Source organism: Muscardinus avellanarius, assembly GCF_963383645.1.
Source record: "Muscardinus avellanarius genome assembly, chromosome: 17".
NCBI classification, from domain to species: domain Eukaryota; kingdom Metazoa; phylum Chordata; class Mammalia; order Rodentia; family Gliridae; genus Muscardinus; species Muscardinus avellanarius.
In genome coordinates, this window is record NC_137803.1 from 14,600,190 (window position 1) to 14,744,368 (window position 144,179).

The 144,179-nt window shown below is 39.6% G+C and overlaps 1 protein-coding gene across 1 annotated transcript; it reads right to left on the minus strand.

Moving 5' to 3' along the window:
- Window positions 1-20,639: 20,639 nt before the first annotated feature.
- On the minus strand, window positions 20,640-71,608 carry CDH20 (cadherin 20; the record flags this gene model as incomplete). The annotated part of the gene is made up of 11 exons (XM_080714815.1): window positions 20,640-21,145; window positions 25,564-25,815; window positions 29,180-29,297; window positions 33,714-33,835; window positions 35,895-36,031; window positions 44,573-44,826; window positions 52,491-52,678; window positions 58,074-58,241; window positions 60,730-60,849; window positions 61,579-61,873; window positions 71,381-71,608. The coding sequence occupies 11 exons, from the start codon at window positions 71,606-71,608 to the stop codon at window positions 20,640-20,642; spliced, it is 2,388 nt and encodes a 795-aa protein (XP_080570941.1).
- Window positions 71,609-144,179: the final 72,571 nt, after the last annotated feature.

Here is a 144,179-nt window from a genome sequence, read left to right on the forward strand (position 1 = left end):
GCCCTTTGCTGGTAAGTTTAGTATAGCTAGCAACTGCTGATAAACAAGATTAGAGTTTTTTTGTGTTAGGACTCCAGGCTTTTCAGGTAAAAGAGAGACCTCATTTTTTTCTCTCTCTTTTTTATTCATGACAAACGGCGTCATTCCACGTGACTATTATACTTCCAAAGCCAAACACCATTCTTTCTTCCATATCTGTGGGTAAGGGGAGGAGATGGACTTACAAACCCTGCAGGGAGGTGATGCTCTCAACTGCTGATGTCCCCTTAAAATGGTAGCATGAGGTAATTAGGGCTCTAACTTCAATTATGAGTCTTAGCTACTATTCAAGGACAAAAACAACTACAAACACCCTACCTAATTGCCTGTTTCACAGTGGGATGTCTACAGTCTGTCTTCATGAACGTATTTTTCCCCAGCTACACTGATCTCACATCCTGGGCTTCCCGACCTGCCCAATAAGCTATTCTCACTACCTGGATCTTCTTTTCCTACCACCCTGTATCAGGAAGCCTCCTCCAAGCACCAGTTGGACGCTGCCCCAAGCTACCTGTGGGCTTCCACATCTGGCCTCGTTGTCTATTATAGAATTTCTTTCATTGTGCCTCGCAGGGAAATGGAAGGCTTTGTTTGTCTTTTCCTCCACACAACTGTATTTTTCTGGAGGATATGGGTCACATCCTAGTTATCTCTGTGTTCCACATAGCACCATCCATACTGAAAGGTCTGAGTCCCCTGGCGGTGCAGGGGAAGAAGCCCGGAGGCAGGAAGGGCCTGCCTTCCAGGCAGCATTCCCACGGTGGGGGGGGGACTCCAACCCTCCTTAAAAGAAGGACCCTCGGCTCTCCCACAGGCAGTCTCTTGCACAGACAGACTCACATTCCCTCCTTCACCCCTCGGATGGGCGTGGGATGGGCTGCTCAGAGAGGCCAGGCCCCTCGGGGTCTGCTCCGCTCCATTCCCACATTGAATAAAGGCTAATGACATTCATATTGGACTGCTCCGTGCTTTTGTGCGCAATGAAGGACCTGCCTTTTGATCTTACATCACGGTGCCAAACTGGGTCGTTTTGGGACCTTAGATCTGCGGCTTTTGAATTTCCGCAGTTAAGCCCTGTGCCACGATCTGCACCCAGCCCGATGAACGCGCCGCCTTTAGATCTCCACCGGGCAGAGACTGCGCCCCTCAGCCACATACATGGAGCCCGGCGCCAGCAGATCAGAAAAAGCCCCAGCACCCGCCCTGGCATGCCAGACCCAGAACTACCCCCGTGTCCCGCTCTGCCTTCAGCCATTCTGAACATGCGCTGACTCCGACATCTGTGCTAAGATCTGCGATCTGCCCCGCCTCGGTCTTCTGACTCAGCATTACAAACACTCGGTCTTCAGCGTTTCCCTCTGGTTCTGTGCTCTCAGCTTTTGGTGCTTACGTACTGACTTCTGGATTCTATGCGCTACCTGGACCCCGGCAAGTACTCTGGCCCTCTCGTCTACTGGGGGGGGGGCACGCCATGTGGCCTGGGCTCAGAGTCTGCCTGGTGTCTGGTACACGGACCTAACCACGCCATTCAACTGGCAGCCATCTGGGATTTACCCCAGCCACATGGTTCCCCCTGGGGGCGGCCACTTATAATCTGTTTTACCAGCCATGTGTTCACTCTAGGAGTTGGCTGCCATCTTAAACCCTTCCCATTTTCACTCCTGGCCAATCCTAGGAGTCAGTGACCATTTTAAAACCTCTTACAGCCCTTATTTCAGGCGACATCCCCAAGGCTGCTCCCGGCTCTGCAGCCTCTTAGCGCTTACACTGCATTAAGCTTCCCCTTCATTGAGTAAGTAGGTTCCTGCTTTTAGCCCCTTCCGGTCATGGGCTTCCAGCTGTTAGATAAATCCAAATATTTGGACAAGTTCTCTGCGATTGGCCAGGCCAATCTAGGGGTGTGTAAAGGGAATGGAGACATCTTTTCTCTGGCACACCCAAGCTGTTTCAGGATGCTAGGTGGAATTTTGGGACGCTGAATCCCTGCCTTTGTTCTTGGCCGCTAACTAGTTATGGAGGGAAGTCAGCCATCAAAAATTGACTCCCAGTCCGCACAAGGCCGTGTTTTGGTTAATCTCCAGACTCTGAGTTTATCCGGGGAACTGTCCCCTGAAAATCTCATTTTTCTTTGCACTAAGGTCTGGCCGACATATGATTTAGGTAATGATATTCGATGGCCCGAGATGGGAACACTAGATCTTAGGATGTTGGTTGCTCTCAGTAATTTTTGTACATGGTCTGCAAAATGGACAGAGATTTTATACTTACAGGCCTTCTGGTGCCTGCATTCCTGGCTTTCCTCCCCTCCTAGTTCTATTGCCTGGGTCATGCTGGCTGGGGATTCCCGCCAGCCATGACCGCCATCTTGGACACCACGTGGCAACTCACAGGCACCATCAGGTGGTCCTTCTGGGTCATAGGCTTGTAATTCTGATGATTCACGGCCGCCATTTTGCGGTGAAACGGGGGTACCAGTGTCTGACCTGGCTGAGTTACAGCCCTCATTTACTGATGAGCCTGACCCACAAGACCTCTTCTTATCATTGTGGTCATCATCTTCTTCCGGGGCAGCCTCTCACTCTAACCCACTCCTTTCTCCCCCACCTTCCTCCCTCAAGGGGCCAACCGTTACCTCCCCTTTGCCTACCCCTGTGGGGCACCAGACCCATTCCAGAGACCCTCCTTTTCTCCTAGCCCCACTTCATGAGGTGGCTGGTGCAGAAGGTGTGGTCCATGTCCATGTTCCTTTTTCCCTTCCTGACCTTACTCAACTTGGAAAGAGACTGGTTCCTTTTCTGCCAATCCCTCTGGTTTTATCAAGGAATTCCAACATATTGTACAAGCATATGATTTAACTTGGTGGGATCTTCATGTCATTCTAACCTTTTCTTTAACTCCAGATGAATGTGATCATATTCTGAAGGTGGCCAGGGAATGGGCCGATCAGGCTCACCTAACCAATCCACAGCTTCCTATTGGTACAGCTGCGGTTCCCTCCGAGGACCCCCACTGGAATTATAATGGCAAGGAAGGAATAGAAATAAGAAATTATATGATATAATGCCTTCTTGATGGTATGTGAGAAGCCTCCCATAAGGTAGTTAAATATGATAAGCTTAGGGAAATCACCCAGGGTTCAAATGAAAACCTGGCAGTTTTTCTTAATTGGTTACAAGAGGCTCTTACCCTCTATACCCTCCTAGATCCATCTTCTGAGGCAGGCTCGGTCATATTGGCCACCCATTTTATTGGGCAATCAGCCCCTGATATTCAGAGAAAATTAAAAAAGGCTGTGGACAGTCCTCAAACTCCTATCCGAGATTTGGTGAACATGGCACTTAAAGTTTTTAATTCCAGAGAGGAACAGGTGGGAGTGGAACGTACACTCTGAATTTGCCAGATGGCGGATCTATAGTCCCAAGCCCTAGAAGCAGCTCTGAGGCCAGTGGAGGGAGGGCAGCCCTCGGGACATGACAGCAAAGACAACCACCTCCAGGAGCCTGTTTCAGGTGTGGATTAAATGGCCTTTGGAAAGGCAAGTGCCTTTTGAAAAGCAGTAAGCCCCAGGTGCCTCAACACAGGGGGACCACCCTTCCGGGCCAGGACCCATCCCTGGCCCTGTTCGGCCTGGCCAAGGACTGACAGCTCCTGGATCCATCATCCTCCTTCCTCCATCCTCCTTGCTGGCCCAGGGTAACTCTACAGGTACAGGGCAAGCCAGTCTCCTCTTTGGTGGCCTGCTTAATCTTTCCATCCTTTCAGGTCCTTTCTTCCCTTCCCAAATCTCAGTCCAGGGGGATTGATGGCAAGCTCTCCTGCCTCTTCCCAAGGCCTAGGCCATATCTAAATGGGCTCCACTGCAACAGTCCCAAGACAAATTCTCTTGCATGGTGTTGGGACCTACTAAGCTTCGTTTTTCTTGGCATGACTCTCTTTGATGTTTATATTTTAGCAGGTCCACTTGTTTACATACTACGGTGCTCTCCCTCTTCAGATGCCAAACTGCCATAAGTATTAAACCTCTGAAATCTGTTACTGATGCTCCTGACACAGTAACATGTGTTCATTTGACCAGACCACTCACTGCTAAAAAGACTGATGTGTGGTCCTCTCAGGGAATTGCTGCTATTAATGACTCTGGTCTAATGAAAAACTGCTAAAGGGGTGGTGCATGTCTTCCTCAGGGAAATGCTGCTATTTGTATTAATAGATCTAGTGACAATCCACCTTATATCTAAAAGGGCTCCTGCCCAGCCTGGGATTCGCTCTCACAATTTTCTTTTTCTTTAATAGCACCTTGCCTGTTAAAGTCTCATCAAAAGCACATCACCAAGCTGTCCAGGGTAACCTCCAACTCTCGCTGAGCCACACCCACCTGCCCCCTTCCGGTGGACTCTGACCTCTCCTACCTGCCCCCTTTTGGTGGACTCTGACCTCTTCCAGCCAAGGGGTTCCCTTTAAGACACCCCTTCACACCAGGAAGTAGCTCTAGTCGAGTCTTCGCCCCTATCACCAAAAGGCCGGGATGAAAGGTCTGGGTCCCCTGCCGGTGCAGGGGGAGGAGCCCAGAGGCAGGAAGGGCCCACCTTCCAGGCGGCATTCCCACAGGGGGGGAGACTCCGCCTCTCCTTAAAAGAAGGACCCCCAGCTCTCCCACAGGCAGTCTCTTGCACAGATGGACTCACACTCCCTCCCTCACTTCTCAGAGGTGCAAGGGATGGGCTGCTCGGAGGGGCGCGCTCCCCCCCCCCCCCCGGGCTCTGCTCTGCTCCATTCCCGCATTAAATAAAGGCTAATGACATTCATATTGGACAGCCCCATGCTTTTGTGTGCCACGAAGGACCTGCCTTTTGATCTTACACATACAGTAGGTATTGAAAAGGTGTTCATGTTGAATGGCAAAAGGAGCTTCATGGTCATCTGGAGTTAGGTATCATTGTATGGTTGCAATTGAGGACTATTATTGTGAGCCTAGGACAGTAGGGCTGTTGTTGTTGTTGTTTTTAAGGTACTGAGGATGGAACCCTACTTCCGAGCTACACGCCCAGCCCTATTTTTTAGTCCTTTTATTTTTGAAACAGGGTCTCACTGAGTTGTGAAGTGTCTCTCTAAAGTAGCTGAGGCTATCTGTAAGCCACCATCCTCCCATCTCTGCCTTCCAAATGCTGGGATTACAAGCATGTGCCACCATGCTGGGCCCAGCAGGCTTTGTTTTAAATGTTGGTTCTATCAACGATCTCAAATAACAGTGGATTGAATTGACTTAGATATTACAAAATGTCCTACCTCCCATGGTTTCACTTGAAACAACTTTTGTCTTCAAAATAGCCCAGTAATTTAGATAGGGCAGATGCTACTCTTCTTTTTTTTAATGGTACAGGACATTGAACCTATAGGCTTTTTACCTCCATGCTACATCCCCAGCCCACCCCCAACCCTATCTTATTTTTTATTTTTAAACCAAGCCCTGCTAGGTTGCTGAGAATCTTATAAATGTCACTTGTACAAAAGACTTCCCTAGTCATATGATCCCTCTGCTGTTCTTCACAGAGCCTACTTCTTCTCTTTCAGGATATTTAAAAGTCTAATTATGCAGGGCATGGTGGGGTGTGCTTGTAATCCCAGTACTTGGGAGGCTGAAACAAGAGGATTGCAGGCTCATGGCCAGCCTCACCAACATAAGGTCCTCCACAACTTAGTGAGACCCTGTTTCAATATAAACAATAAAAACAGGGGATGTAGCTCAGAGGTAGGACGACCTTGGATTCAATCTCCATGAAGCTGTTTTGAACCTGTGATCCTTCTGTTTCACTCTTCCAAATACTGGGATTACAAATGTGTACCATTATGCCTGGCTTCCTATTTTTTTAGGCAAGGATGTGTTCAGAGTAGAAGTAGTTTGTCCAAGCTTCTCTTGGTAAGGAATTATGGTTTGTGATCTTCCCTTTACCCCTTTTTGACATTTTACCATCAAGCCACCTTGTGGGCCTCATGGTTTCTGGGTAAGTAAATGATCTCCAAGTACTTGCCCAGGGGCATCTGTGAGTAGGTTTTGGCCCCACTTTCAGATGGTGGCGACTTCCTGAGTGTATGACATTGGGCAACTCATTAACATGGACCTCAATCTCAATTCCTTAATCATGGAAATAAAGATGACAGTAGATGGCAGCTGCCTTAAATGGTGTTGTGAAGATTAATGAAATGATGCAGGGAAGTGCCCTGAGCTCCTGGGATAAAAGGCTTAGTAGAAGCAAAAAGTCTAATTATAATTTCTTAGCAGTTTCAGAGAAGCCGCTGGGAAGGCTAGTACTTGGTTCTAAATTTGGAGAGGATGCCTGCCAGTGATGGATGATTTATTTTTTTCAACTAGTGGCTCTAGCAGTCTCCAGCTTCTGCTGATCTTTATGGCTCTGCTCTAATACAGGAGCAATCAGTCTACTTTTAGGATCTCCTAAAAGTAGAGCATAGAGCTCCCAAAGTCCATGACCCCATCTCTGCTCCTAGGAAGGAGCAAGAGTAATAAATTTTGTCAGACATCAGATGGGGCTCTATTGATATTAGGGAATATAAATGCAGACTGTGGCTTCAGGGTGGGATTGTGATATAGGTCACTGAGATTGTAAAATATCTTCTTGGACCTTCCAGGAAAGGTTTTTCTTCCCTGGCTAAAGTGAGGTACAAAAGCCCTTCTAGTCTTGTCCTCAGCTTCTTATGTTTCATATTCTTCTTATGAATAAGACCATTCTTATTCACGCAGGAGCTTACTCTCTGTTGGCTTTGAAGGCTCTTTGGCTCCTCATTCTGTGTCTTAGCATTCTTTTTGCTCTAATCCTAACTATAATACCACAGTATTTTTGTGATCTCAGGGGTTCAGTCCATATGAGGCCAGTGTCTGAAGCTCAAGGCATGGCAGCGGGAAGCAGAAGGGATGGGAGCAGAGCACAAAAGCTTCACCCCTCACATTAACAGTAACACAAAGGGATGTTCTCCTCACATTCTGGGGGCCAGAAGTTGATAGGGGTCCTGCCCGTCAGGGGCAGGACTGATCAGGAATGTTGAGTGCCAATAGCTTGAATACACACACACACACACACACACACACACAGCCGGGAGTCAAGTCAAGCAAGTTATCATTTATTCCTCTTTAAGCAACATATATATAGCAAAAAACCACGAGGGGAATTCCCATGGGGAAATAGCCTAGCCTATCAGGATAAAGATCACTAGCACGTAGTTCACAGCCAATCCCAGGCCAGTACATGAGCCATTCATGTGTGCGGAAGCTCCTTTAAAGGTAAAAAGGGAAAAACCGCTCAGTCTCCCCACCCATAAGGAATGGGGAAACCACGCCTTTGTAGCTTCCTCCAGGCACCATCTTAGCCCCTTTTCTGCTGAATCATTTTACTGCGGAAGTTCTTAAACTTTACCTAAAGCTTTGCCTTAGCCTGCAGGCTGCTCAGGCCGAGGGAGGCTGCATCTCTTTAGGTGCTGTATGCACACACCCCAATAAGAATGAGAGAGAGAGAGAGAGAGAGAGAGAGAGAGAGAGAGAGAGAGAGAGAGAGAGAAAGAAAGAAATCCAGAAAATTAGGTACCATATATATGATTCCTGAGGCCACACCTCCAGGGACTCACCTTCTCGAGCTACACCCTACGGGTCCAGGCATCTGATAAGATCAATATCAGCCCTGAACATTAATACATGAACTCTTCAGGGGCATTCTGTATCTAATCATCATCTTCTGTGTCAACCCAGGGCCCTGTTCTTCCCAGCTCTGGAGAAATAGTTATCCCTTTAGTTCCCTGATTGATCCAGCCATGAAGAAAAATATCTAAAAAAAAGAGAGAGAGAGAGATGAGTTTCTTCCCGATTATTTGCATTAATCAGAGTGGACCTGTGGGGGAAACATTAGAAAGCATAAGACCCTTTCAGGAGCCCAGTGTGGTTAGCAGGACACTCTCTCTTGATAAGCACATTCCTGAAATGTGCACAACAAATGACCATTTTGGCCTCCAGTTGTCTTTCTCCTCTTTTAGGGTCACTGTGGAGTAGGGTATACAGAATAAGCTAAGAACATTCAACATTTAATGACTAACCCTAGAGAGGAAATCAGAAGATAAACTGCTTGTCTCGAAAAGCAATAGAACGTTGAAAGTGGCTATAGCTTTCATGGCTACCTCTAAGGAAAGGACCTATAAGAAGTCAGTAGATATCTAGAGATGCTTAAAAGAATGATAAAGTACTTGAGATAATTAGAGAATCCCCCAAACACCACAAATTAGGAAGATTAATGCTGAAAGGGATGCTCTGAGGCCCATTTGTTTGCAAGGGATATGATTTCAAATGATAAAGTTGACTGGAGAATTTCCCAGACCTAAATTGATCTAGAAGACCTTAAATTGGCTTTCTCTCTGTGCATGAGACAGAGATCTGTATTTTGGTTGCATTTTAATACGGAGAAACTTAGTTCTCCTGAGATTGAAATGTGCTGGTTCTTAGGTAATTAGGATTCTTTCCCAGTTTAAATGAAAAAAAAAAAAAAAGGCTTTGCTTTATACTTGGAGAAGAAAGTGGAATGTCTGTGGAAGCCAGTAGAAATCTTACCTGTGAGCCAACTCATTAAGATGAATAACAAATGAATAAACAGAAACAGTCTAGGGCTATGCTCTGTGCACACATTCATTGACAACATCACTGTGTGCATGTGGAGTCTGACTCAGATTAATAGGGAAGTTTCAGCTTTCCTTTGCCTCTCAGGTCATGGGTTTTTCCTTTCATCCTCAGTGATTAATGATCATCTATCACTCCAACTACCCCAAATCTAGCTCTGGTGATTATCTGTTTCTTTGGTTGCCCTGATGTAATCATTGAGGGGAACGTCACTAATGGGCCATGGAATGGTTGGCACAATGTGTGGATGGACTGATTTAGGCTGAGTACTAAAGTGACCCAGTTTATTCTTTTATAATAAGCCATGAAATAAGCCAGAACTTGCAGGCTTAGTAATTCAGTTGTTCTGAGTTGCTGTTTAATATGAGATGAGAGGTACCATGAATACAGGTAATGCCCAGTGTTATTTCTCTAAGTTCCTTAGATATTGTTGAGGCCTTGCTCTGTATCAGGTGCTGAGCTAAGTTATGAGAAGGTTCTGGGGAGGGATCAAAGATGAACAAAACATCATTTTATTTATTTGGAAAATGAGGTACTCAGGCTTCAGACCCTACTTTCCTCAACTCAGGAAAAAGGCTTAAGAAACATCAGGGAGCCAGGCATAGTGATGTATGCCTGTAATCCTAGAACTTGGGAGGCTTAGACAGGAGGATTGCAGGTCTGAGGACAGCCTCAGCAATGGAGCTAGACTTTCAGCCACCTAGCAAGATCCTATTTCAAAACTAAGCCAGGTATGATGGCATACACCTGTAATCCCACTACTTGGGAGGGTGAGATGAGAGGATCACAGGTTCAAGGACAGTCTCAGCAGTAGTAAGACTCTCGTCAACCTAGCAAGACCCTGTTTGAAAATAAAATAAGGCTGGAGGTATAGCTCAGAGGTAGAATGCTCCTGGGTAACACACACACACACACACACACACACACACACACACACACACACACACCTAAAAAGACTAGAACACTCCTGTATTCAATCTCCAGCAGAGAAAGAAAAAAAGAGGATCAAAAAGTACAGAAATATGTATGACCAATGTGTGAAGACTCATAAATATGCCAGGCAAGCTGAGGAATGGTAGAAAGAGTACAGTTCAAAGACAACATATTTGTTACTCAGGGCTGCTCTAACAAGGTGCCACAAGTTGGTGGCTTACAATATCAAGAATTTATTCTCTTACAGTCTGGATGCCAGAAGTTGAAAATCAAAGTGTCGGTTGAGTTTGTTCCTTTCTGAGAGTTTAGAAGGAGAATCTATGTTTGCCCCTTCCCTAGCTTCTGGTGGTTACTGGCAATTCTTGGAATTCTTTGGCTTGAAGTTATATGGCCCTAATCTTTATAACCTTTGACATATGCCCTCTTCCCTCTGTGCCTGTCTCTGGCTTTCTTTTCCTCTTCTAATAAAGACAACAGCAAATATTGGACTAAAGACTTTCTCTATTCCAATTTGAGCTTATCTTGACTAATTATATCTGTGATAACCATATTCCCAAACTACTTCCCATTTTGAAGTTCTGGAATGGATTTGAATTTTGGGAGGACCCTACTTAATCAAACATTTCACAAACACACCAACAAATTTTGACAAAATTAACAGGACAGGATAAGGAGGAAATGAAGTGACATGTTCCCAGGAAGGAAGCAAATAGAAGTAAAACAGTTTTCTTACTCCTGTTTCCTGAGTTAAACTCAAGCACCCACAGTGTAAATTGGGGATATTGCACAAGTGATATCGTAGTTAATTTCAAAGGGAGAAGGGGAGACATTTTAAATTATAAATTGGGTAAAATTCATTCTTTTCTGCCTTTTAGTATTATTGGAGGACACCCTGGCTTAAACTTTACCTCTAGAGAAACAGGAAGAGGATGAGAAAAGGAAGTAGGAAATTGGCAACGTAGGTGGTCCCTGGGCTCAGGAAAACAGAAATGGGACTTTTTATGGCTCTTTCTGACTTCAGAGTAGCCCTCTTATACTTCACCTGAGTCTCTAGGATCTGAAAAATGTTGAGTCCAGGGGGCAGATGACTAAACAAACAGGCACGCAATAGCTACAATACCAGTGCATGTGTGAGTTTCAGGAGCAATGGTCTGGGTCAGAAGGTGTCTATTTTAAGCAGCATTTTTACTGTTGTCACTCAAACACTGATGCACAAGACTTAGAGGAAGGAAAAGTTTATTTGTGCATAGTTCTGCAGATCTCAGTATCTAGATTCTATGTCAATTTGCTTCCAAGCAGGAGCCCAGACTGGAGATTCTCAGGAATCAAAGCAGGAAAACCAGTGAGAAAGAGTGAGAGAGCAGATGCTGCAGCTGGGTGGGATAGGATACATGCTTGTCCCAGCCACGGCCCCAGGGACCCTTCTCCAGGGACTGACCCAGCTGCCATAACATGAGATCTTGGGAGACATTTTAAATACAAACTATAATAGCTTCATACGATAGAACTTGAAGTATGACTGTGTTTCTGAGTGTGGAGGTGGGGGCAAAGAACCATAGACTACAGTGCTGTTTTAGGTCTCTGATCTAAAATATTTGAGCAGTTAATTTTGAAGAGAAATGAAAGATGGCAAATTATTCAATGAAATTCATTATTACTCATGGGCAAAAAAAAAAAAAACACACATGTAGGGAATATGTACTTTTGATGAGGGATCAGTAATAATCATTCTATCTATACCAGTCAAACCACTTGATTAGTTTTGTTCTCCTTAAGAGTTGTTGTTGTTGTTATATTAGTTAGGATAAAGTAGTCAAAACTGAAGCTGAAGTAGTGAATAACTTCAAATAACTCAGTGATTAATGGTATAAAAGTTGATGTCTATGTCATGTGACAGCTATCATTTCTATCTCAGGCCACAGGCCAGTGGAAAGACCCTCATCAGAACAGTCACTCAGAGACCCACGCAAGTAGAGGATGCTTCTTGGCACAGAGTTGAAAGGTCATTGCAGTAGGGAGAAGAGAATATGGAAAATCTTGCTTTGGCTCTTAAGGCTCATGCTCACATTTCATCACCTAAATAGTTATACAGCCATGCCTAACTATAAAGTGCTTAAAAAATGCAACCTTACCTTGTACTTGGTAAGAGAATACCTCAGTCCATTTGGGTTACTATAATAGAATATCACAGACTGAGTGGCTTAAACAGCAAACATTACTTACAGCTTGGAAGTCTGGGAAGTCCAAGATCAAGGATTTGATAAAATAGAGTCTTGGTAAGGGCTCTGTTTTCCTGGCTTATCTTGCTGGCTTATCCTTTGGCTATCTTATCCTTCCTTACATGGACAAGAGAGTGAGCTCTCTGTCTTTTTCTATTTATAAGGACAAAAATTCCACAGCGAGGACCACACCCTCATGATCTCATTTAAACCTAACTACCTCCCAAATGTCCTATCTCCCTGATGATACCATTGGTATTGGGGGTTTCAACATAAGAATTTTATAAGGGTGCAAACATGAAGACCTTTATTTAGCAGTATTGGGAATGGAACCTAGGGGCATTCTACCTCCAAGCTACACCCCTGCCCTATTTTTTATTATTTATTTTGAAATAGGGTCTCACTATGTTTCGGGGGGCCTCACTAAGTAGCTGAGGCTGTCCGTGAACCACGATCCCCTCATCTCAGCCTCCTGTATGCTGGGATTACAAGCGTGCCCACCATGCCAGGCTTTGAAGACCTTTATAGAGAACTGGAATATCTGAGAACAATCCAAGTGACTATCATGATTTCTTCAGTTTTATATTTCTTTTTTCAGTTTAAAGTTACTATACATTGGCATTATCATTCTCTTTTGTTTGAGAGAGAGAGAGAGAGAGAGAGAGAGAGAGAGGGGAGAGAGAGGAGAGAGAGGAGAGAGAGAGGAGAGAGGAGAGAGAAAGGAGAGAGGAGAGAGAGAGAGAGTGTTCTCCCCCATAAAATGAAACACTAGCCAAACAACTGAATTTAATATTGAGAAAACTCTTAGAGCATGACCATGAGTTTAATGCTGTTTATAAGCAAAGACTTAGAGCAGGAGGACAAAATTTATGGCCAGTCCTTGAATAGTCTTATGATGATTATTTAATAATTTAGACTCCCAAGTGTGCTAGTTAATATAGAGGAGACAAAATAATTTACTTAAACTTGCTATTTTTCTAGCTTACTCAGTTAGGCCTTATTGGAAAACGTGGCCAGAGATGTAATGTAATTGATGTGTACCTCATTTAGATGGTTATGTTTCTCCTGTAGTGGCATTTTAAAGTCTAGTCTATCTTTGGATAGGGGAAGTCTATAAAGAATTCTATGCTATGAGTTTCTATTTCTGCAACCTCAAATTTATATTTGGTTTAGTTTTCTCTTTTAGATCAAGTGGCAGATTCCCATAATTTTCTTTTCTTTCATAGGAAAGTAGTCCAAAGTTCTAGGCAGGTCCTAGGTACACTCTCAAGTTAATCAAGGCAATACTAAAGGATGATACCTAATGAAGTTATATTTTAGTGGAGCCTCAAGATTCACCAATGAACTCTAATAGTGAGGACAGCACTGAAATGAGAAGAGAAGAAATGAATATTAGATTTTGGTGCCAAGAATCCAAGACACCTTGCCTTTTTTTTTCTCCTTCAGAAAAGGGATGCTCTAATAATAGCAGTTGGATTTGCACTTGTGCTGTGCTATTGCTGTTATCTACAGTGAAGAACAACTTTGAATAATGAACCATCTACCTTCACAGCAGGAAACTGTGCTACAGGGAGCAACTCAATGATGATGTATTTAATAATTAGAAATATGAGCAGGAATTGACCTTCCAAGTTGGATATATTATTATTCACTTTACCTGCTCAGTGTCACAGTGGGCGCTGTCACAGAGACTGTGACTAAAAACCCTGATAAAGACTTCTCTGCCAAGTTCCATAAATAATCCGTTTGCCAAATGCACCTGAGATGTACATGGCATATGCTTAGATCTATGTAGGGGTCTGGATGTGGTAAGTGGCCTTGAGTTTACAGAGCATTTGTACTCTGTTTGTAGGTTTGGGACATACTGTAAATGTGGCAGTGTGCCAGTGTCCTCAGGATATCTTCCTGCTCTTTTGAGGGGAGATTAACCTGGGCTATAAAAGGCCCTGTTAACCAAATTCTGCCAGTGATATCTAATTTTTAAAATAATTTTTGCCTCTTATACTAAAATCATGCTTTCAGGAAAGAACAGAATGGAGTGTTGCAAGTACGCTCTCTCGTTTGTTCTTAGGTGATGCATGCTTACCTATTTTGCTGTTTCCTGTTTAAGTCAATCTTCAGTTTTTCAGGGCTGAAGGTGGAAAGGGGATAACAATAATCCATGCTTAATAACGCCTTCAGAGATCACTTTCTGTGTTACTATTTTTGGAGGAGCCCATGACCTCCATGTCCAAGGTGAGTATTTTACACAGAGCTTCCATTTTGTTTTCTGGTTTTTGGTCAGTGCTTTGCTTATGACTTAACATGCTAATGTGTGCAAAAGCATCTAACACCATGCCTCCCATACAGTAGGTGCCAAATAGTTGTCATTTTCTTTCACAATTTCCTTTCCTGAATTTCTCAGCAGCAGGAACGTCAGTCTGAAGCATTGTGATGCTGCCCTTTGTGCCTCCTCAGTGTAATCAATATTCATCCTCAGATAATGCCTCTCATTTGAGAATTTCATCTTGTACTGATCGTCATTGAGTCCATCAGTCAAAGTCCCAAGAAACCAGTGGAAAATGTGAAAAATTGAGGTTGATGAGGCTAATCCTGGAGGTAACCACCAGGCAAGCCCCCTGGTATCCCCGGGGGTGGGAGTAGTGAGGAATAGCAATTAGGATGAGAGAACTTGGTTGCATATGGGCCTGGCAGGGAAACTTGGAGGATTGCATCACGTTCCTGGGGCAGCCAGGGAATGTCAATTGGGAGAGACAGAAGGAAACCATGCAGCCTTCTCATGAAGGTTAATTCTTTCACTCTGCAGGGCGGCTCTTTGCCTATGGAGCCTCATGTTAAGGGGACTTCACCAGACTGGTGCATATGTTTGATGTTTGAGTGGAGTATGGAGTCCCTCTCTGAATGCCATGCTTTTGCTGTTGTGCCTGAAGACCAGTGGGAACTTAATGCTGTTTCTCCCCAGTCTCTGCGACCTCTCTGCATGCCCTACATCCGTGGCATCACATGAATGGAAGTGTCTCTTTCCAGCCATTTGGTGATACAATCTTCCTTACCCCCTGCCTGGAACTGTGAGAGAGCTGCTCATACTCTGCCAAGTCAGATAGAGGACTGCACCACCTGTGACCTGCCGGACTACAGTGGCACATTCAGAGGGCCTGTGTATGCACTCAAACCACATGCCATAGACCAGTAAAGAAAAGAAAAATTCCACAAAATAAACACTGGCTAATGGATAGGAAAACTGCAGTGTGTAGGCCTGTGTTTTTAGTATACATTAGAAGTGACAAGGGCACAGAAAGTTATTTTTTATTACAATAGATTTAAAAACATATTGAATACATTTATGTGTACATTTTGTAAGTATACATTTTAGGGCAGCTGTAACAAACTGAGTGTAGCACAAATTGGGTGCTTAAAACAACAGAATTTCATTCTCCCATAGTTCTGGAGGTCAGAAGTCCAATTCAAGAAGTTGACAAAGTTAGTTTCTTCTGGAGCTCAGAGGGAAAATCTGTCCCACCTCCTTATCCCAGCGACTGGTGGTTGCCAGCAATCTTTGGCATTTCTTGGCTTATAGAGGCATCAAACAATCTCCAGCTCCATCATCACATGGGTTTCACCTCTCAAAGTTTGTCTCAGTGCCCAAACCTCTCTCTGTATAAGGATACCTGTCACTGGATTAGGGCCCATCCTAATCCAGTATTACCTCATCTTAACTTGATCACAACTCTAAGCAAAGACTATTTTCAAGTAAGTTTTCACTCATAGGCACTGAGGATTGGAACCCAAACGTATCTTTTAGGAGGATACAATTCAACCCACAACAGACTCAAAGACAATACAGTTAAAATAGAGTTTTTTTCAGTAGTTGGTGCTAGAACAATTGGATTTCTATGTGTAGGAAAGAAAGACTTCAATCATACCTAACAATTTATAAAAAGAAATAAGATTAAAATGGATACAGACCTAAAAGTAAAACTTAAAAGAGACAAATTTCAAGAAGAAAAATGGGAAAACATTTTTGTAACCTTGGGTTAGGAAAATATTATTTAGAAATGTTATAAAAAGATGGGTGTAATGATGCATGACTATAATCCCAGTACTTGAGAGTCTGAAATAGGAGGATCACAGGTTCAAGAGCATGCAGTAACTTTGTGAGACCCATTTCAAAATAAAAAAAATAAAATCGAGCTGTGGATATAGCTCAGGGGTAGAGTGTTCTTGGGTTCAATCTCCATGACCAAAAAATTATTCTATATAGAATAGGGGGAATGGAAGAAAGGAAGGAAATTGAGAATTGAACCAAAAATGATTACTGGAGTTGGGAAAAAAGGGAAAAGATGATTTGTCAGATTCTGTTTTCCAATAAATGTCATAATATTATTTCTTCCTGTATCATAACTCTGATAGTTTCCACTGAGAGGTACAGTCTGTTTTTTCTTCTTCAATATAGGGAGGCTGTGAGACTACCCATTCAGATAGTACTGTGTGCCTTCTTAAGTTTAAAGGGTGATTCTGCTTCTTACTGGTTTTCTTGTGATACTCCTTTTTGGAACTCAGCCCCCATGCTATAAGGATGTTCAGGCAGTCAGGTGAGGAGGTCTGGATGACAGTCACTCCCTCAGGCCCTAGTTGACAGCTAGCAGCAACCACATGTGTGGATATGCAAGTCTTTGGGTGAGCTGGGTCCCAGACCTTGTATCACTCCTAGCCTTTCAGTTCCACAACTGAGGCCCCAGACATTGTAGAGCACAGACAAGGTATCTTTGATGTACTATTTCTGACTTACAAAATATTTTAGCCTAATCAAATGGTTATCACTTAACACAACTAAATTTGGTGTTTTGTTTGTATTTTTCAGAATACACCAAATGGTAACTGTGTACATAGGTGATAGGAAATAAGGAGAAGAAATGGAAATAATAAAAGAAAAACAAAGATCTAGTTCTCTTGAAAGATCAAAAGAGATTCTATGGGTAGATGCACTGGTTTTTGAAAGTGAATACTCCAGAGAAGCAGTCTGAGGCTATCTGGGACAGGAAGAAGAGCCCTTGGAATCCTGGGCATCAGTACAGTGGCCGCATAGCTCATGGATTGAGGTGGAAAAAACACTTTCACCCCCAACCATATGATCATCCTTTAAAACCAATAGTATGACCAAAAGGGACAGGATTTTCCAACCTTTTATCCCAGGAAGAAATATTTAATAAAAATTATGGGGTTTTATGTTGATGTTGTAGTTAATTAGCATTTACTTTTTGTATAAATTGAACAAGAACCATATAGAAGTCTTAGTAGTAGCTCTTTTTTTTTTTTTTTTTAAAAAAGGACCCCTTTATCTCACTTTGTCCACTCCCTATATGAAAACCTTGATCCTTAAGGAGCAAGCAGAAGCTTCTGAAATCCTGGTGTTTGTTCCTAAAGATATCTTAAAAATTCCTTGAACTCTGTTATGTAAATGACAAATGGATTTGAGAATGCATTGATTTGCAGTGAGAACTGCTTGGACTGTCTATTTTGTGTTTACGTAGTTTCAGCACTATTTGGACATCCTGTGAACTGACATTAAGATCTCGTTCTTTCTCACTAGTGAATTAGTGACAATCTTTAATCGATGCGCCTGTACTGATTTTTGCTTATCTGAATTCTGCTTTGGGGATATTTGTAGGTTCTTCCTTGTATAAGCCATTCTATTTTTGCCTTTTTGATTCAGAAAATTCACTGTGAATTTTTATTTTTGCTAAAGTTCGCATTTGGGATAGTTACAAACTGAGTCTAAAGAGCCTCTGCCAGCTGGTACTCTATTTAGATGTATGCACCAATAAAAATTTTTAAAAATTGATATGAGTAAAAAAAAGTTATCTGATTCCTACATGTTTTTGTTTCCCTCTAACATCTTAATTATATGCTACCTGCTTTACCTGTTAAAAAGAAACAATAGGATAATTTTATAGTTCTTTGGCCTTACCTAATACACTATCTGTAAGTGGTGATGATTACCTCCCTTTTTCCCTTTCTTCCATTCTTCCTTCCTTTTTCCTTCCATCTTTTTTCTTCTTTCTTTCTTTCTTTCTTTCTTTCTTTTTTTCTTTCTTTCTTATTTATTTCTTTACCAGAGGGATCAGCATTTGTGGCACATTGTGGCAGCAGAAAGGAAATTTAAAACTCCTCATTTGGAGGGAAGGGGCATCTGCTTGCTTACAATAAAAGCCAAAATGGAGCTCTTGTTTTCTGTTTCTTTCACACTTCCTGTATTATGCTATTAAACATCCACCCAGGGACCAAAAGATCCAGGAAATTCTGTTTCATTACTACATGCACAGTATCACAGGGACCACATCTACAGGATGTGTGGCATGACAACCCCCTGTAGTTAGTATAACAGCTGCTCCCAGTTGTAAGGCACGGGCCACAAAGTGAGATAGTCACAAGATTGTCCTGAGCTTGTGGAAGAAAGGAAGAATATTATAAAGTTTAATTTACCCACATTTACATGATTGGTATGCTGCAAAGCCTAGTTTGGGCTCAAGCTCATAATATGTTCTTCTGTTTTGTTGAATTTATTTAGTTTTGCATTACCTGTTACCCTCAAGGAGGATGAGTAAGACCTGTCTGCCTTTCATGGAAAGAAAAATTCATTTTACAGGAAGCTGAAGATGACAATTTGTCTGGCTGTGAGTATACTATGTAGTAGGCACAAAATCACATCCTCCTTGCTCCTCATTCCTCATCTGCCTTTTCATATGTTCCATCAGCATTCTACATTTCTGCTAAATTTCTTTTGTAATAGAAGAGATTCACCATGCTACTCCATTGATAGAATGGGTCCCAAGTGGGTTGAAAGTCTAAACTTTGTATGTTTGAGAGAGAAAGAGAGAGTGTAATTATATATCACATGTTCTCAAAATGTGGTTCCTGAACAAGCAACATCCATATTACCTGGGCAGTTGCTAGAAAGTCAAGTTGCTCCAGATATACCAAATAAAAAAGTCTGGGAGTAGGTACTTTAACAAGTTATCCAGTTGATTATGATACACATTAGAATTTGAGAACCACTACTACGATAAAAATTCTCAGAAAGATATTTTTGTCACAATCCTCAAATGTGAGCATAATTATGCAGAATATTATTAAGACATAATATTAAAGAATGATGTCTCCTCCATTATATACCTACTTGTTAGGTATATGCACATTTTAAGCTTCTACTTTATGCAAAAGACTAATAACTACCACAGTAAAGTGAATAAAGTAGAAAGTAAAGGTGAATAAAATATTATCCCAGCCTTCCTGCACTTACCAAGAGTGAACAAACTGGTCACATTTGATTTGACAATAAAACAGAGATGAAAATAACACAGTAGTCTACTTTCCTGGTGGCTGTGTATAATGTCCTCTCACAAAAGAAAAAATATGGTGAATTCATCATTGTGTCATTGATATTACCAAACTATCCTTTGCTCTTTCTAGAGATGTAAGAGTGAAGTATGTATATTAAAACCTTAACAGTTGGAAACAGAGCATTCACCTGGTCAATGACCTGAATGCACAACCTCATACTTCTTTGACATTGCTTCAGTGTCAGTCCAGGGACCTGAGGCTAAATCAGGACCATGAAGTCATCTTCTAGCTGCTCAGCAATTAGACAAATTTGCAACAAACTTTCCCTTCTATTTAACTTTTATTAAAAGAAGTACTAAGGTACTGAGGTGCAGTACATCATATTTATTACCAAAATTATTAACAAATATACAAAACTTATACATGTAATTTTCTTACATCCATTTTTTCTCTATAATATTGATTTTTGTTCAAGTAGGTTATCTACAGTATGTAAACATCCCTTGGATTGACCTCACACAGATTAGGAAAGCCCTCTAACCCATGCTTTTATCAGATACTTGTTTTTATTTGGCTTTCATTTGTAGCATCTAATCTCCACATTTGGCACATGGAAGAGACATCTACAGTGCAAAAGAGGCAGATTTTCTGGTTTCATTCTGAACACTTTTGCTGGGGCATAGTTAAAAGAGTCGAGAGAACAGAAGCACTCTAACTCAACGGTGCTGGGTTAGCTGTAATGCCAACAACTCTTGGTTCAGCTACTAAACTTAGCACAAAGTCAATCTCTCTTTCTTCTCCCACCCTCCCACCCATCCCCCATGCAAGGCCCTTCCCGTCTTAATCTCCTCTCCAAGCATTAAAAGAATTTCCATCCATCCCAGAACAAGTAGGTTAATTTCACCGAAGAACAATATATATTGTTTCAGTGTTCTTTTGTGTGGGTTGGTTTCTGTGGTTTGATGATCCAACAAAACTCTTACATGGAGAATAAAATAAGATTAAAGAGCGGTAGGAGAGTAGAACTTTCTGTGCTCACCTGCCATCTTTGTATTTAAGACCACAGGCTTCTTGTGGTGACAAAGCAACAATGGCCTTGGTGACTAGAAAAAAATAAAAGGAAGAAGAAAGAAAAAGGCCACGTTTGCCTAACACCTTGGATTCTTTCAATAAGAGATCGGAAAAGTTAAAGAGAAAAAAAGCAATTGGAGATTCTGTCCTCTTTTTCCTGGGCTTCCTTTTGATGATTAAAATTATTTTAACCAAGTAAAGCTGATCCAGAGAGAGCTCTGTTCGCCCCGCTCGGCCCCATCCTCACTCTGTTGCACAGTATTGCTCGTGTGGTCGGCCGCACCTCGTCTTCCGCGAAGCAGCCTCCGAGGACGGCTAGGTTTGGACGCGCGCGCGCCTCCAGGCTTCCGTCGCTTCCGCTTCCGTCACCAGCGCGGGGCGGACCCTTCCGGCGCGCCATAGAGCTCCGCCAGCTTCCGGAAGCGGGGCCCCCAGTCGGTCAGGAAGTCGAAGCTCTGCTCGGAGTCCGACGTGGCCGACTGCAGGGAGCTCAGGGACCCTGCGACCGAGCCCTCGCCCTCGAACATGTACGTCTGCAGGGAGTCGAAAGGGGGCGCCCACAGGTCCATGTCGGCCTCGTAGAGTTTGGCCAGCACGTAGCTGTGCACGGTGCTGTTGACGGCGCACGTCTGAGGCACGTAGCGGGAGAGGCTCTCGATCTCGGGCAGCATGTCCTGCCGCGTCTTGGGGGCGGCTCCGGCCTGCGCCTCTCGCGGATTCCACATGGCCGCGATGTCGAAGGCCTCGGTGTCCTCCTCGCCGCCGCCCTCGTCGTCGTAGCGGACGATGTTTTCATGGATGTTCTCGTCGTCGTCGATGATGTACGGCTGCTTCCGGTGCCGCCTCATGGACAGAATGAGCAGCACCAGCACTGAGGACAGAGGACAGGGTGGTTACAGGAGCCGAGAGCCTGTGTGTGCGCGTGTCACGGGGAATACTCTTGGTTAATCAATCACAGGCGCTGTGCGACGTGGCACAGTATATGGGAGGGTGAGACAGGACAGTCGCAGGTTTGAGGCCGGCCTCAGCAACTTAGCAAGACCTTGTGTCAAAGTAAGAAAATAGGGCTGGGGGATATCACAGTAGTAAAATAGCCCAAGGTCTCCTCCTCAGAACCCCCACCAGTAAATAATTAAATCAGATATGCAGGATTAATTCCATAAATTTTAAACATCAAGAGTTAAGAAGCTCAAGTTTGCCTGGTTCTCTCTTTCAGCCATGTTAGATTGAGAGCTCGTGGACAAATGAAACCTTGTCTTTCTAAAGTTTGTTCTGTTAAGAAGTTGCATATAATCGGGCATGGTAGCTCGTGCCTGGAATCCCAGTACAATCCTAGTACTTGGGAAGCTGAGACAGGAGGATCACAGGTTCCAGGCCCGCCTCAACAACTTAGATCCTTCAGCAATTTAACAAGATCCTGGAACTGGGTAAAGGCTAAAGTGGTGTGCACATATATGCCTCTGGCATCTTGTACCCCATTAAGATGTATAATTACAATGCACCAATTAAAAAAGAAAAAGAAAAGCCACTCCAAAGTAGTAGAAGAAAAGAAGGAAAAAATATAAAATAGGGTTGGGCATGCAGCACAGAATGCCTCTTAAGTTCAACTTCCAGTACCCCAAACAACAAATCAAAAAAAAACTTTTACTTAAGGTCTCTTTAGGTCAGCTTATTGCTTTGAAATAATTGTGTATGTGTTGGTGGTGTTAGAGATACACACCCAGCCGACCTATATGAAATCTTGTTAAGAAAGCACAAAGTTCTATGGCTTGTCATGAAGATACACTAAAGATCAGATCACATACTCTGTTTATATAATAACAAATATACATCTCTCATGTGAAAATCTTACTATGTGGGTGGAATTCTGTATCATAAGATTCTAACTCAGTAAATATAACCACACATTAATGAATGTAGACACATAGGCTAAAGATGAGCTAAAATCATTGTCTTTTTATACCTTCTCAAAAAAGAAGAGCATAAATGAGATGCAGTAACTTCCCTTCCTCAGGAAAACCTTTCGTTAGAGAAATGGTTGTGGCTTCCTGGATCTAGTAGTTTTCATGAGGGAAAGAGTGAGCAGTCACAATTTATATAATTCATCATGTTATCAAAGAAGCACCACGCTGTTAGATGTGCCCTTGCAGGTTTGAATAAAATTTTATCCCAACGAATACATTTTTTCCCCAGGACGTGTTCACTGGGATTTAAAGGAGAGATAGAGATAATCCCATTGAGCTGTTTATCTCTGTGACTGAAAATGTTTTCCTAGAAGTGTGTGGAGGTTTTAGCTGTAGAACTGCTATCGATTTTTTTTTTTTTGGGGTGCACTTTGTTTCAGCTGGTGAACAGTGACAGTTTGACAGCACTGCAAAATAAGACTCCATTTTATCCAAGGGAGAAAAAGTGGAGTACAGTCATAAGAATAGTAAGCTATTACAGACCGAATAATAAAATTTGCAGTGATTTTTAAAAAAATGTTTGAATATAGGCCGAGCCTTCTGTATAGATAGCAATTTATGAAGTTAAAACCTCATATTTTTATGACCAATTTAGTTCACAAAATGTACAACCAGAATATAATTACATGTTTGTGTATTTTCTGAAAAATATGAGGCATGGACTATAACTGTGGCATTTTGAGGGGAAGAGACTAATAGAATGCTTAGAAGTGGGGGCTTGATGAGCCAGGCGTGGTGGCACACGCTTGTAATCCCCACACTTGGGAGGCGGAGACAGGAGGATCGCACCAGTGGCACTGGCTTAAGAGACACTGTTTCCAAAAATAAAATAGGTCTGGGAGTGTAGCCCGGAAGTAGAAGGGCTTCCAGGAACCCCAGCACCACCAAAAAAAAAAAAAAAAAAAAAGTGGAGGCTTGAACTGAGCATCAAAGGCTGTAGTGTAATTTACACCAAAAACAGGATGGAAAAATGGGATTTTAAAGCTGGTCATGGAAGTGGTCACTCATTCAACATAGCCTCTTGATGCAATCAGAAGACATGGTAGCCAGATGCGGTGGCACACACCTGTAATCCCAGTACTTGGGAGGCTGAGAGAGAGGAGGATTGCAGGTTCAAAGCCTGCCTAACAACTCAGGATCTCAGCATCTTAGCAAGACCCTGTTTTCAAAATTAAAAATAAAATAGGATTGAGGGTATAGCTTAGAAGTAGAATGCCCCTGGGTTCAAGTCCTAGTTTAAAAAATAAAGATTTAATTATAAGTATTGCATTATGCCACAAATATCAGATTTGGGGAAAATCATCTCATTTAGATGAAAGGCTTCTCTAATTTCCTGACAAAGAGAATTGGTTTTAGGAACATCTTGTTTGTTTGTTTATTTATTTATGTACTGAGGATTGAACCCAGGGCCTAATGTATGCTAGGCAAGCATTATACTATTGAACTACATCCTTGGCCCTTTAAGAAATCTTGAGACGATCTCCCTAAGCTGTTCAGGCTGTCTCAAACTTTCAATCCTTCTGCTTCAGCCTCCTAAATAGCTGAGATTACAGACATGTGCCACCATTCCTGGCTGAATGTGTTATTATTTACTACAGGCACAGTGAGATTTTCTATGGAGTGGATACATATTTGAGATATGAATACAGTTCTGCACAATAAAAATTGTCAACAGTGTGTTTATATAGTTTGATGATGACCTGTTACATTTTTGACAAATCAACTCTTAAATCTACTCTTACAGAGCTTTATGTATTATATTTAATATGGAATTTGCACTCTTAGAAATGAGAATGTATAAAACTATGAGGCTTTTATGACACCTCTGCTGAATTTAGTTCATGAAAACTGCTTATTCTGTACAGTTCAAAAGATAAGAAATAGTGAGTTTGAAAAGATAAGAAATAGTGAATTATCCCTTGTTCACCACTTCTAACTTAAGAGATTCTTTGAGCCAGTCTTTTAAAATCAGCGTTTTTGTAATTATGGCTGTTTGTGGGCCACACTGAACTTAAAACATTTTCCAAAGATAGAAGTAAGTACAACGAGACTGGAAATTTCTCCCAGGAGCAAGTTTCTTCAGAGGTTTCTTGCAGGTTGTCCTGTTCTGCACTCAAGGACTCTCAATGCCACCTTATGGACACTCAAGGAATTGCAGGCAGGTTTTACTTGAAATGCAAACTCAGGCTGCAAACAGTAACAGTTCCCCTTACTCTCGGGATCTAGGGACTTAAAAAGGTTACTCATTAATATTACTTTTCCCTTCATGTAAAACTGAACTATGACAAAAATTAAGTCACATGTTCTATTTTGAAATTATTTTCAGAAGCCTATTCCACAATTCTACTTAGAAAGTTAATCAAATCTGATATTTGTTGTTGTTGTTGTTGTTGTTGTTGTTGTTGTTGTTGTTGTACTGGGGGTAGAACCCAGGGGCTTTCTACCTCTGGGCTATACTCCCAGATCTATTTTATACTTTATTTGGAAGCAGGGTCATCCTAAGTTGCTGAGAGCCTCACTCAGTAGCTGAGGCTGGCTTCAAACTTGTGTGATCCTCCTGTCTCAAATTCCCAAGCGCTGGGATTACAAGCAAGTGCCACCATGCCCGGCTAAATGCTGGCATTTTAACTGGAGTAATTCAGTAATCCCAGTACCTGGGAGGCTGAGACAGGAGCATTATAGGTTCTCAGCTAGCCTTAGCAAGTTATTAAGGTGCTCTGAAACTTAGCGAGACCCTGTTTCAAAATAAAAAATAAAATAAAATAGACAAGGTATAGTTCAGAATGTATCTGTAGAATGTACCTGTGTTCAATCCCCAGCACCAAAACCAAAACAAACAAAAATGAGGAATTACCTTCTTCATTCTGACTCAGTCTCTTGGTATTTGGTAGACTAGACATCAAGGTGTATGTAAATATATGCAAGTTTATTTTAGATACATAGTGTTTTCTGGGTGTGGTAGTACATACCTGTAACCGTAGGAGGCCGAGACAGGAGGATCACAGGTTTGAGGACAGCCTCAGCAAATAGTGAGACTATCATCAACTCAGTCAAACCTGTTTCAATAAAAGTACAGAGCTAGGGGTATAGTTTCAGAGGTAGAATGCCTCTGGGTTCAATCCCCAATACAATCATTCAGTCAATCAGTAAATGCACTTAAAGGGCTGCCTTCTATTTCTGTACTTTTTCCACAAGCTCATCTACCACCTTTTTAGCAAGCATTGTGTGAAAGACCAGTTCTGAATAACTGTGTTGGGGGAAACTGGCTGTGATCTGAGTAAGCATTTGCAGGACTCCACATGGCAGAAAGAAGTCACCTACTCACCTAAGAGGACAAAGATACAGGCCAGGATAGCAATGAGGGCCCCCCGGCTCAAACTGACTGGGAGCATGTAGGCCTCAGGGCTGCAGGACATGACGTGGCCGTCGTCGTCACAGCTGCACACCTGGATGGTCAGGGTGCCAGTGCTGCTCAGTGCTGGCTGCCCACCGTCTGCTATCAGGATAGGCAGGTAAAAGATGCTCTGCTCCTGCTGCCGGAAGCCAGACCTCCTGGTTAGAATCCGGGCGGTGTTATCTGATGAAGCAAGGGGTTCCAGAATTGGATGAGAAGAGAGAAAAAAGGGAGAAGAAAACAGAAAGACTGACAAGCAAATTATTTTCTTGGATTGATGTAAACAAGGAGAGAGGTAGGGACAGGATTGGAAGGAGAGAGTATAGTCTACAGTCCCTGGAGGTGGTCAGCTACAGCCTCAGCACATTGGCCTGGATCAGCATTTGGACTGAGAAACCAAAATTTTTGCTTAGGTAAAACCCTGAAGCCAAGGAGAGAAACCCTTTTTTGAGGATCTGTCTTACCCTTTGTGACATGATGTGCCTAGAGCAAACTGTCAGCCTTCAGATCTAACAAAAATGTCCCTGGGAAAGCTTGACAGAAGTGAACAGTCTGGCGACTCGTGGTCCCTGTTTGTTCCTGCTCAGCAGCTTGCCAGGGCCCCTGTGCTGTTTTGTGCCTCCAGGAAAAGAACTCCGAGGAGCCTTGTGGCTGCCACAGATTGCTTATTTTTGCCACTTTGGCTGGAATTCACGTCTTTTGCTATTTCCTTTTCTGCCTCTGAATTGCACTCACCAACTTCCTGAAGAACCTGCTCATTTAGCAAAAGTTTATTTGAAATCCTCTAATCATATCACACATCTATTATTTCTCTTGGTGTGGTAGTGTAAGTTTAAATAGTTAATATGAACTTGATGAAAATTTGTTCCTGATCAGTAATATTAGCTATTTTTCTTTAGTTTTTTATATAAAACTTAATTGGTAGATAATCATATACATATTCATGGAGTACAAAGTAATGTTTTGGCCTGTTATATATTATTATATAATGATCAACTCAGGATATTTAGATTCTCTATCATCTCAAATACTTATTCCTTTGTGATGAAGATATTTAAAATCCTCTTATCTAGCTCCTTTGGATTATGCAATATTGTTAACTGTGACCACCCTTTTGTGTAATAGAATACCAGACCTTTTACTCTTAGCAGAATTATGTTTCACACTTGATCTTAGCCAAAAGGCAGAGAAGCAATTTATATATGTTTCTATAGAACTTGTATATGCATGTGTGTATTTATATGTTGTCTAATGTTTTTGGGATTCCTTATTTTTAAAAGTCTATAGTCTCAGGATTCCAAGAGTGGCCTTGGATTTTAAAGCATTTATATTTTTTTACAAAACTCGGATCATTTCATCAGAGGAATGGTTTTAGAAACACGACAGAACATATAAAGTAACTGTTAAAGCTATTGCCATCAACAGAGAAGATTCCCTGTTTTACATTCTATAGGGTGGGACCTGGAATGTCACAAGAAATTCTGAGAGCCTAACCAAAGTATATATTAGTGATCATCCCTGTTTCCCTTCTTTGACATAATAAAGAATTGTACTTCCCTGATGTCTTGAATTAGGGCATATATGTGTGATTTGATTAGTTGGTAAGAAATGAGCAAAGTTTGTCACTTCCTGGCAGAAACACGTAAGAGCTGTGTGATAACTGGAGATGTGGGAAGAGGCGATGCAAACAGCTTGTGACACTGAGCTTTGGTTCACTCACACCAACTGAGCTTTGAACAAGAAATGAGCTGTAGCTGTGCTAAGCCACTGAGATGGTGGTGGTATCTTTTGCTGTAGCATGGCTAAGCCTGTTCTAATATGTTATCCCTTAATTATCTTTTTCTTCTCTTCCTGCTTCTGTTTTTTCATGGTAGAACATGTGGTGCCATTGAGTGCCCAGATGTCACTTAATTGCACATTTGATATAGCATCTCATTTAATCTTCACAGGAATTTGGTGAGATAGGAATAATTTCACCCTTTTACAGTGAGAAAATTAAGGCTAAGGTGGTTTTATAATTTGTTCAGTCACTAACCTAGCTAGTAGTAGAGCTGAGATTTGAACTCTGGTCTCACTGCATCTAAAACACTCATATTATTGTGCTGTGCAGTTGTTTATTTGGTTTAGTAACATTAACTCTCAGACTATAACTCAGATAATCAGAATATCCTTTGATATAGGATGCTCTTTTATTATTTATTTACTTATTTATTTATTTAATTTGGTGGTACTCAGGTTCCTGGAAACCCTTCTACCTCCGGGATACACTTCCAGACCTATTTTTTATATTTTTATTTGGAAACAGGGCCTCCTAAGCCAGCAAGACTGGCTTTGAACCTGCGCGATCCTCTTATCTCCGCCTCCCAAGCGTGGGGATTACAAGCGTGTGCCATCATGCCAGGTCTTTAATTGTAGTAGTTCTATTGTTAGGATTCATCATCCTTTCTTCCACGACTATCATAGTGATTTTTGATAATATTTAAAAGTTGAGAAAACTTCCCATTTATATGAAAACAATTTTAAGATTCTTAAGTTTTTATCAGAATATATGGAATTGGATGAATACATCTTAAATAATTGATGTTTGAGTCTAAGACAAATATATGACATTTTGTTACCCCTCATTTAAATTGTTATAAACTAACAATATTTTTGGATGGGAATGAAAATGATGCTGCTACAGCTCAGAGTCCTGGTGACATCCCTGAGGTCAGACAGCTATTCAGTAGCAGGGCTAGCAAGAAAAAGTGTTCATCTGACAGATTTAAATTATTATTATTATTATTATTATTTACAATTTCTTTGACCTTTCTTTGGAGAAAATCTTCTGGCTATAGAATAAAATCCCTCTTCTCATCTGTGCTTAAAGAAGAGTGTGCTAGGTCTATGAGCCCCTCAGCTGATCTTAATGCTTGTTGGAGAAAATAGGACCTGGAATTCCAATTACAGATGTAGTAGATAATGCTTCCTACAATGAAAATCCCACCTAGGTATGGCTTTTGAAAGTATAAAGTTATTTCAGTACCTAACTCTCATTGGTGTTTCAGTATTTGCCTTTTGCTACATCTGTTGTTTACTTCTGTTGGGTCTTCACCTCACTTTGTTCTGAGAACTCTTTAGCAATGTTCCCTCAGGTTTTCTTTTTATCTCTTCAATTTTTTATTTTTTATAGAATTTTATTGGTGAATTTAGGTCATGCCCTACCATAACTCTCAGGTTATTTCCATCATTACAGGACATGTAAACATGGGAGCTATCTATAGGGATTTTGCCTCTATCCTAAATAGTCTTTGGCACAGAACAGGCATCAATAAACACTTGCAACTGACTAAACAAATGAAAGTTGTAGAGTCAGCAGAGGGCACTCTTTGTCTTTGATGTTCTGAAACAAAATTTAAGAAAAAAGAAAAAGAAAAAGGACTATACATTAGCATTAATGTCTTCTTTGCTACTGAAGAGCAGGCAAACTTTTGACTATTTGTTTGTAACATAAATGAAATTATCCAGCCTAAGCTGCAGAAAATCAGCTGTCTGTCCATCTGATTACCTTGGTTGTCCCTTACAGTGAAGTTGGGGTTGTTAGCAGCCTCAGGAGCCAAACTGTAGTAGAAATGCTGACCATTGTGTGGGTCGTCTTGGTCCACGGCACTCACAGTCTGGATCAGCTGAAAGAGGACATGGTATCAGGTGAGTTGTAATCAGAGAAAAAAGTTTCAGGGCCCAGTGAAATCCCAAATTTTGTAATGTAATGGCAGGTGGTCTTACTTAGTAAGAAGGACATCATGATGCTTACCTGTGAAGTCTCCATGAGATCACACAATGCCACATATATATTGGTTTACTGTTGGGCCTGAATATGTTAATAGGAATAGGATAAATGTTACCTAAATTCCCCAGATGTTAGATGTCAATGTAACTTATAGTCTTACTCCATGACTATTTTTAGGCAGTGTGAATAGAAGGTGTTTGAGTAAAAGAACTCTAGGGTACCACAGGTCCAATCTTCTCTTACCCTATCTCAACATTGTGAGGTGAATATTTCAGGGTTAAGTTGCTATTTTTGAGAATTCTCTATTTAAGAATGACCACCACTACCTTGGAGGGAAGAAAGCAGACACATAGCATAGGCTATGCTGCTAATGGAAAGCAGATGTGAGGAGATGGGTCACTTGACAATCACATTTCATTATATTACATCTTTTGAATTTGCTGCTTGCTTTGTGGCCCAGGAAGTGATCTATTTTTGAGAAGGCTCCATGGGCTGCTGAGAAGAATATGTATTCTGTTGTTCCTGGTTGAAATATTCTGTATATGTCTGTTTGGTTTACGATTTTCTTTCTTAGGTCCATTTGGTTTATAATTTTCTTTAGTTCTGAGGAATCTTTACTCATATTTTGCCTTGAAGATTGACCCAGTGGTGTGAGAGGTGTGTTGAAGTCTTCCAATATTATTGTATTTGGGTCTATTTGAGATCTGATGTCCAGAAGGGTTTGTTTTACAAATGTGGCTAATAAATACAAACAGAAATAAAAATTCTGCCATTAAAGAGAAGCCCAGGCCCTGATGGATTTCCAGCTGAATTCTACAAAACTTTCAGTAAAAAACTAACACCAGTACTTCACAAATTGTTCTGGGAAATTGAAAGAGATGGATTCTCCCAAATTTTTTTCTATGAAGCTAGTATCACATAAATCCCCAAACCAAATAAAGATACTTCAAGAAAGGAAAATTACAGACCAATATCCTTGATGAACATAGATGCAAAAGTTCTAAACAAAATACTAGCTATATGCATTCAAAACCATATCAAGAGAATTGTACACCATGACCAAGTCGGTTTCCTCCCAGAAAAGCAAGGCTGGTTTAGCATACATAAATAAATACACATTATTCACCACATAAATAGAACTGAGAACAAAAACCACACAATCATTTCAATAGATGCTGAAAAAGTATTTGAAAAAATCCAATACCCCTTTATGTTAAAAACACTGCAGAAAATTGGAATAGAGGGAACATATTTCAACATCATTAAGCCAATATACAATAAACCCAAAGCCAACATCATATTGAATGGGGAAGAACTATAAGAATTTCCTCAAATCAGGAAGAAGACAAGTATGCCCACTATCACTACTCCTTTTCAATACAGTCCTTAAGACTCTTGCCACAGTAATAAGACAAGGAAATCAAAGAAATTCAAATAGAAAGGAATTAAAAATATTCTTATTTGTAGATGACATGGTCATTTATAAGACCCAAAGAACTCAACCAAAAGACTTCTGGAGTTGATTAACCAGTTTGGCAAAGTTGCAGGATACAAAATAAACCTAAAGAAATCAGTTGCTTTTCTTTATGCCAACAATGAATCCATAATGAAAGAAATAAAACAATTCCATTTAGTATAACCTCAAAACCAATAAAATATATAGGAATAAATCTCTACAACAAAAACTGTAAAACATTAAAGAAATAAATTGAAGAAGACCTTGGAAGATGGAATGATCTCTTGTGCTCATGGATAGGCAGAATAAAATCATCAAAATGACCATTCTGCCAAAAGTGATCTATAGATTCAATGCAATTCCCACTAAAATACCAACAATATTCTTCATAGACCTAGAAAAATCAGTCATGAATTTCATATGGAGAAAGAAAAGACCCAGAATAGCCAAAGCAATTCTCAGCAATAAGAACCATGCAGGAGGCATCACAATCCCAGACTTCAAATTATACTATAGAGCAATAGTAGTAAAAACGGCATGGTATTGGCACAACAACAGGCATACTGACAAGTGGAACAGAATAGAAGATACAAAAACAAACCCACACACCTATAGTCAATTAATATTTGACAAAGGGGCCAAACTCATACACTGGAAAAAAGATAGCATTTTCAAAAAATGGTGCTGGGAGAACTGGCTATTATTTGTAGAAAGATGGATCTAAATCCTAACCTCTCACCGTGCACAGGAATCAACATGAGATGAATCAAAGACTTAGAAATTAGACCAGAGACTGTGAAGTTATTAGATGAGTGTATAGGCTCAAGACTACAACATATAGGCACAGGCAGTAACTTTCTCAACAAGACCTCCAAAGTGCAGGGAATTAAAGCAAGAATTAACATGTGGGATGCCCTCAAACTAAAAAGTTTCTTCTCATCAAAGTTTCTTCTCACCACCCAGAACCTAAAGAGGAAGCCTACAGAATGGGAGAAGATCTTTACCAGCCATCACTCTGATAGAGGGCTTATATCCAGAATATACAAAGAGCTTAAAAGACTCTACAACTAGCAAAACAAATAACCTAACCAAGAAATGGGCAACTGAACTGAATAGACACTTCACAAAAGAAGAGATTCAAATGGCCAGTAGATACATGAAAAGATATTCAACATCATTAGCCATCAGGGAGATGCAAATCAAAAGTACTCGGTGATTCCATCTAACCCCAATAAGAGTGGCAAGCATAAAGAAATCAAATAACAACAAATGCAGGCGAGGATGTGGGGAAAGAGGAACTCTTTTACATTGTTGGTGGGAGTGCAAACTAGTTCAGCTACTATGGAGATCAGTGTGGATACTTCTTAGAAAACTAGGAATAGATCCACCATATTATCCAGCTCTACCACTCCTGGGTATTTTTCCAAAGGGTTTGAAATCAAAGAACTACAGTAACATATGCATACCTGTGTTCATAGCAGCACAATTCATAACAGCCAAAATATGGAACCAACCCAGATCTCCATCAACAGATGAATGGGTTGCAAAATTATGGGAAATACACACAATGAAATTCTATTCAGCTATAAAGAAGAACAAAATCATGGCATTTGCAAGAAGACAAAAAGACCTGGAGAACATTATGTTAAGTGAGATCAGCCAAGCACAGAAAGAGAAGGGACAAATGTTTTCTCTAATATGCCCAAAGTAGGGAGCATTGGGGATACCAGAGGGACTCCAGATAATGGAGGGGGAATCTCATCAAAGCTAGAATGGAAGGATAGGAGAGGAAGAAGGCTGAGGTTGATTAATGGAGGAGCTACATCAAATATATGTAAAAGTATGAATACAGCATGGTTAATCTGGACACTCATTGTTGGAAGAGGGGAGAGAGGGCACAAAGCACAATCTAAATGTACACCATTTTCAGTATGTTCCACATAAATAAAAGTAAAAAAACAAAAATCAAACAAACAAAAGTTGGCTGTGCTTCTGCCAGTGTAGAAATGGGAATATCAGAGGTCAGCTCGAGTCCTAGTGGGGCAAATCAAAGTAGGTAATGCTGCTGCCTTCCCAGTATGCTGAAGATTAGCAAGGGACCTCTGCACACTGTGTAGTTTGGATGCCCCTCCAGTGAAGGACTGTCTGGATCTTTACCTCTCAATCTCTTCAGGGACTTACTATGTTAGAGCCTTATTCATGTTTATCACGTCCTTCTAGGGCAACCTATATCCAGTTACTGATGGAAACCAATACATCCCTACAACAAAATATTTTTAGGGATTACTGCTTCACTTAAGAAAAGAGAAGACTTTTTTCTTTGGTTCTTCATGGTTGCTCCTGTCTGGACCAGATCATGTGTTTTTATAGTTGATATGACATCGTTTGGTTCCAGGATGGATAGATACCTTATACAAGCTACCCCGTGAATCAAACTATTATGAAATCCTTGTTTAGATCATAATATATAGTGTATGCTTCTGATATGTAGGAATTGGGGACTGTGCTTTTGTTGTTTTGATGCTATTGTTTGTTTTATTTTGTTTATTTTGTGATGCTAGGAATTGAACCAAAAGACATTCTACTTCTGGGCTATAGTCCCAGACCTATTTTATTTTTTATTTTGAAACAGGTTTTGCTAGGTTGCTGAAGCTGGCTTCAACATGCAATCTTTCAATCTAAATTTCCCAAGTTCTGGGATTGCAGGTGTGAGATACCATGCCTGGTCAGTGGGGCTGTTTTTCTTAAATTGTCACTTTGTGGAGTGGAAATGTCTTTGCTGTTGATATTGGCTATCTGTAACAGTTTTATTATTCTGTGTGTTCACCAAGGTGCTTGGCTCACAGACCACCTTACCTGTCCAGCTTTGGCATTCTCACAGACAAAAGCTTCATAGAATCTGGGGAACTCTGGAGCATTGTCGTTCACATCTAAGACTTTGATTGTGACAGAAACACTCCCCACCTGGGAGGGATTGTCTAAAGAGAAAGTAAACAAAACTGAAGGTGAGAGTTCAGTAATCCAGAGAAGTGATCCTTTTCCAGAAGTAGCTATTGCCCTAACCAGTCTGATTTTCAGAGGAATAGATAAAATATTTGGAAATTTTAATATAAGCATAGGGACTTGTGTTACCTGTTAAAACTGTGGCCAGGCACAAGAACTTAGGCAGAAGGAGTTGTCTGCCTGGGTGTGTTTCCCATCAGGACTATGAGAGGAAGAGAGAGACTTAGGGGAAATGTTACAAAATAACTCTTAAAAAAGAGGTTTTGACTTTCCTGTTTGGCTCATAGTTTGGGTTCTGGAATTAAAGGCAGGTCAATTCTGTATTCTGGGCTTTAAAACAGCTCATTTCTAATTGGATGCATGCTGTGTAACACTGCTTGGCTCTATTCCTATGGAATAATCAGTTCTTTGAATTATATTTCAAAAAGGTTTTAAGTTATTCACTAGAATACAGATAATACTGCACATTTACTTCTGCTTAGGACTAAAGGGATATTACAGAATCAAACCCACATCAAATCCATGTATTTGGCTGGGGTGAGAGCCATGGGCACTGATGGGGAAATATCTTTGTGGATGGTGTTTTTGCTTGGCAATACCACACAAAGACAGTCTCACAGCTCTGTGGTGGTATGCCTATCTTTTTATGTTTTGGTCATTACCTCAAGAAAACAAAACAAATATTATAGGACACAGAAATTTTTCTTAATAAATAATTTTGCTAAATCCCATAATCCACTATTCTTCTGGCTCATTTTTTTCATTCTCAAAACTATCTCAGCTCTATTCTGTTTTCTCTAACTACTTCTATTTCCTATTGCAGATGTTAAGTATACTTAAATTTTCTATTTTAATTATAATCATGGTCCTTGATTATAGGAGTAAAAGTAAAAATTCTAGAATAAAACCAAGAAGATAATCTGGATCTATAATACTGTCATTAGAGAGGTCCACTTTATATGTAATATTTGTGTCCAAAAACATGGAGCTACATACATATATACAGATATTACACACTCAAATTGTAGTTAAGAAAAATAGAAAAACACATATTCAAAGTAATTATAAGGCAAAGTTATCTTCTCATAGAATATATTTTAAAAGCAGGATAGTTTAATGTCTACATGATATTTTCATTTTATGATAGGTTTTTACTGTAGTATTTAGTCAGTCTTCTATATTTTATACACTTAGATAATTCACATTTTCTCTCTATTTAAAAATGATACTGCAATGGACATTTTGTTATATAAATCTTAGGTGGTATTTGTAACTATTTCCATCATATAATTACTAGCAGTAAAATACCTGCCAAAAATAATGTGAATATCTTGAAGAATCTTAATACTTATTCCCACATTGACCTCTTAAATAGCAGTGCCTAGTTATATAGTCAGTAGGTTAGGGACTATTATTTTTTCTGAAGCTTTATCATCACTATCATCCCTGGGTATTATTTTTGACCATGTTGAGGATTGAACTCAGGGCCTCATGTGGTAGGCAAATGCTCTACCACAGAGATACATTCCCAGCCACTCTGCTAAATTTATAACACATATATGCATCTAGTTTTTATTAATTTTCCATTTTGTTTATAAGTTTATTAATACATGTCCCTTTTGTTGTAAGATGTCTCAAATTATTGTAGGCACAGATATGTGTATGTGTGATTAATAAGAGTGATATTTTATTGATATTTTCACCCAATAATATTACTTATACCAATGAGCATTTGCAATCTTATTAAAAATTAAAAGCCTCTTTGATTTCTCAGGAATCTTCCCTTTTCTTCGCAGATACTTGAGTAAAAATATGCTGTTTTTTATTACTTTTTCATATTGTGTTTGCTTTTGTCTCCAGCACAGCATTAAATATACAGTAGATATTCAAAATGTATTTGAGCTGAATGCATTCACTTATTTGCATACAATGTGATTTTACATTCCATTTATAGTTTTTTGGTTATGAGTTCTAGAAACTTCTTTCTGTGCGTGTTTTGTCCCTACATGAAAACTAATTCATCATGTTACTTACTCATTTCCATAGCAAGGACAGTAATATTATGCCAAGAAAATTCTTCTCGGTCCAGAGGTCTTGCAGTCATCAGGGCACCTGTTGTAATGTCAACATAGAAAAATCTCCCAGGGTCACTGCTTCTGTCAATGGAGTATCTGCAAAAACACGGGCTATGTTCATCGTGTGCATTTGTATAAACATAGAAGAGCATACTGCAAGAGAGTACAGAGTGCCTACCATGTGAAACATGGCACAACCATCTCTGACTTATGAATGCTTGGAAGACTGAGGGTTCATCTTGCTCAATATCAAACAGCAAGCAAAAATTTCAGCACAAAAATACCGCTGCTGCTTCCCATCAAAGGAAAAAAAAAAGAAAAGAAAACAAAGAAAGAAGGAAGGAAGAGAAAGAAGGAAGAAAGGAAGGAAGAAAGAAAGTAAGACAAGCAAGGTGCCAAGAATTCAGAGATAGTTGTGAACTATCTAACGATCAATTGATGTTATTTAAAGTTTAAAACTGATGTTATTTAATGTTTAAAACTGAACCAAGAATTATGGGAAACTCTGAATATCATCCTCTATGTATTTGTTCAAATTCAAATGAGTTTTTGAATGCTAATATGAAACTAGAAAAAAGAAGAGAAATATAGTTCCGTGGTTCTAGCTCTTGTAATGAATATCCATTTATTGGGAAGAAAAATTTGGCATGAGGTCCTTTGTAAACATGCTAAGGCTTGCTTCTTGAAAATACAACAATGATATTTACAAACTGAAGACTTCTTTATCTAGAGAATGCTCTTAGTAGGATGGGCCAGGTCTGTTTGGGTTGCTTATTATAAATGAGCCTAAAATTTATGTATTTATGGGGATATATCTTGCTAAAAAATGTCATGTAAGCTACATAATGAAGTAAGGTATTATAAACTGATATTCTATAGCAAAAGTGGATTTTTCTACTCAGATGATGAACCTTTCTTAACTGCTTCCACCTTTTAATGTTCATCCTGGACCAATGTGCATCTTTATGCAGGAAAAGGAAGATATTTATAGCTATCCAAGCCTGATAGTTTTAAAGCATCCTTTCCTCATTTTGTTCTTGCTTGTTTCCTTTGAGTCATTATTGTAGTTGATATGGAGTAAGATCTATAATTCTTGTTGAATCAGATTTGGTGAGATCTATAATTCTTGTTGAATCAGATTTGGTGAAATGATTCCTTTATTTTCTTTAACTTGCATTATCTTACTAGGTCCCCATTTTTAGCTATTCAGTAAGGATGAAGGGAGGCTCATGCATCAATACGTTTAAAATCCTCAAAAAGGAATTTTGATAAATAACAATGATTGAGAACAAGCATAAAAATCTTATGTAGTTTTTGCTCACATCTAGCAATTATTGTTATTTTAATTTTATTTTTAATAGGAAAATGCTCATATTTATGGGACATAATGTGCTGTTTCAATGTATATATACATTGTGGAATGAAAAAAATCAGCCTAATTAACATACCTAGCACCTCACATACTTATTTCCTTGTGGTGAGAACACTTAAAGTCCACACTTCCAGTAATTTCGAGGTATGCAATAATTAATATCAACATGCTATATAAATGATCTACAGAATTTAACCCTCCTGTCTAACTGAAATTTTATACCCTTTAACCCAATCTTCCTTTTCCTTGCCCACACTACTGTTGCTCTGGGCCTCTGATAACCACCATTTTAATCTCTACTTCTATGAATTCAACACTTTTGGAGTCTTAATATAGAAAAGATCAAGCAATATTTGTCTTTCTGTGTGTAACTTATTTTACCTAGCTTAATGTTCTGTAGATTTATTTATATTGCTGCAAATGACAGGCATCCCTCTGGTTTTTTTTTTTTTTTTTTTTTTTGGTGGTACTGGGGATAGAATCCTCCTACCTAAAGACTGAATAGTATTCTGTTTTGTGTATATATCACATTTAAAAAATTCATTCATCTGTTGATGGACACATAGGTTGTTTCTGTATCTTGGCTGCTGTGAATAATGCTACAATGAACATAGAAATAAAGGCACCTCTTCAAAATAATGGTTTTAGTTCCTTTGGATACATACTCAGAAACAGGACTGCTGGATCATATGGTAGTTCCATTTCTAGTGTTTTTGTGTAACTTCCATATGATTTTCCAGAATGACTATACTAACTTCCATGCTTATCAACAAAGTACAAGGTTAACTTTTCTCCACATCTTTGCCAACACTTCTTATCTTTCATCCTTTTGGTAATAGGATGAAAACAGCCATTCTAACAAGTATAAGATGATAACTCATTGTGGTTTTACTTTGTGTTTCCCTGATGATCAGTAATCTTAATAATTTTTCATATATTGGTAGGGTGTGTGTATGTCTTCTTTTAAGAAATGTCTATTTAGGTACTTTGCCCATTTTTAAATAAAAATTTAAAATATATTACAAAGTTAATCAAAATAGCATGGTACTGACATATAAAAACAGACACATTGGCCAATGGACTAGAATAGAGAGCCCAGAAATAAACACACATCTATGGTCAGTCAATTTGTTTTTGATAAAGATACCAAGAAAATTTAATGGGGCATTGGGCATGGTGGTGTAGTACTTGGGAGGATGAGACAAGAGGATTGCTGGTTTGCAGACAACCTCAGCAACTTAGTGAGACTCTGAAAATAAAAAGATCTGGGAGTAAATCTTGGAGGTAGAATGCCCTTGTGTTCAATCTCCAGTACCACAAACAATAAAAAACCCCAAAGAACACATAATGGAGAAAAGACACTCCCTAAATAAATAGTATTAGGAAAACTGACTATCCACAAGCAAAATGAAATTGAATCCTAATTTCTTACATAAGAATCAACTCAAATGAATTGGAGACTTAAATATAAGATCTGAAACTGTAGAACTATTAGACAAAAACTACACACCATTTTATTGGTCAGTGATTTCTTGAATATGACCCCAAAATCACAGAGACAATGAAAGCAAGCACAAATGGAGAAATGAGGTTGTACCAAACTAAACAGCTCTCCAGAGCAAAAGAAACAATTAACCGACTAAAGAGAAATCCTCACATGGGGAGAAAATACTGCGAGTCATACATTGAATAAGGAGCTGATGTCCAAAATACATAAGGAACTCTATTTTTAAAAGACCACTAATTATAATAGCTATCATTTGTTGACTACAGGCACCTTACCATCTACTTAATACATAGCTTCTTTTAAAAATTTTGTACTCTCTGTGAAGTTAACATCACAATTATCAGATAAGAAAACCAAGGCTTGGAGAAATTAAGTCACTTTTATATAGTTATGTAGGTAATATGCATGACTGAGATCCGAGACCATATATGTAAGACTGTGACTATGGTGTTCATTATAAATTGTTTAAATAGTAAGCAAGGAATATACTGTGTTCAAAGTTCTAAAGTCACTCAGGAGTTGCAGTCTGTATCTTAAAGCCATTGAGACAGAGAAGCTGCTATTTTGGTATGAGTAAATTTCTTTAGTGAATTGTTTTTCAGACTTCAGGTTAGCAGCCAGGCGTGGTGGCACACACTTGTAATCCCAGTGCTTGGGAGGCTGATACAGGAGGATTGCGCAGGTTCGAAGTCACCCTCAGCTACTTAGTGAGGCTCTCAGTAACTTAATGAGACCCTGTTTCCAAATAAAATATAAAGTAGATCTGGGAGTATAGCCCAGAGGTAGAAAGCCCCTGGGTTCCACCCCCAGTACCACCAAAAAAAACAAAACAAAAAACTTTCAGGTTAGCAAATTGTGATGTTAACATGCTGGATTTGCATTATTAATTAATGTTATGACTTGCAATGAAAGAAACACTGTGCCAGACTATCCAATGCAATGAGGGTAAATTTGGTGTGAAAGTTTTGTGATATATATACATACACACTATTATACACACACACAGTATGTGTATGTATATATATTGTTGTTCAGGGTAAATTTGGTGAAATATATATGTTTATGTATTCATTAGTAAAATGTTTAGCTCCATACTATATGTATTTTTGCAGAGGTTCAGAATGGCTGATCAGAGTTAGGAGTTAAAGAAGTAGCTAATGATCAAGGGCTAAAGAAGTTGGCATCATTTCCGTTATGACTCCCTAAGAGTTCAGAAATATGTGGAAGCAACTTAAAGTCTCTCCTTGGGACCTTATTTAATGAACATTTAAAGCAGCCCAGGCACTGTTCAGTACACACCACATCTGTTGATTCACTTAATCTTCACAGTGACGCTGTGGGGATAGGTACCATTGTGATCTGTGTTTTACAAGTGAGAAAACTGAGGTTTGGAAAGGTTGAGTGATTTGTGCAAGGTCACACATCTGGGAAGCCTCAGCAATCCAGCTTCAGTTTTCTGCACCTTAACAGTAGACAATGCTGGGGTTCTATGAGTTTATCTTAATGAAATAGGAACTTACCTCTTCAAGGTAAGCCATAATAGCAAATAGTTGACTTTTTATTTAAAAAAATTTTTTTTGTGGTACTGGGGATGAAACCCAGGGACATTCTAACTCAGAGCTACACCCGCAACCCTATTTTTTATTCTTTATTTTGAAACAGGGTCTCACTGAGTTGCAAAGGGCCTCACTAAGTAGCTGAAGCTGTCCGCAAACTCTGGTCTCAGCCTCCTGAATCCTGGGATTGCAAACATGTGCCACCACGCCCGGCTTGACTTTTTAATTATAAAGAAAAACCTGCCTAGAAAATTCATTTAAAATAAATTGGAACTTTAAAAAAATAATTCGTGGTTTAAAGAATTTAATTCTTTCTTAGGAAAAAAATACACTGGTCGGCTCACAGCCATCTTATCTTTCTGCTCCTTCTCACCCATGAAAAAGGCCCAGCAATTGGTCCATGGAGTTGTAACCCTTATGGCAGCTCTCCAAGCTGGAGACATAATGCTGAGAGTGAGAAGCACTCAAACCCACACCACCATAGTAGATGGCACAGATGGTGTCGGAAATGGAGTGATAGAAATAACTAGGTGCCGGGCCCCCTGACAGAGCACCTGGTCCAAAGAGCAGGATCCTGCCTCAGGAAGCCTCTTTCATCAAGTGGAATCCCCCTTTCCAGTTTCTCAGTTTCCAAGACGAGGCCCGCACTGGGGGAACAACAGCCACATTTCTCTGAATGGGGCACCGGGCCAATATCCAGGAGGTGGGAGAACAAATTAAAGGTGTAGAATCCAGATGGAAAATGAGGAAGTTGGGACACACTTAAGAATTTTCTTTCTCTAACTGTAATGTTCCCACCTACCATGAGCCAAACAGGTATAACACACACACGCATAACTGCCTGAAGCAGGCAGTAACTGGCATTTGTTGGAATCCCCCCCGATTGTCTGCTTGGGTGCAGACATTCTCCAGATTTGGAGTTGATGTGTATAAAGGCATCCTGGGAAGCCTGGATAAATCCATACACTCTAGGATGGCACAGGAAGGTGGCTGTTTCTACATCAGCAGAAGCCTACCTTAGTTGCCAAATGTTTCACTATCCTGCTTGCCAGATATCCCTTGATCATGTATTAAAAACTCACCGAATCTAAGCATTGTTTTTTTTTATATACATAGAACTAAATCTGGAGACACTGTTTTGGGGTTTACCAGTAAATGGCAACCAGATTGTATACCATCAGCTTCCTAGAATGGAGATTACAAATGTCCTAATAATCTTTCGAGAATGTTCAATGGCCTTTAGTTCATAACATTTTAACTGCAGGGGATACGTTGATTATTTTGGTGAATTAATATATATTTTTAAGAGTAAAAATCTCATTTATTCTTTTGTCTATATGTGTGGTGCTGAGGATTGGATTCAGGGACATTCTACCTCTGAGCTATACCCTCAGACTTCCCGTTTTTTTTTTTTTTTTAATTTTGAAACAGGGTCTCACTAGGTTGCTAAGAGTATAGTTAAGTTCCTGAGGCTGGCCTCAAACCTATCATCCTCCTGCCTCAATCTCCCAACTACTGAAATTACAGGTTTGTGCCATCATACCTGGCTTCTCATTTATTCTTTTTAACAAAAATGCAGATGGATTAGCCATATAGTATATAACATATACACATTATTTTAAAACCAAATTTATATAAAAGTAAAGATATAATGAAACATTTTGAGAAAGATAAAGCAATTTCAGATAGGCTTATTAACTGATACCCATAAATTACGTTTGGAACATTCTTTGTTGCTATGGGATAGCATAGGTAGGGACCTTATATGTAGCAATTTAAATTCCATTCCTTTTTTACAATTAAAATGCAAAGGGAGAATTATCCCTATTTCTGATAGCTGGAATTCTGCTTTTGCCCATGTACCTGAGCCCTTGTCTTGTTCCCTCTCAATCTGGGACCTGGTTCTTGCCAGTTTCTCTTTTAGGGTACAGCATTCTGCCTAAGAATAGCCCAATGGACCCTGCTCTGGACCTCTGGCCTGACCAGTCTCGGGTTCATCCTGGATGAGTGCTATTGGAATAGCCCATAGAACCTTCCTGAGGCCTGCTGACAGTTTTCAACTTGTCCATCATCTGAAATAGCATCTTCTGTTAGCCAGACAGGTTCCTTGAGTTTTTTTTTAAACCTCATTTTGCTTCATGCCAGTAGTGGATCTAGAACCGCTGGTGTTTCTTCTTCATTCTTAAATCCATCTCAAGATAATGACATTAGACCTAAATAGCTGAGGCACACCCTAGAGCTGTGTGTTGTTACCTGACTGTGTTCAGCCCCTTTTGCTTCTTTGCTATTCGGTACTGTGTGACTCCTAACAGGTTCCTATTTCCAGTGTTTTCCACATGGGGATCAAGATTCAGAATCTGGGAAGGTGTGGAAGTATCCACGAGATATTCTATTTTAGAAATGGGATCTGATTTTTCATGCTTCTGCTATTTTGTAAGTCCCCCATAACATTTTATTCCATAAAGTTCTCCCCATAGTATTGTCTTTGATATTGGTAAGTTAATTTAGATTAGTAGATATATAATTAATTATTATCATAAAGTGTTTATTCTTGGCTTTGAAAATATGAATTTACAATATAATCTATTTAGCTTTTGTTGTGATTTTATGGGGATGATACGGTTTCACTTCTCATTCTGTTTTACATTAAAAAAAAACCTTAACATTAGCTGGGCATGTACTTGTAATTCCAGCATTTGGAAGGCTAGGACAGAAGGATCGCAGCTTGCGGACAGCTTCAGCTACTTAGTGAGGCCCTTTGCAACTTAGTGAGACCCTTTTTAAAAATAAAGAATAAATTATAGGGCTAGCAGTATATCCCAGAGGTAGAAGGACCCCAATATTCCATCCCCAATACTGAAGAAAAAAGCTTAAGGTTGAAATATTACTTTTATAAAATTAAAATAAAAGATGAGTTTAATCAAATAAAAGAATTCAAATGGGTTGTGGGATAACTCAGACCTAGAGTACTTGCGAAGCTAGTATGTTTAAGGACCTGAATTCAATCCCTAGCACTGCAGGAAAAAGAAAAAAAGCTAAATTATTTTAATACCTGAACATGTAAAATGTTTACGAGTTGGTTAGAGGGAGAGGATCTCTCCCTAGTATTCTCTGGAGGGAGCTATTCTTGTTAAACTGCAAAAGCACATTTTCATTAAATATAAAACACCATCAGGTAAGTGAAGTAGCCAGTCGACAAAACAGACATTTGATAAACTGGGGTGTATTTAAAATGTGTTAAAAGCACTAAGGTTCCAGATTCATTTTACTGTGTGGCTTTCAACAATCGGTGTGACAGATGGCCTCAAACAGCCTTGGAAGCCTAATCTCTCGTGTCAAGCTTCAGAGGCTTGGCGGTGGCTCTGGAAGGCTGGGGTGTCAACCTGTCCACCAGCTGTTGGCATTTTGGTTCCAGAGTTGAGGGGGAATGGCCATGGTTGTAAGATCAGTTCTGCCCTTTGAGGAGAAAGCATCTTGTTTGGAATCTTTCATTTCAAAACATACCTGAGAGAGATAGATCTGTGGGATTACAGCATAGACCACTCTCTGGCTGTATATTTTCTATTGAAGCTGGGACTAGTTTCTGTGTCTGTTCTTTTTATAGTATATGAAAACATATATCGTTTATTTTCATTTTTTTAAATACCAAAGGCATATGAAAGTTGAAAGAAAGTACAGCGATCACCATTCTATCCACTAAGAATTGTTTTGACAGTCTGACATTTGTGTCTGACTATGCTTTATCTTAATTGGTGGTTCCCCACAGGGGGTGCTTTTGCACCAAATCTCCAGGATATTGGGCAATATCTGGGGACATTTTAGATTGTTACAAGTCAGGGGGTGGTACTGGCATTTAGTGGTAAAGGCTAGAGATAATGCAACACATCATTCAATGGTACCTATCATCCAGGGCAACCTCTCACAACAGCACAGAATTATATGGCCCCAAATGTCAATGAATCAGTGTGTGTGTGTGTGTGTGTGTGTGTGTGTGTGTACCAAAGGAAAGTAAATTGTTGATATGAGACTTCATTTTCATATAACATGACAAGTCCATGCTATTTAAATAGAAAACACTCAAAGAGAATCTGCAGAGATGGGATAGAAAAGGAAAAAGCAAAGGAGAAAAGCACTGGAAAAATTACACAAAAAGGAAGGGCAAATTCCAGGACATAAGGAAAAGGTGAACTCTGAGGAAAAACCTGATTGAGTTGTTGGTCACGTCTGGGTCCTTGGCAGAAATGATCTGTATGGTTGTCCCAATGGCCACGTCTTCAGGCACCTCCACAAAATAAAAGCCAGGTTCAAACACAGGGGGCTCATCCACGTCCTCCACACTGATGTGGACTGTCGTCGTGTCCTGAAAGGGGCCCAAGTTCAGAAAACGCATCTCTAGATGAGGATTGGCTCCCTCTACCTTTAAGGTGTAGCTTCTCTTGCTTTCGAAACTCAGGGGCTGAAAAGTAATGATGGGAAAAATGATTAGCTGCTGGCATATATGTTCAAGGTCCAAAGCATGTGCAGTATTGGTGGCTGGTGGGTAGGCAGACCCACACATTCGTTAATATGGTGGAAAAGAGGTACAAGTAAAAAACAAGGAAACATTTTTTTTTCTATTTCTCTGTTGTTCTTAGTTATACTGTCAGTTTCAATCTTGGGTAAGGAAGATGCTGGAACTTCAGAGGTAAATAAGGAAGTCAGTGGGGTTATATAAAAAACCATTTATTCAGCCCTTCCTTCCTTCCTTCCTTCCTTCCTTCCTTCCTTCCTTCCTTCCTTCCTCTCTCCCTCCCTCTCTTCCTCCCTCCCTCCCTCCCTCCCTTCCATTTGTGGTGCTGGAATTGAACCAAGGGACATTCTACCTCTAAACTGTACCTCCAGTTTTTTTTACTTATTTTATTTGTAAACAGGGTCTCACTAAATTGCTGAGGCTGGCTTCAAACCTGTAATCCTCCTGTCTCAGCCTTCCCAAGTACTGAGATTACAGCTGTGTGCCACCATGCCCAGCTTAGCTTAGCTTTAACTTGTCTACTACTTAATCAGTATGTCTTTAGAGAGAGTCCTGGGGACCTCTTTAGTCCTGACCCTGTTTTCCTGGGACTGTTCAAGTTTTAAAGCAGAAAGTTTTATATTCTGAGCATCCCTTCCATTTCAGGCCAACCAGGACAGCTGGTCACTTTGTCTTCATAGAGGCTTACTCATTTTAAAAGTTGGGTGACAATTAAGAGCAATAAGGGCCCGGGATTTTCTGTTTTCCATCTTAAGAATTTTTTCTTGAGTTCTAAAGCAATAGTGATTCTTTCTGTGTTCTCCTAAGTACCTCAAAGTGTTCTTGGAGCACCGTGTCAGATCATTCTTTGTATAATTAGTCCAGCAGATATGATGTTTTTTAAAAATTCATTTAAAAATTCTAAGTCAACCTCTCATTTTATAGACCCAGAAAGCTCAAAAGACTAAACTAAATTGACATGGTTATTCAGGATCTCTTCTAAAATGCTGGCCCAAATACATGAATTTCTCATCCAGAACTAGTAAAGTTCCATCTAATTTTTGCTCTCTTTTTGATTTATCCCTACCTTCAGAATGTTTTGTTTCAAAATAAATACAGCACTTCAGGGCAGAGAGTAAACTTGATTGCTATTTCTGCAGAATAATCCATTTTTTTTTAAGGCTGACAAAAATGTTTAAGTGTCTTAAACGACAATTATCTCAAAACATCAATAATAATAAAGAAATCATGGAAAGTAGGTTCTATAAAGTAATTACAGGTGTTAGCAAAGCAGTTACTAAAACTTAAAAGTCACATGTCAATATGCCAGTGCCTCACACTTTTCTAGCTGAACATCACTTGTGCTTTTTTTTAAAGAGACATGTTGAACGTCAGTACCTTTCATGTTAGAAAGAGGCATGTGTTCATTTAAGCAACTGCTTCGCTTTTGAAAAACATCAGTAGGAGTTGCTTTGACTAAATATGTTATTTTCAAATTCTTATAAAAAACTTTTCTGTTTTCTTGTTGTTGTACACATTTGTTCAGCCCTTGGTGCCAGACATTGTGTTCCACACATGCAAGTGGGTTCTCAGCCATTTCTATTAAACCAGGCAGCCCACTTGCACCAGCCTACCTCCTTCCTTATTAGTCAAAAGGCAAAAACATGAACAGAAATCTGCCACTTATGTTATATTTGAAGGAGTAATTTCACCAATTTATTTGTACTTGTTGCTTCAATCTATACGCCCCCCCCCCCATTCCAGGTCACTTATATTCTCTTAAAACTCTTTCCTTACGTATGGGTAGTCTGAAGTGAATACTTCTTCCTATTAGGTTTGAGCTAGGGAAATTAATTTTCTTTCCCCTTCATTTTAAGTCATTTGTTTAATTTGGTGGGCTTTCGGTATCTGCTTTTCAAATTAATATGCGATTTGCATCCATTAAAATGAATAATTTTTAGTATGAAATTGTGTTGATTTTTGACAAGTTCAGTCATGTGTCCACCATGATAATGTAGATAGAACTATCTATCACTGCACCTTGGAGTCAGCCCCTGTGTGGCCATGTCTTCTTGTATGTCCAACCCTGTCCTCAAACCTATGATTCTCCTGTATAAGCCTTCCAAGTACTGGGATTACAAGTGTGTACCACCACACCCAGGGACAAACCTCTTAATTTTGATGAAATCTTACTATTTATTTTTTGTACACTGAGCTTCTAGTGTCATGGCGAAGAAAATGTGTCTAGTCAAGGTCACAAAGATTTTCTCCTGTCTCTTTTTGTAAATTTTATAATTTTAGTTTTATATTTTAATCATTTGACCCAGTTTGAGTATCATTTGGTGAGGTATAATTGTTTATTATTTTTTGCATATTGTACCTAATTGTTTCAGCACCATTTGTGGAAAAGACTAGAGTGAGTGTTTAATTATTATTGAAATTTCTTTTTAAATAAGTTACTTGATTTTTAAAACTAAGATTATTGTTTTCCTCACTTTCACCTTTAAAATTCAGAGAAAACCTTGCTTCAAATACCCTCAGCTTTAAATTATTCACATCTGGAACATGAGTTTAATTTTTCTATCTCAAATAGTTTTTGTTGTTGTTTTTCTAAACATCAAAGAATTGCTTATTTATAAATGGCCTAATAGTAAATCGGAGTAACAAACAACCTCGGCTTCACAGTCAAGAAACTCCCTAGAGTTAAGGAACACAAAAATAAGAGGCCATTATATTGTTCGAAGTGGGCTCATGAAAATTAAGGCACAAAATAATCATGCAGCTTTAGTTATTAATTAAGCAGACTTAGATTATCCATCATCTGTTCCCAAAGCATTTTATTGTATTTCTATTATAACTCTTCTTATTTTGTATTACAAATATTTCTAAGGCAAAGTCAATGACTTAGATTTTTACTTCCCATGCCTAGCAAGGTCTAAGATCCAAAATGTAGGAAAAACAATTTTTTGTGTGATCATGAATAGTACAAAAAGTCTAACATGTGCGGTTTGATGATATGTAAAGTTCTTATGTTATCATATTTTGATAATTCCAAGATGCACATTTTTTCATAGTTTGATACTCTAGAAATGTAGTTGCTTCCCCAGTTGATAACTTCTTAATGTTGGCTGTTGGCTTAACAGGAGATGAATGGGTGTAGTTGTTGCTGGTGCAAGTCGGACCCAGTCACAGGCACTCATGCTGTTTTTCTTTAGCTGGGTTTTGCACATTGTTGGTACTGAGTGTGTTAGACTCCATTGCCTTCTGAATGTCTTCAGAAAGATTATACTGTGAGGCAGCACTGGAACAAAAGCTTTTGTGTAGGGAGAATGGTATGGAAACACCAGCAAAGAATAAATCTGATGTTAGTGAAGCAAACATGTCTAACTGTGTCTACATGAGCTCTTTAAATAGCTATAAACAAAAAATAAAAATGAGCTTGACCTCTAGTTCAATTCCCCATATGAAAACAAAACAAAACATTATATCCTTTAAGTTGTCAAGAATTTTTTTAAGGTGCTATGTAAAACAGTGATGAGAGCTGCAATCCATAGCCTCCAGGATTTGATGGAATGCAGAGTTTTGTTCTTTGTAAACTGCCTAAGATGAGAATGGACTTTCAAATATTGCTTATTGTGTACCGGAAGGTGAGAGATATTCTGAGGGCTAGAAAATGCCACAGCATCATACTCGCACAAAATAAAGAGCATCCTGAAAATTATATATTTCGGGCATTTAAGAGACTGAAAATCAATTGATTGATTACTTAAAAGCTAAAAATGACTCAAGGTAATGGGTAGTAATCAGTGTGGCTTTATGAAGATCCAATTCTATCAATTCATCTTAATTTCTCTTTTTTTGGGAAAGTGCATACTTTTTAGACAAATAATAGGTCTATGGGAAATAAATCAAAACTTTTGTTTCAATTTCATGTGACATTATTAATGACAAAGTGGGAAGATAAGTGTGGATTAGACATCTGAGTGAATGTTGTTCCAGAGGTATGGATTGAGCAGTCAATAACTTCTAAAGTATTTATTATATGTGACTAGTCCATCTACCCAACTTATTGACCTCTTACTTCATTACATTTTCTGGCAGCCTATAAGCTCAGGAAAAAAAAATCAAAGTGACCTTAAAAATTGATATATGTTATGATTACATGTGGATATACTTCTGGTAAAGACAATGAGAAAATATTCTGTTTTATGAGGTTTAATCTTCTTTTCCAGATAAGGAAGCTGGAGAAAAGACATTTTGAGGTTCATCAAATTGTAATATTAATGGATTTTAAAAAATAAATGGCATGCCGGGCGTGGTGGCGCACGCTTGTAATCCCCGCGCTTGGGAGGCAGAGACAGGAGGATCGCGCAGGTTCGAAGCCAGCCGCGCGCGCTGGCTTAGGAGACCCTGTTTCCAAATAAAAATATAAAAATAGGTCTGGGAGTGTAGCCCGGAAGTAGAAGGGCTTCCAGGAACCCCAGTACCACCAAAAAAAAAAAAAGGCATGTGATAAATTCTAAATTATATTATCATAATTTAATATGAATTAGTGTTATAAGATTATTTAGAATTCTGGTCTTTTAAGATATATAACTTAAATATTGAGTAGCCTGAAAACTCTTTTTCTGATTACTTATTTTTTATTAGAATGTTTTCATTCAAGATTGATAATTTTCAAAATTTTGAACATTGACAGTAGTAGTCATGGTTAGAAACATATTACTATTTAATAGAATCATGCCACGTAGGGAAATGCTCTTAATTCTGTGCTATGCAAAAAATTGGTATTACTAGTTTAGTCACCTTTAAAATTTTTAGAATATTGTTAATTCCCAAAAACCGAGAATAAGATAAGAAATGACAGTGCTTTGGATGCGTTCAGGTTTATTTGATGATTCAGAAGTTAATTTCAGCATTTGGTACTGTTTTAAGGTAATTATGCTGGTTAAAAAAAGATTTTCGGTTGGCAATAATTCTGAATGTGTCTCTTCCTTTGCTGTCTTTGCTTCTACTTTAAATACAGAAAAAGCATGTGAACACATACCTCCTTCCCTGCTAACACAGTGGCAATTCAGTTCTCTGGAACATCACTTAATAAAGGTATTATAAGACACATTAACTTGTGCCACATATTAAGTTAACGGCCTTGCCGTTTTTGTCAAGGTCATCGGTGATCTCCATGTTCCTAAAGTCTCTGGCTGATTTCCAGTGTTCTCTGACCTTTAGTAGTGTTGGTCACAGGTGATCACTCCCTCTATGAGGATGCTTTCTTCCTGCCTGCAGGACACCACTCTCTTGATGTCCCTCTTGCCTTCTTGCTCTTCCTCATCTCCGTCTCTTGTGTTTGCCCCTCCCCTGACCTCTTCATGTCCGGTGCTGCAGGGCTTATTCCACTGTCCTCTTTCTGTCTATGTCCAGTCCCCTGGAACCTTGTTTTGCTTTATTTAAGAACCATTTATAGGCTTATGGTACTCACATTTATATTTTTAGCCCACATCTCTTTTCTAGACTCCTGGTTCCCTAACCAAAGCCATTATACATCTCTGCTTGAGTCTCTAGCAGATGGTGTACATCTAGAATGGAATCCCAGGACTTGACAGCCTTGCCACCTGCTTTACTTGCAAACTGCTCTATCTCATTTAATGAAAACTCTATTCTTCTCTGGCTCAGTTGATTCTTCCCTATCCTCATCCAATCATTACAGAAATTCTACACCGAAATATATACCAATTCTGACCCTTCTCACCTCCTCCATCCCCCTCAGCCTGGGACGAGCCCCCTCATCATCTCTTACCTCAATTATTATAATAGCTCATCAGTTGTTTTCCTTGATCCTGTCCTTGTTTGTTTATGTTTTTTCTTCTTCTCCCTGTACAACCTACTGTGTAATTATTTTATCATAAAAGTCCAGTCATGTCACATGCCTGTTCAAATCTTCCAACTGCTGCAGTCCTTAGAATCAACATGTAGGTCCTAACACAATCTGGCCTCTCTGTTGCTTTCCTAGCCTCATCTCCAAATAGTCTCCACTTCTCAGCCTTATGAATCCTCTTCTTGTTATTGAAACACACCAGGCATGTGCCCACCCACCTCAGCGCATTTGCACAGCTGTCTTTATGTCTGGAACACTTTCTTCAATAGCTCCATGCCGGTTCTCTCTTCTCTAAAGTGGCTGTGGCCTCTTCTCACTAAAAGTCATTTAAGGGGCATCTTGTACTGTGGTCACTGTCAGCCCACCCAACTCCTTGTCTCTGTGCTATGCTCCAAGTCTGTGACTTTGTTCCGTGTCTCTGTGCTATGTGTTATGTCTTTGCCTAAGTGTCACTTCTCTGTGAGGCCAGTGTCAACAACCTAATTTAAATTTGAAGTCATCTTTGTTCTCCTTATCTCCCTTATTTTGTTCTATTTATCCTTCCTTCCATCACAATTGCCACCGTGTAATGTACTGCTTTATTGACAAACTTGTTCTTTTGATTGTCTTCTTGCCCTACTAGAATATAAGCTCCATGAGGGTAGAGACTGTATGTGAGTGTGTGTGAGTGTGTGTGTGAGTGTGTGTGTGTGTGTGTGTGTGTGTGTGTGTGTGTGTGTGTGTTACTGGAGGTCTAACCCAGAACCTCACACATGCTAGGCAAGTGCTCTACCACTGAGTTACATCCCCTTGCCCTTCTTAAAAATTTTTATTTTGAGACAGGGTCTCACTAAGTTGATCAAGCTGATCTTAAACTTGAGATGCTCTTGCCTCAGCCTTCTGAGTATCTGGAAATATGCTTTTTCTAACTTTTTACATTAAATACCTAGAACAATAGCTGACACTTAATAGGCAATTGGTATCTGTTGAATAAATAATTCATCGCAGCTTTTAAAAACACACTCAAAATAAAAGGATTAAATCAATGAATTTTTAATTAATGCATTTCATCAGATATTTGTAGTGTGTTAAAACTTCCAATTTTAAGAACTGTTTTATCTTCCAGTTGAGTTTATCCATATGTCCTTGTGCCACAGAAACTTGGTATTTAATTCCGAAACAAAGGAATTATAAGTGATGAACATCATCCACCAGCTTTGTTTGATAAAACTTTTTCAAGTTTAATTCACTTTTATGAATCTTCATAAGGCAATTAAAAATTCCCGCATGTTATTTATTGATTTAGAAATCTCATAGTTTGCATTGTTATTTACAATGCACTGCAGTGAAGATGTGTGATTCAAATATTAAGTCATTATTCTCATTACAGAATTAAGTCACAAAAGTTTTTTTTAAGTGGCTATGGTTAAGTAGGAGAAATGACATATTTCTAACATTTTTTTCATGACCTGGAACCCTTTCTGTGAAATGATGACAAAGCGAGTGTTTACATGTAAGTGTATGGAGAAGATGTTTGTTTCTTCCCTGAGACAGGGTCTTACTGTGTTGCCCATTTTTGCCTTGAACTCATGATCCTTCAGCCCGAGCCTGCCTACTCATTGAGATTACAGTTGTGTACCACTATGCCCACATTTTTCTAAATAATAGAAAACAGCTTATATTAGAGGATCTGAATAAATGCATATTCACAACAGTCCTTACTAGCATTTCATACGAAGTATCCATGAGAAGAATTTGGACAAAGGAGTTGAATTACCTTCTTCACAGTTATGATACCGACTTGGAAATTAGGATCTGTGTTAATATCAAAGGCATCAGCACCATCTCCATCTACAATAGTGTATTTCATTTCTGCATTGATTCCTTCGTCCAAGTCCTTGGCAAACACTCTCCCCACGGTGGAGCTAATTGGAGCTGATTCCAGCACACTCATCTGATAATGTTCTGTGAAGAGAAGCAAGAACGTGGCATTCTGGATACTCTGTCACTTCAAAAAAAAAAAATACCTCCTCATTATCACATCATAGCAGGCATCCTGTGCAAAATATCTTTTTCTTGGTTCAAAAATTAAAGATTCAGTTTTACAGGTGAAAGTTGAGGTTCAGAGAGACTGTGCAAATGACCATACGGTTCTTATCCTAGATAGAATGCTCAAAATAGCAGGACTACTCCTAAGAGCAGGGCAGGTTAAAAGCAAAAGTACTTCACATTTCCAGTGAATCTACTGTTGGAGCAGTGGGAAAAACCTTGCTTTCCAATCTCTTAATGCTCCTTAATAAAGGGAAGTATTTCCCCAAATGTCAGTTGATTCTGGGAAACATAGGGGAAAATGTGTTACAAAGTTCCCTTCCTTCCTTCCTTGGATTGATCCCAGGGGTGCTTTACATCAATATCCCCAGCCCTACTAATTAAGCAATTAATTGATTGCTTGACTTAGGAATGAAACAGGATCTCACTAAGTTGCCCAGGGTGGCCTCGAACTTTCAATCCTTCTGCCTCAGTTTTCCAAATGACTTTTTGTTCACATATCAAGTACCCACATGTCTCTCCATGGCTGAGACAGTGTGCTGGGTCCCTGTTTCTTTGACTATTTGCCCAGAGCTGATGAAGATCAGTGGATGGAGCTAGAGTTAAGAACAGCCACAGAGAGCAAGCTCCACTAAGTCTGTGTATGGTCCATCAATTTGTCCTTGTAACTGTGACCTTCTGGCTGCTTCTTCATGGACAGACCCCTGCTGCTCACTATCTTCTTGTTCCAGAATAGAATACTAAATTTTCTACAATGTAAAAAGCTCAGAATCGGTGATGCTTTCACTTTTGACTTGATACTCTGATTCGAAATTAAATTTAGTTCACATTCATTTCCATTAAGTTATATCTTGGCTAGCCTACCTTCTCTGGGGCTCAGCTTTTTTGATGTTCTTTTTTATTTTATCAATCATAGACCAACTGATAACAAAGGAAAATCATACTATCATTTTTATTGCAGTACTGGGATGGAACCCAGGGGCATTGTACCTCTGAGCTACACCCCCAGTCCTATTTTTTATTCTTTATTTTGAGACAGGGTCGCACTGAGTTACAAAGGGACTCACTTAGCAGCTGAGGCTGGCCTCGAACCATGATCTTCCTGTCTCAGCCTCCCGAATGCTGGGATTACAAATGTGCCCACACCCAGCTCAATCATAATTTCAATACGTATATGCCTCTTCTATTCTAATACTGATTGTGAAGTACAAGAAGCCTGAGGTGTAAGAGATCAAGTTTCACAAAGACTTGGGGAGAACACAGTGCCTAGGCAGCTTACGGCACCTCACCTTCACTGGAGAAGAAATAATGTTTGTTCCTTGCAAGTTTGAGTCAGAAAACCTCTACCGTACTAAGCTGGCAGGCATGTGGATTCCATAATCTCTTTATATTTACTTGTTCTTGATGGATTATGCTTTGTTATTGTCGAACTTTTGAGAAAAACATGCAAGCATTTGCATATAATTTTCTCCACACCAGAAAAGCTATGCTTTTGTAGTATGTAGATACGCATATAATTTCTACATGTGATGCTTTATACAAGAAATAACTCACTTGAGATATGAATACTCCATTATACAAGGTTCAGTGAAAGGTGACCGAGCTTGCCCAGTGTAAAAGGGTATGTGTGTCATTTTTTCAACGTCCCACAGTTGGTTATGGTACCATCTGTGATAAAGAAGCCAAGTGGAATTCCTATAACGAGGACTCGAAAGAGTAATAAGGCAGAAGAATTGATTTGAGATAAGTTTCTAAAACAGCGAGATTATCCAAACAGTTTTAGCAAATAGGGTGATATTTTATGGTGAGTTAAAATAATTTGTTAAAAGTTAAAAAAATAATAACCATTTTAGAAGACACAGAGTTAATGTATAAAGAATGCTTAGAGGCACAGAGATTTAATTGCTTTATGTGCTTTCATTGTGACTTTTATGCAATACACGTCATACTCCCACTCATAGATTTTTATTATGACTGAACTTGGAAACAGTGGCTCCTCAAAATGTATAGTTTAGAATGGCATGAGGATTTTGGTTTGGCAGAGGAAGACTAAAACCACATTTACTTTATTACACAAAGCTGTCATGTCTGGGGGCAACATATATTTCCTGTAATATGTCCAAGTCCCCATATTTCTGAACTATGTAATAACTTTATCATTCTGCCCTTTATGCCTTCATCAGAGATAATTGTATAATGCCAAATTATAAAAAGTCAAATAGTTTAAGAATGTTCAAGAGTCTACAGCATACAGTGAGCAGAATGGGAATTTTTTCATGAACTATAAACATGGAATCCACAGGATCAACAAAGCCACAATAAGCCACTCCACGTGGTATTCCACAAGCTGTCCTAATAATCAGGGTCTCGTACTATAAAATGGATGAACTTAGTAACCTAATTACTTGGGCCATATGTGAAATGCTTATCTAGTATCTTGCCTTTTTCTTTTGTGAACCTTTTTGAGAACCTGGTATATACTCATTGCAGGTAAATATTTGAGCTCTCTTCTTATATATAAAATAGAAAATTCACTTAGTCTGGCTGATTGAAAATGCTACTCTTGAGCATATATATATATATATATATACACATATATACATATATACATAAATATATATATATATATATATATATATATATATATATATATATATATTTGGGGTGGGAGATAGTTTAGATTCTTTTTAAACTCCATTTTCATGAAGTCTTTCACTTGGAATCGTGGCTGTGCTCTCCCATCTCTTTAGGCATTTGATTTTCCAACTCATAGCTCCGGTCCTGGGCTAGGATGCACTGTCGTAGCTCTATATTTCCACCTTCCTTAAGGACACTCAACCTGATTGTTCTACTGTCACTTCATATTTAAATCTGAATTTGTCTCCTTTCTTCCTGGCCACTGGCTCCATTATGCATCCTGTTTCTATCAATAGTACAATACTTCTCCCTGTCACCCAGACTTAAAACTTTGTCAGCTTTGACTCCACCTCCTGCCTCTGTTCCCTTATTCAAGACATTAAGAGGCACACATCCAGGTTTTCTTATTTGTCCCATGCCACGCCTTCGGCCACTTACTGAAGTCCTTATCAGCTCAAATCTGGACCATAGGAAAGCCTCCCAAGACAATCCCTTGCTTCTGGTTTCTGCTTTGACCAGCTTACTCCACACATGGCTTCCAAATTAGCCTTTTTATATTTCTCATTCAAAGACCATGTGGTGGCATGTGCCTGTAACCCCAGTATTTAGGAAACCAAGACAGAAGGACTAGGGGTTCCAGGACAGCCTCAGCAAGTAGTGAGACTCTCAACAACCTAGTGAGAAGCTGTTGCAAGATAAAAATAAAATGAATCTAGTTATCTCCCCACCAAAAAAGAGAAAAGTTTGTAATTCTAGTACATGGGAGACCGAGAGAGGATTGCAGGTTTGAGGACAGTCACAGTAAATAATGAAACTCTCATCAACCTAGTGAGACCTTGTTTCAAAATAAAAATAAAATAGAAAGGGATATTTCTATGACTATCTAGGGATATTCTAGAATGCCCCTGAATTCAATCTCCAGTATGAAAAGAAAGGAAGGGAGGAAGGAAGGAAGGAAGAAAGAAAAAGAAAAAATAAAGAAATGCAACACATTTGAAAGAGAAGGTCTTGATTTTAGAGGCTCTGAACATAAAATGACATATGCAACTTTTGCAAGATACACACACACACACACACACACACACACACACACACACACACACGTTTCTACTCCTGTGTAGGTTTCTACTCAAATGAGGTCTACCGAGCAGAGATTTTTGTTTTGTGCATGGCTCTGTATTTCATACCCAGAATGATGCCTGGAACACGTATTTCTGATGGCTTCCTCATTCTAGGATGTTTTCCTTTCTGCCTATTAAGTCCTCTGTATTCTGTAATCCTCCATTAAGTTCCATCCTTCTATAAAGACTTCATTCATCTCAGTTTATTGTGAAGAAAAAAAAATCCAGCCCACAATCATTTTGCACACATTTCAGTGTTTCTTACTGAAGGACCAGCAACTTAGAAACCTACATGCACCATTTGTGAACTATACAAATTGGGCACCAAATACCTTTTATTTATTAAGTTTTCCTATGTCTAGAATGTGTATTCCCCAAATGGATTATTTGCAGTGCTGGGCATGGAATCCAAAGCCTTGCACATGCTATGCAAGTGCTCTATCCCTGGGCTACATCCCAAGCCCCCCTTGGGTGGAGTTTAAGTGTCTTGGGGCAGGGATTGGGTCTTGAGTGCCTTGTGCCCCTCATGCCCAGTGGCCTTCCCAAACAGGCTCTCGGAGCCTATTTGGGAACTGGTTGGTTTAGAGAGCATATGGGCGTGGCTGCACATTTCGCTTAGTTTTAGCAAATGCAATTTCAAGGTGGCAATGTCATCCCTTGGGGACAAAATTGGATTCTGGTGGGGGGGGCGTTACATGGTAAAAAGAAAAATCTTAGTGTGGTGGTGCACGCTTGTAATCCCCATGCTTGGGAGACAGAGACAGGAAGATTGCTCAGGTTTGAAGCTAACCATGCTGGCTTAAGAGACCCTGTTTCCAAATTTAAAAAAAAGTATAAAATAGGTCTGGGAGTGTAGCCCAGAGGTAGAAGGGCTTCCAGGAACCCCAGTACCACACACACACACACACACACACACACACACACAAATCTTAACTAAGGTAAGACTTGTAGCCCATGAAAGTTGAGTCCTACTTAAAATATCTTATTCTTAGCATTTAATTTTGTACAGGCTGTGTGTGTGTGTGTGTGTGTGTGTGTGTGTGTGTGTGTGTGTGACAATAATTAGGGGAAATGTTTTAAAAAGCTCCACAGGGAGATAATAATATAAAGTTTCAGAAACACTGTTTTAATGCTATGGAAAATTGAACCCCAGGAAAACGGTCATCTAAAAATTGCACAATAAATGTAGAAAAGGAATTCCTGGATCATTGGATTTAACACTTCCCCTGCACCTCTGTAACAGGTGGGTCCCTCTAGTTTGAAATCTGTGCTCTTTTTATTTTTTTCAGTACTTGGGGTGGAACCCAGGGGCATTCTACCTCCGAGCTATACCCCATCCCTATTTGGAAACAAGGTCTCACTGAGGCTGGCTGCAAACCGGGATCATCCTGTTTCAGCCTCCTGAATGCTAGGATTATAAGACTGCGCCACCACACCCGGCTGCTCTTTTTTTTTTTTTTTAAGTATGCTTTTATTGGTGCACTGTAGTCTCACCTCAAAATGCAGTTCACAGTGATAGGCACATACATGCATCTTGTTGGTTGGGTACTCACTCTGCGGAAAGCGGGGTGGGTTATCATTAACATCCGAGAGGGTGATGTTGACCGTCGTGGTCCCAGCCAATCCTCCGAGCTGCCCTCCCATGTCCTTGGCTTGGATGATCACTTCGTAGTATTCTTTGGCTTCTCGGTCCATGTTCATGAGTGCTGTCCTAATTACACCTGCAAGAGGGAAATTTTGTTTCTATCTTGTCAAACTTTGTTTGACTTTTTTTTTTTTTAAGAAACAAAACCATGAGTCCAGTTTTTAAAAGATTTCTTCTCAGTTTCTCTCTAATGCATTGTAAAGGTCCGGAGTTGAGGTGCACATCACCTGTTTTATTAAACTAGAGGTAAAAAAAAAAAAAAGAAAGTAACCAACAAATGGCAAATACACTAACTATTCCAGCAGGAAGAGCTCAGATGGCTGATGTTTTTGGTGACATTACTTAAAGAGAACGGGAGGGGGCAGCAATGGTTCTCTTACGGACTTGGGGAATCACTGTCTAGGGAGATTTCAGACTGCTCTGTCTCACCAAAGAAAACTAGTGCAGAAAACAAAGCCTCATAGGTATACAAACCTGTGACTTTTAATAATTCTCCTTTATCTGCTTCTCTCTTCTGCCCCTAGAGCTCTTGTGGTTTGAATCACGAGATTCTGTAGATAACTTTCTCCCCTTTTTTTTTGCCCTGTCTCCCTACTCCCTGTGAGTAGGGCTGGATTTCTGACTTGATTTTGCTTTTGTCATATACTCACTCTGTTTTGTTATGTTCTGCTTACCCCTGTGCTTCCCTGCATTCTGTGAGCTCACACACGGAAGATGTGAATTGTTTTTTACCTGGCATTAAAGATGAACTTCCCCAGACAGGAAGTGATGGCATAGTGTAAAGATAAGGTGTCACTGGAGAAGAGGGGTTGAAACCAAATGCACTGACGTGTGTTCCTTTTGATTCTGCTAAGGATGCACAATAATGTTTTATCTCCCTCTTAACCCTTTCTCTTAGAAAAGTTGACTTCTGTGCACTCAGGCAAAGATTAAAGGCTTATTTTTTGCAAGTTTATGACATGACCCCGTGGCTAAAGAGATCTTTTTGCATGAAAAGGGAAGGGACCAGGGATAATAGCCTGTCTGCAGCTTATTACTGGCAGATATTTATTGCATTTAGTAATAACAGCATTCTGAAGTGAAACATGTCACATTTTATTAAAAAAAATGCCTCCATGGGTACAGCGATAACTATTTTTTCATGTATTTTTGACCTTAAAACTAAGGATGCCCCCTGGGTGCTGTCAAAATAACCTAAGAGTCTTCTTTGGATAGAAAGGAAACATTACCTTCTTCTTGTCTGTATTTTTCCTCTCTGCGGGGACCCAGAGTAGAAGCATGGAAGTTACTGTTCCCCAGTAGTAGAAGTATGGAACTTACTGTTTTATAGAAGTTCCTCACTGCAATTATTTTTTCTTTCCTCCCACTCATTTTCAGTCCTTCATCCTCCTGTTTCTATGATATAATTCTCTGAATGCCTGGCTACCTTTAGGACTCCTGGGGAAAAACATTTCTTGCAGGTTGCTAATTATCAGAATGTCATGGTTTGTATTTTATTCCTTTCAGATAAAGGGATGACCTTGAGGGCTCACCACTCATGTTACCTCTGCAACTGTTTCTTTACTCGAGCTTCTTCTTTTAGGTCTTTGTTTCCTCCTATGTAAAATGGGGATAATAACACTTACCATATATTTCACTACTGCCAAAAATTATTAGGACGTTCACATATCATAGTGTTCATGAAAATATTTCAAGAGGGGGAAAGCCTGGCACAGGTGTAAGATAATGATATAATAATCATTCTGCCCAACACAAATGTATTAAAGGAAACCTCCTTTCTTAGATTGAAACGTGAAGCGTATTAAGTTCTGCGGTCAAATTTCTCCGAATGAACTAACAAAACCCCCACACTTTTGTTGGCTTGTCTTTTATTTATTTTTTTGCCTTGGTGTTCTTTGCCAATGAGTCTGCTCCGTCATCTCCCCTACGAGAGCTTCCCTACCAGATCCTTCTTTTTAGGGGCCACACCCCTTGTGCTCTTTCCTCTCTAGTCTGAACCTGTCTGCCTCAGCTTCCATTCTTTCTAGATTTGTGCTCTGCTTATTAGGATGGTGGCAACAACAGCAGGACAAGGATTATTTCTATAACCAAATGACCTTTATTTGTTCTTCATTTCCCAATTTCGTCCTCTGCTAAGTGGATATCAATGGGCTGAATGATTATCCAAAGGCTCTTTCTGCCTTCAGAATCATGATTCTAGTTGTAGAGTGAGCCCAGGTGAATGTGTCAGTCCTTTCTGGTCTTCTTGGAGTTATAACAGACCTTAGGCACTAGGAATAAATACAGCTGTAGTAGTTTTTGGAGGCTAGCGAGGGCATATTTCTGCACAGGCAGGGCTTTGGCCTCTCCAGCCAGCCCTGAATGCTCTCTATGTATGGTGCTACTCTCACCCATAGGACAGTGCTACTTTGCTCTCTTAATCTTAAAGCTTATAACAATCTTCTTTGGTTAATACACTCCCTGGAGAGCCCTTGAAAAGGACAGTTGAGTCTTGTCATAAGTAGCAGTTACAAAGGATTATGGAACAGAGCAGGCACTTCTAACTCGACTCTCACATCAGATACCTGTTTTGGAGTCCACAGAAAAATATGGCTGGCCCTGGAGAATGCTGTACACTACCCGGGCGCTGTTGCCATAGGTCGGGTCATCAGCATCTGTGGCTGTCACCTGGATGACAGAAGTACCTGTGGAAAAAAAAGTGTTGGGGAGGTGTCAAGTCCAGTTGCTAAACTTCAGATACAACCCAGAATGGCCAGTCTTAAAGCGTTTGTAGATATTACATTTGCTTCAGGAAGAGTCCCCTTCCTAGGTCAAGGTGTGTGTGTGTGTGTGTGTGTGTGTGTGTGTGTGTGTGTGTGTGTTGCTGGGGAATGAACACAGGGGCATTCTACCTCAGAACTGCACCTCTAAATAAATGGAAAGAGGATCTTGCAAGTTGCCTTTAGCAATTTAGCGCTTGCTAAATTGTTAAAGCTGGCATTGAACCTGTGATCCTCCTGTTTCAGCCTTCCCAATACTAGGATTACAGGAATGCATCATCACTTCTGACTATGCTTAAATTCTTAGTAAACAGTAAGAACAACACAGATTTTGGGGTCTTCATTGCTCTCCAATAATAACAAGATCCTTTGCCCTTTTGAATCAAATACTGTGTGTATGTACGCATCTGTCATCTACTCTTTTGTTTTTAATGAATCACAACTAGAAAACAATACCTGATATGATTATGTACCATGGCTGATTTGATGCCTAGGTAGCATCCTGTCTGCCCAAGGACTTTGTTTCATTCTTGGTTTCATTTTGTAATTGGTAGGCTACTCCTACACATTCTTTCCTTCTCTGCATGTCTTACAAGAGGGTCTTCTATCCCGATAGGCTTGCTGTTTGTGAAAATGAGTGCATCCGCATCTTACCAACTGGGGACATTTCTGGCACGGTAGCGACATAAGGCCCGTCCGGGAACTTGGGCTCGTTGTCGTTGATGTCTTGGATTTTGATGACGAACTCTGACTCTGGCTCCATCGGCCTGCCTGTCCGCCTGTCCAGAGCCTGGGCCCTTAACGTGTACTGGGCTCTTTCCTCTCTATCGAGTCTCTGGATGGCGTGGATGTCGCCAGTGGTGTCGTCGATGGTAAACACGATGCCCGCGCCTTCTCCAGAGAGGATGTATTTGATGGATCCATCTCCCCTATCCATATCTGAATGAAGCTGGAGGAAAGGCATCAGAACCTCATTATGGATGTGAAGGGGTATTAGAAATAAATGGACTTTCAATTTGGTACAAACTTATGACCTCCCTTTACACAGGAATTTATTTTCCCACTCAGAGGTTTAAAAAGTTGCAAAATATGCTCTGACATATGACTGTATCAAGAACACATAGGTTGATGCATAAAATGTTTCTACATTATAATCAGTATCCTTAATTTATTATTTTTATTTTTTTGGTGCTATTGGGAATTGATCCCAGAGACATTCTACCTCTTAGCTACACCCCTAGACTGATTGTTCACGTTTTTATTTGGAAACAGGGTCTTACTAGGTTGCTGAGAGTCTCACTACTTGCTGAGATTGTCCTCAAACTTATCTTCCTCTCTCAGCCTCCCTAGTATTAGGATGACAAACATGTACCATCATGCCCATATAATTTATTATTTTTAAATTGCTCTCCTTGGGAAATATAGAAAGCATCTTTGGAAAGTAAAGATCCCTGATGTGTGCGTGTGTAATCATGTTTGTGTACTGTGTGTAGTACGAGGGATTGAACCCAGGGACATTCTATCTGAAGTACACTCCCCACCCTTCTTAAAATGATTTTTTTGAATTTATGTTTCTTAAAAATGTTTTTTTTTTTTGAAGATTTAAAGTTGATTAAAAAGAAATACAGAAGATAGTTACAGCCCCATGCCAGAATGGCATGAGGGGGGTGGTCCCAGCCTTCACCACCCAAAGATACAGCACGTGGACCGGACTTTTTATACCCATGACCTCCATCTTGTTTATGTAATTCTGACATAGTAACCGTCCCTGTCCCTGTAAGGTTCCTCCCCCAGCAAGGTGTGGCAAGGTGTCTCCTTTCAGAAAGGTCGACCCCTCCTTCCATCCTAGCTAGCTTATCTAATATGTAGATATGTCTTTATTTTTTATTTTTATTTTATTATTTTTAATTTTTTACTTTTTGTGGTACTGGGGTTCCTGGAAGCCCTTCTACCTCTGGGCTACACTCCCAGACCTATTTTATATTTTTATTTGGAAACAGAGTCTCTTAAGCCAGAACCTGTGCTCCTGTCTCTGCTTCCCAAGCGGGGGTGTTGGGGTGGTGGTGGGGTGGTTCCCCTCTCCTATTGACTTGCTAATTACTTTTAGCTAAGTCAATCTAAGTTTCAATAGCTGTTTGTTTCCTGATTGAAATTTTTAATTTTAATTAAAATTAAAAATAAAAATTTTTTTAGAGTCTTCCCTAAGTTACTGAGGCTGTCCTTGAACCTGTGGTCCTCCCATCTCAACTTCCCAAGTATTGAGATTCCAGGTGTGCACCACATCTGGCTCCTGAAATGTGAATGAGCAAGTTTAACAAGAAAAAACATCTTACCTTTATATTTATAAAAAGCACAAATGTTGTTTTCATGTATGTTCCTATCAGTATCTGCCTCATGATAAATAATTACAATGCACCATTGAAAATATATTGAAAATAAAACACCACAAAGATGGTAAAAAAAAAGGAAAATCCTAAATATTATAAACTTAAAAATTGCTATAAATTCATTTTTGGAGTATCAAACATTTTATGACAACTCAAGCTGGCTGAAAAACTAAAGCCACTGTGGGGAAAATGCTAAGAGATTTCCAGGTACTGTTGCATCTGTCTGTTCAAGTCTGTGACTCCAGTTCTGTAGATGTGTTCAGTAGGACTATGCTCAATTGCGTTTTAGGCACCAAATGGAATTTAACCGCTGGTGATTATTTTTACATCACTGTATTTCTTCTTCTGGTGAGATTTGTTCTTGAGCTTATAATGGACTCACCCACATCTATATGTGGATAGTTGAGTTAGGCGCATACCTCTATCTGCCCATCTGGATGTATTTCTCCTGGGTTGTTTTACAATGACTATCCAAAGGAGTCCAGAAATATCATTTTTATCTCAGTCCTAGAGAAACATTTCTGTACTGATAATTGTAGATAATGTGTATGGGTGGTAGTAGCCCTGGAATTTTATGCTATTATATAGATAAGAGTCTCTTTCTAAAAGGGGGCTACAAAGAATTTAAAAATTAGTCAGCCTTACTAACTCTGTTGTTTTCTGCATCGTTAGCACTTTGCATAGTTCAGCGATGAAGTTCATGAGATTAATTTATAAAACAGACAGCCAATGTTAGACTTAGGGCAGGGAGCCAGATATATCTGACCCGAACACTGTCTGTGTCTATAGTAAACTTAGTGCCCTTGACAAATTATTTACTGTCTCTAGCCCTGAACTTACTCATATTATAACTGGAGAACAACATTAATACTTACTTTGAAAGGTTACTGGGATCATGAGATTAATGTATGTAAACACAGTGCCCTTCCCATAATAGGAACACTATTGAATGGGGCCAATTGTTTCTATGGGTACCCATAGAGAGAGGGTATTAATATACCCAGCCCTTCCCTCCTCCCTTCAAACCTCTAGGAGGTAGCAGAGAAGGCAAAAGCAATCTGCAGGCTTTTATGTTCTGCACAGCCCAATGTCCAAGGCTTCGGAGGCTGCCCGAGGCACTGAGGTCGAGCTTTTCCAAGGACTAAAGGGCACTGACACCAAGAAATACATTCACAACAGCCTCAGACAGAGATGGCTTTGGAAGTTGTAGCTGGCTTTGAGCTGATCTCAGACTGACCTCTGGCCAAGTCACACAGGCAACGATTTTGCTGCCTACAGGAACTCAGCTGTGCCTTATCAAGAGAAGGGAAATAAAAGAATAAAGCTGACCAAAAAAGCAGCTGCAAATTTTTTTCTACTTAAAGTAGTCTATGTACAATCGGAGGTTCTCATGTTTTCTCACCCCATATACAGTATTACCACTATTTTTTTTTTTACAACCCAAATCTTCTATTTATGCCACTAAGAAGGCAGAAGTGTCTAGCTCTTATTGTGCAGAATAGAAAGACATTTTATTTGGACCTGGGCACAGAGACATGAAAATTTGTTCCATTTGGAATTGTTCTCACTGGCAGAGAAATGGAATTGGGAGGAGGACAAAGATTTCAGGACATTTCTTAAATTAAAAAAGAAAAAAATACACATGCATATTCACATTGTGTGTGTGTGTGTGTGTGTGTGTGTGTGTGTGTGTGTGTGTGTGTGATTTTAAGGCATGTGGTGTAGGACTTACAATGAAACAAGTTAATTTAGGCATAACAGATTGACTAGTGGTAAAAAATAGAAGCTGACATAAAGTACAAACCCAGAGGTGTTCTGTTTATTATTTAAAAATGTTTTGGCCTGTGGACATTAAAGCATGAGGCACACTGTGTTCATCCCAGGCCAAGTGTAAGCACTCTGCCCACTGGAGAGTACCATACAAAGGAGAGAAGCGAAGTCCCACTGCAGAAGAGAGCTTGGGTCCTCAGGCGGATGCGGCTGGCTGCTGTCCAGCGTGGTCTGGGCTGAACCTCTGATCTGCCATCTTTGCGTCCCTCCGTACGGGGAGAGGAATTCCAGAAGCTCTCTGGACCATGGATTTTTTTTGAAGGTAGAAACCCTGTGATCTTCATCTTGTGGTGGACCCTGGCACAAAGTATGTGTTCAATACAATTTTACTGAAAGACTCCTAAAGAGTCAGGGGTATAAGTTTTTGTGGAGCAGTCTGAATGTATGCCATTTTCAATATGATCCACATAAAATTTGGAAAAAAAAAAAAGGTTTTTGTGGAACTACTGCCTTACCTTCCTCTTAAAATTGCTAGCATCTTTCTGGGTGACTTCCGAATATATACACATTCGTAAGAGAAGAGGAGTATCACAGAGAAGCTGGAGGGGTCTTTCTGCACAAGAAGTGTGTTCGCTAGGAAGGGGCCAGGATCCGCTTTTACAGATTCATTTGTGAATAATATCTACTTAGGATTTCATCATTTAACAAAACCTATACCAGTTATTTTATTTATTTGTACTGGAGATTAAACAATGAGGCCTTTTACCTTTGAGCTACCTCTATCCTAGTCTTTTTTATTTATTTATTTTTTCTTTGAAACAGGGCCTCACTTAGTTCCTGAGAGTCTTACTAAGTTGCTGAAGCTGGTCTTAAACCTGACATCCTCCTGCCTCAGAGTCCCAAGTACTGAGGTTACAGGCCTGTGCCACCACACCCAGCCTACCCCAGGTATTTTAGCAGAGCATACTAATTATGGAAGACTGGAAAGGGAACACTGAGGTACCAGAACAATGGTAACTGTGGGAAACAGTTAGGGACTTGCTGGCAGTGAGAATAGAGGGCAGGTCTAGGAGCTCCTGGAGGTTGGATCCAGACCCCAGGGGAGGGAGTGCTCCCCCCAGGCCTGGGCCCTTGGGGCATAGAGCAACTCCTCCACTTCCAAGTCCTGCAGACCTGTGGGATTCAGGCCTCTGGGAAAGGGTGCCATTAGTGCTGCTGGTAGGATCTGAAGAAGTTCCCTGGACTAGAATTAGCTTCCGGCAGAGTAAAGAGCACATGTATCTCCCTCCTCCGGGCTCTTGATCGGCCTCCCTCTGGCAAATTCAAAGGGCAGAATGTATAGGGAGACAGCAATGTGCATTGAGTACTGGGGTTTGCCAGCCACAGATCGCAGTTTCGTTGTGAAAATGCAAATGTCATTAGTAGATTTTCACTAAATTACTCAGCCATTGGCAGTGTAATAAAATATACTTTGTGTTTATGCATATCCAATCCAACTCACACTGAATACCAGCTATTCAATGAGGAGGAGAAGGAGTTGACCGCACACAGTTACGTGCACTTGGTCATCTTTCAGAGTGCCCTGCGATGCTTTGGAAGTGCCATAAATGCCCACAGCTGTGGTTCGATGGTGTTCATGTCGTTGTTAACCTCGGCATGACTTGACTCACAGGTTCCTGTAAAAGCATGGGCTCTCTGCTTTCCCCGCTTTGCATATGTCAATATAATCTAGCTTCAGTTCAACCCTGCCTTGTCCCTGGATATCCCAGTGTGGATTTTTTAAGGCCACACCAATTACAGCTGATAATTGTTGCCATACTCCTCTCTGAAATAAGCAAATACTCTGGCAGGCTTTCTAAACAGACATCTTGTAGAGCTCAAGGTGACACGCAGAATGTCCCCAGAGTAAAGGGAATGGAAGGAGGATGAATTTCAAAAAAGTAAAGAGAAGTGCTTGGATGTATGGAAATACGTAAAGTATGTTCGTGTGAAGGGAATACACGCAGGGAAGAGTGAAGCCTTTTCTGGTTGCTGATGTGCTGACTGAACATGTCCTGAACATGACTAAACATGAACTGACGTGTGTGATTGTCCTGGTTCTGGGTTAAGGTAATTAAGAAAGGGCGGGCTGGGTGTGGTGGCACATGCCTGTAATCCCAGACCTTGAAACTCTGAGACAGGAGGATCTCAGGTTTGAGGACAACCTCAGCAACACAGTAAGACTCGCAGCAACCTAGCAAGATACTGTTTCACAACAAACAACAACAACAGCAACAAATATATATATAATAAAATACACGCACGCACGCGCTCGGACACACACACACACACACACACACACACACACGTATATGTATAGGCTGGAGATGTAGCTCAGAGGTAGAATGCTCCTGGGTTCATTCTCTAGCACATAAACATACAACCAGGCCAAGAAAGAGTGGGCACTCATAGTAAATCTCAGAGGCACTAAGGTGCTACATAGCTTAGTATTTCCCAGTGTCAGGAAGTGGGTAGGCCTGGTTAGATTGTCGATTGTCCCTTATCCTGTGTGACCTCAGAACTGAATCTAAAGTCACTGGATACACACAGAGCGATGTACAGGAAAGCCTGTGGCTTGGTGTAAGAGTGATGAATATGTTGTTCTGTGCTTCACCTGTTCCCTTCAATATAACTTTGAACAGTGTAAGCAGCTCTCTGAGCCTAGCTCCCTTAGTGGATTTTCCTTACCTCTGCACATGGTTAGTTAGAGTGACTAAATGATCTCTTGGATGTGATTGCGACTGAAGAAGTACTGTGTGTGGTAGCCTGGTGCAATGTTAGCTCCCTTTGTCTTTCTCCACTTTGGTGTGGCTGGTTCTGTGCCAGGTCTGGAAGGAGTAGAAAAGAATTAGGGAACGGCATCTCAGCTTCTGTGCTTTGAAGAGGAAAGAGCCCTAAATTGTACAAGCACACGAAGCAATTACTGAATGCAAACCTCTTCTTTTCTTACACTTATTTTAGCTACAGTCATGTATTTCTACTTGGGAGAAATGTTTTATAAATATCAAAAGGGTAGAAGGCTTTGGTATTCTCAGTAGGTGAAAGATGTGTTTATGACAGAAGTAGCTTTTAAGATGAGACCCTGAATGTGGTTTCAGAGAGAAGATGACAGCTTGTCCTTGGCAGCACAGTAGCCCAGGCACATCTGAGGTGCAAACAGATGTGGTGAGTGAGTGTGTGTGTGCGTGTGTGTACGTGTGTGTGTGCGCGCGCGCGCGTGTGTGTGTGTGTGTGTGTGTGCGCGCGCGCGCGCGCGTGTGCCTAAGGGGGCTATGAGGAGTTGGGCATGGCAGGGATGAGTTCCTGATTTGAGAAATTCTGAGAGAGGACCAGATGAGACAAATGCCAGGAGCTCTGCATTTGAAAGCTACAACACTTCCTTAATCGGAGGAGGGACATGTGGAGAGGGTGCTTTGAGGAGATAAATGTCTCCATTCCTGAAGGAGGGATGGGAGGGACCTATGCCCAGGGAGGCAGGCAGCACTGGCTGAGTTAATCTAATCACGAGGAGGAACGGAGGATAATGGTAATGATGGAGCTTGGAAAGGAAGAGATGAATCTCAGAGGAACTGGCAAGGAAGTATTGGCAGATATAGTGACTAATTTTACATGAAGGATAAAGAAGATAAAGAGAGGAACAATGAAAGAAACTCCCAGATCCTGAGGCCAGGGAATTTCCCCTGCGTTGGGCACACATCACAGAGCTGCTGAATTCACGCATGAGCTTTCTGCGTTGCTGCAGTTGCTACCTATGACCACAAGGTCATGATGCTTAGAGTGTCACTCTCAACCAGGCACTGTGCTGAGAACTTTGTATACATTACCTTATGCCAACCTCACTACACTGGGAGGTATTCATTTATTTTTTCCCATTCATTAAGCATCTTTTTGAATGTCTTTTATGTGACAGGTGCCATGGTAGGCTTTGGAGATAAAATGGGTGCAATGTCTCTGGACCTTGTTGGTCTTTTAATCTAGTCTGGAGCTTCAGGCAATAAGCACATAAATTAAAAAATAAAGACCGTAGGTGGTGATTAGAGCTATGAAATAAATAATGGTGAGGAAATCTAACAGAGGGGCCCACCAGAGAGAAAGGCCAAAGGACAATGATGTAGGATGAAAAGCCACTGTGAGGAAGGCCAAAGGAGGACTTTTCTTCTGATAAACAATAAAGGAGAGAAGTTGTAGGAATTGCTAGGAGGCCAGGTGTCTGGAACTGGAGGAAGATCGCAGCATAGGGCACGTCTGGCCACCAGGGGGCAGTCTGTGTCAGTAAGCTGCGGAGAGGTGTTTGGCACCCTCCCTTTCAATGGGAAGACATGGGAGGGACTTGATGGATGCAATCCAGTTTAATTTTTAAAAGATCCCATATGGAGAATATGTTGGAAGGAGGCACAGGTGCACAGGAGGATATTGGTCAGGATGCTAGGTATTTACCCAGGTGAGAGATAATGGTGGAAGCCAAGATGAGAGAGGTGGAGGATTTTGGATTTATTTTGGCATAGGCCTACTAGAATTTGCAGATGCAGGGGATGCAGGGGTGAGGAAAGGGGAAGGGTGATCACTAGCTTTTGGTTTTAGGAACAGGATGATAGTAATTCTGAAATAGGGAAGCCTGGGGTGGTTTGGAAGGAAAACCGAGAATTCCTCATTGGAAACGATAGGTTTGAAAGGTCTATGAATCATAAACATGAAGTTGTCACGTATGTGGCAGGACTTATGAGTCTGAGACTTAGATACGCCAGAACTGGAGGTTTGCACTTCTTGGCATAGAGATGATGTTTAAAACTATGGGAGGGGCTCATTCTCCAGGTAATGAGTGTGGGTGGAAATGAGCCCAGGGTGAAATGGACAAGTCTTTTAAGGATTGGAGGTCAAGTGGAAGAGTGGAAGGAGAGAACCAACAAGGAGGCTGAGAATGAGCTCATGATGGTCATGGCAGAGGAGAGCAAGTTGGGAAGGAGGCATGGGTAAACAAGGTCTGATGCCGCGACCAGAAGGTTCCATGAAGTGAAGTCATTGGGTTTGGCAGCAGAGAGCTCCTGAGCAGTGGTCGAGACAGTGCCAGGAAGAGGAACTAAGAAGCACATAGTAGGAGTTGTAGACAGCGTTCCCCCAGACATCTTCTGAGCAACAGCAGTTCTGCAGTCCTCTCATTCTTCCCCTAGACAGTTGAGGAAGCAGGACTAGGGGGACTTGGTGATGTGTCCAAAGTCTCTCTGAAGTGTCTGGCAGGCTTTGAACCATGAGTGTTTGCATCTGAAAACTCTGCTTTTAGCCTTTGTGCTAAACAAGTGTTTAAGTTCTCATTTGAATGAATTATTTATTTTCTAATTAATTCCTTGTCTCCCATTCTCTCTCACTTGGTTGCTTTCACAAAATGGACTCTGATTAACATCCAAATAATGTAAACACAAGAGAAAGCTAGGATTAAAAATGAAATGATGACAGATAAATCAAAGGAATTCAAGCATAAAGCTTATAAATACATTCATTGATTGTCTCCAACCATCCTAAAGTACTTGTTAGAAAGTCCTGAAGTGAAAAATAATTTTATTCTTATTTTTTTTCTATTAAATTTGGGCCTCAGGTTATACCCATGGACATGCTCTGAAAAAATACCAAGCACAAAACTGTACTTTCCCCTTTCCTTTTCCATTTCTCTCTTCCTTATCCTATTATTCCCAGAAGGCTGTGGTTGCCTCTGTTGGGATGTGAATGGTTCTTGAAGGGTCTGAAGCTTTTCCTCCAAAACCCCAGTCCTAGTTTCTCCCACTTAGAACAGAAGTATGGAGAAGGAGAGAAATTAGCTGACAAAGCAAATGCTGTATTTTAGCTAGGGACAGAGTAATATGCCACTGGTTAGAATTTTTCTCAGACCTCAGACACAGGCTAGGTGAATATCTATACTCAATTCAAAATCACAACCAATTTTAACATCAGATACCCTGACAATCATTCTTCCTTCCTTTCTTCCCTCCTTCTTTTCCTTCCTCCATTCTTTCCTCCTACCCACCTCCTTTTCTTTCTTCCTACTGGGAATTGAACCCAGGGACATTCTACCTCTGAGCTATACCACCAGCCCTATTTTATTTTTTACTTTTTTGGAAACAGTGTCTTGCTAAGTTGCAGAGGGCCTGGCTAAATTGCTGAGGCTGACTGTGAACCTGTGATCCTCCTGTCTCAACCTCCCAAATCCTGGGATTATATACACTACCGCGCTCTGCTCTGATAATTTGTTTCTACTGGGCACATCTTACCTTGCCGACATACAAGGGGTCAGTCCCAGTGTATTCTTCCAAAACGAAAAACTGGTTCCAAACCCAGCTCCTTTTGGTCCGCTGATGTGACTGTGGCTTTTCTGACAGGAATGCTTCCAATTCGCCTTGCAGTGTTGGGGTGTCCGAGAGAACGGTGGTTGTAAGGTCCATCAATCCCCAGAAGTACAAGGACATGCCAAGTCCAAGCCAGCACTTTGCATTGCTCATTCTACCAGAGGTCCACGTGCAATTGCAGGATTTCAGAAAGTAGAGTATTAGGATGACGGGCCACTGGAATGTGGGTATTTCCCAAATTAAGAAAACAGTAACAGTATATTGGATCCTTCTGCTTCCCAGAGAGATCCCGATTCAAGTCAATCTGCTTGATGTTGACTTCCTGTCAAGTTAAGGAAAATAATGTGATGTGGTCAGGTTCTTTCTCATAGGCTAGTTGAAAATTTTCAAGAAAGGTCAGTAAACATTCTTTTCTCTACTCAGTGAGTTAAAGTCAACCAGTCACTATCACTTTAGAAATGTTTGTCATAAATAATATTTTTATACAAAGAAGACAATGTATTGTATTATAATCAATCCCCAAACTGTTGATATGGTTTCAGTGCAAATAAAAGTAGAGAATATCTTTTTTCTCAATGATAACTTAACTGGAGGGTGACACTATATTATTGATTGGCTTGAAAATTAATGGTATGCTTTCTGAAATATTTATAATCAGAGAGCCCTCAACTCTTAAAAATAGCATTTACTTCCAAAATTTATAGCTAATTACTAATATTTCCATTAGCTCAATTGCTTTTCTTGGCTTATTAAAATGTACTAAAATCAATCTTTTTTTTTTTTTTTTGGCTGCCTACAATTATATTGTGCCTGTCCCAGTTACTGATAATGCTAGGAATCTTAGGCTTCATTTCTAAGCAGCCATGGGTCACTTCCAACTTTAATCATTCTCTGGGCTCAGGAGAATTCAAGTTTCACACTCTACTGATCTGGCTTTGAAGCACTGATAGGGGCTGCTAATGTGACCTTTCTAGGATGTGAATGGTCAGTTAATCATTATATCCTTCACAACAGACTTTAAAGTACCATTAGTCACATGCCACTGTGAGTAAGCTAAGAGAATCTATCCAACCTATTTCCTTTCCTACTTGCAAAGCTCATTTAGGCAAAGGGATGTGAGCCTCTACCCAGCCGCCTTTTCATCAGTCAGACTTCTTTTGTTGTCATTAAGTCTGATTGAGTTGGTGACTTCACTCCTGGGCTGTGACCTCATCAACCTTTTCTTCCCTTACTTGGCTGGGTTTATTGAAGTGGCATATCACCCAAGCCACTCTGTAGAAGCTGCCAAAAAGTTTTCTGTGAGCTTAATATTATCACTGTTAACTTGAAGAACTGTGGTCATGTCTTAGAACAAATGTGTGTACTTGGGAATTCAGAGCTGAGCAACTAAATGATGTTTCTTTTCTGAAAATGGCTCAAAAGGGATGCACTGACCCCAACTTAATTTCCACCTTCCACTCGTCATAAGCAGGACTGTTCTCTTTATGACTCACAGTTTATATGTACAAAAGCACTTAAAGAACATCTGATAAGCATTTCACATAATGTCATTTCATTTCTATATAAGAAATCACCTCAATGTGCACTGATAAAAGAGAAAAAGCTGGAAAAACTATATATTTTTTTTCAATAGAATGGAGAGGCTGTGACTCTTTTGAGCTCTAGTTCTAAAAGTGGAGTGATTGTTAAGAAAAGCACAGAAGTTAGGGAGAAAAAGGGTCATAGGAGGAAATCTAGAGGAACAAGGGGAAACCATAGATGAACTTAGGTGACCTAACTGAGGGGGATGGGAGGGGAAAGAGGGAAATTCCCTCATGTACATGATGCACGTTCACAAACATGTCAAAGTCAATCACTAAGCCAAACACGAGAAGAAGGGAGGGAGGAGGAAATGGGGTAGGAATTGTGGAAGGGCTAATTGGGTGATGTGTGTATGTATGCCTCTACCATCTTGTACCCCATTAAGATGTATGACTACAATGCACCAATGAAAATATGAAAAAGAAAAAAAGCAAGATGGATGTGCCTCGTTTAGGGTGATGTGTTTGTTACTAGGGAACATTGATGCTATTGGAAGGTAAGTTCATCTCCTCTGTCTTTGGACTGGTGGAAAGAAACCCAGCTCATATCTCTCTGATCACTGTTTAAGACGGAGGTAATTGGAAGTATTCTGGAAGAAGGAACCTTAACTTGGGAGTTGCACTGATGAAAAGTATTGGCGAGAAATAGCTATGCTGTTTTAGGGATCTAGAAGGTTGATTAGAGGACATCACTGAAAAAAAAACTATTATTTTAAGAATACTGTAAGACACAAAAGAATAATGTAAGACGCAAGTTTGCCAATCATTTCTCAAAGCACAACAGGCTAAGATTTAGCCGTGTATTCCTGGTCCTATGTTCTTTATCTCTGACCTGTTCCCTCTGTTATGGAGGTTGTGATTAGAGTTATGTTTAGTTGACTCTGTTAGTGACTTCCCATATTTAGTTTCCTTACCTGTTAAGCAGGGAAATTAATTCTTCTCCCACCTACTTCATAGCACTGCCAAGGGGATCTGATGAGAGAATACTGCAGGTGCAAGTGCTTGGTTCAAGACAGAGGTTCCAGCTGACACTTGAACCATCACATAACTTATCTGGGTCATACAAAAGTAATGGAGCCAAGTCTGTAACACAGTTTATGTGCATCTTTAAGACCAGATTTCCGAAAGGGCTTTTAATGTATATCTGTCATTCCACAGATCTCTATATCTATGGTAAATACTATTTGATAGCAAATTCTGGCTCAGCCTAATTCTATAATAACCACGTTTTATTTTTCCATCTGAGGAAATTTAAGAGCTGGCTGCTAAAGCCTAGAAAACTCTTTCATAGTAGAGAAAATTCTTCCCCAGTTGCATTTATCAAAGGTGGAATGTGTGTGTTTAAAATATTTCCTTTATTGTTTGAGTTATGTAAGTACATTTTCTCTAAGCACACATATCAATTATTTTCTCTGGCTTGTTTCAGCAGCTTGCTTTGGGTCTGAGTGTGCATGTACACATGTGCGTGGGTGTTCAAATGTCCCTCCCCTATTCTGCTTCCTCTGGCTAAATTTCATGAACAGAATGAAATTTGAGGGAATAGGAGGTATTTAAAGTATTTGCCCCTTTCATTCTACCCTTTCTTACAAGCTAGGGATACATTCTTGCCAACTTAAACCTCCTGTCTTTACCTAAAGGCGTGATCTGAAGAGCTCAAAAAAAGCATTAATTGGAACCTTGGTGATGAATATTTTGTAGGTAGTTAAATTGACTCGGCTTTCATCTCCCTCTCTTGCTCACGTGCTCACGTAGTCCTCCTAAAAACTAATGCAAATTTTCTATTTTCTTCCTTTTTACTGAGCACATAAAAACTGGATTTGGGGTCTTTTGGACCTCCAGAGCCCTTGGTGATGCTGTGAAAGCTGACAGTCCCTGGACCTTCTCAGATTCAGTAACAAAGACTGTGCCTGTAAACTCTGTATTAAAGAACTTAGTAGCAATAGTTGATGTAAAGCACAGTATTTCTGCTTCCTTAGGATAGAATGCATGAAAAATACTGGCTGCCTAACTTTATAGAAAGTAAAAGCCTGGTTACATAATAGTTACATTAATCTTGTTTTTAAACAAAGGAAGGGGAAGTCAGCTCCATCAGAAATATTAACTGGTTTGCAATGATTATAAATTCTATGGTTCTCATATTCTCTTTCTTTTCCTATGGGTATGAGTAGATTATATGTTTTGAGGGTTAATTGTTGTTCTTATGAAGGAAGATACTGATATAAGAATATTTGTATATATAGAGAGATCTGCCTTGGAAGACAACATATGCCACATGAAGAATACATTAGTAGAAATCGACTTCTTTGTTAAATGAGTTTTTTAAAAGTTTCTCTTTCCACCAGATCCTTCCTAAAGAAAGCAAACAGCTTGATAATGAACACAGTAGGAAGAAATTAAAGTTGTACATAAAGGGTGCGCTCAGTGAATTGTTTATTTTGTTACTTAAATTCACCCATGATATTTAAAATGTAGGGGGGAGGAATGGTTACTGTTTTCTCCTTGAAATGAACTGGATTTTTATGGCCTTCCTCTGATTTCTTTCTTCATAATTTCAGCTTTCCTGAGCTTTTCTTGGTTGGTACTCAGAAAAGCTCAAGTGGCATCTCTGTAGAAGCAGTCAGGTGACTCTGTTAGTGACTTCCCATATCTTTAAAAGTGGAGTATTTTAATATTCTGATGTGGAGGAACGTTTTTACTGAAATACATGTAGACAGTGGTGTCATGATTTTAGGCAGCTAAACTTCTTAAGCTATCACTTTTACTTATAGAAAGAGCCTCAGAAATGCACTTAAAAGAAAAAGGAAAAAAAGGGCTTCCTGGAGATCTGAGACATTACAATGAAACATGACACTGTACCATAAGGTGCATCAACATTAAACCAGAATACGACTCAATGTCACAACGTTACTCCACCTCTCAATCAAGGACCTCTCTTGAGACATAGGAGCAAATTCATCTTACTTAGGAGTCAAAATCCTTCAACATAGATTATAGACATAGGTGGCCATAGTGTAGAACAGAGTGAAAAGTGCCTGTGATGGTCACACATTAGAATATTATATGGCTCATGAACAACCATATCCTCATTGTGGAATTCCACAAAGAAAACATGTTCAGTGTCTTTATAAGCATACTTTCAACCTTCCTGGTTCTGTTTGCACTTCTCTATGCTAATGAGCAATACCCATCATTGGGCATCTGTTCCGTACTCTGAACAGTGAGACGGTTCTCTGACTGGATGTTGTTTTCATTTACTTCAGAGAGCCCGTCTACCACTATTCCCTCCGAGGAATTGATCAGGCAGGCAGAAGCTCCATCCCTCATCGTGACCATCAGCTCACGAGCCTTTCCAAAACTGCCCATCTACTGAGGAGACCAACTCGCAGCAGAACCAGAAGAGCTGCCCTGGTACTAGATTCCTTTGGTTTTGAGTTGTGTTTGCACCTTCTTCCTCTTTCTAAATCCCCGCCCCACCTCATAACACCGCTTTCTCCACCTTAACATCTTTGAAACAGAACGTACCTTAAAATCACTGTATATGGGAGCTGGGCGTGGTGGTGCACGCTTGTGATCCCAGCGCTTGGGAGGCTGAGGCAGGAGGATTGCACAGGTTCTAAGCCAGCCTCAGCTACTTAGTGAGGCTCTTGGAAACTTAGTGAGACCCTGTTTCCAAATAAAATATAAAACAGATCTGGGAGTGTAGCCCAGGGCTAGAAAGCCCCTGAGTTCCATCCCTAGTACCATAAAAAAAGAAAAAAAATTACAGTATATTATTTATTTATTTATTTATTTATTTATTTATTTAGTGGGTCTGGGGATGGAACCCAGGGGCATTCAACTTCCAAGCTACACCCTCTGCCCTATTTTTTATTCTTTATTTTGAAACAGGGTCTCAGTGAGTTGCAGAGGGCCTCACTAAGTAACTGAGGCTGTCCACGAACCTCGATCCTCCGGTCTCAGCCTCCCGAATGCTGGGATTACAAGTGTGCGCCACCACTCTTGGCTAGTGTATATGTATTTAATGTGCTTATATTTCTTTTCTCCTCAAAGAAACTGTTAGTTGAATTGATCATGTAGAAATCATGATATTACTTAAAATGAACCATATGAAGAATAATTATCTTTTCCAATATTTTGTGGAACAGGCGGCCATCACTCTTGTTCATTCTAATTCATGAGATTTAATTTTCTATGAATTCTTTCTTTTCCAAATACCTCGAAAACTGCGGAAATCCTGGGTCTCAAGATTCAGCTTTTGCAGCGTTTCTCATTGTCAATTATCCTTCCTTTTTCCTTTCCACTCGCTACTCCTTCACGCTCTCCCTTTTCTCCCCCATAGTTGGACTAGTTTATGGGAGTACTGCTTTATAAATGGAACTTTGAAGTTCATCAATGTAATGGAGGGTGGTTGTAGTGGGAAATAGGCGTGGGTGGCCTACTTGAAGTTCAGGAGCAATAGCTAGTTTAAATAAAGGAAGGGCTCTAAGTGCGTGTGCATTTGTGTGTACGTGGGTGGCCGAGGAGAATAGAACAACAACAAAAACAAGTAGTGGATTAAGTTACCTAACTGAGAGCTGGCTTTGAAGATCCACCAGAAGGCTTGCTGTGTGTCTCCTGTGTACTTACTGACCATCTAGCTATGAATTTGCTTGCCTGAGTCCTGAAGAGAGGCATCTCGACTTCAGAAATCCTTTCGCTAGAGCCCGTGCCCAATTTCCCTCTGCTCTTCATTCTCGTTATAATCAAAATTTCCAGTGGAGGGTACCCTGTCTTCCCTCCCATAACCTCCGAGACAGGCAAATAGATTCTTACTGATCCTTTCGCACACACTTAGTATCTAGTCAATGATTTAATCCTCAAGGAGTTGGGAAGTTTTTGACCTACTTTACCCTTCCTCCAGTTTTCACTTTTAATCAAGCTAATGAAAGTACAGCACCGTCCATGGGCAATTTCCCTGACTATAGTCAGACAAGAATGATCAATTTCGATTTTTGAGAATTGTCCCACATGCTCACTAATTTCTCATCTTAGGAGACATTTATAATTGCATTAAATTTGTGCTTGTTCATTAAAAAAGCATGCATTTAAAATGTAATTCTTTGGCTAATGTTCTTCTTTGATAAGAAGTTGCAACGGATTACTACTCAGTGTTTTCTCTTACTACTTTGGCTTTTTATAGGGTTTTGGGAAGGTAAGACAAACCTGTGGCTTTCTCTGGACTATAAAGATTAACCCATATGAAGCAGAAATAAAAGCTCAAATAAGTTTGTTATCTAAAATTAAGATTTTAGTCTGAGTAACAAATATTTTAAACCATGAATAAATAAAAAACCCACAGAGATCCGGGCATGGTGGAGCACATGCTTGTAATACCAGAATTCAGGAGGCGGAGACTGGAGGATCGTGGTTCGAGGACAACCTCAGCTACTTAGAGAGACACTTGGCAACTCAGTAAGACCCTGTTTCAAAAATAAAAAAGTAAAAAAATAGGAGTGTGGTGTAGCTTGGAGGTACAATGCCCCTGGGTTCCATCCCCAGCACTGCAAAAACAAACAAAAACAAAAACAAAACAAAAAAAGCCAGATAGAATTGAGTGTGTATGTGTGTTTTTCAGCCCTACCATTACCTACTATCTGTACAATCTTGAGCGAATGACTTAAACTCCTTCAATCTTGGTTTATTATCTACATACTGCAGATGATTATAGACTCTAGATCATAGAGTTATTGTGAGAATTAAATGAGGAAATATGGATAAAACTTCTAGGACAGCATTTTACAGGTGGTATTTTGCCTGAAAAATAATAGATGCTCAATAAATGTCAGTTCTTTTTCTCTCCTTCAAGGAGTTTACAGTTTAGGGGGGAATGCTACCATCAATACCAGTGGTGGAAATAGTAGTAGGAATAGGAGTAGGTATAGAAGTGTTATAATATAGTAGTATATTATAGTAGTATTTTCATCATTGCAATGATGAAATGCTGCAAGTGTTTCTGCAATAGCCATGGACAGGTACACAAGCAATAACAGCAGAGGTGATAGCATGGAGTGCTTATTCTGTGCCAAGCTGTGTTAAATAATCGACATTCATTTTGTCGCTTAATCTTCATAAGAATTCCATGAAGTGGTTTTATTTTCCCCTCTTCCAAAGAGACAGACACAGTGGTGTGCTGGAGTCAGCTTCCACTGGCTCTCAGAGTGGATTTGCATGTCTCTTCCTGCTTCCTTGAGGGTGGTGATGACTTATACCACAGTTATCAGCAACAGTCCCTAGCTTGTAAGAGGGTGCACTGAGGCATCTTCCTCAGGAGAGGCTCTGTGACATGTGATTAGAACACAGCTGGCTGTGGCACAAATCTCTTTTTGCTGAGGATGGCAAGAGTCCTAACACAGAATGCTAGGTCAGGTCAGAAGATGGAGGCATGGTTTCCACGAGGCAGGAAAGGACTTGGTGACACACAAGCCAGTCTTTGAGAGACAGAGAGGAGGACATTCCCAGAAAAAGAAAATGCAGATGCAAAGGTGCAGGTGCAGGATGTTGAGGGCCTGTCTGGGAAAAGAATAATTTAATTTGCTTAGCGAATAGGGTCCATTTAGTAGAATAATAAGAAATGAGACAGGAAATGCAGGCCAAAGTCATTACCTAGGGGCTTTGAATATTGGATAGAAGCGCTTGGGACATAGTTAACTGTTGATAGTGAGCAATTAAAGATCTCTGAGCATGATAAAGTCCCAGTGATCAAATCTCTGTTTAGCAGGGTGGAGATGAGGTATGAGAATCCACTAGAGTCTAGGAAAGAGTGGTAAGGAGAACTTGAGCCAGGAGTCCTGAGGAGGGAAGAGTTGGTGAGCTGTCTGAAATGTGAAGGATAAGAGTCTCTAGTTCTTGCTGCATAGGGAGAAAGGTGTGGGAAAAGAGAAAACAAAGTCAACATAAGCTTCCATGCTTGTTTATGGCCAAAATTTAGAAGGAGGAACTAGTTAGAAGAAAAGTGGTAAATTTGAATTTAGACTTAGGGATTTAAAAAAATCATCATTCTATGCTTGAATATTAAAAAGGCAAGACTTTTCTTTCTCTTTGAGTCCAAAACTTCAAAGTGGTGTTGGGCATAAAGAAATGTGAGCTCCTCTCTCAGGCCACGCTCCACATCTCCCTGAGCCACCACTCCAAGCCTAGTCTCATTGACTGGGGCTGGACCTGTGCGGAGTGCCCGCCCTACGGCTAACTCCAGGGAATTCTTCAGCTCCCACGTAGACAGACTTGATGACTTTTCTGTTCTCAGATGTTGGTTCTTTTATAGATCTTCATTCTCACACTAGAACAATGGTGTTTTATCATCCATTGTTCTAATGTGTAAGAAATTACACAAAGAACACAACTGGGTGATCAGTTTAAGGAGAAGAAAAATTTGCCTCTTCACTAATAAAACAAAATGAAAATCTCACTCATGCTTATAATTTATCTTGCTGAAGTAAGAGAAAACTGTGTTTTCTAATACATGATTTCAGGGTGGGGGGAATCTCACTATTGAAGCATGTTACATAATTTGGAATCAGAATACCTTGTTTAAGACCAGTTTCTAGCTCTGTCACTCAATGTGTGACATTGGGCAGATTTTTTTTTTTTAACTTTCTAAGCATTAAATAAGAGGACGATAATCTTTAAAGTGCTGTCACAGGTTATCATGGCCTAATGCTATAGTTTTTTTTTTAAAGTTTTCTACTACCTTTGTGTCACCTTTACTTTTATCTTCTCAAATCACTTTGTGCATTTTCTTCCATGGTACTCTTTTATTCTGTACCATAATTTACTGGTCTGTTTTCTCTCCATATTCTAAACTCTTGAGATGTGGATGATGTCTGTTTGTCTCTGTATCCTTGAAACTTACAGGAATATTTTTTTGTGTGTGGTACTGGGGTGGAACCCAGGGGCTTTTCTACCTCTTGGCTATACTATGAGACCTATTTTATACTTTATTTGGAATCAGGGTCTCACTAAGTTGCTGAGAGCCTCACTAAGTAGCTGAGGCTGGCTTTGAACCTGTGCAATCCTCCTGTCTCAGCCTCCCAAGCACGGGGATTACAAGCGTGCGCCACCACGCCTGGCTTAGTGGAGTCTTGGTTATATGCACGAGAAAACAAGAGCTTATTGTTCTTTATTGTTGTTTGTTTGTTTTGTGGTCCTGGGGATTAAACTCGGGGCATTCTACATCAGGCCTTTTTTTTATTTTTATTTTTTAAATTTATTTTTATTGGTGCATTGTAATCATTTATTACATTGGAATACAAGGCTTGAGAGGATATACAAGCACACATCATCCAATTAGCCCTCATCCAGTCCCCATCCCATTCCCTCCCTCTCCCTCAATCCCATGCTTGTTTGGTGATTAACTTTAATACATTTGTTTATGTACCTCCTGCATTTTAAAGAGGCTCCATCCTCCCCTATTCCATACCCTCTGATTGGTCACCTTAATTGCTTCACTATAGGGCCCTTTCTATAGCTCAACCTCTTCCTGTTGTCCCTTTCCTCCTAGTTATTGCTGATTAGGGGAAGCATCTGGTTTTTATTTTCTGCGATATTTCTCTGTGCATGCCGCGTTGCAAGTACCGATCCCACTCTTGATGGCCCCAGTAGTGGCCTGGCTACCCAGTGGACTGATCCAGACCTTGCTGGCTCAAGCAGCAGCCTTGCCTCATGGGAGGCCCCGATTCTGGTCTTGCTGACCCCAACACCGGCCTAACCCCTCAGCTGGCTCCAATCCCGGCCTCGGTGGCTCCAGCACTGGCTTAGCCTCAAGGCAGGCTCCAATCCTGGCCTCGCTGGCCTCAGTAGTGGCCTAGCCTCAAGGCAGGCTCTGATGTTGGCCGCTGGCCCCAGCACTAGCCTAACCCTTCTGCAGGCTCCAATCCCGGCCTCACTGGCCCCAGCACCGGCCTTGCCTCATGGCAGGCTTCGATCCTGGCCTCGCTGGCCCCAGCACTGGCCTAATCCCTCGGGAGGCTCCGATCCCAGCCTTGGAGGCCTCAGTAACAGCCTTGCCTCACAGAAGGTTCCAATGCTAGCCACTGGCCCCGGCACCGGCCTAACCCCTCAGCAGGCTACGATCCCAGCCCCGGAGGATAAGGCCTTTTTTTAAAAAAATAAAGTCTCAGCAACTCACTAAGCTGTTGAGGGCCTAAGTTGATGAGGCTGTCCTTAACCTGTGTTCCTCCTATTTCAGCCTCCTAACTGCTGGGATTACAGGATGAATCACCACACCTGGCTGGGTTTCATTAATATAGTAAGGAATCTTTATTTTCAATTTTATGATTATTCCAAAAGAAAATGACCAAATGACAATCAGAAGTTTTCACAAAAATAAAAAATGACCAATGAATACTATCTATGAAAATCATTTTACTTTCATGATTCACTGAGGAATACAAGCGAGAAATATAACTTCAATCTATTAAATTGGCAAACACTTAAAATATCTACTACTAAGCATATGGTTCAGATGAGAGTGTAGGTTTATTAAACCTTTCTAGAAGGCAATTTTGCATCATATGTCATGTTTTTAAAATGACTATGTAATTGATCCTGAGGAATTAGTTATGTAAATGTTTTATTTAAACTTATATTTATTAGAGCCTTCATATTATAGCAAGAGACTAGAATAGTCCAGATTTGCAATGATACATGATTTTTTAAATTATGATATACCCCTGCAAAGAGATACCATGGTGGGAGATTGGAAATAAGCTTTAAAGCTGTTCTCAAAAACATAATTTATTATATTTTTCTTAACTAATTGTTACCATATACTCTTCAATTAGTAAGGCAGATTTTAGGCATTTCACAGTCTTTTGAGAAGGTAGGAAATTATCCTGGATAAATATTTCATAATGAACTAGTATAGTCCTTATGTTGGAATTAGTTGACCCTAAATCAATTGTGACCATTATCTGCAGATCCTAATTGCAGTTATGGAATGCAATTGTAGAAGACATTGTTTATAAGTCTGGAATTAAATATTCTCTTCTCCCTGATACCACTGTGTCTTGTATTCCCCCAACAGACCACATGCAGCTATGCACATGATGAGGTATTATTTGATCTATAGACTGCAGTAGCCACCTTCCATAGATTACATTATGGTAATAAAATCACGGGACAATGATTGGTTGAATCTCGTTTTTCTGGGTTCCTTTTATTCCCTGAAGGTTCTTCAGTAATATTCTCTAGCTGGATAATGGGAACCATCTTTCAACCAACTGTGGTCGATGATCTTAATGTGGACTGTCTACAGATTAGGGAGTCTCCCCTCTTTCCTCAAGTCTAGTCCAGTCAGTTCTGATAAGATCATCGAATAAAGACTTAAGATTTATTCTTTGGGAAGTTTCTCCATATTAATAAGAAATTTATTTATTTATTGTAGTATTGGGTATTGATTCCAAAGGTGTTATACTTCTGAGCTAGATCCTGAGCCCTATTTTATTTTTTATTTTAAACAGGATGTAAGTTGTTGAGGGTATTGTTAAATTGCCAAGGCTGGCCTTGAACCTGTGATCCTCCTGTCTCAGCCTCCCAAGTTCTGGCATGTTAGGCATGTGCCATCACATTCAGTTAAGGAGCTTATTCTTTAAAAAAGATTCCCAAGAAATAGGAACTTTTCTATACTGTTGGTAGAATTGCAAGTTAGTGCAGTTGCCATAAAGATCTGTGTGGAGATTCCTCAGAAAACTGGGAATGGATCCACCATATGATCCAGCTATACCACTCCTGAGTATCTTTCCAAAGGGAATAAAATCAGAATATTATAGTAACAATATGCATATCCATGTCTATACCAGCACAATTCCCAACAGCCAAATTATGGAACCAACCTAGGTGTCCATCAACAGATGAATGGATTAAAAAATTAAGGAATTTAATTAAAGAAGAACAAAGTAATGTCATTTGTAGGAAAATAGATATACTTGAAGAACATTATGTTAGGTGAGATTAGGCAGTCACAGAAAGTCAAGAATTCATATGTGGAACACAGGGAATAATCAGGATTTCAGAGGGACTTCAGATAATGGATAAGAAACTCCATTGGAGCCAAGTAGGTAGTCTAGGGAAGAGGATGGGGAGAGGTATGTTAATATGTGAGAATACTAATGTCAATTTCAATACCCTATCTGAGAAAGGGTGGGAACAGAGGGAGCCCGAGGAAGCCCACTAAATACTGTGTGCATGTGTCACTATCACTATAACCTGCACTATGATGTGAGACTCTGATACACTAATAAAAGTATTTTTTAAAGAGTTCCAAACAACCCAAGAAAAACTAATCCCAAAGGAGATTCTTCTAAGCAGAGTTGAAGTGACCAGTACCATAAGTAGTAAGAACTGTTCTAATTGAGAATCTTCTCTGCCATCAAAAGCTCAATAGAATCCAACTAGAGCCGGGCATGGTGATGTACCCTGGTAATCCCAGTACTTGGGAGGCTGAGACTGGAGAATTGCAGGTTTGAGGATAGCCTCATCAAGTAGTAAGACTCTCATCAACCTCATGAAACTGTCTCCAAAAAATGATTTGGGGTGTAGCTCAGAGGTAGAATGCCCCTGGATTCAATATTCTGTCCCATAAAAAAAAAAAAAAGAATCCAACTAGTTTTAAACTAGTTTCAGTATCAAGGTCACCAATTAGAATAGGGCCTGAATTAAGGGGTGAAGTCCAGCATAAATCAAAGAGGGAAGGGAGATTTCATCCACAATGTTTCTGTCATTTGTTCTTGCGCTCGATCATTTGGGCACGAAGCCCCGTGTTTTGGCTAGCTATTTGCTATGAAACAAACCATCTCGCAGTGAAGAAGCTTTAAAACAGCAGTCATTTTATTATTCTGGGTTGGAAATCTGGATGTTGGACCAGGTAATTCTGGAGTGAGTGTCCTTGGGCATTTGCAATCAGCTGGTAGCTAAAGCTGGGATCCCCGGGGTGTGGTGCAGTTGGGCATCTCTGTTTCTCAGCATGGTCTCATTTAGGACCTTGATGTGTGATTTTCACATGTGCTGATTTGGACTTCCTCCCAGCATGGTGGCTTCTGAGAGGGCAGTCAGACTAAGGGATCCAGCAAGAGTGCTCTCATTCTCAAAGCAGAAGGTGTGTTATGTTTTACAGTCTGGTTTCAGAATTCCTTTATGCTTCTGCTGTATCCTCTTGGTTATGAAGCAATAACAAGTATACATACACTGGAGGTGAGGAAATATGACTCTACCTCTTAATAGGTAGTGGAAAGGCTCCAAAAGTGCCCGTGGGAAGCCAGATATTGTGGTGGCCATCTTTATAAAATACAGTGTGCCACCTGAAATATTGATTGGGCCATCTAAGGCAATGATTTCAATGCTGAAGAGTTTTTATCATTTTAGAATAGCAAAGATATGAATCTCTTTCAAAGATAAAAAGGCAAATTTTTACATTTAGAAAGGGTGAGAGGAATGTTTTTGAAAATGGTTTTAATAAACAGAACAAGTTTTATTAATCTTATGCAAGTTTCATTTATGGTGTGATAGAGATGGGTAAATGCATAGAAGGGAGTTCTGTGCCAGCCATACATACAACACTTTGACTGTGTCTATTCAGATATGGCAAAATATGATTCTGACACTTGACCACTCACTGACTGGCGAATCACTAGCAAGGGATGTTTTTCAGCTCCAGTATGATGACAAGGAGTATTATATAGGAGTCAGTTCCTGATCTAGCATTTGATATTTATTCGTAATTTTAAGGATATCTAAAGTCACAATCATGAATCATTGAAAAATTTTTTTTTCTCAAAGTGGAACAAGTAAAAGCAACAGTAGAAAAGTAAGTGGCTTGGTACACGTGGATCATTGGACAAGTTTTAGAAGATAAACAGATGGTAGATGATCCAGTTGCCTCTGGAAATGAAAAACTCATTGGGCAAATATAAGATTCATGGTCCATAGTAGATATCATTTCCCTCCAGTTGGACTCCTAATTTAATTTTTCTTTGTGGTGCTTCCGCTGGCTTTGCTTATGTAGCCTGGGGACTGACACTTAACAGCCATCCAAGTAGAAATCTGACGTGCAATTCTATCATTTAACCCAATAGTACCCCTTGTGCATCTGGTAACTTAGACTTGACAAATCCCACCCAGTCTACCTGCTAAATCTTTGTAAAAATCTCTTTCTTCTCCATTCCAGTGCAGGAGATTGTTCTGGTGTTTTATATTTAACACCTAGATCACTCCAGTAGCTTTCAATCTGGTGTTCTTAATCTATTCTCCTCTAACCTGCCACGGTGATTTTTACCTTACTACACTACTCATCTTCTAAAAGTTTTCTAATGGCTTCTCATTTCTTAACTGATTAAAATCTAAACTTCTTGACAAGACATGTAAGGATCTCTGTGATCTGACTTTTGCTATCTCTCATCTCTTGTTCTTGCTCCACATCCAATTTTTTGGTTCCTCCCATTTTTTTTTCCCCTGAAGTAAGCTATTGCTCCTATATTTTAACAGCTTCATGCTTTTATTCAAACATGAATGCCTAGTCCAGGCCCTTCTTTACTTGACAATCTATCTTCTAGAAAGCATTTGTTAATCCTTAGGCCTATCCTCGGTCACACATGAGGTTTGCTTTCCCCACTAGCCTGTGAATTCTCTGAGGACAGCAGCTGTCACTTCTGTATCCTCAGAATTAGTAGGGTCTTGACACCAAGCAGAAATTTAATAAAACTTGGAATAGAATTAAATAAAAAAGTGAAGAACAATTCAGCAATATAAAGTTCTCGTTTCAGAGAGAATCTCGGCCTTTACATGGCAATATTAAAAGTGTTATATCCCAAGGAATCAGTAGGTGGGGGTGAGATTCTCACCAGCATGTCAGTGTGAGAGAGCTACAACCAGAGGGGATTTGGAGAGCTAGCATGGCTTGAAACTTCAAGCAGGTGCAGAGGACTGTGCAGTGCCCTCAAGATGAAACCTAAGTCACCCAGAAAAGGAACCTTTAAGGCCAGGGAAGGAGTCAAGGTGCAGCTCAGTAATGACGTCTGGATTTTTAAAGTTTATCTTCACAGGAGAGGGACATCTCTAAGGAACCAGGAACAGGGAATATGACCTTAATCAGAGCAGAAGAGATTTAAGTGACAGGTTTTCTGACAGTGAGGGAGAAGAAGAACCTCTTGCCCTCTTCTGGGAAGGGGGTGGCGATGGGGACAGGGGACAGCAGTGGGGAGGGATGTCTCCCACCGACTTAAGTGAAGACGTGTCAAAGGTGAGCGATGGAACCCAAGGGCCTAGGTCTTCCACAAACCCTAGAAATCAAGGATAGTTTCATAATAGTAAGTGCTTACTTTTCACTCATTTTTTGCCTTAGGGGGAATGTTAAATTTCCAAGCATAGAGCACACATAATTAAGTGTCTTTAAAAAACTACAATCAATGGAAAATGATGCTTGATTTTATTTCTATTCTTGCTGTAAAGTATCAGAAAAACGTAAAAAAATTATTGATGACCTGCTGACAGATCTCAGATAGCACATGTGGCAGGACAGAATTTTTAACTCTGTCTGGGAAAATGGTTGTTATTTGGGAATTTCAGTCAGCCTCCCTTGCTTTTATGATTGTATTTCCCCCTGTCTGATATCTAAATAAAAAATAAAAATGCCACGAAAATGTTCAAATTTTACTATTGGAAACTGCATTAATACTTAAAGATTCCTGTGTATTTCTTTTTTCTGTGTCAGTAATTTGAGTTTCCCAGGGATAGAAAATTCTCTTATGCAAAATATAATTTATTTTTTCTTTCTTCTATATTCTCTTACACCTTTGTTATATAGTCAAGAATCATTAAAAGAAACCCACACAAACTCCTACAAGTTCCTGTTCTTAATACTATAAAGCTAAAAACTGTTTAACAGGAACCAAGCCCCATGCTGTAATTCATATTAAGAAGAAAGGTTTTGCAAATGTTTCTCTGCAAAGTATTAAAAGTGAATGAAGGTTAAAAAAGAAGGCTAAAATGGAAATCTTATTAATGGGAAATACGTTCTGATAAATCAAACTGATCACAATCTTAATAGTCAATTTAAATAATGGAATTGGTTAATAGCATCAAATTAGAATTAAAGAAAGAGATAAAATCTATTTCTACAAGTTGTTTGAAAACAAGACATTCACTGGGTGATGCCACATTACATCATTCTGATTGTACTGTATATAATAAAGTATGCCCTACCATAAAATCCTGCTGGGAGATGTGTTTAATCAGATGCCTTTGATATTACTTGAATGAAAGCTACTTTGGACTCAAAAGAATCAAAGAGAAAAATCTTTTCCTCCTGCAATCAATCTTGATCCACAGTGGAAGGTAGTATTCTCTACACACCCCACCCTAATCTACTCCTAAACATAAGCATGACCTAACTGGTTGGGATTTCAGATAAGTCTTTTCAAAATCCATGAGAGAAATTTGTTTTGCTTAATAACCATGTTCCACATCGAGTGCTCGTTTCTAAGTTTATCACAAATCAAGTCAAGATAAAGATTTTTCTGTTGGCAGGAATTTTAATGGGCACTAGTGAGTGCAATTAACAGCTACCCGATAATAATTTAAAATGACTCTCAGATAGCTTTGTTTGGCTCTCATAGGACCTAAAGCGACACATTACTTTCCCAAGATAACCTGTCCATTTCACTCACCAATCCTGAACATTTTGTGAAGATATGCCCCAGAAAGAACAGACAAGATAAAAAGTTTTGTGACTTACTTTTCTCCTTCTTCCACAGAACATGCTCTTCTCCTGTTGTCCCCAAGCTTGCCACTTGAGTGGTAGGTACAGTTCACCCCTTGCTGCCAGCTCCCCCTGGACACCAGGAGAACTTACAGTGGTCCTCCCTTAGCCAGTTTGAAATTGGTCTTTAAATTACTACCTGCTCTACAGGAGGCCATGGGGTGCAGGGAATTTAGTCCAGTAACTTTGAGGGGAGAAGGTTTCCCTTCCCCTGCTGCCAGTGCTGTAGTCTGATTGTGTCTCTCTGGAGAGGTGAGACCCAGAGACCCGCCAGCCACCAAGTTGCTGATGCAACCTGATCGGACTTGAGACAGGAGCAGGGACAAAAGGCAGCACTTCTGTTTGGTGATTAGCAGCAAATGATGTATGGGGGTGGGAGGGAGCCTGGCGTATTTAAGGAAGGGGAGCTGGCGGTTGCCCTTGTCTAGAAGGGGGAAGGACAAAGAATGCTGGCCCTGAACATTTGAGGCCCTGGGGGATTTCTTAACAGAATCAAACTGCAAGGGACTATTTGCAGCCTCATATAGTGAGAGCTAAAGATTTGTGGATGTGTTGGCCTGACGGACAGCTGAAAATATCTAGTAGCAAATACCTATCAGCTACTTACGTGTTCCGGCAACAAAAGATAATGGGAAGGCTAACAAATGGCACATCTTTTTCACTTACCATTGCTCAGTGTTTCCAGTAAGTAAATGCAGCTTCTCAGCTGAGCTGCTCTTTCAAATTATTGTTAATTAAATAATACTCCCTAAGAAATCTGTCATTACCGGCAGCCAGGAATAGGTTTGTTGAGTTTGCCTGAGGTCGTTAATGCTCTAACAAACAGTCTCTTAATTGCCATAAGAGGTAATTTCATTGGGGATTGTAGTTCACTTTTTCCAGAAATTTTACAGTATATTTTATGCCTTAAACTTTCCCTCTTTGCTTCTATGTGTGGAGTTCTATAAGGCCAGAGGGATCATTCTCTAATGATTCAACCATTGAATAAGTCATTCATTGTAATGGAAAAAAAAAATGCATGTTGTTATTGAATCCGTAATTTCCCCCTCTCCTTCCATTATGGCCAAAGAGAAGCAACTAATACCAGATTTTAAAATTAACTTAATTTCCCCTGCTCATTTTACTACTTAATCTTTAAAATAAGTGACTTTTGCTGAAAGGAATAATTTCTGGTATGTCAAGAGACCCGACTCTGATATTACTTCTTGTCAACTCTTTAGTTGGGAGTGTACGATGGACAGAATTATCACTAGATATAGTCGAAAGGGGGAAAGTTGAGGGCATTTGGCTCCGGAAAAGGACATGTGCCAGGAAGGGCCTAGAATGGAAAGTGACCTTATCTTACAAACATTTTCCTACTCTTCATGAGCAGAGAAGGACACATATTAAAAAAAGTCATGTGTGTGTGTGTGTGTGTGTGTGTGTGTGTGTGTGTGTGTATGTTAGAAAAGCTCCCACATGCCATTTCAAAAGGAAGTGCTATTTCAGCCTTTTCTTGAATGACCTCTTTTTTCATCATAATGTAATATATTTCTTTCACCTTTTGACAGGTACTTTGGTTTTTTAATAAAGTTACATACTTGTTTCAGAGGAATTACACTTTAGAATGCGTCTCGGTGGTATTTCATCCTAACGGTTTCATTTGGTTGAATTAACGTGCAGCTGTGCCTTTAGTGGAGATGGAGGGGAGAAAGGAGGGAGGTTCATAGAGTCCAACCTCTAAGCATAACTTTCATTTTCACATTTCAGTATCGTGAAAATAACCTTAAACTCTAAGAAAAGCATAATTTTACCGGTCAATACCCTGTGTGTGTGTTTGGGTGTATGTATGTCACACTATATCAGTATTTACTTTCCTGAAGTCAAAAGTGTTCCCTTTCACCAAATTCACGTCTTGATTTTATCCATTCTCTACTGATGTCACTTGATAATCTTCCATTCTTCCTTCACCCACTCCCCCTCCTCCTCTGCTTCGGTTGTCTCCCTTTCTCATTAAGACGTGAATGGGGAGGCCCCTCGGCCCGTATGTATGTACATGGCTGAGTAGGCTTAATGAAAAGCAGGGTCTCCTTTTGTCTGGGCCCTGGATGGCTGCATGTCATTCCGCACCAAAGGGCAAGGCTTCCCTCACAGTAGGACCTTTGCAATAACTGCCAGAACAAATTGAGTTTGTGCTTATCGGTCCCTCTCCCTTTTTAGTGGGAAAATGGAGGGAATCACAGAACAAGGCCATTTTTGACCAGTGACAATACAGCATAGAAATAGATTGGATACAGCCAGTGCCCAGTTGTGCTGCAGGTGACAGTCATGGGATAAATGACAAGATGTGGCCCATGAGTACTGAGGTAATGGAGCCTCGTTTTCCCCACAAGATCCCACATCTACGGCAGGAGTAATATTGGAATTTGCGCACAGCCATCCAGGAAGGGGAACACAAAGAGATGTGATGGCTGGTGCTTGTGTTCCTATTTGTGTCTGTTAAAGACCATCAAAGGCCACAAATAATTTTCACATCAGGGTAGAGTAGTGCAAACCTATGATCCCAGCATTTGGGAGGCTGAGACAGAAGGACTTCAGGTGTGAGGCTAGTCTGGTCAATGCAGCAAGACCTTGTCCCAAATTTAAAAAATAATAAGGGCTGGGGGTGCTGCTTAGTGGTAGAATACCTTTGGGTTTATTCCCCAGTACTTAAAAAAAAACTGTTCTTACCAGGTAACACTAAGAAAAATGGTAAAAATTTGAATATAGAAGAAAGATGCTCATTTAAAAATTCAATTTCATTTTTTTCCCTGCAAAAGTCTTTACAGGGATCTCTGCAAATCATTGATATACTTAATACATGATATCTGTATCTACATATGTCTTCCTGTGGCATCTCTATATACCTCTCCCTGTGTTTGATGACCTGAACCCTTAGGGGCTGTTAGAGAGAAAAAAAAAAAAGCCATTTGGGGGAGAAATAAGGATTGGAGAATTCTGGCAGCCAAGATGATCACTTCTATTCTTCGTGCATCCAGAGACAGGACTGGCAATTTCTACTCACTTAGAACTTGTGCTTGGTGAATAGTATGTCTGTGTATGTGTAACTGTATACTTTTGTCCATTAATTGATTTCATATGTGTTCAGGTAGCAGGAAACAGTAATGCCCATATGCAAAGGTGACTGACAGCAGATACCACAGACTACATGGTTTCCTCTTTTACCAATGTACAGTCACATGGTTGGCTTTACATCTACACAGAAATTCTTCCACCTCAAGGAAAGATGGTGTTTGGCTTGGGGAGGGTCACATTTACAAAGCAAGCAATGGGCTGTGTTGTCAGTCCAGGATGGATGGGAGGGGAGAGAAGGCACGGCCTTTGCCAAACTGGGCAATGAGCCTGGTGTATTAAAACTGCTAAGGCGGCCAGACCACCTGTCTCTATGACAGCCAGCCTGTATTTTTTAAAATAATGTTATTTATATAAACATTTGGAAGGTGTGTGGTGTGTGTGTGTGTGTGTGTGTGTGTGTGTGTGTGTGTGTGTGTTAGTTAATTCTCATCCAGCAGGGATGAGGCTTTGCTCTGCTGCTTCCAAAGTGATTGGAGATAGAGGAGTCAGGGAGCTTCCGCCAACTGAAAGGCTTTCCATCTGCCAGCCGCTTTGCTCAGAAATAACCAGCCAGACCAATGGCTTTGTCTTTGTGTGTGTGTGTGTGTGTATGTGTTTTTTCTTTCTCCTCCTTGTTCTGATCTGAAGCAGAGGCAGACGTGAAACAAACATGGCATTTCCTTTAGAAAATTGGATTCCAAAATTGGCTTCATCTTTCCAAAAGCACGGGGCTATTGCAGTTTCATCCCAGCTTTGTGGCTATCATCAAGAGTTTGCATATATAAATCTCCAAATCTGGAAGCAATGATCACACTTGTTTTTGACAATTTTATTTTATTATTTGGGGGAGTGTTTGGTATTGGGTGGTCATGAAGGAATAGGTTGTAGTGGTTTGAATAGAAATGGTATTCTCTCTTCAGAAAGGCATGAAGAAAAAGGGGGGGGGGAACAAATTAATAACAAAAACCATTCTGCCAGCCTTTTATCAGCAAATTTTAGGGGACATCGCAAAAATGCGAAGTCATACAAAAGTGGCTTCTTGAGGAACTTCATTAGCGTCACCCACAAGCTATAGTTTACAATAAATGACCATGGGGGCCCTACAGGTCATGCCCCGTGGCCAGTTTGCTGCAATTGAAGTGACACTTACGGTAAGGTGAGCCCCTTGGATACAGCACAGGAGGTCTGGGTGACAGTACATTCTCTGTGCTGGTTGCACTGCAGTGATTTGAAATTGGAAGACTTTTAATGGGGCAATCAGGAGGAAAAAGAAATACTGGAGGAATAAGTCCATTAAAGGTCTCTCAGCAGGATATATGCTAAAGAGGAGAGAGAGGTAAGAAAAAGAACATTCTCAGAAAAGAGTTACCTATGTCCTCTAATAATGTGCCCTCCTTCCCCTAGACACACACACACACACACACACACACACACACACACACACAAAGAAAGGAAAAGGAATTTCCCTCACTAACAACATCCTTATCATACTTTGATGTCTTGGCTTCTAAGGGGCTTTTAGAAAAATTAGCAGTTTTAGGGAGAAATAAGGATTTGAGATTGCTGGCAACCAAGATCATCACTTCTGTTCTCTGGCGATTTTTGCTCCCTTTCACTTGGAGCTTGTGGTAGTCATTGCTCTTGCAGATACGGTTGATGTATGTTAACTTTGTGATGAGAGTAATCACAAAGTAGGGACCTGTGATATCTACAGAATCACATTCCCCAGGGGAGGCAACTTGATGCGGTGTGCAGCTGGGCTGCTTGGGTTCTAATCTCCGCTTCCTTGGTTATGGGCTATGTGAACTTGGGAAAATATCTAATTTCCTTCTACTCTTCTCTTCACATCTGCTAGATCCTGCATCTATCTCCTAAGTTAGTGTATGTGAAGCAGGGGGAATGGAACACTGGCACGCTCTAAGTGCTCCATAAACACTAGCTATTAGTACTAGTAAAAGAAACAATGTAGGCTTTGGGGTCAGGGATAATTAGGTTTAGACTCTACTTTAGTGGTTCCTGGCAAATGATTTAATTTTCCTGACACTAAAGAGAGTTTTGTAACACACAGAATTGCAATGTGGTTATATGGATGGAGTCATGTCATGTTTGCAACAGGAAAAGCACAGTATGTAGAAATGAATAGAAGAGAGTAGAAGAAGAGAAGAAGAGATAATATTCCTAAGCTATAAGCTATAATGTTAGTCTTTCTTCTTAATTGTTTGAGATTTTCCCTCATGTTTTTAAGAAGGGAGTGAATCTTACCAAAATGGGATTCCATATCAGCCATTGGCCAGCAGGGATGGTTTCCCCAAAGTTCTTGAAGTTGCAAACCCTGGTGGATAGTGGGCAATGGAAGCTCTTTAGTAATTGGATATAAAGTTGTACCTGGCTTATCACAAGTATACTTTGTTCTTAACTTCTTTTTTGAGGGTAGTCACCCAAATGCCACAAATATTCTCCTTTGTGACTATGTGGAAATGGTTGGATTCTTAAGAGGAGAGGAAGGAAATTGTGCCTTTCCAGAGATAGAATAGGAAGCATATTTTGCAATAAAATAATTGTCATGTGAGTCTAATGAGGAAGTCTGACTGAGGGTGTGTGAGCAATATCTGCTTGATGGTAGAGTCACTATTACATATGGACACTCTTAGAGATTGTGTCAGACATCTTTTGGGATGCCTGTGCAGCATATGTCTACCTTGTCTAAGAACTTTTCTGTCCTCTGTCTGGAAGATCTAAAAGAAGTGAGACTCATTCCTGGAAAACCTGTTTACCTTTCTATCAGCCTTGATTATAACAAAGGAGTCTGCATTCACACATCATCTCCATCCCTACACCCCAAGCTAAAGCAATTTGGGAATGGGGTGGACTGTTGATCTGGAATTGGGCCAGGCGAGGATGTCAAGGGTGACCTGCCCGGCAGAAGCAGAATAGGAGGTAGGTGGAGAAGAGTCAGGAACAGGGAGAGAAGAGGCTCTATATCCTTCTTCCAGTTTTTCTTGGGGCTGAGTGGAATCTCCTGCCTCGGATTCCATGAGCTATCTTTGTAACTGTGCATGAATTTCTTCTTTTTCTTCAAAGCTAGCTCAAGAGACTGTTGGTTCCCTTATACCAAAACTTTATTAGCAGGATTCGTATTTCTCTTATGGGAAACTGGCCTCAAGCTGTAGATCCAGGAAATAATTTTCTGGAGATTTTTATGGAATCAGTTATCTTCCCCAACACCTTCGTTGTTTTGCACACCTTTATTAATGAGGTGGACTACAGAAGGTAAGGTTGTAAGACAGTCTTTGAAGAAATGCCAAGTGGCACTGTGAGCCACATATTCTGTTAACTGTATGAGCTTGGAATATCATGTCATGGAGGGATTTATGACTACTAATTTAAAAGGAAATGCACTATGTCTAGTATTTAAGTGAAATAGTAAGTTTCTATGGTAAATGTTAAACAAAAATGTTTAAATATTAATGAAATAACTAAACTAGATATTTTTGGTAAAAGGTGAATAGAGGATCACATAATTATTTGCCTCCTATAAATATTATATTGTGTTTATTTTAAATGTAAAGTTTACTATTCACAATGTAAAAAGAAGCTGTTGTCTTCTTTTAAGGAATATGCCTTCATTTTATATTGTTTATGTGTCCAGTATATCTGCCTGCCAGGACATATTTCACCTCTGGAAGTTTCACTAAAATTCTCTGTAGAATTAGGATGAGGATTTTTAAAATTGATTTTGACCTCACAGGTGTCCCCTTCTATATTGTATTTGAATGCTTCGATGGCCTATGCTACCCAAACTTCATGTTTCATTCTAATGTTAATTTTAATAAGTAAACTATTAAAGTTCAATTGGTTTGATCTGCATGGTAGTGCACACCAGTAATCCTAGTACTTGTGAGGCTGAGGCAGAAGGCTTGAGACCAGCCTCAGCAACTTAGTGAGACTCTCAGTAACCTAGTAAAACCCTGTTTCCAAACAAAATTATAATTTAAAAAGGGAAATATAGGGTGTAGTTCAGAAGTAGAAAACCTTGAGTTTAATCCCTAGAACAACAGCAACAACAACAAAAAGTTCACTTGGTTTGACAACAAATTTCTGGCACGATAATAAAGTTTAAAAATATTTTAGAGAACAAAATATCAATCCAGTTTTGCACATCTGGTAATTCTAACCAGCTCTGAGATTCTTACTGCCATTTCGATTTTCTTTTCTTTAGTATGATGTGAAATATATGTGCTGCTAGCAAAAGTCTCACACAATTACAAGATGAGCAGTGTGTCATTATTTATAGGAAATGACAGTAGCAACTATCCTATGTAAAGTTCTGGTTGGGAACATCCAGGATACTGTAGTTAATAGATTTGCTGCTTTATTTTGATTTGCTATTTTGAAGCTGTAGAAATAGATGTGTGTGTCTGTGCCAGTGCCCATTGACAGTGACTCTATTTTCAATTAAAATTCAATTTAAAACAATATCCAGGGATATTTCTGGGCAACCAAGCCAACTGGTTTATTTCCAGCAAACTCTATGAGGAGCAGGTTAAAATATGTTTGCTATTACAAGGCTCATTTTGAAATGATTGATTCTATTTGTGGATACTGTCATTCCCTGATGTTGGTTGTGAGCCAAGATGATTGTTACGTAGTGATAGGTACTGTTGGGCATTTTCTAAATGTGTTTAGTGACTTGAGTTTTTAAAATAAGAATAATTCCTATCTAGACCATGGAAGGGGGATTGCAACTGTTTTCCCCATAACTTTGATTTTAGCTTCAGCTCTGGGCTTGTTCACTAACATCTACTTTCAAGTACCAGAGGTCTGGCTATTTTTCCATCTGATGCTACTGTTACTTCCTAGTCCCAGATGTTGATAAATGGGTGTGGTTGCTTTTGGTTCCCTGTGGCTTTGAAGCAAAGCACACCTTCACTTCCAGCCAGTACAGTGACCAATGACTTTGGAGTGAGGGTTGTCTTGGCAGGGAACCCTCAGCCTTGAAAGCAAGGGCTGCCCTGGCTGGGGTTCTCAGACTGTGAGGTTCAGCTGAACAGTGCATCAAGGGTTGTGGAGAACAGATAGATGGAATGTTCCTGGAGAATGCCTGTTTTTTGCTAGTGGTGAAAATTGAATCCTTTTAAAAGAATTATTTTTATTGGTGGGATGTAGTCATGCATCTTAACGAGGTACAAGGTGGTAGAGGTATACATGCACACATGGCTCATTTAGCCCTTCCCCAATTCTCTCTCCTTTCCCTCCTTCTTGAATTCTAATTTTTTACGTGGTGGTAAAGGGAGAGAAAGGTCACAATCAATGTTGTGTGGTAGGTAGAGGAGGCAGATTGGTGGGGAGGAGGACCAGGGTTGAGAGCTGGGGCTGGGGGTGGTGGGTTGGGTTTGGATGAGAGAAACAGGAAGCAAAGGGATACTTCACACTTAGGAAGTCGGTGCCCTTTTTTTTTTTCTTCACCTTGTAAGCCACTAAGCTGTTCTTTCTTTAGATGTTCTTTTGAATTTCTTTTTTTTTTAAATTAGAAAGAGATAACCATGCCGCATAAGCAGAAAAACTCTAAGCTTACATAACATGTATAATGATGTTATCAATAAAATTTAAAAACAAAATTAGCATAGCGGTACATATTTAATTATGCACACACTTCTTACTGTGCTACATGGTAATAATGGCTAGAAAATCACATAAACATTGTAGCTGCTGTTCCTTTTAATAGGGAAGGGAACCAATATTTATTGAATCTCCAATATCTGCGGGGCTGCTTGCTGAGTGCTTTACATATGCTATCTCATCTAACGTATTTCAAGGCTTTTCCAGGCCTGATGTGGGAGGAAGAGGAAGAAATCACACTTCTGGGCCCTTCTGGTGATTCAGAATTCTCTTTTGTTTGGTTAGGGGATGGGTTCACATTTTCCCAGTGGCTCAGGAATCTTTAGCTCTCCTTGTTGGGAGTTTGTCCTCTCTCTCTCTCTCTCTCTCGCTCTCGCTCTCATACTCAGGGGCATTCTATCTACAAGTTACACCACCCCAGCCCTTTTTATTTTTTTGTTTGGAAACAGGGTCTTGGTAGGTTGCTGAGAGTCTTTGCTATGTTGTGAGGCTGTCCTTGAACCTGTGATCCTCCTGTCTTAGACTCTCAGGTACTGGAATTACATGGGAGTTTGGACTTCTTGAACCCTTGAATCTTATTCACACCTGGAAAGGGTAAGGATATAGCCCCTCTTGGCCATTTCCTGTCTTGTTTTCATAGGTCATTGGGGGCCAGGAGTTGACCTGGAAGCCTATACTCTAGAGTTCCAGTTGGAAGCAAGTCCTTGAGTTTTTGAGAGAATATTTGAAGAGGTTTTTCTGCAGCTCTCAGATCAGGCTCTTTCTCTGCTCTCAAGAGAGGCCCGTCTGCATAGGGGGAACATGGGAAAGCCCAGTGGTGTGTTTTAGAGAATCCCTCCACCCATGTGCCTTAAACACCCTTCCTAACATGTCTATTGACATTGGCCTTTCACTGTTGCGAATATGACTTTTTATCTTTGGGGATTAGGAAGCGCTTTGAAAGTCTAGTAACAATCTTGATTTCACTTCCCAGAAAATGTAATAGTATTCATACTTGAAGTTCATATTATTTATTCAGAGATTCAACCAGATGCCCCCCCCCAAAAAAAAAGAAAAGAAAAGAAAAAATCTCTAGGAGGATGGAGGGGGTTATTTAGGACAGCTTATCAGCAGGGTGATACTAGGATAGCTGTGGGGAAACCAGGGTAGAGGTTAGAGGAAGCCAGCAACAAGAGATGGGGCTGAGAGATGTCCCTGCAAGTACCTAGAAGGAATAAAAAAGGAACCCAGACAGGAAAGAGCCGATGAAAAGGTCTCTAAAGGGTCCTTAAAATGGTGCTCCAAGGAAAACACGGGAAAATCATAAGTCAAAAGTAACCTGTACAGATGCAGATTTAATTTATTTTTTTGTAGTACTGGAGACTGAAGCCAAGGCCTCACACATGTTAGGGAAACAGTCCACCACTGAGCCATGTTCCCAGCCCTCAGGCACAAAATGTTAACAACAAAAAGAGCTTGTTTACTATGATATCTTAAATCACGAATGGCTTATAAACTTAGTATGAGTTATGCTTTCTAAGCATTCAGCTGTTATCAAAGAAGGACTAATGTCATGCTAAATTATTTATGATATTTATGGAGTAAATGGCGTTCAGCACTAAAGCATCTATGTTTTCCCCTTGATAAATCTTTTGAACTTACCCTAACTTCATTTTCTTGAACCCTGGACCTGACAGGCAGCTCTGTTATGGGCTTACTTCAAGGGTCTTAAGTTATTACTTTCCATTATTGGTGCTGCCACCACTTATAGGCCGTAGATGCCCTTTTATAAGATAATATTTATGGATTACTAGTTGGTCACTTTATACTTGCTTGATGTCTAACTATTCTTTATTCTGTCAAGCAAGTGAAAATTTTAATTTAATTTAAAGTTTTTTGCAGTAGAGAAAGAATAAAACTGTCATTTTGGTAAAGATACAGGTTATACCTTATCATCAGAAAACGCTATCCACACATACTGGATTGAATTGTGTTTTCCCAAAAGATATGTGGAAACCCTAACCCCCAGTACCTGTGAATGTGGCCTTATTTGAAAATAGGGCCTTTGAAGATATAATCCAGTTATTTGAGACCAAGAGGGTCAGCCTTTAATGCAATATGATTGATGACCTTTAGAAATAGCAGAAGATGAAGACATGCAATGAAGGTGGCCATGAGGAGGTACAGGCTATAAGCCAAGGAAGCCAAGGCCTTCTAGAAGCTGAAGGTGGTCAGGAAAGGTCTTTCCCTTGTGGCTTAGAAGGTCACATGGCCCTACAAAGAAAAGACCTTGATTTTTGACTTGCTTTCAGAACTGTGAGACAACACATTTCTATGGTTCAAAATTACCCAGTTTGTAGTACTTTGTCGTGTCTACCTAAGGAACTAATACACCATGCTTAACTATTTGTCTACAATTAGCAACCATTTTGATCCTATTTCAAGTGAATTCATTATATATCTTTGTGGATGGGAAAATCATTATGGTTATAGAAAGTCAAATATTTTCCCAATTGATAACTGAATTCAAACACATATGCCATGTATGTACTTTGGGTATATTTATATAGGCTATGGCTCAAATTTGCCTTTTCCCTAAATGCAAAATAGCTATTTTCATCTAGGTGTGGTGGCACATGCTTGTAATTCCACTGCTTTGGAAGCTGAGATTGGAGGATTGCAAGTTCAAGGCCAGCCACAGAAAATTAGTGAGGCCCTATGCAACTTAGTGAGACTCTGTTTTGAAATAAAAATAAAATAAGGCTGAGGGTATAACTTAGAGGTAAGAGGTACCTGGGTTTAATCCTCAGTACCACAAAAAAGAGAAAAAAATTGCTATTTGTAATATCATTAATGAAGAGATTTATAAGTAACAATATCATGTCATTTGCCAGTACTAATTTCCTGAAATATGATTAATAAGATTCTGGTTCAAAATGTTGAAAGATACTAATAAGCCAATAGATGACTTGAAAATAAATACTTCGACGAAAATATTTAAATAGTACCTGTGACATTAGTAGCTATAAGTATCTCAGTATGGAATTATTGAAAAAGATGGCAAAAGCAAGAGGAAAACACAAATAGCTAAAGAAAAAGGAAACTCAGCAAGCAAAGATTATGCAATAATTAGACTGTACCATCAAGAAAGTCAAAACTCTCTAATACACTCTGAGACCAGAGTCAATCTGATCCTGTGAATTTTATCCAGAGAAAGATGGCGGATTTGCCCTGTCACTCTCGTGAGAGTCTCTCATGCACTGGAGATCTAGAGCACTGCCAAGACAGTGACTAATTCTGAGGCAGGAGTAACTGGGAAAGCCCAGCCTTTGGAGTGGAGGTTACACACTTATGAGGTTACCTTGCTGTTTGTTATGATGTATGTTTTGTTTTCTTTTTATCCATGGTTCCTGGCTCCTTGTTACTACCCAAGGTTCTGTTATTTCATAAGGGAATATAATAATGTTGGGGCATGTTAGGTTTTATAAGCAGCCTTGGAAAGCAAAGCGCCTCTCTTCAACCAACTATCTCCAGCCCTCCTTTCGCCTATTCCTCTTCTCCCCAAGGCAGACACTAGAAACTAGAATTCTCTTCCCTAAGCAGGCCATAGAAACACTACTCTTTCCTTGCTTTTTTGTCTTAGAGCTGGCCATAAAGAAATTCTCTGACATACCTTGTTTGCTAGTAGGTTTTAAAACCCCATCACAGAAGAGGTTCTGTTTCATACTTGGCAGAAGGAATACTGCACAGAGAGGCCAAGAGGAATCTCAGCAGACAGCCTGGCTGTGTTTCTCACTCAGGCTATGAGTATTAGACCAGACCTTTTTGTCCAATCACCTTTCTGCATGGTTGCTCATACTTCAGTCATACCTATGCAAGGAAGTCCCCATTAAAACTCAAAGGGCTGCTGGTGAAGATGTGGAGAAGTGGGAATTTTAATACCTTGTTGGTAGGAATGCAAATTAGTGCAACCATTTTGGAAAACAGTATGGAGAATTCTCAGAAGAAAGGGAATGAACTTACCATATGATCCAACATATCTTTTTGAGACCAAGCTACCAAACTAATGCATGCATATCTATTTTTATAGAGGCACAATTCACAATTGCCAAACTATGGGATCAGCCGAGATGTCTATTGCAGATGGATGTATTACAAAACAATGGGATATGTACACAGTGGAATTTTACTCAGTCGTAAGTAAGAACAAAATTACATCATTTGAGAGGAAATGGATGGAACTGAAGAACATTATGCTAAGTGAAATTAGTCAGTCACAAAATATAAAAAAACAAACAAAACAGATATTCTCCCAAATATTTGGAAGCTAGGGAGGAAAAGCGTCATAGGAGGAACTCTAGATAAAGAAGGAGAAACCACTGATGAGCAAATAAGGCGACCTAACTGAGAGGGATGGGAGGCAGAATAGGGAAATTCCTTAATGTACATGATGTATATTTACAAACATGTCAAAGTCAATCATTAAGCCAAACATGAGAAGGAGGGAGATGGGAGGAAATGGGGTGGGAACTGGGCAAAGGCTAAAAGAGCGATGTGTGTATGTATGCCTCTACCATCTTGTGCCCAGTAAAGATGTATGACTACAATGTGCCAAGACACAAAAATTTTTAAATAAAAATAAATAAATTATAATAAAAAACTTCAAAGGGTAGGGTTCTGAGAACTTTCAGATGGAGGAACACACAGAGGCTCCTGGAAGATGGTCCTCCTTGAGAGGACATGGGGGCTCAGTGTGCCTCCTCTGTACCTTGACCTGACCATTTACAACCTTTATGATGTCCTCTATAATAAGCTAGTAAACATTAGTATTTCCTTGAGTTCTGTGAGCCACTTGAGCAAGTTAATCAAACTCGTGGAGGGGGTGATGAGAACCCCAGTAGATAGCCCATTGTTGGGAAGTACCTGGAAAGCCACTTGGGGCTTGTGGCAGGCGTCTGCAGTGGAGGTGAGATGGGGTTATCTTTGGTACCGAGCCTTCACCCTGTGTGATATGATCTTATCCCCAAGTAGACAGTGTCAGAACTGAATTGAATCTGAGGACAGATTCTCAGCTGGTGTCTGCTGTAGAATTTGTGGCTTGCTTACTTTTGGGGAGAATAATTTTCCCATTTGAAGTCACAGAAATGATCTATGTTATGAGTATATATTAGGAGAAACTGAGTTTGAATTTGAATTGCTTTCCACCTTGCACACACCCTATACTTGATAAGCTTCCTGGGACTTGTTCTTTTATTAAATTAGATGTGTTTGGGGCTTATTACACTCCATCACTTGCCTAAGTGAGATTTAGAATAAAGTTTGTTGTTTTGAACTTAGTGCCAGGAAGACTAGTTACAAAGGTACCCAAAGGAACTTATTCTAAGATGGCTCTGAGGTGTGGATATCGGTGGAGAAGTATATCAAGGTCACTTGTACTTTTTTCTTTCCTAAACAGTTTCTTGACTTTAAAATGCCTTTGGAATTTCAAACTGAAAATTCTAATCCCTTTCAGTGAGCTCAGTCTCTATGCAAAACTTGCTTTTGGCCTGCCAAATTGAAAGCATCTGGATGGAATACTGAATCTAGGTCATTTTTCAAAAAAAAAAAAAAAAAGAGTGTCCTTTTCTAGAAGAAAGGAAATCAAATCCAATAACATCACACAGAGAAGAGGGTAAAATGGTTCCAACAATAGCTTTTTTTCCCCAACAGTTGGTTGGGATGAAGTGTGCAACACGTTTTTCTTCTGTCTACTTCTCCAGGCTTCAGATCTCAAAGGCTGGTTTTGAGTTTCTAAATACTTAGCTGTCCACATTCAGTATCAAGACAGCAGAATTCTCTGCTATTAGGGAAAGACTAGCACATTCTTAGGTTATGCCCAAGGTTAAACCTGAGGCTTTCCCTGAGTCCCCTTTTTGCAAACTTGTAGACTGGGAATCTCAGACTTCCAGGGTCTTGTTAACACGCAGATTTTTATTAGGTCATTCTGGGGTGGGGCCTGAGCTTTTTGTGTGTGTGTTTGTGGGTTTGGGGATGGAACCCAGGGGCATTTGACCTCTGAGCTACACACCCTTCCCTATTTTTTATTCTTTATTTTGAAACCGGGTCTCACTGAGTTTCAGAGGGCCTCACTAAGTAGCTGAGGCTGTCCACGAACCACGATCCTCTGGTTCCAGCCTCCCGAATGCTGGGATTATAAGCGTGTGCCACCACGCCTGGAAGGGGCCTGAGCTTTTGCATTTCTAAAAATTTCCAGAGTGTTACAAGCAGCTACTAGTTAGTGGATCACATCTTGAACACAAAGGGTTGAAGGCTTTGGGAACAACTAATTTAGGTCAAATTGCTTAGTCTAGTTCCTCTCCTAACACCTAGTCATTTCTGGATTTAGGATGTTTCATCTAGTACTTAGTGTTGAAGAGTACCCATTACCATGTGGTAATTCTATCATTTTCCCTTTTGCCCTGGTTCTAAATCTTTCCTAAGTCCATGAACTGATACTTAAACAATCACTGCACACAGAAATCTGACATTAGAGGGAAGACATTTTTAACCAAGGAGAAAGAAAACAGGGAAATATGTGTATCTATGTTCAACCCATATTCTATCACCAGAGAATTCAGAATATTATTTTATTAGAGGCAAGAGGAGTTTCATTAGTACTTACTTAGCACTAAGGTAAGTAAAGACTAGGAAGGTAGCAGATTGAGGAATATTTAATTTTCAACTTTCCAAGTGTTCTAAATAAAAAAAGATTATAATAATATGACCAAAGCGATTATATCCACGGCAGCACTTAAGACTGATAGATATAATGTTCCACTTAGGAGCTATTATGGTACAATTAACTAGATGGTATTAAAAAGAAGTTTCTTAAAACACTTAAAGTTGTAAAGCTATTCAGAAATAGATCTGTGCTTCTCAAGTAAATACAAACAAGGACTGGAGTCATTTGTGTGGATAATAAAAGAAATCAACAAGCCCAACTCTAGATCCCCGTGGATGAGATTTAAAGCAGCCCATGTATGCTACTTTCTGCAATTAACATAAAATATACTTAAATTTGGAAGATTTACTCTGCCATCACCTTCCCACACAACGAACACAAATCCCAGGCTAATTTGCTTTCATTAATTCACATGCAATTGCCAGGCTGACTTCTGCTCTCAGAAGCGTATGAATAGTCTACCTTCAAGTTAAGTTCCATGCATGGGGTCCTCTGGCGTCTGTTAAGCTCCTAGAGGAATCACAGGTTATACCATTATGAGCCTTTTGGCCATATTTTCCCACCCAGAGGGAGGCTCAGTTGATGTATGCAGAATCAAAGAGGTTTGTGGAAACAGTTCCTTGCCTATCTTCTGGCAAAGTTCAGACCCAGCTGTTTGGCTCTGAAAGGGAGGGGGCTTGGTAGCCTCAAGTGGGTGGAGACACTTCCCAAGATGACTGTTTGATGGGATGCTTTCCTGACCCCCTTCTCCCCAGATATTGCAAAGAATGAGCCTAATAAATGATGATGGAGGGCCAAATAAATCATTAGCAACTTCTTGTGTTTGGCAGCTCTTTGGGGGAAGGGATATTTAGAATGTTCCACTCTTCCCTTCAAGTAAGGGCAACCTTAATCTGAGATAGAACAAATAATAAGTAATATGTTGGTTCAATATTATATCATTTACAGTATAATAAAAGAGGATGAAGGGGCCTAGGGAGGAGGTTAGAGAGAGTGGAAATAGACTTGGAGAAATAGCAGATCAGAAAAGACATGCCGTTATGTTTGTTTAAACATGCGAATTATGCCCTATATGTGTGTTCTTTAGAAGTGTTTGAAAGAATACCAGTCTTTTACTCGTAAAGAAAGTCAACTGAGAACCCAGATTGCTCACTGGAGAATTTGCATTTTAAAATTAGATATAACATAGAAGAGGGACAGCAGCAGTGTGAGGTCAGTCAGGAACCAGAAGTGGGTTGTCATGGCAACGGAGACTCTAGGCCTGACTGGATGGAGAAGGGGATGAGGCAGAGGCTGGCAATACTCAGCTTCCTATGTACCAAGCTATGGGATGACACTAGAAATCATTCATACTTTCATAATTTTATTGGATCATACTCCAAAGGGTATCCATAGATCTTAGATCCATAGATCTGGCCACAGATTCTATGCTTTATATTCTATAGTTTTTAGAATAGCCCCAACGTTTTGATTTGCATTTCACTGATGGCTAATGATGTAGAACATCTTTTCATGTATCTATGGGCCATTGTATCTCTTTATTTGTGAAGCGTCTATTCATTTATGTTGCCCATTTCTTGATTGGTTTATTTGTTAGTGTAGAGTCTTTCGAGCTCTTTGTATATGTTGGATATTAGCCCTCTATCAGAATGGTGGCTGGTAAAGATCTTCTCCCATTCTGTAGGCTTCCTCTTTAGGTTCTTGGTAGTTTCCTTTGATGAGAAGAAACTTTTTAGTTTGATGCCATCCCACTTGTTAATTCTTGCTTTAATTTCCTGTGCTTTGGAGGTCTTGTTGAGAAAGTTGCTGCCAGTGCCTGCATGTTGAAATGTTGAGTCTATGCTCTCCTCTAATAACTTCACAGTCTCTGGTCTAATTTCTAAGTCTTTGATCCATCTTGAGTTGATTCCTCTGAATGGTGAGAAGTAAGGGTTTAGTTCTCTATCTTTCTACAGATGGATAGACAGTTCTCCCAACACCATTTGTAGTAAAGGTTGTCTTTTCTCCAGCATATGAGTTTGGCCCCTTTGTCAAAGATTAATTGACTATAGGTATGTGGGTTTTTTCCATATCTTCTATTCTGTTCCACTGGTCAGTCTGCCTGTTGTTGTGCCAATACTATGTTGTTTTTACTACTATTGCTCTATAGTATAATTTGAAGTCTGGGATTGTGATTCCTCCTGCATGGTTCTTATTGCTGAGAATTGCTTTGGCTATTCTGGGTCTTTTCTTTCTCCATATAAAAATTCATGACTGATTTTTCTAGGTCTATGAAGAATGTCGTTGAGATTCCATCTAAACTCAATCAGAATGGCAAGCATAAGGAAATCAAATAACAACAAATGCTGGCAATGATGTGGGGAAAGAGGAACTATTTTACACTGTCGGTGAGAGTGCAAACTAGTTTAGCCACTATGGAGATCAGTGTGAGTCTTCCTTAGAAAACTGAGAATAGATCCACCATATGATCCAGCTCTACCACTCCTCGGTATTTTTCCAAAGGAGTTGAAATCAGAGAACTACAGCAACATATGCATACCCATATTCATAGCAGCTCAATTCATAATAGCCAAAATATGGAACCAACCTAGGTCTCCATCAACAGATGAATGAATTGCAAAATTATGGGAAATACACGCAACGGAATTCTATTCAGCTATAAAGAAGAAAAAAATCATGGCATTTTCAAGAAGATGGAAAGATCTGGAGAACATTATGTTAAGTGAGATTAGTCAAGCACAGAAAGAGAAGGGACATATGTTTTCTCTAATATGCCCAAACTAGGGGGCATTGGGGATAACAGAGGGACTCCAGATAATAAAAGGGAAATATCAGCAAAGCTAGAATGGAAGAATAGGAGAGGAAAAAGGCTGAGGTTGATTAATGGAGGAGCTACATCCGAATATGTGTAAAAGTATGAATATGGCATGGTTAACCTGGACATTCATTGTTGGGAGGAGGGGAAGGAGAACCAGTTGGGGAGAGAGGGCACCAAGCACAGTCTAAATTTATAGCATTTTTGATATGTTCCACATATAAATAAAATAAAAAAGAATATCCCCAAAGTAAGAAAGCTCACCATAATATTGGACTCATTCAACAAGTCTTTGAAGTACATGGGACATGCATTAATACTAATGTTATAATAGTCATGACACATGAAACTCTCTCGCATTGAATTGCCTGAGGAAATGTACCCAGTTATGAAAAAGTAATTCATATTCATTGTGGTTGAATAGGGCATGCCTGTAGCACTGTGAGGTTTTAGGCAAGTGACTTTTTATACCTTGAATTTCTTATCTATAAAATGAATGTGATTATAGAAGTACTCAACTTTGAAGACTTTTGTTATCTTGAAATAGGAGAGGGTATAATAAGCATGTAGAACAGCATATGGATCTGGCAAAACTGTAAACTGCTAAAGAATATAGTGGGAATCATTGTTATAAATATTAGGAAAGATCAAGATATTCAGAACAGGTGTGATAGATTCACATTTGACACTCAGAAACCACGGACAGGGAACTACAGAGTCATTAATGAATAATCAGAGGTTACAACCTCATTTTAGACTCGCGAATACTTCACACACAAAAATGATGCTCCACGGTGGACCTCAAAACTGAAGTTTGCAGCAGAGCAAAGGGTCTATTTAGGAGGGTTTCTGACTGAAAGCAGTTCTTCCAGAAATGGATTCATGTTTGGGCTGCATGATTCTGTTTCCTTGAATTCATGTGTTGAAACTCTTAACTCCCAAATTGGTGGTATTAGGAGGCGGTGCCTTTTGGAGATAATTAGGTTATGAGGACAGAGCCCTTGTGAATGAGATTAGTGCCTTCATAAGAACAGGCAAGAGGGAGGTTATTTCTCTCTTACCATGGGAGGACACAATGAGAAGATGGCCACAGGCCATTGATAAGCCAGGAAGAGGGGCCTCCCCAGACTCCAGTCCTGCAGGCACTTTGGTCTTAGTCCTCCAGTGTTCTAGATCTGTGAGGAACAAATGTTTGTTGTTTCCATCACTTTGTCTATGATACTCTACTAGGGCAGCTCAAACAGATGCTGCCAGAGTCTGATTCAAGCCAAAGAGTCCTTTTTAAAAAAGATTAAATGTTTCTATTGCAAACTGTCTTTCATCCAAATCTGGGTTCTGGTGGCTAAAATTGTCTTGCTCTCAAGACATTTACTTCCAAACTTTGTTATTTTGGTTTAGAAAAGCAATTATATAGTCTGTTGAACCATAAGTAGTTTTTATTTTTTAAACATAAAACATCTCTATTAGGATTAGAAGAACTTTAAGCATTGAAAAATATTTGGTTTGCAGTCTGTAATTACCAAGTGTAGGAAGTGTATCATTGAGTGGTATCACCCATAAATAGTAAATAACAACAATCATAGGTCTGGAAAAATATTAAAGGTATTTATCAAACCCTGTGGAGAACATAGGATCTATAGAATGGGTCATGCTTTGTATTTAATAACCTTAAACAAGGAAAATAAAAAAAATTGAGGCTACTGTCATAAAATGCATTGAAGTTTATTATCTAGTGGCCATTTGGTTTCTATACCTACCAAGGGGCAAACAACAGGGATAGGGTCACCTCAACTATAGAATAAAGAATTGAGAGTAACAATATAACATGGAGTGAACCACTCAGCTGTGAAGCTTATTAAAGAACACAGAGAAGTTCATTACTTAGGATAAATTTTAAAGTAAAGAAGGGCCTAAAATTTAAATGTACATGCCTCTGCTTATACATTTTTTTAGTAATTTTTAAAAGCTCTTTCTAAAAGGTATACTCAACATGGAAATGAAACTCTGCACAATTAATGTAACAAATATTAATTTAACATAAAATTAAAAGGCCCATTTTTATGTTAATTAGCATGGAGTTATAAGGCTCTGGATATTCATGGGAACTCACATTTTTTTCTTACTCTCTAACTTGAATTCTCATAACATCCTCACATCTCCATACATGGCAAATAATCTTATGCTTGCAAAATCTCTAAGAAGATGATTATGTGGTCAAAAAGATATCGTCAGGAGAACAGTATGATCTTCCAGTGGCTTTATTAATAGCCATCCAAAACATGGAATGAATAAATGACTCAAAACCTTTGCCATCTTATGTTTTTTTAAATATGCATATTCATATTTAAAGAGATATGGTGACCTATTTTCCAAAAAATAATTCTATTAATGGCTCCAGTCTTTGTCTTTCACTTCCATCTATTATTTTCTTTGAACCTGTGCAATTCTCCTGTCTCAGCCTCCCAAGCACAGGGATTACAAGCATGCACCACCACACTCGGCATCAGTCATATTTTTAACTATTTAATTAACTAAACTACAGACTTTCTTTTGTTTCCCCCAATTTTTTCTCCAGTGTCTGTTCAGTCTAGCATTCCACATTACATTTAATCATGTCTCTTTAGTCTCCTCCAGTTTGTAACTGTTTCTTAATCACTCCCTATCTTTTATGAAATTGACACCTTCAATGAACACTGGTTAGGTATTGGGTAGAATGCTCATATATTTCTTAGTCAACTTTTCATACATTTAAAATGGAAATAATAGAATTTATCACTTGGATGTGATCTCAGAATTCATTTTATGGACTAGTTCAATCTTCTGATGTAACTGGCATGAGAAACAAGACCTGCAGGGATTAGGTGGCTTCTCCAAGTCAGTTGACAGTATATCAGGGCCAGGACTAGTACACAGTTGTCTTGACTCACACCCGAAGATTTTCAAGACAGAATGCATATATCCAGTGAACATCTTGCCACAATAGGAACTGAATGGTACTCCTGGGGATGCTGTTTTATGTGCCAGGAACATTATTCACATGAAATACCATGTGAATGGTATTCCCTGGGGTCTTGCAACTTGAATGATTCTGATGTGTCTACTTGGACTATTTATAAGATGATTGATTATAAGTGGCTTATAATGTAAGAAACAGAGTAAAACAAATATATAGTAAGATCCTACAAGTTACTAACATATAATGTGATTAGCAGATGATATTGGTCTTCTACTCAGACCTTGGTTTTAGAATAGGGTGACTAAGTTTTTTTTTTTTTTTTGTGTGTGTGTGTGTATGATACTGGGAGTGGAACCCAGGAGCATTCTACCCCTGAGCGATACCCCCAGCCTTATTTTTTTATTCTTTATTTTGAAACAGGGTCTCACTGAGTTGCAAGAGCCTCACTAACTAGTAGCTGAGTCTGTCCTTAAACCGTGATCCTTCTGTCTCAGCCTCACAAATGCTGAAGTTACAATGGCATTTTACTCAGCCATAAAGAAGAAAAAAAATTGCATAATTTACAGGGAAATAGATGGAACTGGGGAACATTATGATAAATGAGATTAGTCAGTCACAAAAAACAAGAAATTGAATCCTCTCCCTAATATGTGGAAGCTAGGGAGAAAATGGGTCCTAGGAGGAAATCTACATGAAGAAGGAAAACTATAGATGAGCCAATAAGGCAACTTAATTCAGGGGGAAAAGAGGGGAAACATAAATTCTCTAATGTACAGGATGTTCATTAGCAAACATGTCAAAGCCAACCACTAAGCCAAACATAAGGAGGGAGGGGAAAGGGAATAGGGTGGGAATTGGGCAAGGGCTAATTGGGTGATGTGTGCATATATGCCTCTACCATCTTGTACTCCATTAAGATGTATGACTAAAGTAAACCAATAAATATTAAAAAATAAAATAAAAGAAGAATTAAAAAAGAAGGCAACTGAAGGATAGAAATTTTGATATTTGGGGGATGGGGTGATGTAGAAAGTGAGTTTTCTCACTTAAAACATTCTCATATTAATGTACACAGTACGTGTTTACTTTGCAATAATCATTCTTTTCTATATGTCTAATAAATGCATATATGTTTTCTTCCTTCCTTTCCATTACGTGGAAAGATATTGAAGGGCTATCACAAAACAAAATGAAAACAAAAAACTCAAGACACTTTTTTTTATTAATCTTGTCATTCACAACTTCACATTTTATGTAATAGAATTTTTTGCCTCTCTATGCTTTGTGTTAAGGTGAGGTTTTGCTATAATTACTGAAATAAAAGATAAAGGCAAAAAGAATAGGAGAAAATATGTGCAAGCTACATATCCACCACAGGATCAGTATCTAGAACATAGAAAGAACTCTTAAACTCAACAGGTAAAAAACAGTTTAATTAGAGCACGAGTAAAAGACATAAAGAGACATTTCACCAAAGAATTCATGCGTGAGGAAAATAAAGACAAGATGTACAAGATTGTTAGCTACAGATTCCAGATTTGGATGACAGACATTTTGCAATAAAAATGCTTTATCTTTTTAAAAAAGATTCTTTGTCATGGATCTGTCTCTGGAAGTATTTGCTTCTGAGGAAGTGTAAATTCAAATCACTAGGTGATAGTAAAATAAAATAAATAAATATTTATTTATAAATAAAAATGGGCTAAAAAAAAGTGTCAATTGGAGCTGGGTGTGGTGGTGCACGCTTGTGATCCACGCTCTTGGCAGGCTGAGACAGGAGGATCATGCAGGTTTGACGCAAGTCTCAGCTGGCTTGAGAGACCTTGTTTTCAAATAAAATATAAAATAGGCCTGGGCGTGTAGCCCAGAGGTAGAAGGCCCCTGGGTTCCATCCCCAGTACACCAAAAAAAAAAAAAAAAAAAAAAAAAAAAAAAAAAAAAAAAGTGTCAATTGGTGAGAACATTAAATGGTATTGTGTTAGTCAGATTTTTATCATTATAACAAAATACCTGATATAATTTAATTCAAAGATGATAAGGTTTATTTTGGCTCACAGTTTAAGTCCATGGTTGTCCCAGTCCCTGTTGGGTCTGCAGTCAGGCAGAACAGCATGGTGGAAAGAGTGTGTGATGGTAGAGGCTACTCAGCTCATGGGGGCAGGAGAAAAGAGAGCAAGAGGAAAGGGTCAGCGTTCCAATGCCCCCTTCAAGAGCATGCCTTCACTTATCTAACTTTCTATTGGTAGGTCCATCTTCCAAAGGCTCCGTAAACTTCCTACAGTGCTATCATCTGGGAACAAACCTTCAATACATGAATCTTCAGGAGACATTTAAGATACAAATCACAACAAGTGTAAGTACTCTGGAAAATAATTTGGTAATTTCTTTAAAAAAATTAAATATTCAACAACCATACCATCCAATAGTTGCAATTATGGTCACTTGTCTCAGAGAAATTAAGATTTATGTACATACACACACGCACACACAGAAACACACACATACAACCCTGTACAACCCTGAATGTTTATTACAGTTTTATTGATAACAGCCCCAAACTTAAATGACACAGATATTTTCTATGAAGAAATGGTGAAATACATTGTGATATATCCATACCATGGGATACTACTTGGCCCTAGTACTGCAAAAAAAAAAAAAAAAAGAAAAAGAAAAAAAAGAAAAGAAAGAAAAGAAAATCATTGGTACATGCAATAAGCTGGATGAATCTCCAAAGAATTATGCTGAGTAAAACAAAATACCAATCCATAAATATTATATGTGATATGGTTTATTTAATATAATATTCTTGAAATTGCAAAATTGTAGAAATGGAGGTAAAATTAATGACTGCCAGGGGTTAAAGAGGTAGGAGAAAGATGGTGGCGGCTGCGGTCGCTGAACAGGACAAGCATACCTCAGGGAAGCCCTGGACACCGGATTTTGGTTTAATATTTGATCGGGACAACTTAAGGAGACATTTCCATCAGTGACTTTCTATCTAGAATACATGAGAGAGAGTGGATAATGGCGGAATTAGAAGCAAGATGACAAGGAGGCGCTTGCCATGTGAGAAAAATGATTTTTGGAAGAACATCCCAGAAGGTATTAGAGAAAAGACCACTTCAGCTGCACATGCTGGGGACTCTTAATAACATACTTTGTAAGAAAAATGACCCTAGGCATGGTGGAGGGAGCTGAGCTGTGCCGGGAGAGGAGCCGAGCCACAAGTCCGGGGAACTCAGCGTGCTTGGCCGCCACACTCCTCTATGCTGCACCTGGGGCCTTGGTGAGCTCATAACAGCAGATCTTGCTCTGTGCGGTGAGGCTGTGGGCCTCCGCTCTTGGAAGGGAGATAAAATTCATTGCTGCTGAGTGCTCGATCTCACAACCTTTTCAAAACACACATACTATGTTCTATTATTAAAAAAAAAAATTGGAGAGGGGCCAAGATGGTGGGCGGCAGCCAGGACTCAGGAGATGCAGACAAATTCTATCCACTTCACCTGGAACTTTTGGAAAAAAATTCCCACAAAGGGGGACTGCCCCTGCTGCACATGCTTAAGAATTCTGGACATCATATAATGTAAGGAAGGAGCTCAGCAGAGAACCAGGAGGAAGGTGGCACTGGTGCTAGTGCTGGTGCCGGGGGCAGAGGTGGACACTGTTATTTTGGAGAGGCAGAGATCTGATTCAACCCACCTTGATCTTCTGAAGAAATTGCCCCAAAGGTACTGCCACACATGCTCAGGAATTCTGGACAACATGCAGTGTGGAAAAAGTGTTTGGGAGAGAATTGTGATGGTAGAAGCAGCGGCAATGGCAGCGGCCAGTATTCAGGAGAGGCAGAGATTTGATTCAATCCACCTTGATCATTTGAAGAAATTGCCCCAAAGGTAGAAGGCTACCACGGCACGTGCTCGGGAATATGGGGCAACATGCTTTGTGAACAAGGTGCTCGGAAAAAAACCGAGATGGCTGTGGCAGCGGCTGTGCAGTATTGGTAGAGGCAGAGATTCAATCCAGTCCACTTCATAATTTTAAAGAAATGTCCTTAAAGATATACTGCTATTGCCACACATGCTTGGGAATTCTGGAAAACAAACTCTGTGGAAAGGTGTTCAGGAGAGAACAAAGAGGGCAATGGCGGCAGCGGTGGTGGTGGTGACCAGAATTTGGAGGGGCAGAAAGATCCAGTCCAGTCCACCTTGAGCCTTGGAGGGGCCTCCAAGGCCAGGATCAGAGCCGGCCATGAGGCAAGGCCTGTGCTGGAGCCAGCGAAGCTGGGATCAGAGTCTGCTGGGTGGCCAGGAAGGTGCCGGGGCCTTCAAGAGTGGGATCGGAACTTGCAAGGCAGCACACACAGAGAAATATCATAGAAAATAAAAAATCAGATGCTTTCCCTAATATGCAAAACTAGGAAGAAATGGGTAATAGGAGGAAATCTAGTAGAAGACCAATCTAGTGGAAGGTGACCAATCAGAGGGTATGGGATGGGGAAGATGGAATCTCATTAAAACACATGATGTACGTGAACAAATATATCAAATTAATCACCAAATCAAGCATGGGCTCAAGGGAGGGGGAGGGAATGGGATGGGGACTGGATAAAGGCTAATTGGATGATGTTTGCTTGTATATCCTCACAAGTATTGTATTCCATTATGGTGTTTGACTACAAAGCACCAAAAAATATACATAAAATAAATAAATACATAAAAGTATTAAATTAAAAAAGTAAAGAGGTAGGAGAGAAATGGGTATGGCCACAAGAAGATAATAGGTGGGATCCATTTGGTGATGGGATGTTCTGGATATTTACTATATCAGTATTGTCCTAGTTGTGACATTGTAATATAGATTCTAATGAGTCACCAGTGGAGAGAGAGCTGAGTGAAGGGCAGACAAAAATCCCTGTGTTATTTCTTATAAGTATATATAATTTTTATAAGCAATTATCTTGAAATAATGGGTTATATTTTTAAAGACATATTCTTGATATCAAAAAAATAAAGGGGCATACTTTTTTTTTTACTGAAAATAGTTTTGTTAGAATTTTTCAATGAGCAAATGAGAATTATAATGTGATAAAAATTGCCAAAAGAGAAAGGAAAGAGAATGTAAAGTAGTATATAAGTTTTAACTAAGAAACTGTTTAAGACAAAACTCTGGTTCTTTGCTTTCTTTCAGTCACAGCCGGGAAGAATACGTGGAAGAGTTACATTGCTATCAAGTGGGAGAAAAATACAAGTAGTTCAGGAACTGGTGTATGCTTGAGGTCAATATCATTTTCATATTCTACTGAATGAAAAGCTTAAGTATTAGAGGTGTCATATTTATACCTGTTTGTATTTGGCAATTTCTGGCATAAATACATACATTAGTGCTTTTATTGGTATAATGTAACTTTGGCTGGCATTTTAGAACTGATATAATGTATCATATTTATTCTTCCTATAAATAAGAAAACTAATAAAAATAACCATAGCTTGTTTTAATATTTAAAAAACTGAGCTTATTAGGATGATGGTAACAGGATTCCCTCATCATTATTGTTGGAATAAGCTGGCTTACTATTATTAAGTTAGCTTTTAGTGTAAGACTTTGCAATAATGCTAAGTAGTGGTAACTGATTTGTGATAAATAATAATTTGAAAGTATATTAAATTCAACATATAATTTATATAAAACAAAAAAGTATAAAATACCTAGAATAATGAAGACTAGAAAGATAAAGGACACATATGCAGAAAATGGTAAGATTCTTACAAGAAATTTGTTAAAAAGAACTAAGGTCCATCTGGAATGGCCATGGGGTGGAAAGTACTGAGTGATATTTCCCACTCAGTACTTCTGTTCAGTGTCCTTCCACTTAGACACTTATTTAGTGTCATTCTATATACTGAATTCATTTTAAAGCTATCATGATTTAATCATTACAGAACTAATACTAAAACAGACAGAAAGATCAATGGAACAGAACACAAATTTCAGAAATAGCTATCTCCATGCAGGATAGTGCATGTGGTATTTTAATTTTTACAAAGGGAAAGCTACTTAGAATCTCATCCCTAGGCAGTATTGTGCAATTACATATTGAACAACCGTATCTCTGAAAAAGTTATGCAAGTATATATATGTATACATATTATACATACATAAGTTTATATTTTATTAATATAAAAAATGGATGGTACACAATGTACAAATAATAAAAACACACAGTACTCTATATTGTAAATACATGTACTTCCCTTTTCTTGGTTTGTTTCTAACATGGAATCAGTAGTCAACTTTCAGCCATGATTTGAGAAATGGATTCAAATTCCAGTCTGCTAACTTTTTCCCCCAATAAATTTATTGTCTTTAATTCTTAGATGTAGCTTTTTGATGTTAAAATATTTCCTACCCTTGTATAAATTATGAATTAAACTGAATGCTCTCTCAGCTTCAGCACTAAATGAAGCCCTGATTTATAGCACTTACTGATTTTCATTACGTAAATACTCTCACATGACAAGCCACCAGCATAGTCACTGTACCTGCAGTTGGGATCATTGTGGGGTAGTGGGCCACTGTATAGTAAGTAGTTCCACATTCCAGATGTGATAGTAAGAATTGAATTTGAGTGCATAAGTGATTGTAAAATTTAATAAAATAATTAGGAAGTAGAGTGCTTTCAATACCCATTTTTAATCTAATTTGTTTAATTGGAAGCTTGTATAATTTAAAAATAATAGCTACACTGTATAGTGGTTCTCAAAATTCTTGAAAATCTGGCATTAGTTTTCAAAAGCTATTGCATTCTTACACCAACCTCTCACTGCCTCTAAAGACAGAACTGCAACGTCAAAAATTTGAAACTTCCTAAAATATTTAAACTATAAACAAAGTTTAAAAAAGATGTAAACAACAAAAAATGGGTTATTTGCCTTTCTGAAAGGCAAGTTAGCAATACATACCAAAATATAAAATTTAGCAATTCTTTGACCAAGCCATTCCACTTTCTTTTATCCATTAATTCAACAAATTTGTTGAGAGCCTATTATGTCAGGGACTCCTAATTTTATAAGTATATACAAATGTATAAGGAAGGAAGTTTTATAGAATGTATTTGTGATAACAAAATATTGAAAAAAATCATAGATGTTCATCAGCAAGAAATTGGCTAAGAAAGTGAGAGTTCTTTGAGATAATGGAATGAGAAGTAGACATTAAGAATAGAGCTGTAGATAAATATTTATTGTGATGGAAATATGTTCACAATACATTTAAGTAATAAAATCAGCAGGTTTTAAGAATATATAGAGTCTGATTCCTTTCTGAAAATACTTCATTTCTCTATATGCACATATATGTGTAGAGAAGTTTAGAAGAATATGCACATATTATTAGTAGAGGCAGCTTTTGTCAGATTTCCATCACTGAGACAAAATATTTGAGAAAGACAATGAGATTTCTTCTGGCTCAGGGTTTCAAAGGTCTGGATCCATGGTCACTTAGCTCTGTTGACTTTGGGCCTGTGGGCACAGTGCATCATGACAGATATGTATGGTCGAGAAAGTTCTTCATTTCAGAGAGGCAGAGAAGCAGAGAGACGAAAGGCCTGGATCCCAATATTCTCTTCAGCCACATGCCCCCAATGACTTAACTTCTTTCTGCTATGCTCTACTTCCTAAAGGCTCTAACACCTCCTAATTCTGCTACAGGCTTCGACCAGGCCTTTCACATATGCGTCTTTGGGATTCAAAGGATACAGGCATTTAAGATCCTTGGAAGACTGAGAGAAGAGAATCGCAGGTTCAAGGCCAGCCTCAGCAATGTAGCAAGACTATAAGCAAGTTTAGCGAGACCTTGTTTAGAAAAAAAATTTAAGAAGGCTGGGCTGGAAGTGCAGCTTGGGGTTCAAATGCCCCTGGGTTAAATCCTCAGTGCAAACAAACAAGCAAACAAACAACAAACCAAGCCAAAGCAAAACAAAACAAAACAAAACAAAAAAACCCCAGAAGCATACAGAGGCAAATCTTGCTATTCTAAAAGAATAGTAAGGATTTTGAATGTCATCTTTAGTTTTGTATAGCTGTGTGCTTGCTGGGAATATTACCCACTCTGAGCCTTGATTTTCTTCTCTGAGAGGCAGGATAGCCTGGGCTCTGATCCATGTCCTTCACTTACACCCTGTTAATAATGAGTGTGTTATTTAAATGTTCTGCTGTTTCATTGCCTTTTCTGAAAAGAATAGGGATAATAGTAATAATAATGCCTATCTATCACATAGAATTGTTGTATTAAATAAATTGAAATATATGACTGGAGTTTGATAGGTTTTGATTATTCTTATTACCTACAAAATAGGATATTGATAAACATGCCTCAGTGGTTTGCGGTGGTGATTAAACAAAATAGTTGACATTTAGTAAGTGTTCAGCAAGTACCAGTTACATCTACACTAAAAATAATGTGCCAAAACACAGCTAAGGTTTTTTTTTAAATTTCTAGAGAATAGCCAATATAATTTATATCATATCAAATCCAGAAAATAAGTAACAGAAGAGTAAATGCAAGACTCTTGATTTTGTCCATTGAAGAATCAAAATTATTATTCAATTATCCATTATATTTTTCTCTTTTCAAAGGTATAGGCTGTTTTCTTAAACAATGTAAATATTTCTATATAACTGTATTTCCAGAAATCTCCATGGGATCATCTTAATTCTTTATGATTCCATTAACTCAAAACAGTTTGTACTGCCTTACTTGATATTCTCTGTAAATGGAAGCAATACAATTATGCTATTTTAAATAATTTAAAGTGCCATGTTCCCTACCACCTATCCATCTGGATGGTATATTATTCTGTCCGCATGGTTATCGGATGCCAACATGCTGCTTGATTTTCTATTGTGGAGCCATTAACCATGTGAGGATCAAAGACAAGCTATATATTAATGCTATGTTTTAATTTAACACATGACAGCTAGGAAAGGCTGAGTGACAGATTGTGTTTTGTTACAAATAAGGGAAGGACTCATTGCTTAGGAGTGTTCAAATCACAGGTGAATAGCAAAAGGTTTTCATTTCTTCCTTGACAGAATAAATTTATCTCCTTAAAAGTCACCTTTATGCTTTCTACTTATCAGTGAGAAGACTGCGTTCTGTATATCAATTTTATGTGGACAAGACATTAATTTCAAGTGAAAGACATTGTTCGATGCTGGAATTAAATGAGGTCGTTATTGGTTTGAGTGGTAAAGGTGGAGGGTTTGGGCTCATCCTGTCTTTAATGAGAAGAGTGCTCTATAAATGTGATTCTCTTAACATTTCTGGCACTGAAAGCAAAATAGGGTCATGAATTTGAAAGCCATCAGTAGATTCTGAAAGTACGTGAAGTCGGCGTATGTTTGATAACATCAGAAAGAGAATGTAGCATGAAAATATATTAGTCTTTCTTCAGTCAAGAGATTGATACTGCCACTTAGACTTGATTTCTTATTTTTGTGTGTGTGGTACTGGGGGTGGAACCCAGGGTCTTTTCTAACTCCAGGCTATACTCCCAGACCTATTTTATACTTTATTTGGAAACAAGGTCCACTAAGTTGCCGAAAGCCTCACTACGTAGTTGAGGCTGGCTTTGAACCTGTGCGATCCTCCTGTCTCAGCCTCCCAAGCATGCACCGCCACACCTGGCTTCAGATAGAGGAGCCAGAAGAAGAAAGATGGTTAACTTCTACTATTGAGAATGGAATTTCAGAGGTCACCTGGTTTAAACCCAAGTTTAACCCTTTCAACAGTTACATCTACTTCTTTTTTTTATTGGTGCATAGCTATCATACATCTTAATGGGGTACAAGGTGGTAACACCTACTCATTTCCTAAACACTTTCAGAAAGATTTGGTCACTTCCAATATGTAATTGTTATCAAGTGGGCAGGACACAGAGAAAGGCAGCGATTGCAGCAGGATATAGCATATGTTTCATGTCTGGATAAAAACAAAGGGTTTTGTTCAAAGAAGACCCCATATACTAATCCGGATTTACTGAGGAAAAGTCCAGGTGATTGTAGAGGAGCATGAGTTAACTCTTAGTTGAGTGATGCCTACGTCCTTCCTGCCGTTGCCACATTTATAAAAAGCGAAATTGACACTATTTTCACTTTATCACTGCCATTTGCGCTTGGCTTTTCATATCACCTAGTGACACCTGATTTTGCTTCTCTCTAATCATTTTAAATGGCTTTGAAATCACCCAAGGTGTTCTTTCTCCGTTTAGAACATCTTGAAGCCTTAAATTTATTGGACTCTTTTGATGTGTCTGAGAGAGAGAAGTGTTCTGGAATATATAGGATCTTTTTCCTCCTCTTCTTCCTTCTCCTCTCCTCCTCCTCCTCCTCCTCCTCCTCCTCCTCTTCCTCCTCCTCCTCTTTTTCTATCTTCTGTGATTGAACCTAGGACATTCTACCTTTGAGTTATACCCAAACCTTCCTTATTTATTTATTTATTTATTTATTTATTTATTTATTTATTTATAAACAGGGTCCCACCAAATTGCTGCTGAGGCTGCCCTTGAACCTGCAATACTAGATTCTCTGCTTCCCAAGTACTGGGATTACAAGCACACCATCATGCCCAGCTGGGATCTTATTATTCTTTTAAGTGGTCTGATAAATGGTATGATCAGGTAAGGATTTTTCCTTCCTTCCTTCCTTCCTTCCTTCCTTCCTTCCTTCCTTCCTTCCTTCCTTCTTTCCTTCCTTCCTTTTTTCCTTTTCTTTCTTCTTTCCTTCCTTCCTTCCTTCCTTTCTCCTCCTCTCCTCCTCCTCCTCCTTCCTCTTCTCTCTTCTCTCTCTCTCTCTCTCTCTCTCTCTCTCTCTCTCTCTCTCTCTCTCTCTCTGAATCCAGAGACATTCTACCTCCTAGCTACATGCCTAGCCCTATTTTGTTTTTAATTTTGGAAAGAGGTTCTCTATAAGATGCTCAGAGTTGCAATAAGTTGCTGAGTCTGGCTTTGAACCTGCAATTCTCCTGTCCCAGGCTCTCAAGTAGTAGAATTACAGGCGTGCACTATCATGCCCCACCAAGAACTAGGCTTTTTAGAAACTCCCCTCAAAATTGAGGAAAGTCAAACTGTCCTCAACACATACTCAGTCTTCTTTTTCTTTTTTTTGGTTTGATCGTTAATGAGTATTAGGTTAAGCATTGTGTTTTTTGTGCTTTAGAAATGTTACCTGATTTAATGCCCCATGACATCACTATGAGTTAGGGAGTATCTTCTTCACATTATAGATGAGAGAACTAAAGTTCATAGGTCAAGTACTTGTCCAGGGTTATGTATCTAGTAAGTGGCAAAAACTAGCATTGAGTCCTTGTCAGGTATAGAGTAGCAGAGGATTCCTGCAAGAAGCACTTGGAAAAGTAGCGATGGGCTGCTTGGGACATATGCTGCAGTGGCAGGAGTGAAGTATGAGTTGGATTGGTGGAAAGTTATTGGACAGAGCAAGTGGGTAAGAAGGAGGAGACATACATTTGCATGTGTGAGGCTTGGACAAAGGGAGGGATTCAGCCTGGCTGTGTAGGAAAGAACAGGACAGTAGCTAAATTTATGGTGTGAACTTCAGTTTAAAATCCTCAAAGAAAATGGTTGGTTTAATCCATCACAGTTATGATGACTTGTTAGATATGTGCTTACCCCATGGGTCACAGACTTCACTCACCATTTTTGTTGGTGCCTAGTCAACCTTATTACAAAAACAAATGAATGACTATTGACCGCTTTATTTTTCTTTCTTCCTGATTTTCTCTAACACCTGTGAAGCTACACTGTAGGTTTCCCTCCCAACTCACTGGCAAGCTCTGTGTATTGTTTTTCTTTGACCACTTTTTATTTCTCAAGATTCCACTGTTAATGAACATGTCAATCTACCATATTTACATTTTAGGGGTTATAAAATTCATCCAGTAGCTCTAGCTAATGACTACAAAATTTCTAGTTTGGTTTAAATTTCTCTTCTGAGCATCTATGTCTAACTATCTTGTAGAGAACTCCACTTTGGATTCTCACAGGCATTTCTAATTCAGAATATTTAATTTGATCCAAACGAACACACAAAGTCCCATATTCCAACATTTATGTCTCTCTGTATCCAAATATTTTCAAAGGGAGGGTCTAACACTTTTGTTATATAGTTTACCAGTTCCATGGCCCATAAAAAATTCAGAACTATTGTGCATTCTTCCTAGAAACTCTTTCCCATTAATCATGATCCCAGTGGCTGGGGCAGATATTTCTGTGCAGATATTAAAATGTTGGCCATTACAAGATTTCTCATCCAAATCTTATGCCCCTTGTGGAGATAAAGCAATTACTTGGTTTACACATATGGCAGCTTGCTTTGCTCTGCTATAATTGCTGATATGCTTACGCTCATAGTTCTGTCATAGGAGTGGCTTTCCTGTCACTTTGGTTTGTACTACTTTATTAAATTGAAGTAGATTGAGACAAGGACGATCATATCCCTGAATATAAAAAAGAGTAAGTAATTTAAAAAGGATAGAGTGGGCAACTGAATCAGATAATACATGAAAAGAGAAGGAGAAGGGGAAATAAGAAAAGGTGATTAGGAGGATTAGGAGGTAACTCTGGAGTAAATAATTTGACCGAGTTTACGGGAAAGAAAGACCACAAGGTGAAATTTTTTTTTTTAAAAGAGACAATGAAGAAGGTGTAAAGAATTTTAAGGTGCTAGAAAGGGCCACAGTGAATTTCCTGATCATGGTATATGATCTGAGATGAAGTTCTTTATGGATAGGAGGAAGAGATTAGGATTTTTGATCCTAAGGTCAAGTTCAGAAGGAGTAAGGTAGTGCAAATGGTGGGAAAGTAGCTTATATCTGATGCTTTCTTCAGTGATGCTAAGGTGGACGAGGTAAATTATTTTTATACGTAGCTGAGCAGAGCAGAAGTAAAAGAGTGATTATGGAGCAACATTTTTAGTTTACAGCATGTATGTACATTCTATGATACTCTTTTTAAAAAGAGTATAGTATAATTCTTCTCTCCTAATATGGTTAGTCTGTGTAATTTGTTTCTAACAAATAACAATGCCACAGAGGTGATATAAAAGGTGCTACAGCTGTCTCTTAGGATGTTTTCCATTGAAACTCAACTACCATTGTTTGACGAGCCCAGGCCATGTGAACAGATCCATGATCTCCTGTGGAAGCTGAACTCCCATGCAGAGGCTGAATCCAGCAGCAACTTAGTGTCCTGTGAAGGAACAATCTTGGAAGCAGATCCTCAAATCTCTGGTTGAAATAGTGCAACAGATCCACATAGAGCAGAGAGGAGCCTGTTCTGCTCAGCCTAAGTTGCATATTTGTGAGCAAAATAAATGGTTGTTATTTAAGGTGCTAGATCTGGATGGCACGTATCCAGCAAGAGAAAAGTATGATAGAGTTTTAGCAAATTTATCAATGTGTTCTGTCCAAAGAGCAAGAACATTTGATCTTGAGTGACCTGAGTCTGAGTCTTTGACCAGACTTGGAATGAAATACCTAACAATTTTGAGCTTTACACTAGTTTGTTGACTTGGAATGAAATACCTAACAATTTTGAGCTTTACACTAGTGGGTGGCATTGATGTTGACTGATCGATGAGAAGTAGTCTTAATGACAATGGAGTCAACACGGCATCTGGGGAAGCCAGGGAGGAGAGAAATGTCCTTACTCCTGCCATCCTTCCACTATCCTCTTGATTTTATTTATTTATTTATTTATTTATTTTATTTTTATTATTATTATTTTTTGGTGGTACTGGGGTTCCTGGAAGCCTTTCTACCTCGGGCTACACTCCCAGACCCATTTTATATTTTATTTGGAAACAGGGTTTCTTAAGCCAGCAAGGCTGGCTCCGAACCAGCGTGATCCTCCTGTCTCTGCCTCCCAAGCACGGGGATTACAAGCATGAGCCACCACGCCTGGCTTTATCCTCTCAATTTTATTAAGGGTTCTAACCTAAGCATTATAAGAAACCATTAATCACAGGAAATAACAAAGTAATCATAGGGTGAGTCAGGGAATAACACCAAGGTAGTCACAGATGAACCAGGAAGGGAAAGGGTAAACAAAGAAACTGTCAAGGTCTAAGTTTATCAGCCAGGGTGCCTGCTTATCAATCCTGTTCGGTCCTTGGGAACTTGTCTACGTGCGAACAATTCCTACTTAGGTGGGCACTTTGTGCCTCTCCCAAGCCAGACCGAGGTGACCTCAAAGTATATGACTAACAATGCTCCCAACAATTTACTGATTTTTCTGTCTTTAAAGTGAGAATGATACAGATTTTGTAGAATTGTTGTAAGAATGCCAGTGGAGAGTCTATTCCTTTCTTTGGTTTGATATTTAATGAGGATTAGGTCAAACATTATCTTCCATGCTTCAGATATGCTATCTGATTCAATGCCCCACAGTATCCTTATGGAGAGAATATCATTTTCACATGACAGATGAAAAAATTGAAATTTGTATGGTCAAATACTTGTCCAGGTTTATGTAGCTAGAAAGTAAAGGAATCTAGTTTTAAAACAAGTATTTTAAGTACTTAGTATAAGGCACACTAATTGGCACAATTAGTATAATGTATACTAATTAGTATAAAACCACTGGCTTTAATGTGGTAGTCATTCGAGTAGCTATCCTTTTGTTATTAAGGAAGAATGGAAAGAGCTTTAGTATCAATTAGATGTGTGTTTTCCTCTGGTTCCTTGCTGGTTGTATGGATTATGGGAAATTATATAATTTCTCCGAACTATGTATAAATGGAAGATGAAACTGAGCTTGTAAGCTTGTGGGGTTGTTAGGGGTTAGAAACTGTGTCTTTCAGACACAATGTAGTGATGGGCACATGCTAGGCATTAAAAATTGCAGAGAGAATAATTATAAACATAATAATTTGTGTTATAACCCTAAAATTATAGATGTCAGCAGAAGTACAGAGACTTTTAAACTACACATTGAAGTTTTCAAGAGAGTTGAAGTTCTAGGCATTAGTAGATGAAGTTTCAGAAATGATATTAATATATGACAAAATTTAAAAGAAGAAACTTTTGAATGATGAGAGTAGAATAAAGACTAAAAAGACATTTAGGGCAACCCCTTCTTTCTACTAGTACTAGACCCAAGGGGAAATAGGCAAAGAAGATTAGAAAAAATAAGGAGTTTTAAAATATTATAAGAGGCCACAAAACACCCACATAATAGATCTAAAATTATGAGAGAACAAAAGAAGTCAAGGGCCTGAATGGGCAGTAATATGGTTGATAAGCAGGATTGTTTTGATGATTTTAGCAAAGAGGAAGGATATTTAAAACTCTGCACCACTGTACAAACAACTCCTGGCCTAGATACCCTCCTTCTTAGAGACTGTACTCTGTGGCAGAGAATGGGGTGGTGGTGGTAGTGATCGGGAGATAGTAAACAAGTCCCACCAGAAAGAATGCCCAGTATATGCAGTCTATCTTGACCCAGTACACGTCCTTGCATTCCTGAAAGAGCCCAAGTATTGAGTCTCATAGGAAAAGAGAAGCTGTCATTGGCCTGGATGGCTGTTTGCTGGTCCGACCATGCTGTGTACTGGATTCGCTGTCATGCAGGTAAACTGCCATGTCTCAGCTGCCTGAAGATACTTATGGTTTCCAAGACCCCACTGGTATTGTACTGTCTCGTTTCTCTAACTATTCTCCACAGGACATTTCTGGCCATTGTAATAGAGTATCAGGATGAGAGGGTCTCTGGAACTTTCTCTAGAAAGTAGTGCAACCCCAAATGCCCCCCACAGGGAGATAAGAAGCTTGTTGCAGAATGTAAATCAGTGCCCTGCTTACTCTACAAAAGAAAATCTCCCTGTAGAAAAAATGTTGGCTGGACTAAACAGTATGCTTAGTGATGAGGTTGATTTACATTCTGGTGTTGGCTCCTTATTTTGTCACAGACTGGGAGAAATTTATGGACAGGTGCAGATCTGTGGGCCACGCTTTGAATAGCACTGCTCTGGAGCATAGATTGGAAATTTGGGATCCATGGTGCAGCATCCAGCCTGCACACGTACTTTCTTTGGCCTGTACACTATTGCCAGCATTATATTTTATTTTGGTACTGGGGATGGAACCCAGTGGCATTATATCTCCGAATTATATGCCAGAACTTTTTATTTATTTTTTGTTGTTTTGAAACAAGATCTCACTAGGTGGCTGAGTCTTAATAAATCACTGAGGCTGTCCTCAAACCTGTGATCCTCCTGTCTCAGCCTCCTAAATGTTAGGATTACAGGAATGTACCACCACATGCAGTAGTATTGTTTTAAGTTCTGGAGATTTAATCCAGGGGCATTCTACCTCTGAGCTTTACTCCTACCCCTATTTTTCATTTTTTATTTTGAAACAGATTCTCACTAAGTTGTGAAGGGCCTCAATAAGTAGCTGAGGCGGGCTGCAAACCTTTGATCTTCCTGTCTCAGCCTCCCAAGTACTAATATGACAAGTGTGCGCCACCACACCCAGCTTCCAGGAGTATTTTTAAAGGGAAATATTTCCGATAAAATTCCACAATACCGCCCCTCTTTGCCACCCTTTTATTTTGTGTCCGTTAAACATCTGATGACTGAGACTTCCACATCCCAATGTGACACCAGTGAGATAGGTAATTATCCATCTTGTACAGGGCACGTGCCTTGAAGAAATCCTGGGAACCAGCTTGACCTATATTGCTCATTTATGTTGCCCTCCGACTCCTAGAGGCATTTGATTTCATAATCCCTTGGGTCATGGGGCTCATGAAAGAAGCAAGAGTCCCAGGAGGGAGAAGAACTCAGACAGAGTGAGATGTTGCCCTTCCTGTTTTTTCTTTCCCTTCTTCATCCATTCATGGAGGATTCTATTATACTCTCGTCATCTTAAAATCACTCAAAACTTTGCATTGAACCTGCTCAGCAAGGAGATGGGGAGAGGAGGTGGAAGGAAGGTAAATGTGCATATGTTCTCTCATTAATAGCAAAATTCTAGTAAGTATCTCTGATCTAACCAGCCCTGTTTTCCCAGAAACCCATGGAATTGCACCTGTAGACCATGGGGCAAATCAGTGAGGTCCTCAGAGGTCATTTAAGAGGTCCAGTCCCGTGTTCCATGGCTAACTTCTCAGAGACCTATTGCTACTACCTTTCACAAGAGAGCAGGGATTTTAAAAATCAAATTTCCACTTTAGAAAGTGCCTTTTGGTTTCTAATGGTTCAATGAGCTTCTTGGTGCAAAGATTCTCACTTCACTGCTTGGCTAATCTTTACCAATTTTACAGGATGGTGTTTGATCTCATTTCTCTGAAAGCACATAATATTCTCTGGTTTGAGTCAGATTTCTTGATATATTTTTCCCATCAGTTTAAAGCCTTGCATATATTTTCCTGTGCTGTATGAAGTATATTAATGAAAACTGAAGGTTCTAAGTGATTGCTTGCTTTGATGCAGGAGACTTGATGTGGGGTAGACCTCGCTGATCCAAACTTGGGTAAAGCTCTGGAAAAGCAGTGTTTTCTTCCAGTACAGATGCCCTGCCTGGTATATCCCTGTGACAAACACTTTATAGCCTGCTTCCTGAGTTTTGTTTTGTGTTTTCCTTGATTTTGTTTTCTTGTTAGAAAATATAAGATCCTAAACTGAGAGGAATGATAATAAAATTGGCTGGGGGAGTATCTTTTCCTAAATCTAAAGCCAACTGAATTTATGACTTAAGCAAGGCATGGTGGGTGATAAAATGGAAAAAATACAGTTTATTAGCTCCATATACACAAGAACCCTAGTTGTAGGTGTCTTGTCAGAGAATTGTGGAATTGTGTACATGAAAGTCTTAAAAGCACATTGTAATGAGCCTTGATCATACACTTTGAGAACAAAGTGTATAAATGCAGAATATTCTACAGTACAAAGAGAACACAAGAATATTGAGGACACAAAATAAGGGAGTGGATTCAGGTATTATTAAATACTTATAGGAAGCTGGCATCGAAAAAGTCCCATTGGTATTAACATGACCATCTTTTATGAGCACAATTGCTGTTCAGTGTTTCTGCCCTTTATTTCACCATCTTCAGGATAATTTATTGAACACCTTCTGTGTGTAAAGTCTATATTTATTGCTTATTTGGTTCACCTAATAAAAAGAACAGACCATACTTGGAAGAGTTCCAGCCCTAAATTTGGTTCTTTGTTAAGTTCAGTAAAATTGGTTTATCAGAATGTTTAACACACAGGAGACATAAATATGCCTCACTTTGTCGATACGTTATAAGATGAACACAGGAAGGGGAATAGTACAATTATGAAAAAGGATTAAAAAAGAATAAATAGAATACTATCTCTGAGCCCGTTGGAGTTGTAAACCTAAACACAACTGTACACCAAGTTACCACTGATTCCCCCACATGGGAAATCAAGGTGAATTTTAAGAAAAGTGACATATGCCAAGGTGAGAATATGGAACCCTGCAGAGCTATTACATGGAAAGAAACTTATATCTGATTTTACGATCAGTCAGTTCGAAAATACGAACAGTCATTTGACATAAGTGCTCCCTAAATTCTGTTTGAGAGTCTAAGTTTGCTGTCCACCATGTACCTTGTTAGATTATTTGTAAAGTTCGCCACAATTCTTCACACTTTTCTGCACACTGCAGTGACTGTAGCTCCACCCCATCAAGACAGTAGAGACACAACAGTCAAGTTAGGTAGGCAAAGTTAAAGTCCTTGTTTGCATCATGTCCACTGTCATTCTGTTGAGTAGAGGAAATCACATGGTAAAGCAAGAAGTCAAAGTGGCCATGTATACCCTCCCGACATTGAGCCTTGACAGAGCTATGTGACGATACGATGGAGGTAAAATTGTCTTGTAGAAAAGAAAAGTGGGATTAGGAACAATGACTGACCACAGGAAGAACGATCCCGAAAGTAGAATGGGAACACTGTTTTCTGAATTACTGGATGTAACTTATAACCCAGCAAATAACAAAACGGCCCATCAAGGAACTGTGATGATTTATATAGTATATGCATATTATTTTTCTGAAACAAATTCTTAGCAGTAAGAATATGTCGAAATATTTTCAATTTTTTTCTGGTTAACTCACCTATCTGACACCAGTTACTCTTTATATTGCTGTATTTGGAGGTTATATTATGTATCCCCTTCTCTTAATTTTATAATTTTTATTTTTTATTATTTATTTATTTATTTATTTTTGGTGGTACTGGGATTCCTGGAAGCCTTTCTACCTCCGGGCTACACTCCCAGACCTATTTTTACATTTTTTTATTTGGAAACAGGGTCTCCTAAGCCAGTGTGTGCGGCTGGCTTCGGACCTGCGCAATCCTCCTGTCTGCCTCCCAAGCGCGGGGATTACAAGTGTGCGCCACCACGCCCGGCTTAATTTTATAATTTTATCTACCCCCTTTTATGATGGTTTCCTTAGATTTGTTGCATTTGTAGACAGGAAAATACCTCTTTTCTACTCTAAAAAATGGTAAAGCCAACAAAAAGTCATATATTCTGCTATAAGCCAATATATAGTCTAATAAAATGCTTTTTAGTTTGAATTGTAAATTGGATTAAATCAGTTAAATCAGAGACTAAGTAATGTTATTATAGAAATAAAGAACCTTACCTTGTGTATAACATGCCACACAGAAAAGGTCTCCAAAAACCTTATGATGAGTGGTACTATGCACTCTTCTCTGAGAGTTTTAGAATCCAGGCATTGCTTTTTGTGGATGACTCTTAATAATATGTCTTTCATTGACAGTTTTTTGCCACCTTATTATTTGGAAACTGTGACAGCCGCACAGTCATTTTGCTTTGTTAAAAATAAATACACACCAGTATTTACAACCATTTATCAGATGCTCAGATTTGAAATAACATTAGAAAATGGAAGTACGATACATATCCTCAATCAGTTTGTCCTATGGATTTGTGTGTTGAAGGTGACCTCTGCCTGTCTGTCTTTCTGGGTTGGATATGTGGGGACACCTCTGGCAAGAGCACGTGTGCTTGGGAGCAAGCCAGAGCCCTCTCCAGGAATCATTCTCTTCCTCCCCTATCATCTCTTCTTGTTATTCTGTCACCACCCACATACCTGAGCACATATAGTGCTAGGAAAGAAATCCATCATGTTCCTTAGGAGCCATCAATGTCAGAGGAGTCAAGGGGAAAGAAAACAAGAGAAACAGACAGAAGAGCAACGAGATATAGCTGGTGCAGAACAGGAAGCCGATGGAACAGGAATAGATGGAAACAGAGACGCCGTATGTTTAAATGCAGGGGAGTTGGAGACCAGACAGCTTAGTTGAAAAGCACCCGTTGAGATTTCTCTGGCCTCAAAATATTTGCTCTTGGTCATCCACGGCTCTCCATGCTACTCCTCAGATCCTTTGTTCTTGGTTGAGGCATCTGTGTTAAATAAATGCAACTCAGGAAATTCTACTATGATATTCCCCATGCTTAGTGTTTTAGCCTACCCAAATCTGAAAACGCAGTGTGCATGGAATGAACAGAGAATTTTCTGAGGGGAAAGGAGAGTAGTAGCAATTAATTCTACACGGAATATTTTTTGTGGAGATTAAGGATGCCAAGGCTTTCTAGATATTCTGTGTCCAGTCGTTTTATAGACAAACTGACACTCAGAGATATGGTGACTTCTTCAAAGTCATGTGAAGGCCCAGAGCCACTATCTGCACCAGGTTCCTGAGCCAGGCCAGTGCTCTTAACCCAGAGCTTTATTTCTGCATGGCCCTGTTGAGCCATTTAGTAATAATGTGTGTGTGTGTGTGTGTGTGTGTGTGTGTGTGTGTCCATGTGAGTGTTTGTATGTATGTATGTGTGTGTGTGCGTGCAAAGAGAAATAATCAGGGAAATGTTGCAGTGGCTCTCTAAGGCATCAGCAGGGTTAACGAGTCTTTCAACATGCAGGCATTTGACTGCACCTACTCAGTCCTTCACTTAACAATATGTAATAACGTCTATTGTAAGTTCCATGTATTATACAGTGAGCACACAGGACCAATAACGTTTTATGCATTCTCATCAAGAGCAAAATTGTAAGGGCCATAAATGGCCTGATGGAAGAGGATGATGAGCACGCAGCTCACAAATCACATTTGCCTGGCTGGAAAGAGCCGAGCAAGTGTGGACAGGAATCCTTCCTCTTTGACAGGCCCACCTGGCGAGTGGGCAGAACGTATAAATACATCTGCCATTTATGTTTTGTTCTGGGCAAAGGCTGCGAGTAGCAGTGGAATGTTTGCCCTTGATGCACATTAATCTTTACTGCTTGTGTGTACTGAGCATCGATAGTGACTGTTGAACATCTTACCAAGTGTAAGACACTGTGGTAAGTACAGTCATCCCTCAGTTTCTGTGTGCGATTGGTTCCAGGACTCCTGCAGACACCAAAATCCACGGATGTCCGTAGGTATTATATAAGATGATGTAGTAATTGCATATAACATATATACATTTCCCTATACCTTAAATTATATCTTGATTACTTATCCTATCTAATGTTAAATAACAGTATTTGATATAAGTGCTATCTAAATAGTTGTCATACCTTGTTATTTGGGAAATAGTGAAAAAAGAGGCTACACATGCTCAGTTAGAGAAAATTATTTTTCCAAATATTTTCAATTCAAATATTTTGATTGAATTATTGGATGCAGAGCCCATGGATACAAAAGTAAAGTTGTATATTCATTTAATTATTTATTCACTGAGAATCCACTATGTCAAATATATGTATACATATATATTAATTTGTTACAAAGGAAATTATGATTTACAGAGGTTAAGACATCAAGCTGGGTGCAGTGGTGCATACCAATGATCCCAATACTTGGGAGGCTGAAATAGGAGGACCGTGGGTTAGAAGCCAGCGTGAAATAACTTAGATCCTGTTTCAAAAATTAAAAAAAGCTGAGGTTGTAGCTTAATGGGAGAATACCCCTGAGTTCAATTCCCAGCACACACACACACACACACACACACACACACACACACACACACGACACAGCTACCTTGTGTCAGAATTCAAACCCATAGGTTGGGCTTTTAACTCCTAACCACTAACTGTATGTTTTCCCCTGACATTTCAAAGTCTCTAGATATAACATAGACCAGGAAAAACTTGAATACATTTACTTAGACAACTCTAGAAATAATCTGCTGGTGGGAAAATGAAATGATACAGCCATTCTGAAAACCAGGATATCGGTTTTCAGAGCATACACAGAGGTTACCTAGCAGTTACACTCCTAGAATTTACCCAAGACAATTGAAAACCTATGTCCACACACAAACTTGTGCATGAATATTCTTAGCAATTTTATTAATAGGAGACAAAAGGTGGAAACAATCTAAATATTTGCCAACTGAACTGATGATTAGATAAATAAAATTTGGTATATTATTACAGTTTAATATTATTCAGATGAATCTTGAAAACATTCTAATAAGTAAATTAAGGGACAATCACATAATATGTAATTCCATTTGTAAGAAATGCATAGAACAGACAAATATATAGCTGCAAAAAGTAGATCAGTGGTTGATGTTTGTGTGCATTTGTGTGTGTGTGTGTGTGTGTGTGTGTGTGTGTGTGTGTGTGTGTTTAACTGGAGAGTCACGATTAATGTGTACAGGGTTTCTTTTTGAGGTGCTAAAATTGTTTTAAAATTGATTCTGGTGATGGTTGTACCTGTAAATACACTCAAAACCCTTAATGATGACACTTAAAATGAACAAATAATATCAAAGCTTTCACATATTTTTAAATAAGCCTTGAGTTATTTGCATGTCCCATCTCTGCCTAGGAATCCACTTCTCCGGAATCTATTTCTTTCCAGGGAAAGGTGGCCCTCCTGCATCTCTGGCTACAGTGCATGCTTTTGGCGAGGGCCAGATTCTCATTCACATTTGTTCATCTGCATTCAGCATCAAGCTGCTCCTGCATTTGGTTTCGTTTATGATGTAAATTCTGCTGAGAAGGACAAGAACATTTTTATCCATGCCCAGCAGAACATGGGTCCATGTATAATATGGGAGTCCTAGAAGCCTGAAAGAAAAGGACCCATGGAAAGGAAGACAGAGGGTAGCATATGGGATAATGGAACCATACTGAAACCACCCTGCCTACCTGTGCGGTTGGCCTGTGGGTGGCTTATAGTGACATCACGAATGAGCAGTATAATCTAATGGGCAGAAGGCCAGTTTTGCTGAAGGCCACAGGGATAGCAAATGATAGGACCAGGGCATGAACGCAGCTGGAATAACTCAATTATTTATCTCCTGCAAGTATCTCAATTTTTTTATCTGTAGAAAAATGTAATGTTTAATTAGAAATTTTGAAGATTTATGATAATTATTCAAAGTGCTCTGTAATCAGGGGAAAATACTTTGGTTGTTGTCTTTGTTTTATTTTGCAATTTTGACTTCGAATCTAGTCCCAGATAGTGTCACAGTAGAAGGGACAATATATAAGCTTTGTTATGTTTTCCCGCTCGGTCCTTACCTTGGACACCTAAGAGAAGAGCCTAAATGTGGGCCTCCCTCTGCCACCATCTGTAGTTTTGAGGCCCCTAGAGGAGTGATGTGACCTCACTATGACTCAGGCCAACATAACAGCTCCATTCCAGCCGTCCAGGGGCTGTAGTGAGGATAGCCTGCTAAACACTTACCATAATCTCTGACATTTAATAAGCATGTAGGTTTCATTGAAGACACCATCTCCATACAACCCGAACACCAAATACAGAATTCCTCACCACAGTTCATGGCAATTGGCCTTCAAATCAGTTCAGTGGGTGTCTATTCTGGCCTGAGATGCTAGAGGTAATGCTAGCTGCCCCGACTGGATACATTTTTTTGTGTGTGGGTCTGGGGATGGAACCCAGGGACATTTGACCTCCGAGGCACATCCCCTGCCCTATTTTTATTTTTTATTTTGAAACAGGGTCTCATTGAGTTGCAGAGGGCCTCACTAAGTAGCTGAGACTGTCTGTAAACCATGATCTTCCGGTTTCAGCCTCCCAAATGCTGGGATTACAAGCATGCACCACCACGCTCGGCTCCGAATGGATACTTCTAATAGACTAAATAGACCACTGAACTGCCAAGTATTATATCATCAAGCCTTCTTTAATTGATTTATACACATCATAGGTTTCTTTAAATTTTTTTGCTACTGGAAATTGGATACAAGGGTGTTATACCTCTGAGCTACACCCCTAAGACTATTTTTGTTTTGAAATGATGTCTAAGTTACTGTGTACTGGCATTGAACCTGTGATCCTTCTGTCTAAGCCTCCCAATTACTGGAATTATAGGCCTGTGCCATCATACCTGGCCATAGAATTTTCTTTTCAGAGCCCTAAGAAAGTACAGTACATATATGTGTCCTTCAAAAACCAGGCTTCCCAGACTTCTCCAGAGAAAAGCTACTCAAAAGCTCAGGAACTCAGTATCTTTTCTCTGATGCATTGACTCTCTCACTCCACAAGTTTGTCTCTAAAATTTGGTTTTGTAAATGTAAGCAGAAATTACATTTTCTGTTCAGCTTCTTGGCTTCTTCTTCCTCATGTAGAAAGGCCACCACAAGCCTATAAGACAGCCAGCAACAGTGAGGACAGCAAATGTTGTTCCTCCAAATAAAATTGCAATGCCAGGAGCCACTTGCTCAAATGAAATTAAGGAAATCATTCCTTAAGCTCACATTTGGGTGGTTTGTACCACCATGCCTCCTCTTAGGGGTGGCATTATTGTGGTCTGATAGCATACAGGAGCAGAAGAACCATCTTTCCAATCACAAAGGTTTTGAAAGGGAGCCTTGTATACTTAGTACACAGTGTTCTTTCAAAGTATAGAAGGTGGAGAACTGCAGCCATTAACTGAGTTGTAATTTATGTGGAAGGTCACATCTCCAAACAGCAGAAATGTTTTGTTTTTTTTGGCAGAGGGCTGTTGTCTATTAGAAACAATTCCCCTGCTGAATTGCCAAGGGACACTTTGTTCACCAGGTATGTAGTGGAAGGGGACTGAGAATGGCAGTTGGGAAGGTTGTGCCAGAGAACATACCAGTGGAGATCAGGGAAGTACTGGGACGTGGGAGGGTGATGGTAGGATTCATCTGTCCAAGTGCAAAGGCTTTGTGTTAATTACTATCTGGGGCAGCAGACATAAATTAGGACTGCCCTGACAACCTTAAAGTTTGATCACCCTGGAGAAGCCAGATAAATTAAAAGAATCCAGATGCTATCAAACCAGATAAAGGACATGGATATAAATGGTAAAAATAACTTTTAAGAAAGACCAGCTTCATTAGTCATCAAAGAAATTCAAATGAAGACACCAAAAATGTTTCTTTTTCTTTTTTTGAAAAGGGAAAATCATTGTACAAAAACGATAAGAGTACCTTGGTGCATGGTTATAATCCCAGTGCCTGGGAGGCTGAGACAATAGAATTGCAAGTTAAGGCCAGCCTTGGAAATTTAGTGAGATCCTCAACAACCTAGCAATACTGTGTTTCACAATGTAAAATAAAATAGGGATGAGGGTGTAGTTCAGATATAGAATGCCCCTGAGTTCAATTCCTAGTTCCTCTCCTCTCCTCTCCTCTCCTCTCCTCTCCTCTCCTCTCCTCTCCTCTCCCCTCCCCTTCCCTTCTCTTCTTTCTTTCTCTTCTCTTCCTCCTCTCCTCTCCCTTTCCTCCCCTCTTCTCTCTCTCTTACACACACACACACACACACACACACACACACACACCCCTACCATTTATGAAACTCCTGTATATGCCAGGTATTTTCTAGGTCTTTCTTTTCTTGTAAGATTTAATAAACTTACTTTTTAAATTTTGGAATCGTTTCAGATTTGTAGAAAATAATTTAAGAATGTTATAGAGAGTTCCTACTGACTTCTGTACTCAGTTTCTTCTTACATTACTATGGCACATTTGACACAATGGATGAACCAACACAATGGATAACACAAACGTATTCACTAACACTCCTATTTCCTTAGTTTTTGCCAAACATCTTTTTTGTTTTGCCCCAGGATCTCATCTATGCTCTCATATGGAGGCTACATTTAGTTATCACACCTCCTGACTTTCTCATACTTTGATTGTCCTTGATGACCTGGACATGGATGATGAATTCTGGTGTTCTGTATCATGTCACTCAACTTAAGTCTGTCTAATGTTCTCCTTATGGTCAGATGGAATATTAGAGAGGTTCCCCACTGTTGGAGTGGGAGGTCACAGAGAATCAAGACAGGAAGTTAGAATGAGCCATGCAATACTGGATGAGTGCCCAAGACTGAAGCCTAAACTCGTGTTTAACTCAATACAGACACGAATGCATGCAAAAAAAAATTATTCTAGACACATAGGTACACACACACACACACACACACACACACACACACACACTCACACACATTTCCCAGGTCTGCTTCCTGGGAGAGCCTAGAAGTAATAGTACTGCATACTTCACAAGCACACTTAATGTACATATCTTGATTTCTAATACCATTCTCCAGTCAAAGGAACCAACCTTCTTGAAAAATTGGCTAATTCTTAAACTGGCTCAAAAAATACATACAAGATAAAACCTGTGGTTATTTAAGTGCAAGAAAATAAGAAAGTGCTAAAATAAATAATGGGCCATGTCAAAAGTCACAAGAACCAAACTGAAAGAGTTCCCTATGGTGAAAGCTGGAACGGTTTGCACAAAATTAATCATATGGTGTTAGATTATAATCCAAAGTGTACAATTAAGTATCCAGTAATATATACTGGTATAAAATAATGATTATGTAACAAATTAAATGCAAGCGAAGACACATCTCCTTGCAGAATTATTCTGCAAAGTCTATGTAAACACTCACTTCCCAAAGCATAGAACATAACTTCCCATTCCTTAAATGTAGGCTGCATGATAACTCTTTCCCAAAGAGCGCAAAATGAAAAATAAAGAGTAATTTTTACAGAGACTGGAGAGCATATTAGCCGGATGATCAGTGTTATCAACAGTGATGTCATGTTGAGGCCATCAGTGTGTTGCTGGCTGTGATTTGATAAGCAAGCATTTTCCCTCTGCAGTCTTCTATCCTTGTTCTATAAGCAACTGACTGTTACCAAGAACCCATCATATATCCACCACTCTTCTAAAGAAAGAGAGGAAGAAAAAGAGAGAAACTGACTCCAGAAACATGATCAACCTGCAGAACAATTCAGGCATTTTCAAACAAAAAGGGACAGAAACCAGGAGCACATATTCTGCCCTAGTTACTGAGAGCCCTTTGGTAGAGCCGGTCAGGACGACCTACGCAGATCACTTCTGAAGTTACAGTTCTCTTGCAGTTATGTATATATTTGCACAATGTGTAGGAGTCAAAGCTTAAGTATGCTAACAGTGTTTTTTTTTTTCAAAGCATCACTACAAAAGAGCACACATCTGTTGAAGTAAGAAACAGGATAACTCCAATTCCAAACAAGAAATAATAGTTGCAAGCCATCCCTGTTTATTAGGGAACGGATTAGGAAGGAATTATTTCTCAAAATGAACTCCCTAAAGCTTTTCTGTGTTATTGATTTGATAGGCATGCTACTAAGAATTGGGGAGAACTGCCGAGGTGGCCTAAATCTCTTTTGCCAGGAAGGATCAGGGCTGAGCAGGTGTATCGGAAAGAAGGGGAAGGGATGCACTATACTTCTTACCGGTGACTCCAGAAAGATAAATCAAATATTTAAAAAATCCTAAAAATATTGTAATTAATCGTGGCTGCATTTGAAAGACAGAATATTTGTTGCAGAAGTCAATGGAGATGTCAACAACTTGACATCTTGATTTTTTACCCTATTTACAGCATACACAATGATTGTAATTATTTGGAGGTTACTATGCATAATCAAAAGGACAGAACACACAGAAACATATCTCCATCAAAAGCCAACTTTTGGGTAAGTTAGAACATGTAGGACATATTCTGCAAAAATCCTACATATAGTCACGGAATCACCCATCACCCTGTGAAGAGATATGTGTTTAAGAGAAGGGCAACCGAGAAACAAAAGTGACAAAATTTGAGTTAGCATTTTGAAAAGATCGAGCACATTATGATTTTCCTGAAAAATTCCCTTGTTTAAAAAGGAAAAGGAAGAATTATGCCTGTTTGTAGCAAAGGAGTTACAACTTTTTCTCTGCATACTCATACCTCTTGGAGGTTTGGATAAAGACCCCGTGACCACCTAAAAATTCTTAGATGATATCCACCATTACTGTGTACACTAGGGTATATTACATAAGATATAGATGTGGAGGCTAATTAATTCTGGTAATCAGTGTGGTGGAGACAGGTGGTAGTCACTGAACATAAAAAAGGTGGAGAGTCCCATTGTTGAGCCATGGGCGTATTTTTACAAGGTGGTCCTACGTAAGCATGTATCAAAGACATTTCTGTAGAGCCTCTGGGTGAATCTATTTTTCTGAAAAGAATGTGGAGAACTGGGATGGTTGTATCTTAGATGAAGAGATTAAATGCATGATTCTGAGAAAACGTTTGGTTCAGGAGTCATGGGCTAGAGTTTGGGAGCTGTTGTGCTTTTTCTTAGTGACCATCAGCATCCTGGTACTCCCAGCCCTGTGAGCTCAGGCTTGAGTTCCATTCAAGGGGAATGAGGCAAGCACAGTGCAAGAACAAACAGAAGCTGAGACAGCTGAGATACTGATGCTGAGACATGGGCTTTTCTACACTGATGGAAACAGGGCTCTTGACCCCACAGCAAGTCCCTGAGTGTCAGGCACAGGAGACTTCAGCAGACATCCGTGGCTGACCTGTCAATTTTGCAAGTGCAGGGCAAAAGTCAACATTGAAGAGAATAGGTCAAAGTAGGAGGAAAATATTCCAGGATACCCTAGGATTGTCAAGAGGACTCACTATGTAGTATACCACAGACACCCTCTGGCACCATCCAGATCTCTGTGAGAGCGCTGTTCAGGAGAGAAAGGGCCAGCACTGCTGCTGCAGCATGGGTAAAGACAATGCCCGAGAGACACTGTTGGCTGATAGATAGGAGGTTCCACTTTTACAACCCCCAGAGCCCCCCCCCATTCTCTATTCAATGGACCAGAATGGTGACTGGGGAGAGGCAGGGTCCATGGTTTTATTCCTTGAAAGGGACTCTAGGAAGAGAAAGGAATGTCTCTTTCTTTTGCCTTCACACTTTTAAATGCCATCATCATTTGTGTTGATCTTATACCATCTGATGCGGTTTTCTGTTCTCCCTGCTAGAGAGTATGTTTGTGGAGGGGGTGTAGTCTTTATTTTTATGTCTTTTTCTTTCTTTTTTTTTTTTAATCTTTTTCTTATGGTACTGGGAATTTAACCTAGGGGCATTCTACTTCTAAGTTATACCTCAAGACTGTGGTGTGTGTGTGTGTGTGTGTGTGTGTGTGTGTGTGTGTGTGTGTGTTACTGGGGATGGCACCCAGGGGCATTGTACCTCCAAGTCACACACCCAGCCCTATTTTTTTCAGTCTTTTATATTTATTTATTTATTTATTTACTTATTTATTTATTTATTTATTGGTGGTACTGGGGTTCCTGGAAGCCCTTCTACCTCCGGGTTACACTCCCAGACCTATTTTTACATTTTTTAAAATTTGGAAACAGGGTCTCCTAAGCCAGCGCGTGCGTGCGGCTGGCTTCGAACCTGCGAGATCCTCCTGTCTCTGCCTCCCAAGCGCGGGGATTACAAGCGTGCGCCACCACGCCCGGCTTCAGTCTTTTATTTTTGAAATAGGGTCTCACTGAGTTGCAAAGTGCCTCCTTAAGCAGCTGAGACTGTTTATGAACCACTATCCTCTGGTCTCCGCCTCCTGAATGCTGGGATTACAAGCATTCACCATTATGCCCAGCTCAATCCTATTTTTATTTATTTATTTTAAAAATTTGAAACAAAGTCTTCCTAAGTTTAGAGAGTCTTACTAACGGCTAAATGCTGGCATTAAACCTGTGATTCTCTGCTGGGCGTGGTGGTGCACACTTGTAATCCCCGCACTTAGGAGGCAGAGACAGGAGGATCGCAGTGGTTTGAAGCCAGCCTCACTGGTTTAAGAGACCCTGTTTCCAAATAAAAATATAAAATATGTCTGGGAGTATAGCCTGGAGGTAGAAGGGTTTCCAGGAACCCCAGTACTACTAAAAAAAAAAAAAAAACCCACCAAACAAAAAACCCTGTAATTCTCGTGTTTCAGCCTCTGAAGTACAGGGATTATAGGCTAGCATGACCATACATGGCTTATCCCTTTCTTTGATATCCAATATAACACAAAGTACGTGCTCAGCAAAACCCGAGATGAACGGATGATGTGTTGAGCATAAAGCCACTGTGTTAGGTACTTTATTTACTCTTAATGTGGATGTCTTTTGGAATTAGCTTTTATTAGAAAGAAAGAGAAACTGGGCAGCTTTTCAAAATTTGTCCTTTGGAACTAGAAAGCTAGAGGGAGTCTAATGATCACGTGGTTTGGTGCTGTGTTTGGTCTTTTCCACAGGCTGTTGCTCGTCTGGGAACTATTTATTAGTCCTCAACAAAGGGGAACAGAGATGTTCTCCATCTGGAAAAATACAAGTAAGCAATCACTGTGAAACATATACTATGTGGCGGGCCCTGTTCTAACCGTGTTACATGTGTCTACATGTGTCGCCAGTGAAGTGGGGGCAAAAATGTTTGCTCATCATAACCCACTTTACATAAAGAGAAAAGTGAGGGACAGAGAAGAGATTTAGGGAGGTGCAGAGAGCTTCCTAAGGTTTCATGCCTACTCACAAGACCAAGACACCCACATTTCCCAACAGATTCTCCTATTTTTTCTCTCTACTCCAAACCTCCCCCTACCAACCATAATATTACTGTCACCTGCTCTCCTCCCACTCTGCTGACTCCTGACTTGCCTTCTGTCCCCATTGCCACTGTTGCTTCTGAAGACATCTTCCAGTCACAGTGGCCTGAGTGAGGCCCGCACTTAACTGGCCCCAGATGGAATCACTGTTTTCTCTTTACTGTGGCTTTAATTTTGCTGCTGGAGTCAGCGCATAGGTCACCGGGGTGGACGTCCCGACCCAGCCCGCAGGCCCACCGCTTCATGAAACAATGAGGATGTATCAAAGGGATGGTGCAGTAAAGATGAGCAGTGACGGCAAATGTTTGTTAAAATTACGACTGATTTCCCTGATTAGAAAATGAATCATGCACTATGCTGCTGATACAGGCCATTAAGTCAGTCCTTGCGGGACAAGCAATATGGGCTTGTCTTGGAGAGGAAAGTGGGAGGCAGTGGACAGATGTTTTAATTCTGCTCAGACTCCACCCACACAAAAAACAGATTTACCTGTGAAACTAGAGCCAGAAAGCCTTACGCATGTTTTGATGAAAAGAAAAATAATACAAGGCAAGTAAAATCAGAAAATGGCTCCCTTGCTAGTTTTCTAGGCCTATTAAGAATTCTATATTTCAAGAAGATAAAGAATGCTATTTTTCTCATATAATTCCTCTCCTCCCCTAAGGCTTTGGAAAACCATTTGCAAACTCTCTCTAAATTTTATGTCCTTTGCCCTTTTGTATGCCATATTGTATTTCTTAAAGAATGATTTAATGGAACCTCACTGTGTGCCGTTCTAAGAGCTTTATGAATGTTAACTCAATCTTCACAACACCCTGGGAAGGCGATTCACTTTCTTCCCATTTTTAAAATTAATTAATTAATTAATTTTTTTGTTTTGCAGTACTGGGGATAGAACCTAGGGGCACTTTGCCTCCAAGCTACACCTCTCAGGCATATTTTTTATTCTTTATTTTGAAACAGGGTCTCACTGAGTTGCAAAGAGCCTCACTAAGTAGCTGAGGCTGTCTGCGAACCGCGACTTCCTGTCTCAGCCTTTCAAATGCTGGGATTACAAGTGTGCACCATCACGCCCGGCTTCTTTATTCTCATTTTATTTTATTTTATTATTTTTTTGCAGTACTGGGGATTGAACATAGGGGCATTCTACCTTCGAGCTAAACCCCCAGCCCTATTTTTTATTCTTTATTTTGAAACAGGGTCTCACTAAGTTGCATAGGACCTCATTAAGTAGTTGAGGCTGTCTCCGAACTATGATCTTCCTGTCTCAGCCTCCCAAATGCTGGGATTACAAGCGTGCACCACCATGATCAGCTTTATTCCCATTTTATTTTATTTTATTTTATTTATTTTTTAACAATATTTTTAATTGAACATAAATAGTATACGTTTAAACTATATTTGGTGCCCTCTTCCCCCCACCCCCGTTTTCCCTTCCCCACTCCCACCAATGGTTGTCCAGGTTAACCATGTCTTATTTATAATTTTACACATGTTCAGATGTAGACCCTCATTAATCAAGATCAGCCTTCCTCCTCTCCTATCTTTCCATTCAAACTTTGCTGGTATTTCCCCTCCATTATCAGGAGTCCCACTGGTATCCTCTGTGTTTCCTAAGAAAGGTGGGAATAGATCCACCATACGATCCAGCTATACCACTCCTAGGTATCTTTCCAAAGGGGTTGAATTCAGAGAAATATAGCAACATATGCATATCTATGTTCATAGCAGCACAATTTGTAATAGCCAAAATATGGAACCAAGCCAGATCACCATCAACAGATGAATGGATAGCAAAACTGTGGGAAATACACACAATGGAATTCTATTCAGCCATAAAGAAGAACAAAATTATATCATTTGCAAGAAGATGGAAAGCCCTGGAGAACATTATGTTAAGTGAGATCAGCCAAGCACAGAAGGAGAAGGTACATATGTTTCCTTTATTCCCATTTTAAATAGAGGCACAGATGATGCAGTGGGTGCCGGGGAGCACATGCCCCAGCTAGGTCTTTGCCAGGGGTCACCTGTTAACCAGTACCTGGGGGGCAGTGAGGGAAGCCTAGACACCAACTGAGCTGCTACTCCTCAGCTACACCCTTTTTCTCTGTCTCCTTCCAAGCTTCCTGTTCTCTAAGGATAGATATAAAACATGCTTTCTATTCTATGTGATATGAACAGGGTACTCATTGGTAGTTCCTACCACTATCCTGTCTATACTCCTTTGCTTAAGAACAGAACTGAACAGTAAGTTATGAGACCTGTTAATACAGAATTGATCATCTGATATAAGTATCTCTAAAACTTTAGCTTCCATGTAAAATATAACCCTCAACCTTCTCTTACATTTTCAGTAAGATATTTTCGGGAGTCAGGAAGGGAGAGAATTAGATCTAGAAATACATACAGATGGTACCTCGAATCTGTGAGCACTCTGTCCCTGGATTTAACCAACTGGGGTTCAAGAATATTTGGAAAAAATTGCATTTGTATTGAAATGTACAGGTTTTTCTTCTCATTATTCCCTAGAAATAAATTATAACAGTGATTTACGTCACTTTTACATTGTATTAGATATTATAACTAATCCAGAAATTGATTTAAAGTGTGCAGGAGGTTAGATGAAAATACTATACTATTTAATATAAGGGGTTTGAGCATCCAAGGATTTGGGGATTCTTAAGAATCCCTCATGGGTACTGTATAATGAGTATCTATTATTTATCTATCTGACTCTGTTGAGTAATGGGAGATATTTTTTAAATTCTAGAATTTAATTCTCTTTTGTTCAGCACTGGAGAAGGAACCCAGGAGCATTCTACCTCTGAACTACACCCACAGCCCTATTTTTATTTTTTAATTTTGAAACAGGGTCTCACTGAGTTGCAAAGGACCTCACTAAGTAGCGGAGGCTGGCCATGAACCATGATCCTCCTGTCTCAGGCTCCCAAATTCTGGGATTACAAGTGTGCACCACCACACCTGACTTTAATTCTTAATTTATCTTTAAATTTTTAGGACTTCCCTAAAATGCTTTGTGGCATGACCCAGGGCCAGAGTTTTGTATCATTTCTTTCATCATTAGAAAAAAAATTTTGAAGGAAGAAGCAGCAATATGTGAGTTAAAATTGTAAGCAGAGGGTAGGCTCTCATATCCGGTGGAGTTCTTATATTATTCTAGTGATA